Genomic DNA, 136,637 nt, shown 5'->3' on the forward strand with positions numbered 1-136,637 from the left:
TGAGCTAGAGACAAACAATTTTCTGCTTACATGCTGGCAAGTCACATTTTGATTCAGCTTCCCGAGACAGGAAAAAACTCTCAAATACCCATCTCGCCTTCGGAGCCTGATCCAAAAACAAGCTACACTTGAAGATAATAGATTCTAAGTGCACCAAAAGCTATTTAGGAAAGCCAGTTCGGCCTACAATTTACCAGCATACACTCCAATGATTCTAAGAGCTGTTTTAGCACTGAGTGATGGCTGACAAAAAAATTGTAAAGGGGTAATTGCTAACCATACAGGCTCCTACAAATAGATTGCATTAGTGTCCCCGGTAACAAAATGGCGAAGTTACTTCTTGTAAACAGTTTAAAGTAACCTTAACTCCTCTTAAAGCTTTAGGAGACATGTTTAAGAAACATTTATTTCTTTAACCTGAAAACACTCTGTCCAGAGAGAGAAGATTCTGAATTGTGCTTTCAGACAGGTGGGCACAGATAGATGGCTTTGACAGAAAACTAGATCATTGGCTGTTTTTCTTTGGTTTTTTCCTCTTTTTCTTTTCTCATCAGATTGCACCACTGCTGCCACTCTATAACGTTCATTTGCGCCAAACAAAGCGATGCGAAAAGTCACAATACTCTGTATCAGAACACGATATGCTCTAAGGTTTGCATCTCGAGCAGTAGATAAAAGACGCTGTTTGGGCTGAGCTCAAGAAAACGCTATCGGAGGCGTTCCCCTGTACAGCAACGATGGCTCTTCATTGAGATGCAGGTAGTGCTTCGATACCAAAGACTGCAGTGCATCATTAAAGTACTGTGAAGACAAACAACACTCATGCTGCATACCAAGTGGTATTACATTTAACTGAATCATTTTAGTATGAATACATCCAGGTCTGCCACTGTGAGCCACTTGTGTAAAACGTGCTGGCGGAAATGGATCTGCACTAATTATATTTCATGCATATTTCAGAATTAACCTCAGGGATACGGAAAGGTGGCAATAAAGAAGGATTTTATAACCAAGTTCATTTGCAATTGGCAGCCACATGAAGACTAGCTTTCCTCAGAGATAATCCTAGAACATCACAGATTAGGAGTTTTATTTCTATTAGGGTTGTTTCACTGAAGCACAGGACACGCGAAGATTTTGTATCTCCTTGAAACACCGAACCTTTGTCGGAAACTAAACCCCTCTCAAATACGAAAGGCTGGAGGACTTCAGCTAGTGTGCCAGTTCCACTAAAATTCCGGAAGAGCAGACTACCCATATTTCTCTCCAGGGAGTGTCACAAAACATCACAATTAGGCTACATCAGTATGAGATAATTTCCCCTCCAAAGGAAAGGGTTGTTTCTTTCCATCCCTGTGAACTTTCTGAAATCTCTTCCAAGGACACGCTTTCAAGCTTTTTTTCAGGGAAATGCAGAAAGATCGGTTTGCCTTTTTCCTTTACCTGCATCAAGACCGAATTGCAGAGGACAACTAACAGCTTGCCCACTGCCTCTGACCCTTCCACTAGCTTTCTGCTCCATTTCCAGTAACATCGGTTCATTATTAAATGAGATAAAGGGGCATCTCTGAGTTTCATTAAAATAGAGAGAAGAATGAGATTTCAGATCTCTGGGAACAAGCCAGCAATCTTCTGGATGCACAGCTGATGCTGAATGCCCCAGATCCTCAACACCTGTGAACATAATAGAGAAATCACCAATTATCTCCAGTTTTTGCTTCAAAACAGGATTCAGAAATGAACAGCTCGCACTGCAGAAGGTCTGCCTTGCTTATTATTTTCCTCATTTGCCACTAAACACATTTTGGTTTGCTTTATAAAGAGTTGTCAACCACCATTTTCCATTATTATTTGTTTTGTATCAATAGCCAGGGCCCCATTGTACTACTTAGTCATTGCATGAATACCCAACATAGTCCAGCGATACCCTGTTCCTACTCCGGCGTGTTCTATTTTGTGGCTTTCACGTTCCTTTACAAAAGATCTTACATTTGCCATACGGAGCTGCAGAGGGGTTTGTGAGTTGCGATGCACGTGGCCGCGAGGCAGGACGCGGGGGGGACATCTGCAACAGTGCATCATCCCCGTCCACCCTTCTCGCCATCTGGTCTTAAGACACAGTCTTCATCTAGGCAGGTTTACGTACGGCATGTCCAAAGGAGAGGGAAAAAAAAAAGCAAATAGGTGATTTATCCAAGGTCACGAAGTAGATAAAGGGCACGGTTTGCGATCAGTCCTGTTTCTGATCTCAATACAACGTCTCAGCTAATGGATCACACTCATTTTCTTTTCCACAGTTTGTGCCTTTCTCATTTGATGTGTCTGCATTGAAACGTATTTGTGTTATAATCAGGCAAATGAGAGGAAGCAAAACCATTATGTCTAAAATCTCTTGCTCTTGCGCACAGAAAGAAATTAGAGTTATAAGAGAAAAGTTGAAACTTCAGCACTGGCAGAGCTACGTTTTGCAAGGGTCTCCAAAGACCTGGAAATACTGTATGTGAGCTCTGCAGCCAATAAGGCCGGTAAGGAAGCGATACAGTAAAAATCTCCTGTTGAATCGTCCCAGGGCTGATGCAAGAGACTAGCGGCTTAGATGGAAATATCATGGTCTGTTGTGCACATAAATGAATAGGCAATTTCTAAACCAATATTTACTTGGTATGTTGTAAAGGGCTTTTAATAAGTCTATGGCAGTAACTGTTACAGATCGTAGGAAATTGCCCATTCTGCAGGGACAACAGGGGGTCCAATCTTTGTAGCGTTCCTGAAAACATACAGCTGCAAGATATCAATAACTAAATGTAGGCAAGTAACCGACATGCAGGCTCCTTCAAACAGGGCTCACCATGCGTTTTCTCCGGATCCCTTTCTGCAAGAGGCCATCCAGAAGAGGCAGAGAAAATCAGAAAAGGAGTGGATAACTTCTTTGATACATTATATTAAAATCTTAGTTTTTATTATAGTATATTTATATATACATAATGTTTTTTCTTTTAATTCCACCTTCAATTACCCGAAATTTCACCAAACCTTTTTTCCAAACCGAGTCTTCTCTTTTTTGCAAGCTGATTTGTCTTCTGAAATCACAGCCACCATTTAAGTGATGCAATAATTCACTCTGATAGGTAATATGCATACAGGTGAAAGAAATATTGGTACAGTACACAATCATAGCCATCATAATAAATCATGATAAATTAGTAGAGAGAATTAATTTTAAAATTTTTAGCATAACAATTAAGATGAGTTGAGAATGGAAAGGAAGAGCATAAACTCCTCGGGCAATTCTGAAACACAGTTGTAAACGAGACTCTCTCTCTCTCCCCCCACACCAGCACTTATCTACTAATAATACTGGTTGTACTCAAAATAAAGGCATTTAATGGAGAACTATATGCAACTAAGAAAAAAAAAAATTCGAGAAATTGATCCATACAGAACTAGGCACATAATTAAGAAAGATATTACACTTCACCTGCAGGCTGATACCAAGAGCATTAAAGAAGCTCCCCACATTACGAGGAACTGCATTTAGTTTGAGTAAGTCCCGGAGACGTTGGATCCTGCAAGGTCCCCGGCACTCATGCTTCAATTTAAGAGTGCTTACATCCTTAAGTGTGTTTCTGGAGACCCGCCAGGTTCTTAGCATATATCGGATGACTCTATAGAGAGCAAGGACATGTACTTGACAACGTGCTGGATAATGTACATTTAATCCTGTGAGGTATTCACTGGCATCAGCCCTTACGGGCTCAAAGTTGTAGGAGATCCTCAGTTTGAGAATGGACCAAGAAAGGAATCCACTGTGGTGAAACACACCGCACTGCTACGTAGTATATATAGCTTATATAGTTAGGATCCATATAGAAAGAGTGAATGACTGGAAACCACTACTTCTAAACTATCACCATCTCTTTCTAAATACAGTTCTGAAGTGATTTCTCATAAATTACCTCAATTTTGTCCATGCTACTAGGCTAGTTATTCTTCACTCAGCGAAGCAAAACTGGTATCTAATGTTTACAATATACTCTAATTATTCTTCCACAAATACACAGTTACTCTACAGTATGATGATGATGGGATCGAAATGCATAACTACCTGAGAAATCCCCATATTATTTTTTCTAGTTAAAACCCAAATGCATTTTTAATTTTTGCTCTGCAGTCCATACAGAAAGACAAATGAGGAAGTTTAAAAGCCTGACTGTCGCTTGAGGACTTGAATCCGCAAGGTTGTAAGTGGCATTTAAGAGAAGTTGTGTTCCACGAGCTTGGTAATTTGCAGTTTGTTACAAAGACATAAACTCGTTTCTGACTAAATTGTATTGTAAGTCATGCTCCTCAGAGAACGCCTGACTAAAAGGTGATGTTAAAGTAATTTCCATAACATCAAACTATGCGCCAAATTAAAAACTTGATAGAGGAGAAAACGGGGGAAAAGGAGCAGGCTGAGATGGAACGAATTTCTTCATGGTAGTGCTCAAAAGGGGAAAACTCGGAGATACTGCTCTGAAAACTGCAATGCTAAATCTGTTTTAAAAAGCACAGCATTTGATTATTAGCTGTTCGACAGTGACTGACTTCATTCGTAGAAATTGTTTCTCAGCAGCCACCAGATACTCAGCAAAACCTTCTCCAAGGAGCAAACTCCTGGCAGGTACACACCAGCGCAGCCGCCGTAGTCCGGGAGTTTCACTGCACAGGGATCTGGCCCCTAAAGTTATCTTATAATAAGCAAGATAAAAACAATTCTTCCATCCCAAGTAAAGGATTGAATCTGCATGTACTCCGGCAACCGTAACTGCACACTGCAATAATGTGATATTCTGAAGGGAAAGATCATTTGATCATTCCCGAAAAAAAAAAAATATTTGCAGCCTTCCTCTTAAGAAATAGCTGATCATTCGAACAAAGAAACTAGAGCAGTGAAGAAAATAACTCTTACCTGCCAAAGACAAACCTAACTTGAGGAGCGGGGGGAACAAACTAAAAAAAAAAAAAAAAAAAAAGGTTCTGTCAACCTTGAAATTTCAAATCAGGACATTTACCAAGGTAGTTGCACCAACTGCAGCATGGAGGTCCCATCTTATCAACAATCCCTATCTGGCAGGTCTTTACATTTTAGTATCACTGCTGTGGCTATTTTCCTTAATGAGACAGAAAGGGCTTTTCTTACAAGAGATTGAAAGACCTAAACGTGTACAACTTGGGTATGTGACAAATAAGGGGGGGACAAAGTGTGACAGTCATTGAAGGCAGCCAACAGAAATAGAAAAAAACCCTTGTTTAGTGTAGTACAACGATTATAAATGTGAGGGATGGTATGCAGCAAGGATGAGGGTAATTTATCCTGAATATTAGAAAAAGCTCTAACAGTGAGACTGAATTCATGTTCTTTGCTGTCAAGGGAATGGACTAAATGACATGAGGGGTTTTTTTCATGCTGTAATTTCCATCATCTTATGATTCAGTGATATATTTCCTTCCTACCTTTGCATTTCATTCAGGTCATGCATAGGTACAGTACTAGAACAAACCTCTTAAGCCAGTGGGTTGAAACCTGTGATGCTGCAAGCAATATATTATAAAGTCTTTCCAGAAATTTAATAATCTCTCCCATAAACGCACTAACGCCAATTGGATATTTTCTTGTGGTTTGCTAGTTTATATTTTCTTCTTACAGTTCCCGCTGGACAGCTGTACTAAAATTAGCTGCCCTAATGATAATTGCATACCTAAATCATTCAAAGCCAATTTATATATGTTCTTGTGCCAGTACTGTCCTTTCACCTGACTACATTTTTTCCACACCCTTTATTACCCTAAAATATATATGAATGCCATCACAACCTCCCTCAGCCTACAAAGACTTACCAAAAAACTCTACACTTACAAAAAACCAAACACACTCTGCAAAAGATTATGACAAGAATGAGGAGTCTGCCTTCTCATTTACTCAATGAGATATTTTTCTGAATTAAAAGTTATTATAGAATTTTTATCAAAATATAATTATGACATTATGTTTAAAGTGCTAATGAGTGGCCAAGCAGTAGTACCTCTAAATGTCAGAATGACTTCATGCTGATCATAAGCTTTATGTCAAAGCTCGTACGTAGCAGCGCTCCTGTACAAGCACTCCAGTACAGTCTGTACCGAGAAAAGTTCTTGCTGGAATTTGGGTTACAGAAGCAAATCTGTTTACTCGCAAAAACAACAGCTATAGAAAAGCCACCACAAAAGGAAAAATAATACATTCAGTAACTTACATATCCCTCTCACAAAACGGATTATACAAAAGCCTCCTTGAATGGGTTACTGGTTATTGTTGCTACCAACTGGTAGTAGCGTGTCTGATTGCTACAGGCATCTGCTCTAATCTCTTCTCAATTGACCCCTTTCACCCTGGAGACTCTAAAAGGGCAAGAACATAACTACACTATGTCTTCTGTTGCTCACAAATCTGAAACGGTATTTACCAAGAAGCCAAACTAGCTTTAGTCAGAGTTGTGTCCATGCCACCAGTTCTTAAAGATCCCAAAATATCTTGACTGTTATTGTGTTAATAATTACCCATCTGTAGTTTTTAATTATCAGCACAAAACAAAACACATTCAAATAATAATTCTTGTCAGCTTGTCTTATATAGAGAGAGCTCTGAAGTCGACACAAAAGTGTTCGGGCTCAGAAGACCAGTCCTGATCTCACCGTAAATACTGAAAGGCTGTGCCAACATGTAATAATGATGCAGTAAGATCAGTATTTGAAAAAAAGAGGCACATACATATCTTTTGAACTTTAGACAGAATTGATAGTTCTGGAGACTTCCCTTACTTTAAGGGATGAGTTTATTCCACTGTAAGGGATGAAGCATATATGCCACCACTTGCTATAATCTACAACTGTAATAACAGGAGTGAATTTCATACATTCTATTTAGCTCAAAAAAAAAAAAAAAAAAAAAAAAGGTAATTCCAATACTTTTCAATTCCCTGGGGAATATACAGTGGTATTGCATTCTCTGTGGGCCAGTCACTCTGCTGAAACTCCGAAAGGTGTAAATTAATTCCAGTTCTAATGGGGGCATGTTGATCTTCGGACACCCGAGACCACAAACATATTTCAGATGACCTATTGAATAGCTGTCGGATGGTAACGATTTTTGGTTGCTGGGCTCAACCTGATCTGGTGAAATTGGCTGGAAGCTTCTGTATGTTATTAGTAATCTAAGCACATAAGCAATCCTACAGCACACATTTTACCTCGATTTCTTTAGTTGTCCTTTACTAGCCAGAAGTATGTACTTACTTTGGGCAGGGAGTAAGGGGAGGGCAGTGGAGAATGAAGTTAGGAATACAATCCCACCTTTTCATGACAAATTCCTGTCTATACTAGTAAATGCTGACTCTTTCATTTTTATGTTACATAAAAACATGAGAAATAGAGTAAAATTCAGCTTCATAATACCTGTGTAGAAAAATCTCAACTATTTCTTGTATCAATTCTATTAATATTTTCTTCTTGCTATTTCTGCTAGTCTGTATTTTACATTATCATGATAGTCTAGACTGCAAATGATATATTTGAAGAATAACTTATTTCACTCATGAGAATGAGGATCTCTACTTTATGAAATGTAAATATACCCTGATTTGCTAAGATGCTAAGCAATCCACACTAAATGCTCTGCCAGGGGGACAGCAGGAGCAGAGACAGAATAACTCACGTTGTGTCTTGGTGTCTGAAACCTGAAGTCAAAAGGAAACAAAACAAAATCATTTTTCTCATCATGATGTATAAAATGTCTTAAAGCCGAATCACGAGTTTTCTTCTACTAGAAATGTTTTAATTCAGACTTTTAAAATAAATCAATGCCTAAAAATTAAATTTCTAAATGTAACATTTTTTAAAAGGGTAAAACTTCCTTTTGCAACTGTTGAGCTAAGTAATCTTGATTTCTTTTTTCAAATAATATTCCCTCCATATACACACTTTTATTTTGCTAGTTAAGTACAAACTTGGATCCATTTTTACAGCTAGTTTCAATCAGTCCAAAGCAGCACTTTTTATTCCAAAAGAATTTTGTGGTTGAAGAAGCTCACTTATCTTTACATGAGAATGGAGCTTCAGTACCTCCATTCAATACATCATCACACACTCCAGGTCACAACCCCCTTCCGAGCAATTTACAATTTATAAGACCTCTATAGAACGATAGAGGGAATTGCTGTTGTCTTACGCTCCTGGAGTACATCACATACACATACACAATGAGTTTAGACTATCCAGGTGCTTAAGCATTTACGCCAATAGGACCACCAGCACTATCTCTGGCTGGCTGCAGCCAAATTATTCGCTTAGAAAAAACAGAAAAGCCCAAACATCCCCCCTGCCGCACACATGCACACCAAAAATAAATAAAAAAGAAACTACGGTATTCAAGGAAGAGGACAAGTGAATTCCTGGCCCAAACCAGCGACCAGCAGAAGCATGTGATGGGTACAGTGCAAATATTTGTGTGGAAAGCAGTCACTCACTAGCCTTTAACCCTCTTCCCTTAGGTATAGATAAGCCTTGGGTATTTATAGACTTTATCTAATTTCCTGTCCCCAGACTCTCCCGCTCAGTTACACAATGTCTTCCAAGAACTCGAATTCCACGTTAAGGCCATTTAGGTTCCTTTTCCTTTTAAGGTGTTCAGAAGAGCACACAACTTCTTCCTCAAATAAGGAGGAACCCCCACTTTTAGTAGCTAACGCAACTGTAGTCATCATACAGTCATAACAATTCGATCATACAATTGTATCAGCTTCTAGCTGAAGCAATTCTCTTTTTATCTATCCCAAATATTTAAGCAGAGATTCATAATCTCTTTTCTGACCTTGATTAGATTTTGAGCAAGCCAAACCCCTAATCTCTCTTCACAAAAAGATTAATCAATTCCCTTGATCTTCTTAACTGCACTTCTCTGGTTCCATTTCCATTCAAGGCAATCTTTCTGAACAGAGGTAGCCAGAACCACACATGCACTTTTCCAAGTCATCTTACCACTGTCCATTATAATTATAAAATACTTCTATGACTCTAAAAGTGTTGGGGATGCCTCATCTACTCTGTTTCAGGAGCACAGTCATGGGATGCTTTCTCACGGCTCTCACACTGGTGACCACAATCGTTCTTCAATCAAGATATACCCCAAGATGTTCTGCATGTAACGAATCTGCCTAGACTCACTAAGATATAAAAAAACCCCCACCATTCTGCCTCTTCCAGCGTGGGACTCTCAAAATGTCATCTTCAGGTCTACCAGTGGTCAAGCTGCTCAGCAGCGTTACTCTGTAGTAAAAAGGAAAAAAATAGTAATTGTTAGTTACTACAGGCATACTACATCAAGAAAGTATTAGGACAACGATTTCCCAAGATATGCACCACAGTTTCATTTTTTATTTTCAATAGACACAGTTTTTAAGCCTTGATTAGGCAAAACCAAACAACCTGGCATGCTGTAAGCACATATTTAACCACAAAGACAGTATGTGCCAAAACATCTTCAGAGCTGGGTCCGTAAGTCTAACCTACAAGGCTGCTTAATGTAAAAACTTTTTCTTCTAACCCTTCTGACCACCATCTTCCTCTCACTTTCCTCTTTTTCCATTCCATACTTCTTTGGTCAACTTGTCTCAATTACAAAAATGTAATTTCTAAATGAAATTTTAAAATTGATTTGTACAGCAGAATTGCTGCCATCTTCTGCAAATAGCCCCTGAAGCAAAAGATTAGATATGTTGTTTTAACACAGCTAATTTGCCCTGCTCTCCACTGCTTTCACCCTGGTATCAGCATGTAATGCTAGCCAAGGATTAGGAAGAGATATAGTATATGTCCACACTACAGCTTGAAGTCAAAGATCAGTCTGTTCCCCACCGTCACCACCTTACATCAAGAGATTATTTTTTTTATGATTACTATTTTGATTAAATGTGATACTGCAAGTTATATTACTTTTGTGTGTTTGTCTGTAACATTCTGTCCTATCTTTATCACTGAAATCAAACAATAGGACTTTTTCCTCTTACAAAGGCAGGTTGGTCTATAAAGAAATGACATAATTCAATAGTTTGAACAAAAAACCCCTAGTTTCTACTTACGTTATGCCAGTGATCTTTGGCAAAACTCTTTCCTATTCTGTGAATCATACTGTTTTGAACTCCAAGCTCTTTCACCCCTAATTTGGTCTTGCATCTCTGCACAAAATGAAGCATAACAAGACCCCACTCTGAACTGACAACTTTCAGTATTACAATACAATAAATAATACTGTACTTCTGAAATAAGTTTGAAATAGAGATCACCTAGGAATAATTTTTCGTAAAGATTAAGAGCTCCTACTGTATTCTTAAAATAGAAAAGATGCCAAAGAAGATATTTTGTTCAAGCTCTCGATCCTTAGAAAAAAGACGAAGCTCGGAAATTCTATCTGCGACATCAACAAGACCTATTTAACCATACAGGGAGGGTGGGTAAGACCCCCTTTTCGGCTCCCATTCCTCTCTTTGGCAAAAGGGAGCTAGCACATTATACGGCAGCCCCAGAAGCCTCGCACGTGGAATAAAGCAGACCTCTCCGCCAGCATTGTCTCAGAGGAGGATGCGTGTTAGGGTACTTACTGATGCCACCGCTTGAAGCCAGGAGAGGACGGGCCCATGGGCAGTAGCAGTAGGTGGCTGCAAGACGTCCAAATAACCTCACGGGCCACAGAGCAGCACAGAGCTGCAGGGAACCGTCGATCAGCTCCACCTGGCACCTCCGCAGGTACTGCGGTGAGGAATGAGAAATTTAAGATACCTTCACATTTTCCTGCTCCGGGAAGAAAACATGCAGTAGACATTTTAATGAGATAGTAAAGATTTTCACCTTCCACACAACCATTTTCTAGAAATTATGACTGTTCTCCCCCAGTTTTTGCTTCTCTGATTTTCTTCTGGCAATATAATCCATGCAGAATATTATCTGAGCACTTTAGCTGCAAGATACTGACTTATTTATTTTACCTCAATTCTAAAATATTTAGAGGATACCATCTAGTTTTTGAATGCTCCTGTACTGTAAGTGATTTGCCTTTGCTCACATTAAAATGTTTCTCATTCTAAAGACTATGCGGCACTCTAAAATGTGACAGACTCATTGGCTTGCAAATCTTTCCTTTATGCTTGGGAAGTTTTATTATTATTACAGTAATGTAGCTGAAAGCAGGGCCCCATTGTGTGTACTCCTTAAATAATGAACAGGGAACTGAGGCACGGAGAAATTAAGCACATTGATCAAGGTCAGACAAAGGTTAGGATCACTGGAACCACAGCTCCCATTTGAGACAAGACCACCCTTGTTCTCCACCAGTCTTTGCTGTGGTGTCAAAACTGCACTGAAACTAGAGACAAAACAACCGATCTCCTGCTTTTAAGAAAAAGGGACCACTTATGCCAGCTGTACAGCAGAAATAATGAGAAAAATGAGACAAATGCATGCACAAGTCCAGTACAGACTAGATACACACGGCCCCACATCCCTGTTCCTCCAGGCTCTGTCCCAGCTATTATTTGACCATGCCAGAACAGGTATGAATTCAAGCCGCCCACTAGGTCCAAGGGATGCTGCCTGGCAATTCACAGCAAACATTTCCAGTTGTGTCACATGGCAATATCATAAGATCTGACTCCATTCATTTAAAATGGGAAATAAATCTTGTGGTGCCACAAATTTGCTCGCAGCGTCAAGAAAAAAAATGTTTGATTTTTGAGAAGAGTTAAGAATAGGGACTAGCTATTCAGTGGGTGGTTAAAAGATATTAAAGGGGTTTTATATTTATTTTTCAAGTGCCACACTGATGGCAATTCTGACTTGGGTATTGAATACTGTAGCACAAAAGAGGGGTTTTTCACAATAAGCAAACCGGCCCTCTAACAACAGTGATCCATGGAAAAAGGAAACTGGATCCTCTCTGCACCTGCAATAATACTGGATTTGATCTTCCTTTTCAACTTAGGAGTTACCTATTGAGTGATGTTCTATACATTGGGAAAAGTTGATATACCTTGGATATACAGTTACATAGTGTTTGCAAAACAAAGATACAGCTTTATTAACTACACGCATACCAACACTATGTTTAAGCTAGGAAGCAATGGCCGTGAGGTTGTGAAGAAGCAGTAGCAGGAGTTACGGTCATGCTAAAGCCACTGCAGATTTCCCTACACACCAACGCTTCCCTAGAGAAACAGGCTTCCAACTCAGCCACGTCTACAAATCTTTTAATACTGACAAAGGCAGCTCTCAGCAACAATGTTTCATTGTCACACTTTTCATAAGGAAAGTTTCAGTCGTTATTTTAATACTTAATTACAGAACTTCAAACATCGTCTTTCTAGTTTTCAAGTTCCTTTCCTGATAGCATGAATTCTTTTGTCCAACTTTGAGTTCTTTCACTGAGATGTATCAGCAGAAAAGCAGCCTTTTACTGCAGAGACTGAAAGACAGAAAATTTTAGGTGTATCATCTGTGAGAGATGTAAATCGTGTGTTGGCTTTTTGAACTCCTGTATCTCAAGGATAAAATTCACACAAAATTATCTCTTTGCTTTCTGTTGCTAATTCAGCTACAAAAATCTGAGGTATGCAGCAGCTTTTACAACTCCTTTGCTTCATGGGAAAGAGAGAGATTTCAGCAAAGCAGTGACAGTCTCGCAACTGATCCTAAACCTAACCACCCAAACCACGTAAAATCCCCACACATTAAACTGTGCTAATACACTATGGTCTACAAGACGTATACCATATAAGTTAGACTCTACCAACAGTACAGTAAAAGGCAATCAGAAGAGAAGCAATGTCATCCCAACAACCAGTAAGCATATATGGTATACATAACCAAAAATCTTATCCAGCTTCCACTGTGAATAGCCACACATTCATGAACTCAGATGGAAACATCTTTAGATGTTATTTAAAGGTATAACTAACTTGTAATCATCATCCCCTGACCACCCCCACCCCCCCCAAGAAAAAAAAACAAATCCCAAAAGACTAACACTCACCACTTTGGATAGTTTTCACAGGTTAAGAAAACAAATGTAAAGGCCAAGCTTTTCATTAATTTCTACCACATTGTTCTCCTCCAAATAGGTTTTCGGAAGCATAGAAGTGACAAGAAATTTTGCCTGCAAGGCACACAAGTAGCAGAAGGTACAGGTTTTGAATTAGCTTTTAAGAAGTCAGAAACCCCACAAAGCTGCCAATTCCTAGAATTTAGTTCCAGGTACTTGATTCCGAGAGACAGACAATCTAGAGATGAACAGAAAAAAACCCAGTAGTTTGCAGCTGGACCCCTCCCCTAGTAAAATCCATTTACTTTAGGCATTTTTGATGATGAACTTTTCCACTTGTTCCTAAAGTTAGGCTCAAAGGACAGTGACTAATAGCTTAGAAAAGAACTGAAATTGGAGCTTGCAGTCTGAACACACAAAACGAAGCCCAGTGACTGCTGCTATGAAAATAAATGGCAGTGTGTAGGTGTACCTTGTACAAATGAACTCCATCCATTTTAAGCAGCCTCAAAGGCTACAGGAGCAGAAGAGTCTGGAAACAAGTAAGAAGTCTGTGCTGAAAGTTATGTCCCTGAGCTCGTTGCCTCAAGTGCAACCCAAGGGACCCAAGCGCACTCTCCAGCCCACCTGCCCTCAACCCTAGACCCAGAGGCCATGGGTGCTTCCTCGAAACCCAAGAGCTCTACTGAGACACAAATTTGCAGCCTGTAGAAATACAGAATGATTTTTGTACCAAAATCATTAAATAAAGAGTCAGGAAGGTTTGCACCTGATTCTTCTGACATTTTAGAATTGCAATATATATAATGTGGAGGAAGACGTGGTAGCTGTTCATTGTTTACCCAATTCCTGAAAAAAATCAAAGCAACATCAGCTCAGACTGGCGGGGGCTGTTGGTTTCCCTCCCCCAGAAAAGACAGCACAAGAACGCCGAGCATGTCCCGCTGGGCTCAGCGTCCTTGCAGATGAAGCGCTGGTACAAGGTTACACATCACACTTGACACCTCAGTAAATGAGAATTGGCCAAATGGCAGGTTTGATCTCTAATTATTGCTGCACGTCAGCCTTGCTGTTTAATTTGTGTCTAACAGACATGATTACAACAGGTTTTTTTGCACCTCAGCTGTATTTTGCTTATGCATTACTCTGCTAATGTAAGTTGCTTCCTTATATTGGCAGAGAATTACAGAAGCATTATTGCATGTTCATGAGAAAAAGCTCCAGATAGAAAGAGGTCAACAGGCTGAACTTCACTTACTTTGGCATCATCAGCAGTTGTTATTGCTTGTATTTCATGATATAAAGGTCTCTTATGCTGGAAGGAAAAAAAACCAAAACATACTTAGCTTTTGTGTCTTGGTAATGGGGACACTTGTTTTCTTTTTGAAAAAAACCGTCTCAGTTCTCATTCAGGTATTTCTGATAGAAAATACCGACTTGTACAAAGCTTTACTGTTAAATGTTTGCTTTGGTTTTGATATTAAAACCACATAAAAAATGCAAGTTAAACTCAGCTCCAATTATATTTGCCTTTGCCCCTTAAACATCATAATTCTTATCAAATAGACATAGATAGGATTTCTTCTCCCATTACCTGCAGCAACCAAGGCTCTTTGTGAGGTTTCAGAGGAACTTGTGTCAAATTTGAGTTTGACAAAACTCAGAGAAGCAGCATGGCTGCCCAAATAGTAGTGCTGCGTTAACTGATCACAATTTGTCTACAGCTGTGGTGTCACACACATGGGAATTTTCCTTAGACACAGTTATTGTAGAGGCTGTCTAGACTCAGAGGAAGCTTACAGCTAGGACTGAGTTTTGCTTCTTAACCTTCATAGGCAATATTTATTATCCTTACTAGATTACATCCTTGATAGGAATTTCCAATCTCCCATTCCAAACCACTTAAGAAAATTCTGTTTGTCACTCATTAAGCAGATGTAGAAAACCACACAAAATTATTAATACCACATGGCTACGCAAACAGCAGTGAAAAATGGTTACCACATTTTCCTCGATAAGCAAGGCAAAATCCTTCCAATTAACATTTTAATTAGAAAATTCACTTGCCATGAAAGTGCCCTGCATTTTCTTAAAGGTTATAACTCAGTCTCCTTTCAAATTCTTCCACAGCATTTTTCACTGTGGCTCTATCAGAGATTAGATACCCGGCAGCAAAAAGGGAGTTTAAGTGAATTATATTTGTAGCTCATACTTTATTCTCTTTTCTTTAAAACTTCAGGCACTCAGGCTTCTACTTCACCCATCACTTGTCCTTGGAGACTTGCGCAGCTTTGGGGAAAAAAGCAATTACCTACTGTGAAAAATCTAGTAGTTACAATTATGAAATAATAAAATGTCAAAGACATGTCTAATTTAGATAGAGGTTTTAAACTTTTTAGCTTAGTGAAATACTACAAAATATTCTCTAAAATCATTATATCTGTCAGGTACAATGACCCCTTTGACTGTGATACCAAATGCAAATTCACAAACATTTATACAGCGTATCTGAGTGTGCATTAGAAATCAGCAATTGAAAATCTATTTTGCTTACCTTGTCACCAATAATGGAATTACAGCACTAAGAAACACATTTCCTTCTTGAATACAGTTAGTAAGTAGAACGCTTTTGTCTCTAGGCTGAGAAGAGTTTAACGTTCACAACGCTCAGTCTTTTGCTTCCGTTCTCTTGGTGCTCACAAGTGTCACAGTCCCTGGCAGTCCCTACAAAAACAACTGAACTTCCCTCCACGGCCACCTTTGGTTACTGGTTAAAAAAGGAAGCACCCATGAATCTTTAATAGCAAGAAACAAATTCCGAAGGAATAGCAACAATAGCAAAGTCTAACCAAAGACAAACTTTTAACTGAAATTCTGACCCAACTGATCTTTACCCAACAATGCATGTTTTCTGGAATGGTAGACTCCTAACTTGCAAATTCTTACTGCATATGCTGCCAGGTAAAGTCTTACTAATCTTAACGCCATTTGACCTGTGATAAGAAGCACTGCAAGATGGCAGAAAAGGGGAAGAGATTAAACCCTTTATCACATAATTGTATACTCTGATAGTCCAAGTATCATTACCACAGTCCGAGCTTTCTATGTGTGCAATGCAGGCACAAACGCTTCTCGCACCTCAAATGTAAGGATGAGGAGTGCCGCAACAACGGGCGTTGGAAAAGCCACGTACTTGCACAGATCTTGCAAAAATAGCTGTGAAGACGACATGCAATATATGCTAAATTAGAGAATTACACATGATCGCCTAGGAATCAATCCTGGTGTAAATGCCTAGTGAAGAGCTTTTCTCCCACACGCTACACGAGCCCTTGGCACGACAACGCGCTGCCTACAGACCCTGCAGCATGCGTGTTCTGCATCCTGAGCTGTTACAGCAGCCACGTCTGGGTGGCGGTGAAGAAGGACATGGTGCTCAATAAGAACTTATGGAGAAGATGTTTATGCCACGCAGCAAACAATTGCTATGCGTTGTACCTAGTCAAAAGCATTTTGCATTGTCTCAGAAATCAAGCGCTGCGTCTACAAAATCATAACCAAGCTGTGAGGCAGGAGAGGGACAGAGAATCTAAGAAGGGACATCACCTCCACAGAAATCTCTAGATGAGCCCAATCCTCCTCCTTCACCTTGGAGGCACCATCTCCAGTGAATTTTGTTGCAAGGTTCAAGTTTGTATTACAAGCACGAGAAAAAAAAAACCAGCCTGTTACATCAGCCTCAAAGGAGGAAATTTAGCATTGCCCAATACCTCTGCTCCTTTTATAGAGAGGACCAAAAACTTGGGATTATGTACCTTTATAAAGTGAAGCCCAAGATGGTATACAATTCAGCCCAAAACCAAGTGAAGAGGAGGGGAAAAAGAACAATTGGTTGTGGACAAGGTTAGTGAATTCTTCATCATAAATTAAATTTATGCAGCATATTAAACTTGAATATTCGAAGGTGGTTTTTTTCCTTTCGGACTGTTTTAAAATGACATCTAGCAAGAGGAATGAGGACAAAGAAGCTGGCTTTAAAATAGAACTTGACAGATTTATGACCAACATTATCTGGTACTTTTTAACTTCTGCAACAGGAAGCCAAACTTGATGACCCAGGAGCATCTTTCCAGTCCTAATTTTTAGCACTAAGTTTGCTGCTAGGAAGTGGTTCTGTTCCTGAAGCATATTTCCTACTAGTCTCTTTTGAAAGCAACATCTGCCCAGAAGAGTACGAAGAAAACCAAAACAGTGGAGTGAAAAATGACAAAGTGAACAAACGCACTGAATCATTATGCAAAACTAGAAGAGTTCCCACACCTCACAAGCAGAAACTGCCTGCAATACCTTTTTCAGAAGGCACTGGTTAGTCCTGCGGGAAGATGAGCCAGGCTGAGCGTGGCAAAGCAATATTCTCAAGCAGAACAGCCACCACCTACTCCAAAGGTAAGGGATAATCGCTGCTGTGCCAAATCCAGTTATTAGTATTGCACACATTAAGCTACATTTATTTTATCTCTTTCATAATGGAATAATCTAAAACTTAGATTTGTGACAAGCCTGTCTAGACAGCCTTCTTTTCATTCCTCACCCAATTCAGAGAAGCGTATGCCGTCTCTGTAAAATAAAGAGATCAGATAACACCTGCAGAATAAACATGGCGTGTTGTCCCTTGACATACAGTGAAAGATCGGAAAAGAACATTAAGAAGGAACACCTCAGTGGTAATCTAGATAAGACCATGTGAAAAGATAATGCTTAATCAAGACTGATACTATCTCATCTTACTGTCTGGATAAGTGGACACCAGAACACCGTCAAATTTCATACTTACCACTTTATGTCAACTCAAGATAAAGCTAACACTGAGCTGGGCACCTGGCATATCTTACAAGACTTCTAAACAGAACTTTTTATCAGTATTAAAACAAGAAGCTTTTAACCAGAAATAAGTCAATCTAAGCTTTTCTTCATTTCTTTATAGGCTGAGGAAGATCAAAACAAGTGATTAAGACATTTCTTTGCTTCATTAACAAATATACAAAGTTTTATTTTATTAGATTGGTTTTCTGTATGTTAACATTATCATATCAATTATAACCCACATTCACAGCAGAAATTTTCTAATAGCATTTTGCAACACTAACTGCTGTATTAGAAATCCTTAAGAGAAACTTATCTTTAGCTACTCAGGTAACTTGAATAATAAAGTGCAAAACCACAATAAAATTTGACAGACATATGCTCCAGCTCATACTCAGTGGAAAATAAAGTTTTTAAGACCACTAGGTATGGATTCACTGCACACAACAGAAAAGTGTGACCTGAAGACATCAGTTTTCAAGTTTTCCCATTACCAGCCATTGATTACAATGAATAATTTTCCATTACTTTTAAGGGTAACAAAAAGAAATCACAATAAGATTACAAACGAAACAAAACATATTGGCCAGACTACCTGAAAGCTTAGCCCTATACTTGGTACCTTTGACCCAATAAAGGTTTTCGGAAGAACTGATGAACACGAACAGTTCATTTCTTAATAGCCTCTTTGATTTTAACTTCAAGGAATCAATCAGCAGGACATAACACAGCATCTTGTTTGGGACACAAGCCATAATTTCTTTATTTTTTTTTTTTTTTTTACTACACCTGCAGACATAAACATGATTATCATTCAACTAATGATTGCCAACACTAGCTACTGTCCCTCTCAATCCAAGAAAATAGAGAAACAATAATCTCAGAATTTTATTGGAATTAAGTCCAACTCACAAAGTATAACCCAAGCTTGCATGTCTCTCCTTTCAGCCACTGGTACAGTCTCCCCAGTACCAAGCGATCTTTTCAAGACAAATGAAGTATCAGAAACTCTGGGTGCTTTTCCCTTTCTTCTACCTGACTAATTAGTTTACATTAAGCCTGTTGGTGCTACCACTTAAGTTAACATCATCAACAAAGAAGACTACTTAACTTTTTTACTTACAGAATTCAAAGATGGAAATTAAGTATAACTCTAATTTAGTCAGACTGCCTCCTTAGTAGCTGCTAACAGTGCTTCTCTTCTACCACTTTCCAAGAAAGGACAGTTTAGCACGCCAAGCTTTAATAAAAAACAAAAAGTTTTAACTACAAACTGTATATGCATCCCTTTGTCATGTTACTAAGCTTGATTTGCTAGTAAACACAACACACCACTGTCAAAACAAAAACCAGCCTGAACAGCAAGCTTTAAGGACCATGTCCTGTTTATAGCTTCATGTAACCAAGAAATTCACAACATACATTCCCAATAACTCATTTTTACATAACACTCTCCTTCACATTGTTGTATTTCACTACGGTCAGTGCTTTCATCAAGGAAACATTTCCACACACAAATATACAGCAGAACATCCAGTGCTATTTTGGAGGGCTGCAGATGGCATTTTCCCCTTTTAGATCATTTAAGCAGATAACCAAATTCAAAGACCCAGCTGTTGTACTCTGGGTAAGGCACTTGCCCCAAATGAGCAATACAGCACCAGGCCAGTGTGCAAGAAAAGTCTGAATGTACCTTTTCTTCATCATCTATACCTAAACAAGGAATAGTTCTGTAGCAATTGTGCTCTCTGTCTGAAGCAACCCTCCTGCAACAGCTTGTGCAGCTTTATAAACTGCTTCACATTCTTCCCTAAACTTACTAGTTATGGCCACATAAGTATTTTGAAAACTTTCAGATGTTTATTCTATAAAGATTCTATTTCAAAATAAAACTCAAGGTGCACTTCAAAGGAGCATGCAAAATATTCATTAGAACTTGTGAAATATAACCATGAAATCACAATGATAAAATTTTATCTGTCTATCGGCAGTTCTTAACCATCTACATAAACAAGTTATTTTTTTAATCGAGGTCTCACATGATTTCAGTCCCTGAAAAAAAAAAAAAGAAAGTTGCCTTATGGCATGCATAGTATAGACATTACTAGTGCTACCTGGAAGAGTTCTATCTTCTCTCCCCCTCCCTCCCAAAAAGGTACCAATATAAAACCCAGTTATCTTAATTTTTTTAAATTCACCCTTTGCTGCATATTCAGCTGCATATATTTAAAGTAGTTCTCCGCTCAAAACCCTAGAATAGTCTAGGAGTAAAAACCTGTTAACTCACCACCAACAGAAGATTAAGAAAGAAGTGAGATTTAGTTTCTATCAAAACCAAAAGCACATCTCACTTCTGGGGTTCTTCATTATTTTGTCAAAGACATTTTAATAGAATTATTCTGATGTTCTGGTCTAGCATTAGATCACAGACAAAATCTCAGTTTTAAGGAAAAACACTCATTTTATAGTAATTTGAACTGCCAGTAGCTTTAAGCACCCAAATAATTTTAATTTTTCCATTTAAGGAATGTTCTGCAGTTCTAGAAAGATGAGTTACGCATTTTTGTTCACATACAAAAAGACAGTCTAACAGATGTAAACTATTTATTGAATATTTGCCACCAATATTGTTAAATACATAATCTTGCAGTTTTCCGCTTTCAAGTTAAAATGTCAGAAACAGAACACCAAATATTTACAATTCTTATAAGGAATGTTACATAATGACACATTAAGGCGTAAATTCTTTTGGCTTATAATTCTGAAAAGAATGATAATAGCAAAAAGTGATGCAAAATCTTCATTGTGAGATTATGATTAAGCTACAATGTTTTACAAAAATATGGTGTAAGATGGCAATAATCCCATTCAAAATCCTGCATTAGGCCCCTCAGGAGGGGCTGATAATTTATACAGTCAAAACTTTAAAATTTACATATAAAGGTACCCTATCCACCATTGAAAAGTACAACTCTCAACATATACAGTTTTCAGGCCACAGTTTTGAAGGTCTGGAGTATCAAGTTGGTTTGATGAATTAGTCGGTTGGCACTTATGAACACATTTATTGCCCTGTTAAAAGAGAAAGATACCACTTCAGACATTTTTAGAAACATGCCATTTAATAAATACAGCATTAAGTTTGGGCAACTAAATATACTGGCATCTAGGCTCTATGCAAATTGGAAGCATACTGATGTTTTACCATATCGTGATCTACCTGAATCTTACTGCTGGCAAACAGATAGACTTATTTTCATGGCTAATCCCAGAAAGACTATGTTTATTGGCAGGAACTTAAAGACTTGGGCTCTCAATCATCATTGACATCTCAATCATTTAATTCTGGGGTTTTAGCTAAATAAGAGAGAGACTGGAGCAGATGATTGTTAAACACCTGTTCTTTTGAAAGCTGAACACTTCATCCCCTAGTAATTTCAGCATTTGTGACTCCTTCCTCAAGAAATACTAAGCATGCGCACATGGAAGCAACATACTATTTTATTTATCTTTCTGTTAAGCAAGAGGTGTGGGGTCACTGAGTTTTTCAGCTCAGTAATGACGTCTGTGACTATTTTGTTTAGCGCTGTTACCTTCTGGTGGGAGCTGGGTATCTTATTCAACACGCAGTTCAGACAGATTTAAATTACTTCTGATTTCCACAAGGAAATACAAGCCTTACCTGGTATTTCTTGCAATATCAATAATACCTAACACACTTTAAGCTTACGCCCACAATACGCAGCACAGCATTCACTTCACATAGGGCTAAACAAAGCTGGTCTCTTCCAGTATAGTTGGGGTATGTCTCAACACATCCAATCCTTTCCTCATTTTTTCAGTCAAAAAGTTTTCTAATTAACTGTGACTGCTGAGACCTAGTTCATGTGAAAACTTATCTACATATCTGTTCAGTAATCATAAAGCTACCAAGGTCTAAAGTTCTCATTTTGGTATCATAACCAAACTTAGCCTCAATTTCAATAAGAGGCGGGGAAAACAAGAATGCTTTGGTAGGAGCAAGGTAGTATTCACAGCTGGGCTCAAGACTTCTCTCTCTTTCATTAATGTACCATCCCCTGGGTGCTCTTACAGTCTTTGCCAAGCTCAACAAGACCAGACATGAAAGTTAGTTCTCATCTTTAAAACAGTAGCACATAGAACACTTTGGCACTGTCAAAATCTGAGAGGGATACAGTCTTCATCCAAAACAGTCACTACAGTGAAATACAGAAGAACAGTGACTTGAAAACCCAAGGTGAGGACCTGAAAAAAGCCTCAGTTTGAAGGCTAAAATGTTCAAACATAAAAAGATTAATCAGCTGTGTAATTCCAAATACTGTGAAGTACTATAAGAAACTATAAAGAAAGGACAATAAAAATGTAAATCAAAGAAACACTGCACAGATGTTTAGTGTTTGCAAATGATACTTCAAATAGGTAGATTACTTTTTTCAATAAAGCATTCATAAGTTTTTTGTCCTTGTATATACACTGAGAAAAACCACACAGGGCCATGAAATTTAACTTCACATATTCAAGTTCAAAGATAACACTGTACATGGGTGTTGTACAGTGGTGCAGTTTAGCAAACTTCCCTTTCCTCAAAGGCATTACAAAAGGAATAAAAGTATTTTAAAGCAGCCGTGATGGTCTGAGGACACAGGTGAGGAAAAAATTGGGCAAGTCCTGAAGAAGGCAGCTCACGCCCCAAAGCTTGTCCTATTTTCCCCTGTTAGTCAACAGGGCCTTTCATTATGTAAAATGTTAGTACAAAAACATACTTACTTTCCATCTTTAAAATAAGTTTTCAGAGTATCACTGAAACTTTTGGAGTATTTTACAAACTCTTTCTTTTGGTGCTCAAGTGCCTAAGAAAACAAAAACACCAGGAGCAGAGTCTTAGTTCACATATTGTTGGGTACAGTGAGAATCTCGAGGTTAAACCCGTAAGAAAGTTGGCTAATGTTACATTAGATATAGAAATTGATTTTTTTTTTTTTTTTTTTTTAGGAGACATGCAGAGAAATTGTCGTCTTCCTATAAAACTGGTGTGACCTAGTGCACAACAATCCTGTTGTTAAAGTATTATGTCATTGACCAGTTAAGCTCTCCTATTCATCCTTTGATCAAAACGATATACTTCCTCTTATGCTATTAAAAATATTGTATAAAAAGAGTTATTGCACATACCCGCCGGTTCTGATATTGGTATTTCTTGAAGACATTATTTACTGTGTCAAGAAGTTCCTTTATTGCACTCGCGATGTCCCTATTTGGCAATAAAAAGATAGTTGTAATATCCTTAAGCTATTCTATTTAAATGTTGGAATTTAATCCCCTTCTAATAGTCAAACACTTCTTAAAACAGGCTCTACAGAATAAGCGTCAGACAGGATGTAGCAATACCAAATGCAAAGATCTAGACCAGTGACATGGGAATTCAAACTAGGAATCAGCAAGTTAAGTTCAGTCTAGTACCGTGGGGCTCATTAAAAATCCTCAACTCTGTCCGCCCATTTACAAGCAAGGATCAGGCTCCTTTCCAATGGGAATAGTGTTGCTAGCATATCCTACAGCATTTGAACATTCAGATTTAAATAAAAAGTTTGACAACTCAATCTGCAGAAAAATACATATACAATACTTACTTGATCGTCTGAAGAAACCTCACTCTGTCATTGATCTCATCAGGAATCTTACTAAGAATCTGTTTAAGTGCTCGTGCCTTTTCATTAAGATCTTGGAATTCTGGTTCTGGTCTTTCAATCATATACTCTAACAGGAAAAACACATTTAAAGATACCATTAGTTTTTCCTCAAGTCTCTAGTGACAGCTAAAAACACTACTTCCAAGTGCAGCAGTATTGCAATGTTACATTCAAAGGTGAACAGCAGAAAAATAGCCATAAGCAGAAAAATGCAATACGCTCTGCATCAATAGAAACACAGTGCAACATAATCTTTGTTATTGCAAGTTGGAAAAAGAGCCCATCTTACTTTAAGTGAGACACTGAAGACACTATACTAATCAAATGCAGTATTAAAATAACTTAAAGCCTACTGTATACACCCCCTTCTCTGACAGTGTAACTACTGTTTTTACTTTGTAGCAGAGAAAAGGAAGGTGAATATTATACTCCATATATGCTTTTTTCTGGTTTTTAGTATTGCAAAAGGTGAACTATGCACCCACATAAACATAATTCTAAACATTCATTTTCTTTCTCTTATTATTCAAGTACGTTTTTTAGGGAGATTTAACTTCTCCAAAACAGGTATTCAGAAAATACAAACATTTTTCTGCCATGCTGAAGAAAAAAAATCTCTATTAAGAAACAAATAACCTCTTCCGAAAACAGGCATAGAGAAAAGCATGTTCCTAGTTAACAGTGTAATTAAAACCACATTTATTCAACATAAGAGGTAAGATATTACCTTCTACATCATCAGCTGCCATACGCAGAAGAGACTCTGTGAAGTTCACATCCACACTTTTTTTCTCCAGAATTTTCATAATGATGTCCTGTGTAAGACCTGGATTTTCTTTTTCAGCCTGTATGGCAAAGAAAATTTTTATTCTTAAATATGCAAGACATATTTGCAAGCACAAAGGCAGATTTTCATGTAACTTGCTTCATATACCGCAGGAGTTTGCTAGAAACTTTAAAAGTCTAATGGCTTTAAACTAGCAGATTACATTGAAAACCATTCTTCCACTACAACATCCATTTTTCTTGGATTACATGAGTGGTTTTGTATAAACAACTTTTCAAATAAGCCTTTCCACTCACTTCAACTTGAGAAAGAAAGTTTTCCATGAAATTCTATATTTTTTTATATTTCCATAAACTTTAAGCTTTGAGACAAAGATATTGTATCCATTGGGATCTAATTCACTCAAACACAGGTGCTACTCCCCCATCTTCCACATGACATTTTATAAATGTGCCTTTTATGAATCACATCATATGCTCAAACATCATCTTGGAATTGGTTCTTCAAAGAAAACAAAACCAAACACAAACCAACCCCCCCCCCCCAAAACACCCTTTTGATTGATGACATATTTAAGTAAAGCTAGACTAACACTGGAGGTATTCACGCTACCTGTGTTGCTATCAAAAAATTATGCTGTGTTGAATGAGGGTGTGTTGTCTTTTTTAGCTAGCACTACCATTTCTACCAATATCTCAATTTCTACATTATTTGCGTTCAGCTTAGCTCCTTACCACCAGTCATAACATTTAACTTGTACGAGCTCTAGTTAAGACTTAAAGACTGTCTAGGTACACTCAGATTTAAGTGTAGAAACAGGGAAGTATTACTTAGTTGCATAGCTCACATGTTAAGGTATGTCATGTCTACAATTATTTTTGTTTAAAGAATTTAAAAAAATAAAGGAATATCTGTATTTTCATTCTTCCGGAATATAATAGAAAAGTTAGAAGAATCTTTTTTTCCATTTACTGCTGGATGCAAACACAAACACTGAACTTATCCTCAGCCACAAAAAAATCCCATTACCATTTACTTTGTAAACCACTTCCAAAGTCTGTTACATGCCTATTTCTCATGAGCACCTATTCTACATAATCTTGTCATATTTAGACTAAGTTTATTATCTTATTACCTTCACTGATGATTCTTCATTTAAGCTTTTGTACTACATGGACAAGACAAGATTCTGTTTGTTTAAAATTGCTCAATATGCTTGTATCATTCAGATTTCTACTCATAACATTTGCAGACATCTCAAACTTACAGTCCATGCAATTGTCCACTTTAGACTATTGGATTAAGGATGCAGTCTTCAAACACAAAGACACAAAGAAACAAGACAGCTGGCTTTTTAGCTTCATCATATATGGTTTACCTTTTAAACAATCATTCTTCAATACAAGTTACTTCTCACCTTAATAAAAGCTGCTCTCAGTGTCTGAGCTGCAGATAGATTTACTCTTTCTAGCTGCAATAAAAGTTCAGAATTATTAGCAATTCTAATGTTATCAGAACAAAACAATTGAAGTACTCATGTCTTGCTTTATATAGCATAATGAAAAAGGGAATTGATAGCAGCATTCAAAATTACTGGTCTCATTTGAGGGAGAGATAGTATAAAGGATAGTATAAACTTTAAACCCAAAGGAAAGACTTCCCCTCAAAATAAAAAACATAAAAATCAAACATGACACTGGACAGATTTTGCATTTATCCAGCCTACAGCAGAAGCCTGACAGAAGCTTTTGAGAACATCTTGACAATCTCCGATACTCGCAGAAAAACAAATATCCTATTAAATTATAACCATTAGCAGTAAAACTAAAATGTATCAAGCTGTTCACAGGTACATGTTCAACTGTACATTACTTCCTGCCGTAGAATGCCAAACCTAGCATTTTTGTGAAAATCCTCTGTAAAATGTAAAAAAAAAAAAACCAAAAAAAAAAACCAGGGCCACGACAACTAGCTGTCTTTGATGAGCATGACATTGTACTCATGGAAAGAACGGTAAAACAATGAAGGGTAAAACAATGCACAGAAAGAAGACGGTGTTAGACGCAAAGCTTCCCCAATCAAAATGAGCAACCTGTTACTGTGATATTTCCCAATATAAAGGGGACTATTACATTCTAAAGCAAAATGTATCTTACCTCATTAAAGACAGGGTACATAACAGCATAGAGAGGCATGGAAACCATAGAAGTGGTCTCTGCTTCATTCTTCATCTCTTCCATTGTCATCCTCATTCAAAGACCCACTTCTCAAGGAAAACACTATAGAAGCAAAAAACTCCGCATTCACTGAAATGTTTCTTCTTTTTCCTCGTTGTGCAAGAATACTTGAAGAACTTGAAAAATATACCGTCCTTAGGTTGTGCGAGAAAAAAAACAAACACAAACACACACAATTATGAATGCTCATGACTAACAGGTTCTAAAAATGAAAAGGCACAGAACAATGTTAGTTTGTTACTGCCTAGAAACTAGGAATTATGACATGAGTTGAGTAAATATGGAATGACTACTTCATGTAACTTAAAACCCTAATTGAAATCTATTACGTGAACATATATTTTAAAGACTAAGGTACTACCAAAAAAATTTTACTTCAAGTTGTTATGGAATTAATTTTCCTGAAAGAAGGGATTTTATTTGATATGTATTACAAAAATCTTGCCACCACTAGTAAGCAGCAGCATAAGATTCCCAACAACTCACGTACAGAAAAAGCTTGAAAAGCGTTACATGCTGTAAACCCAAAACCCATACAAATGCATTATGACAATTAACATTAAGACTACATATAAATGTTCCATATTTTCACATACGCATCAAGCTGTGATTCTGCCGGAGATCAGTGCCTACTTTCTACCCATTTGAATTCCAAATACTGCATCTTTGATTTTACATAAGCAAAAGTCTTAAGTCATGCTTCCACTCAGGGTGTGTCAACAGCTATGTTAACTCAATGGAAAATTATTGTTCCAGTAACTGAATCTAGGTTTTGGAATTTCTCCACCCAGACCAGCTCATCATATCCATCATGGAGAGATCATTGCTCAGACCCAGAAATTATGTGGAAAAGAAAAAAGGTCACCCCACAGTTCATAAGAAATACTTGTTACAGCCTGCTAAATTTTCTGTTCCTAAGATATTTTAAAAATATTTATATAACATAATTGAGTTTAAAGACCTAAAGGCCAAGTTAGAAATAAAGATACACAGAAAGAGATTAGCGGTTTTAATTTTTAGATTTGCTTGGAGTATTTAATGCACTGGAAGAGTTTTTTTCCTCCTCATAAGCTTCAGACATCAGGCATTTCTATGTTCGTATACTGATTTTATTGATATTTTAGTAAGAAGTGAAAAAAGTGAAATTTTTAAGAAACAGCAGAAGCTACTACAGTAATCAATATCACTTCCCAATAGTTTGAACAGGTTAAAAAATGCTCAGATATTTCTTCAAGCTGTATTTCTCCTTATGCTCTTCACTGGCTAAAAAATCTTCAGGCTCTTTAAATAAAAGAACAGATATTCTTTTTTGCCCAGGGCAGATATATAGTAGTTTAGCTATAATTATACAATTGAAATTTGTTATTGATTACAGTAAGCACAGAAAAGAACTTGAATGACTACAACTACCATGCATGTCTCATCTGAGTATGTGATTAGGCAGTATGAACATATCCAAAAGTGAGAAAAGTGAAGAACTGGTCACACCACAGAAACAGCCAACAGTTAAAACATGATTTGAAGAAAAACTAAACATGACTATAGTAACAAGCAACAGTTCTTTATACAAGTCTTCTGATATGGACTGCTTATTGCAAAATCTCATCTTTGTTTCTCTTACTGTTCCAACCCTTCAACATGACATACACGAGCAAATTCCTATAACCACAGAACAGGATTACCGAGACTTTAAAAAGGGGACTGTATAGATGAGAGATGTGCACGTGGATGGAATGGCAAAAATCAGGACTCTCACATTTTTATCACCTACCCGTAGATATTTTACAGCTGTCAAGAACATGGAAGAGTACAAGTGAATATTTATCATTCCTCAAAAAGTTGAATATCTTTAAAGAACTTGTTTCAGAGTTACATAAATTCATGCAAGGTCTACTCTAGTGGGCGGGGGGGGAACATGTCTGAACAAGTTTTCACTCACAACTGCAAGTACAAGCTGCCCCATTTATTATACATGTATATTCCCTGCACTAAAGACTCTGGCACGTAAGGGGCAGAGTGGATGGAGAGCTGTTTGTTTTACTGCTTAATTCTGCGTTTCTGGAAGTTCAGTAAAAATATATACTCACGCAAGATAGTACACTAACAAGCAACACTGAACACAACATTCACAGATTAATTTACTGCAAGTTTTTATCTAGGAGTACTGTATTCTCAACAAGAGTAAGTTTTTAAAACAGTGAAATCGGGTCATTGAACATTTTTCTAGTCTACCCAAAAAATTTCTGATCATGGGAAGAAGGGCAAAAAAGGACAAAATAACCATCAGATATAATTACTTTGTTTTTATGGGTTAGCAGTATCCACAAAGAAAAGGAAATACTAACTGAAATGATGGATTTTTACACACCTATTACACTGTGGACTACCATGAAGAACTCGTTTTCTCCTGAAGAGCCATAAGCTATTGTTACTAATTCACGGTACAGTTAAACCCCCCATATAGAAACAATTATACACCATCTATTACCTCTTTACCAGACACTGACACACTTCAAACAAAATACAAAACCTTCGATTTACATTAACACAAAGGATACAACTGTTGCAACTGAAGACAAGAGGTAGATTTAAATATACATGCACCCAAGAAATACATGAGAACATCAAATATTTTTGTTGCCAACATATGAAAAGAAATATATTCAATATATCACACTGGTCGTTCATGATTGCAGAAAACTTCCCATGTTCCAGAAGATAAACTAGGTAGTGTCGTGCTGTCATGCAGGTATCTGACTGCTAACGTTGCCATGCTATTTGTCTTTGCGGCTAGGGATCAACCTCTCCACATCTTTCAGATGTAACTTAGATGCACTGCAGTCTTTGCTAGTGTTAAACAGCAGGGATAAAAATCTTCACAAAAAAACCCCCACGTTTATTTGCATTACAGAAAGATAGTTTGTCATAGCTGCACTAAACCACATACAAGTACTTTTGAAGAAGGTCTCAATCTTGATTATGGACCAAATCCCCATGAAAACTGAAGTTTCTGTTCTGTTATTCAGATCAATTATTAGAAAGTCCACTAGCCTTCAAAAGTCTACTGGCCTGACTAAACCCAAAGTTTAATGCCCATTATCATGCAGCAACTAGGAGCTTTCAGTATTTCTTTTGGTACGTGATCAAAAGCAGCCATCTGCATCACTGCCAAGCTTTATGACAACACTGTCTTCTAAAAGCTTAACTTCAGTTCACTACAATCTCAAAAGAGTCTTTTATGTGAGACAAGCTTACCCTAGTTCCATCTGCCAATTGGTTTTTTTGCATTCTCAAAAAAAAGATGGAATAAGATTCCATGAGAAGGTGATCTATTAGAACAGCACAATGTAGTTGTGCTGTGCAGAAAATCCTGGCAAATTGCTGTAAGATGCAAAAAAGGTGTTACTCTGCTGGCAAACTTGTTAATTGGTCTGAGGTGGAAGACAAGGTGAAGATAGTAGGTTACTGTCAAATATTAATCTGCATACAAGTCTGATCTTTTTTCCTTACAGTGATCCCACAAATTCAAATCTGTGTACGTGCAATTACAATCATGTGTCATGCTACATCAGATGAAATCAACCATCGGAGAGAATGTACAGAATGATATAGGGAATTTAAAGAGAATCTAAGTTTGAAAACTATGCTAAGATGCCAGTTAATGCAATCCTGGCTGCTCAGTCTTAAACCATCGAACACATCAAGCTGTATTCCAAGAGAAGTACTAACATAGAGTATATACTTTCACTGTCAGTATAAATCTTAGATTCTAACCTTTAAGTTCCAGCACTAAATTATCCCAGCTATTCAGCAAACACCGAGAGAACTGGTACATTTTAGATGAGGAACAAATTTGGAAGGATTCTTTGATAGACCTATTCCCCCATATCCATCCAATGACATTTTAAATCTCTCAACTGAACTTTATCAGAAAAAAACCTATGTTAAGATAAACTTCCTGTAAGCCAAAAAGGGTAAATAGGAAACCCTACCACACTTCCCAAAACTACGGTTATCAGTGTCTAAGGTGATAATTTGCTTTCTCTAATCCATGTCATTTACTGACAGACTTTTGGTTACGCACTAAAATCAAGTGGCAGAACTGCAGAGCTACTTAAGAATATAATCATCACAGTATCACTACAGAGTGCAGTAATCTTGCCCAAACCCACATCTGCTCATTGGCCAGTGTGAAAACAAGCAAGGTACCCATGAAAGAAAGGTGGTGGTTTAACACTATCTTTCGAAACAGTGTTTGAAGAGAAGAGAGGAGAGTCTCACGATTTTAAAAGTTGTAGAGTTTTAAAACAACAGAAACATTGGGTATCAATTGGCAGGATTTCAATCTTCAGTTAGGTCATCAGTAGATCTACCTATGTGCTGAGGTTGTCTCTATTCCCTTCCCCAGGCTCCATCTACCTTAGATCTGGAAAACTTTAAGCACCTCGACATTAATACTCTTTTTTAGAAAAGTACTAAAGAGGAACAAGGCCTGAGGCGGTGATCTACCAGAATGATTATTTCAATGGTTGGCTTCTAGCAAAAATTACAGCTCTATTCCTGCTAGAAAAAAGGCTATCCTTACTGCCAAGAAGGTCTGCTCCACTTTTTGCAGTGAGGATTCAGAAGAGGTTTTACCTTTAACCTGATTCAAGACCCCTGAGTTACCAGAAAAACTAATTTAAGTTCAGAAGAAAGAGTGGGGGAAGGGAAATAGCAGCATGAATTCTACCCTGAATTCAGAGGCAAAGAGCTTGGCTCCTATTTGTAAGACCAATGTGCATGGGAGGAGGAAGTTTAGGTAATTTACTAATTACAGTTGCAAATTTCACAGAAGAAAAGAAATTGCAGAGTATGCCCTTTTAACTACACGCATACCCCACGCATAGCTTGGTAACTAAGTTTCCTTTATTAATGGTCACTTAAAAGAAATAAAAAAACCACACTCCTTTTCCTTGTCAGATGGTAACTTACCTGCCAGCACTGTATTTCAATTATAGATGGCAATTATTTCCCATTGTATAACTTAGGCTACATGGTACAAAGTTTAAAGGCTTTGTGCTTCAGATACAGAACTTTCCTTCTTTTTTTAAAACCGAGGTGACTTCATGGCAGCATGGTTGAATTCGCTGGAATTGGCATACAGATCAACTCTTATGATAACAGCCTCCATATTTTAAAATCAGTAGAGATAACAAGAAACTTAAAAAAGGTACTCTACTGCACTGATTCCATATTCTACTAACTCTTACACCCAGCAGTTTCACTGAAGAGTTAATAAAAGGAATGTCACCACAAAAGAGCATTGAAGTTTTAAAAGTATCTTTAAATGCCTCTCGCTAGAATAGATATGCAGTTTTCAAACATCTCCATACACATATAATAGCCACTTACAGTTGAGTTCACTCTGACAAAGCATAACTGCTTATGCATTTTATTATTGGAAGAGCAATCCGTATGACTAATTCGTAAATCACACAAACTTGCAATAAACCCAAGATGTCTATTTTTAGAATCGTATCAACTTAAAAAACAAAATCCAGACTTGCTCTGAAGTCAGGCTTACAATTAGTTCACGTTCTTTCGCAGTGCTGAACTTCAAAATGGAAGTGATTTAGTCTGTCCTAATACACCCAGCTTTTGTGTCTGCCTAGCACATGAGAAACTATAGCCTCCTGCACTGCGCCCCAGTTTCGCTAGTTAGCAACATTAAAATTATTATACAGTATAACTGAAACAGGTCACGGCTCTTAGCATATAAAATCACAACAACGCAGCCCTGTTTCTTTTTTTCCTCTTTGGGAATGTGAAAGTAAAGCTATTACTCTATCAAACATTAACAGGTAATTCACAGTTTCAAACATACAAATGCATCCAACGAGTAAACAAATACCAAAGGGCAACTAGTTCCCCTGATAACAGGAACAGCACAAACCTGGCCCAGGCTTTCAGCCATCTACCGGTGCCCCAGCATGTCCAAGCTACAGGAAAGGAACCAACCCAACTCACCAGTTCAGTGAGCAGCTTAATGGGACACCCAAGCACTGAACGTCTCCCCAGACTGCTCGGTTACCGAGCCGAGCACCGCCCGGGGTCCCCGCTGTCCCTGCCCGGCACGCTCGCTGTCCGCCCCGGAGCCGCCAGGTTTGCGGGAAGGAGCCGAGATGTTTTTCATCTCTCCTCCACCTGAGAGGGCACTGACCGGGCCGCCGGAGCTCACCGCAGCCACCTGACAGCGCTCCGCTCCGACCTTCGGACGAGCTAAAAATAATAACACATCCGGGCCTACGCTTCCCAGGGCCGGCCGGCCCTCCCGGGGCGGCCCAGGCCGAGGGGCCTCAAGCCGGGCAGCCCCACCACCACCCCCGAAGAGAAGAGGGCCCCAAACCACCGGCGGGGGAACGGCGGGTTGCGGGAAGGACGGGGAGAAGGACAAGCCCTCTCCCCGCCGCACCTCAGCCTCGGGGCGAGAAGTAAACGGGTCAGACGCCCGGCAGGGCCGGACCCTCTCCCCGGCGGGGAGACGAAGGGACACTCTCCGCCTTTCCTCACACGGCGAGGCCCGAGGCCGCGCTCACCTGCGGCGGGACCTACCGGCGGTCCCCGCCCTGCCCTGTCCTCCTCCCCGCCGCCCCTCAAGCCAGGCCCCGATGCTGGAAAGAGTTTTACGCTTCTAACGCGCCGCAGCCCCGAAGGGCGAGCCAGGCCCTGCGCAAACACACTAGCGGACACCCCCCCCCCCCACCCCTCCCCTCACCGCCTCCCGCCTCCTCCAAACGCGGCCGCTCCTCCGCGGGCACACGCCGAGAAGGGAAAGCCGGCGGCGAGGCACGGCATTAGCACCTCACCTCGCCTCCCCCCGACCCACGGAGCCCTCGAGTGGGCTTGCACCGCCGCGCAGGAAGCGCCTGCGAGGAGGAGGAGGAGGAGAAGGAGGAAGCGTCCGCCGCTGTTACCACACACCAGGCGTTGTCCGGAACTAACCGGCGGCCGCGCGGGCCCCTGGGCTCTGTAGTCCGCCGCCCGCGGACCACAAGCCCCACAATGCCACGCGGCACCCGGGGGCGGAGACAGAGACTGGATGGGGAGGGGGGAGGGAGAAGGAGGCGGGCCCAAAAGCGGAGGGGCCGGGACGGGTGGGAGGAGGGGAGGAGAGAGACGGCGGGGCGGGAGTGGGGAGGGCGGTGGAGTGAGGATGAGGGGAGGACTAGGCGGGGAGGGGGGGGAGCACACCCGCGGCGGAGCGCGGAGCGGCGGGCTGAGGCGGCGGCGGCGGGCAGCGGTAGCAGTCACCGGGCTGGTGAGTGCGCTGGCGGTAGTAGGGGTGGGGGTGTGAGCGCGTGTTATGAGGCGGCGGCTCCGGTTTTGTCGCTTAAACGAGAGCGAAGCTTTCTATCGCTCTGTTTCGGCACGCCTGTCCGGGTAGCGGCTGTGCGGAGGAGGGGGCGTGTGGTGGAGAGGGGGGGGGACTGCCGGTGGGAGCGGCGGCTCGCGCCGGGCGGGAAGGCGCCGCCGGCGGCGACGCGGGTTAGCGCGGCGGCGAGGGGGGACTGGGAGGGGGCGGGCGGGGAGAGGAGGCGTTTGGGAGCGAGGGCGCTTCCTCGGCGGTAGGAGAACTTAAGACGGGGACACGGACACACACACACACACACACATCCCAAACCCCTTGAGGTGTTCGGTCACCCTTTGTCTCTCCCCCGGCCGGCCCCGGCGGTGAGGAAACGGCTCCCGCCTCCCGAGGAGCCCTCAGCCCCGCTCGCCAGCGTCTGCGCTTCAGCACCGGCACTTTGTTTTTCAAGTTGTACTGTGGTAAGTGTCGCAGCAGTAGTTCTCAAAAAGCCGTCCGTGTGCCGAAGAAGGTGACGTCGCGCAGGTTTGTGTGGGTTTTCTGGTCGCTACCCAGCCGGAGCCGTGCTTCTGGAGCCCTTTTTTGAGGGGCTTCTCTCGTCCGTGGCACGCTGGTTCTGTCAGCTTGTTCACTGCTCTGCAGGCTGCGTGTGTATACGGAGTATTTGGGGGTTGGGGCTATTAAAAAAACTGAGTAAACTTGTGTGTTATTTGTCGAGGTAGTTGTGTTACTGGCAAGCTTTAAGATTCAAAGTTTTAAATTGCATCTAAAATGAGCTGAATTGTTAAAGCGTTAACTCGGTTTTGGATTTGTGTCTGCATTTCTGATGCATCAGTATTAAAACTACCTTTTTTTTTCTAAGTACTGCTCAGTATTACCTAATGTTAATAAGACACATGAATTCCAATGCGAACATGTGAATGAACAGCTAAAGTATTAAACTTGTCAAACAATTGGCTGTAACTTCTTGTAGCAGTGAGATGGCAAAGTGGGAAGACTTTGATGTCTGTCTGTGGGAACAGACAGATCATGTGCGTATATGTGCGTATGTTGCCGGTCTCCGTCACCTTCGCGTAGGTGAGCAAGAACACTGGGTGGGGAAAAAAGGAAAAAAAAAAACAAAACCACCTGGATTGTTATACATTATTACATGTACTGAATTTTGTCCTCCTCGCACCACCTTATTTTGTTTTCATCAGACCTATGTATGTCGTCTCATATATCAAATACTCCACACATCTTATTATTAAAGGGCTACTTAAAACTTGCATAGTGTGTATGAATTGTATATTATTAATCACCTATGATCTCTGGTTCTCCAATTCTTGTCTCCTCATTGTTTATGTGATCGGTACTTCAGTCTAATGGAAAATGATGCCATTCTGCTTAGGTGAGAGACGTTTACCAAAATGTCATAGCATAGACTGAGCCAAATGCATGTCTATGGGATTTTATCCTTTAGTGAAATTAGTATGTTTTAAAGTAAAACTACAAAGCTGCAGTCCTACAGGTGCTAAACCTTAAAATAGAGTATGTTATCCCTCTCCATCAATTTTGTGATACTTTTCCAGATTCTGTCTTTTTTTTTTTTTTTTTTTTTTTTAAAGCAGCGAGGTCTTGGACCAGATTCATACTTTCCTATTTTATGTCTATTGTATTTTTCAGAGTTGTTGTGGCTTGGTTGAGTGTGATGAGGAATAACTGCCGAGGGAGGGAGGGAGGAGGAATTGTTCTTGGCTTTTTCTTTCAAGGTATGGGTTGTCTACAGAATTACACAGGGCAACTAAAGAGCTAATACAAGGTGAAGGCTTGTGGCAATGTTTAGTTTGCTATTAAATGCAGTCATGAGTTCCAAAATTTATCTTCACAAGACTGTCTATCCTGTATGTTCACATTCTCAAGTCGAGTTTGAGATGGAGTTTGGGTTTTTAAATTTGCTTTGACTTTGTCTCCCCATCTACCATTTTAAGTGAATGATTTGTTCACATGTGTGTGAAAGTATTCATGAAGTTGTCACTCATCTACTTTCATATTCATTGTTGTAAACCACACAATATGCTGTGTATCTTGGCCTACTGAACGCTTTGGCTACAGCGCTGCCAGCTCAAGTTGATTCCAAAAATGGCCTGGGATTAATGTGCCTCTGAGCTGTTAAATGACTCGCTTCCTGCGGGAGCGTGCTGGTGTGGTGTGGTTTTGTGTTCATTCTTAAGACTTGGATCCCTTGTTACCTCCTCTCATCTCTTCCCCTCAGATGGAAGGATGCGTATATGTTCATACATAGTCTAGCAGAGTTCTAGGGACACTACATTATTGTAATAACTCTTTTGAAAATTTATGCTGTAGACGTAATGTCATGTTTATGCGTAGTTTAATTCAACTTCTAATCTTGCCTATCACAAAATATAGCAGGGAAGAGGGGTTAGTGCTAGTAGGATTCTTCACATCAAGATCTAGCTACTCTTAGCTCTGTGAAGTCCTTTTCAACTAACATATCTAATGTTTTTTTTTTTCTCAAAATTTCAAATTTTATTTTGGGTTGTTCATCATCCATGAAGATGCATATTTGGTGTGGCAGAATACCTTTTAAAATAATTTCTAACAATCCATGTTCTGTGTAGGCGATACGTTACTCTGGCTTTGTAAAACACAGGCTGAATAAGAATTAATATAGGGTACATCTGTCCTATACTCAGTCTTTAGGCTGTCCTCATCTTGATTATGCTGTGTGTTCAAAATAATGTTAAAAATTGGTGTGTAAACATGGCTTTAAAAATTAATGTCTGGTTTTCTTTATTTTATATACACTTGTATATACCTGATACAGTCAGTATCTCTGGTTACATGTCAGTGTAATGGGCAGATGGTAGGGAAAGATGTCTATGTAGTCAACTGTGATTAGTGATGACTTTGTTTTTTTCCTCAAATACATGAAAGACCAGAGTAGTTAACTTTAAATTTGGAAATATATTTATGATTTTTGGCTTTAATTCATGTCTTTCAAGCACTGCTAGTCCTGTGAATTGGGTGACAAAAGGTCAGTGGAACTTGGGGGTAGGGGGAAATAATGTAACACTTATTCCTGCAGGAGGAGAGGAAATACTTTCTGAATCTTTAATTATTGACTTGACAGAACAACATATTTTCTCTAAACTTCTTTGTAAAGTTGTGCTGGATATAATGAAGCTAGCCACTTCAAGACAAAAAATTAATCCTACAATTCAATAATAACTGTAAAGTTTTGGACTTATTTTCCCTCTGCACTTGGTATTTAAAGCAGTACAAAGTGACAGAGATGTAAGTAAACTGCATCAATCACATTAGGAATATACTTTTTTTTATACTGTAAATACCTTAGTACAGTCATTAGAAAGGGGGCTTATGTTGGAGAAGGTATCTAACAACACAGTACTGTGAGAATTCAAGTAGGATTAATTCCTGTATGAAATATCTTCAGTTTCCCCCTTTCACTGAAAAAAAAGACGTCCCTCTCTTCACTTTCCCTACCCCAAATTCTGTTTCTAAAAAGGTAATCGCATATTGTACTAAACATAAATGTAGATAGGATAATCTGTGCATTTTGCTAATAAGTAAAGCTATCCTACATTGCATTATTTTAAAACTAAAAGCTTCAATTTCTTTTTTCTGTTAGTCTCATACACGTGCATGCATTCTGCTTCTTGTTGATCCCTCAGCCCAGCCAAAGTCAGAGGTAGGTGTTGGAAGTTGTCTGGTGACTCTGCATTTAAAATCATTAACCCATTAACCGCCTTTGTAGTGTGGTCACTGCCTGGCTTCACTTGGCTGTGCAACAGTAGTGCTCTTTTCCGCCTGTTTGTGTTTTGGGTAGTTCTGGAAAGCGTCTTGTTTGGTGGCCTTAATAAAGTATGTATGATAAAGACTTGTTCTTATGTGGTGTGATTAAAATACCAACTGTGAGGTCATGTTCTGCTTTGTTTAATATACTTCAAAGTTAATGATTATGAAAACTGCAGACTGTGGCTAATGTGATAAAAGCTGTGTGTTATCTGCATCCTTTTTGGTCTTTTAGAGTCGTTGCAAGGCAGCTGTAGCTATGAGATGGGCAAAGAGAATTTCTTATTGATACAAGCAAATGACTTAAATATGTGTCTGGCTTTTGGGTTAATAAGGTTTGACCTCCTGTGTTGTAAAGGATTTTTGGTTTAGTTGAGTGTTTAAATATTATGATAATTCTTGAGAAATATTTTTTCAGATCTCAAGATTATTCTTTCAGGAAGAATCAATTGTAACAAGTAAGACACTGTATAGAAGAAGAAAGTTAAAATAATGTGGTTGTATTAATTTTAACCAAATAGCGAGCCTATTAATCTGAAGATATCTTTCCACTGATGTACCTCAGCCCTGCAGTCTTTCACCATTACATCTAAACAAAGAGTTGCTTAATAATGTAAACTATTTCTAATTTGCTGTGTATGTCTGACAATTCTAAACCCATGATGACTTTATGGGGCTAATGGACAATTGGCTTCTTCCAGGAAGATCAAATCTGTCAGAATTAAAACTGAAACTGTACTGTGTGTGCAGTGGAATTTCTTAAATATACGAAAATAAGCACTTGTGAGCTAGGGATGATCTCTCCAAACCTCGGAAGAACTTCAGTTCCTGTGCTCTTCTGTTTTCATCTATTTTTGTCATCCACGTTTCTGTATGTGTAGTGGGTTGGGGGGACTTCCTCATCTGAGAAGAGGAAACTATCATTTCCCTTCTAACTTTCTTGAACAACATATTTAAGGCTTTGCTTTGCTTTTGGAATTCTGACCGAATTCTGAGAATTTTGCTCGGATACCACAGGAAAGCAAATGCTTTAATTGCCTTTGCAAGAAGATAACATGCCCAAACACTTGCTCACTAGTTGCATTTTCATCTGATACTTTTCGAGCAGTGATGCTGTTCCAGCCCTTGATTCTCCTATAGAAGTTTGGAGTAAGCTGGAGAACTTGGCCATCTACTTTTCAACATGATTTTTTTAATGGACCTTGTCATGTCAAGGTAATGTTAGGAGCACGGGTACTTTGCCAACGACAGCCTGTCTGTACTCCTCATGATCACTTAGCCACTGGAGATTGCCTCCTTCTTTGGCAGTATAGCACAACATTGTTTTTCTGCAACTGTTTCTATGTCTGAGGTAATGTTTGCTGCCCCAGTTTTCCCCATACATCTCAGTTATGTAAGTTGTAGTTAGAAAGAAAATGGGTTTAAAGATTTAAGACATCTTTTTTTAATTGGTACACTAAAACTGCCCTTTTCGAATGCTTTTCTTTCCACATTTAAATTAAAGCAGTTCTTGGAGCATTTAATGATTGTGTACTTCGCATAGCAATTTGAGTTCACTGAAGCAACTCATGTTTTCTTTTGTGGACATTTTTTTTCAAAAGAAGTGTTTGCTCTAGTTTCTAAACTATTTAAAGCTATTAATCAAGACCTAAGACAACACGAACAGCTTACTGTAATATCAGGTCTTCAACTTGAGATCCTGTTGATGTAAAAGAAAAATGCCTAGGTCCCTACCCAAATTGCTCTAAGTATATGTAAAGCCTGTAGGTTGAACTATAACCTTTTCATCTGCAAAGAGAAATATGAGAAGTGGGAGGAAAAAGACAGGGAAGCCAAGTTATTTTTACTGTAAATATGTCAGTTTATTGACTTGTTAATTTCAGATTTATTCAAAAAAGCAGGAGGAGGAAACAGTAATGTCTGCCAAAAACAAAGTAATTAGTGGGAGTTGAAAGATGTCTAATGATTCTTACAAGTACTAAAGAGGAATAAACTGGTCTCTTATTAAACTGGATATGGACTTTTAAAACACTGTAGTAATTCCATCTTGTCTTTAAAAGCATGTGCACTTACATATGGTGAATAAAAACCTCTTTAATAAAGTAACATTGTTTATTCACAGTAATGTTACAGGCAGCAAGTGTTTTTGTTACTAAAAAAAAAAAAAAGGCAAAAAAAACCCAAAGCTGACTCCACACTTCTAAAATCAAGGTTCAGGTAACATTTGACAAAGCTGACGTTTGAGTTGAAGATGACAGAAGAGACTTCTAGTTTAATGCTTAATGTGCCTGCTATACTTTCACAGTCTAGCATGAAAAATAAAATCTTATTTCACGACTGCATGCGCTATGGACTGTCTTCTTTTTTCCTTGTCCTGTGACTCTGGCTGTGATTAGTCTGGTCACAGAATTCATGAACACATCTGTTCTCCCAGTTCTCTTTATCCAAAGAAGCTATTAATGAAGGTCTGCAAGTTGAGGAGCTGGGAAGAAGAGGACAGCAGTGTCTGAGAACCTCTTAAGAGAAGTAAGGCAAGGTGTTGAAAAGAGCAACCATCTAGCGCTTACGCTGTGAACACAGGAGATGCAGAGCTGAGCCCTTTTAATTCAGCACTGGTTTGGTCTTTGATTGCTATGATCTCATTTTCATCCTGCAGTAAAGTTGACGTAAGTGTTGCAGGATAGGGATTACATGTTGTCTGTAACTGATAGGAGTGAAAGTCTGGAAGGAATGTCTCACCTTTGCCTTAGATCATTCCTCTGCATCAGAACTGGGCCTTCCCTCTTCATCTGCTTGCCTGTTCTATGTGTCTGCCTCAGTGCGCAGGCCTAACTGTAGAGATCTCCCTCTGCATGCTCTAGCATTTCCTCTGCTATGCCTGTGGGGCTCTGTGCTCTTGCAGTGTGTGCATACAAATCTTTGCCTCTTTTAATCTTCAGGAGGCATTGCCCACCCCTCCTTACTTCTGCCATCTGAAAATGCCGTTGCAAGGAAGCAGAACTGTGAGGAGTACTAGCTGTGGCTTGCTTTTTAGAGTAAGCAGGAGTAGTTTTATTACTACCAGTTCAAACAGAAAATAAGTGGTCTGTGAAGTATCCCACCCCCATGTCAACTTGTTCAGATGTGGGTTGGGTTTGGGTTTTTTTTGTGTGGTTTGGTTTTTTGGGCGGGGGGGGGTGTTTTGTTTTGTTTTGTTTTGTTTTTTTTTAGCCAGAGACGTGAGGTAACAATCTTAATAGAAGGGTGATGCCTGATAGGACTAAGCAGCCTGAAACAATGTTTGTGGTGCTTTGTAGCTGTAAGTGTTCTTGTTCTTCCTGGGGTCAGGTTCTGAAGTCTCAGGTGCCATGCATGCCTGAATGCAGCTTCTCAATTCACTGTCACCTGTGTGGTCACTGCATGCTATAACCATGCTTGTTTTTAATCTCCTGTAGGAGAATGTCTTTGGTTAGTCCTCCCCAGCATCTCTGAGGCATAGAAAATGTCATGGTAGCACAAAAATCCATGTGGATTTTACAGCTTGTGGAGCCTCCCCTTGCCCAGAAGCTACTTGGTGTCATCTGTAGCTGGCAGTTTCCGTCTGCTGTCCCTACCGTGCATGTGTTGAAATATTAAAGAAAGCAGCATATTGGATATCTGAGGAGATATGAGGAAAAACAAGTGTCAAAAGAACAAGCAAGCCGAAATCATAGAATCATCAAAGAATCATAGAATGGTTTGTTTGGGTTGGAAGGGACCTTAAAGATCACCTAGTCCCAACCCCCCTGCCATGGGCAGGGACACCTTCCACTAGACCAGGTTGCTCAAAGCCCCGTCCAGCCTGGCCTTGAACACTGCCAGGGATGGGGCATCCACAGCTTCTCTGGGCAATGTCTAATTATGGGGGATAAATGTCTAAATGTCTAATTATGGGGGATTTGGAGCAGCAGGGTGTATAGAGAAGATATCCGTGAATATGAGTAAGAAACAAATTGACTGTAAGTAGATTTATTTTGAGGGGATGATATGCATGAAGTGAAAAAAGGCCATTGGTAATCTTTCATATACACGAGGGAGGAAAGTGTACATACAATATCAAAACACAGTACACTTGTGAATTTGACGTAACTGATACCAGATCTTCATATATGAAGTGACAGCAAAATACTGTTGAGCATGAAGAGGACAAACTTTCACTCAATCTCAATGAAAATAAATTATTGAAGTGATGGAAGCATATTTTGCAACAAGAACACAAGGATATCTTCTATTTGGAAGGAGAGGAAAGCAACATAAATTCAAATCTGCCTATAAAAATTGTTACAAGGAACTAGGTCTAATAGGGTGTCATCTTACCTGCAGTGAAAGCCCTGCGGAGGCAGATTTATGATAATATGTGTTCCCGCTATTTGTCATTTCAGGATTGGTAGAGACTAATTCAATTGATATGCACCATTCTTTCCTAATCCTTATTTATGTAACTATTCTATATTTGAGTTATTACTTAATTCCTTAAGAATTATAGGGCTTTAGAAGAACCCCCAGAAGTATTGCTGAAGCACCAAGAGAGCAAGGACATTTTTGCTTTCAAAGGCCCTAGGATTGTCCTGGGTAGGCTCAGAGAATGCTACACCAATGGACAGGATAGTTTTAAAGGAAGGAAAAAAAAAAAAAAAAGCTTACTTTGTTTTAGATCCTTTGGTAGTAGACAAGTCATTTAATCTATACATAACCTGTGTTTCTTTAATGTAAAATGAAAACGGACTCTTCTACTCATAAAATAAAATCCAGTAATGAGTGTGAGGCATCTAGGTATTAGTTCGTTAAAGGGTAAAGGTCTATTTAGATGTGATTAATACTTTTAACAACCTTAATGTATTGTATATAAGCTGTGTAAGCAACTAGGTGGTTATATAATTCATCAGGCCTGGTGGTCTTTGCTATCCTAGAGCAGTTTGGTATAGATTTTTAGAGATATTAGATTGTTCGTTTTACTTACTCTAAGGATAAATGGTAACATTTATCATAGACTTCACATTTTTATTTTGTAAATCTTTCAATACAATGATTGAATAACACTTTGAAAGCTAACAATTGCAAATCTTAGATATTGTTTGACTTGTAGAGATATTTTGCACTGTTCTGATCAAAGTAACAAATATTATCAGTAGATTTACACAACACAAATGTTATCTATGTTCAAGGAGGCTGTTAGAATACAGCAGTCATTTGGAAAATATTTGAGATAATGTATCATTCACTCATAGAAAAATTCAGTGTTGAGTTGAATTTCAGTCAAGGCTGTGAAAATACTTGATACCCTTTTGAAACAAGAAATTGTGCCATCACTGAAGTCTTGCGAGGTTGTGGATACAACAGGAAACAGCATATTAACATGAAATTTCCATCTTTTTTTCATGCTTAAATGGAGTAGATCTCAAATCAGTTCATTCAACAAAACAGCAATTTGGAACTACTTAACAGAGCTCACTGAGGCAACATGCTCTTGCTAGTTCACTTTAAATAAGGATTATGGAGACTACTGCAGACTTTTTCATATTTAAATTACCACTAGTTTTATTTTCTTACATTTTACCTGGTTGACTAGAGAAATAACATTTTTCTGACTGTCTTCTGGCTTATACAAAATATAGTTAATTAAGACATGCTATACTTTCTCCCCAGAGTCAAAGTGTAGTGTTCAGCTGGCCGACTTGCATGAATAATCCATCGCTGTGAATCGTTAATTTAGAAGACAAGCTATGGTAATTGATGTCTTTATGCAAGCTATGGAAATGCTTAGGGAAATCACTTATTTTTCTTGTTGATACATTTTTTTAATTTGTTTTAGAATATTTCTAGGCCTGAGTAGTGTTGGGCTGTAGCCTCTGAGACAGATTCACCTGAGATTAACTGTTTCTGTGGGAATGTGATCTTTTTCTTGGTTTTGAGTAAAAATCTGAATATTATTATTCTGAAAAACTCTTAAAATTGTAAGACTTAACCTTGGGCTAATCTTGTGTGTATATACTGGACGAACCACTGTTTAAGCTCTGCAACTTTCTAGTAAAAAGGCCTGGCATAGTGATATTAGCAGTAGCCTTTATGTGGTAAAAATGCCTTTCAAAAATCAGGACATTGTTATATCTGATAATGCAAACAGGGATTGGAAGCCCTAATACATACTGTTGATGTTTAGACCTTCCCATATTCTGATATGTTGGAAGTGATTACCTGATGAGTTGATAGCGTGTTTCTGCATCAAACTAAGTATATCAAAGGCTGATGATATGTCTATTTTGTCAGAAGACTTACACTTGAATGTAATTTAGCACACAATTCATAAAGTTTGTTTATATGTTCAATTATACTGTAACTGTCGTGTCTGTATGGCAAGAAAAGTTACCAATTCTGTTTCCTTTGTAGGAATCTCTTCACTTTCACTCATAATTAAAATATTAGGGTTTGCTAGTCTACAGTGATACATACCAATAATTTTGCCTGTCTTCAAAACAAGAAAGATGCAGCCAGGTCAGTATTCGAATGGGAGCTGAGAGCTTGGTGGTATCTCAGTAGCTTGGTGGTATCTCAGTAGCAGTTCAGAAGCAGAATATCGGTAACCCATAATAAAGGCGTCAGGTTGCTCAGGTAAAACCACCGAGTGGCAGTGGGGTTTGTATTATTACAGATCAAGGTAGTTTCAGCATTTTTTCTTTTATTGCCAGTTTCTTATATTTGAAAATAAAATGTCTATTCCATCTCCAAATTCCTCATGTATTAGCAACCAAAGATGTTTGTCTTCAGTTTGAGTCTTTCAACTTTGTACATTGTATTGCAGTTGCAGAAAGGTTATATACTCCTCCTCAAACAGACTTTTAATTTTTCATTACAGAAGAGAATTTTATGAACTTAAAGTTTTTAATGCGTGCATGCAGATTTCATATATGCAAAGTAAGATAGAATTAAAGTCTTTCAATTTAATGGGTCTTGGACTACAAGTACATAGTACTGTGATGTTTTGTATTGCATAGAGGAAACTTCTTAAATACTTCTCGTGTGTTCAGTAACTGAAACGCAAAGTGGATCATTTCTACATATAGTTTTTAAGATGCAATGATTCTGAAAACAAGCAGGCATATGGGTTTTTGTGTTCTTTTTTTACCCTGGAATATTTACCTCCTGTTTAGGCACCAAAATAGAGGCTTGTTTTATCTCATGTGCTTGGCTCCTGTTTGTTCTCAGCTGAGCCCTGGTGTGCTGCACTCTCAGAAATTCAGGCCTGAATTTCTGACATTATATATGGGAACGAAAAGAGAAAATGTTCACAATAAACTGGCATTTGAGCTTAATTCAAATAGGCTTTGCCACTTTGGTTCAGTTTCATAAAGTATGAGAACTATCATATTGCTGATAGCTTCAGTTATTGAAAAATGGTAATCACAACTTTTATAAAATGAGATAAATGATGTTTATTAATGCTTCCTGTGAACATACAGTGACTTGGCCCTGGCACATTAAGTACATAATTGGGTTGTGTAATTAACTTTTTTCCCCTATGGATTGAGCAGCTAAACACACAAAACTTACTGAGTAGCTCCAAAATATTTTTATAATATTAGTTCAAGCCAAGGGAAAAAATCTGTAATTTTTCAGGCCTTTTAAATAAAAGCAAAGATGCATAGTGAACAGAACTTTGTTCCTAGTGGGGTTTACATGCCAGCCATAAAATTCACAAAACAGTGACAACTACTGTGTTTCCATACCTGACACAGAACAGAGATTTGAACCTTACTTGCCCACTTGGCCAAAGAATTCCAAAATCATTGAACCAAAAGAAATTTTGAGCTGTACCTTTCCTCGTTTTCCCTTAACAGTTGTTTCATTTTGCATAGAACATAGATTGGGAGCAGGTTTATATAGTCTTTTTCTCTTGCTTTCCCTCTGATGCATCTTCCATGTGAGATCACTATTCATTAGGTAGATAAAGTCCTTTTCAGCACTGTTTTTCAGTGTGTAAGAGGTACATAGTTTTATGGTTCTTAAAATGGGGCCGTAGAATGTATATGGGTGGGGATGTACATGTGTGCATATGGACATATATGTGTATGTATATATATCTTTTTCAGAACGTGGAGGATGGAAAAAATGTATGCTGTACACAAGGAACTTTGAAATTCACTCCTCTAGTTCATCTGCTTTCCCAAGTAACAGTCAGTTGTCTCTTGATTCCTGACGTGCTTGTCTAACCTTCTTAAAGGGATCTGGTGGGTATGGGTAGATCTAGAGACCTCCCCAGGCAACCTATTGCAGAGCTTCGTTGTCTTTGCCAGAAAAATGCTATTGTTAAAATCCAGCCTGATGTATTGCTACTACAATTTGAGACTCTTCTTGTCCCGTTCACTATGTGTACACAATCAGAAGAGTATTTTAATTCCTCCTTTTTTTCTTCTCCCTCCATGATTGATATCAAAGATAGAGACTGAAATAAAACATCCCCAAACTGGCAAAATTTGAGCTTTTAAAACAACATTACTTTCATACTTGGCTACCTCAGCTGGCATCGTTGTTAGTCCAATTAAAAAATAAGCACCTGCCTTAAAAAATTCATAGCTGGACTGTTGTCACAGTCAAGCTTAGGAGAAGATTACTTAGATGTAGAAGATAGTTCTGGTTTTTGAAAGGTACTGTTTTTAGTTCATAGTAACCAGCTGGACCTCTTTGACAGTTCATTAGTAGTATCATAAACCAAATACACTATCTGAGACATCCACAGTTTGATCAGGACATTGCAGGGAGTAATTTCTAGTATGTGTACCTGGATAAAGTGATCTCAGCAATTGTTAGAGGGAGTGGTGAGTTGCTTATGTCAAATAGCAGGTGAATATGGTTGCAGTTCCCTCCTTGAAACAATTCAGCAAAAAGACAGTGGTAAGACCTATGAAAATCTGAACAACCTGAGGACTTTGAGGTAGTTAGTGCTCTAATTTTGTAACGTCATGGTCTGACTCTTTCTATATAAACAGGTTAAACCAGTAGAACCTTTAAAACAAGTACAAGGAAATGTTTGTTTAATAAGGCCACAGTAAAGATTTTTTTTTTTTTTTTTTTTTTTTGCCTAATGCAGACTCATTGAATGAGAGTGTAAGCAGTGTTTGAGGTTAGGGATCAGCTGTGGCTATTCAGACTTGTAATTACAGCTGTGATAAGTGTGTTTTCAAGTCTTGCTGTGCTGAGAGTTTTCTTAATCCATTATTTTACTAGACCTTTCATTGCCCCTCCTAGTACATCGTAAGAATTCCTGAAACACTGTGAATCATGGGAAAACAGCTGTTAGGCTATTAATATTTGGCTATATAGAGACATAAATTTAAGTCTTACCTAGGCAAGTGTGTGGTCATGTCTGACATCATTAATATTGTATTTAGTAGCCACAGTAAGCATGGAAATATTACAACTCTATATGCAGTGAGGACTGGATAGTTTAAAGTCTAGCTTTTTAATTTAGCATTGGGGGAAAAAAATGTGTAGTGAACTTTTAGTCCATTATTATTAATAGGCTCGGTTATTGTGGACTTTGGGAGCTGGAAAAGACATGTTTAAGGTTTGGTGTTTGCTGCAATTGGCTTCCATATATTTTTATGAAAACAAGCATGAAGCTGATGTCTCGGCTGATTACTCTTTGCTCTTTAAGCCATGCAGAGATCCATGCTATTGAATGTCAAACAGGATTGGACACTTGATACAGTTGAGCTGCTTTCACCTGTACACCGGCAGTTTACTGCTTGAAACAACAAATCTATGAGGGTTGTTCCTCACTTAAAGAGAGCCTATATATTCTGCCTTGGATGACTTTGAACAAAGAAGAAATAAACTTAAAAATAACTTTAGGTGGATAATTTCATACTCTAAGTAATGTTTCCCTCTTAAATTCTACCACCATGCCTGCTTTTCTTCCTCTAAGAGGTGAGCTAGCTATAATTCTAAACAGTATCTCATGTATCACAGTGATAAACTTTCTGATTATGAGACAGAGGTGGCTGAGGTATACAATCTAGTTTCCACAAGGTGTGAAGTTGATCTCTGTGTGCTTCTTCAAGGATTAACAGATTCTTTGTGCAATTAGATATGAGCTTTTGCCCATTTACACATTGGGGTGTATTTGGATCCGATAGAATAACTGGTCTGTGGTGAGTAACTAAAAAAAAGTGCATGCTTTGGGCAGCACTTCTCATACAGCTGCACCAACTCCAGGAGGTCTGCATGAGGCAAGGCATTCTGGTTGACTGTTGGCTAATGAGTTTGCTGCTGAGATACATTGATTGAAAATTAAAATATATTTTCTGCTGTGGCTGTGTTAATGGAACTGGTTGGCACAAACTGGGTCTAAATTCCTTGCTTTGAGGTACAGCTGTCTATCTTGCCTGTTTAACAACTTAATTTAGACATAACAATCAGATAACCTGTGGAAAGCTTGAAAATTGAGATCTTATAAACAGGCACAAGAATTCAGGTTAGCCTATTTAGTTTTCAAAGCCACGCTAATTAAAAAGATTAACCTAATTTTTAATAAGAATGTGTATGCTACCCACCAATGTAAAATATTAGACACGCATGAATCATAGCTTAGTATTATAGTCTCTCTATCAAAAGGTAGAATTAATATTAACTTGCCACAGGAAATCCTAGAGGAAACACCTAAGACTTGCTGGAAGACAGTCTATTTTTGGGAGGGGGAGGCAATGAGGTTTCAACCCTCATTTCTCATTCTGGGTGTTGGAAATGACTTGATTACTTTCTGTAAGGTATTAGAATTTTCGTATTATAAAAAACCATTTAAAAATCTTAAAAGAAAACAAAACCAAACCTACGAAAACTCAACACCAACCAAACAAAAAAAAACCCAAACACCCTCTGTACAACATACCACAAATGTGTTCATATAGCCACAGGGAGATTGTATAGATGTGAGGCAGTGAACTACAGAAGTGGACTGTTTGTTCAGTGCTTCATGATTGCTCTCGTTCATTTGAATTGCTTTAGCATTTAGAATCAGATCTAACATGATACAAACTTTTCTGTGTGGGAGAATAAGCAAGATTAAGACAAATACAGCTCCCTACGTGTGTTGTTTAAATGGTTCATCATCGAGAGGATACTTGGAACAGCATCAGTTCTCATAAACACAAACCAATGAGGCTTAAACAGTGTATCCGCAGAAGTGCACTTCAAGGCCAGATTCCACCTTCCAGGCACAGCTTGAATACTGGACTCTGAACTGAGCTGTTTTGTCCATGGTGAGCCAAGAGGGATGTTTCAACAGCTATAGGTCGCCAAGGCCACGATAAACAAAATGATTAGAACAAAAATGTGAATATTTTCTTCATTCCCCCCCCGCCCCATAAAACGAGTCTTGGTTTTTGCCTCTAACTGAAGAAGCTGTATTTCTTTGGTTGGTGTATATCTTCTGTTGTGGATAAGATACTTGCACAGCAGGGATTGGGTTTTTTCCTCCCCGTCTTTCCATTTCCAACTTTCCCATTTATCCCTGGAAACTGCTGCTGTTCCAAATATTCTCTCTCAACAATTTCGGTAACACATGCAGGGCACTGAATTTGCTTCTTGTCTTCATACTCTGCCAGCTCACCCATTTTGAACAGTATGAGGCTACTACTGTTTCCCTTCCCCCCCCCCCACCTGGTAAGTTCATGGATGCTTATGTAGAATTAAGAGGGAGGAAGGACTTGAATGATGATGTGGGGGAAAAAAGCGAGGATTTTAGTATCTGTCCACTATGCCATGCTAGCTGGTTTTTCCTTATGTCCAGATATTATGCGAATTGATCAGTTGCCTGTATTGGTGTCTGTAATCAGGCAGATGCCCTCGTTGCTGCTTTTTTTTTTTTTTTTTTTTTTTTTTTTTTTAGATATTTACAGAGCTGCTCTCAAGTGGAAGCAATATAAAATTGGAGTTTTGGAGTTGAAGAAATCATGGAGATAAGAGAGAAAAGTGAAAATATTTGAAAATACATGAAAACTACTAGTAGAGCAGATAGCAATGATGCTGAAGCCTAAGAGGCAAGGATTGGAACTGGCCTTAGGGCAGGAAGAAGGAGAAGTTTAATTTTCTACAGTACATGTCCTTTCCATGCTTCTCACTTCTTTGGGAAGATCAGTGATCAGCGTCCTTCACATCAAAAAGAAATTCTTATCACGTGCCTTTCTGAGTTTTCTACTGTGTGAAGTACGGAGTGAAAAATCCTGTTACTAGCTGAATTTTGCATCCAGATTATTCTGTAATTTTTAGAAAAGAAGTCTTTATTTTGTAACATGTTACTTTAGAGAAATATTTGAAGTGGTGAAGCTTACATAGTAGTGCTAAATTTTTGTATCAGAGTTACTGATTTTTGATGAAATGTTCTTGTTCGTTGACTCCATTTTGCTGGTTCGGAAGTAAACACCTTCTGAGTGACTCTTCTTTCTCGTCCTTTTGTCTCTGGAGTTTTTGTGCATGACCAGCTTTACAGGCTGTTTTCATTTCGCCTTTTGTATCAACTGTGGCTCTGTTGGTCAGGCTCAGCACATTTGCCAACACAGCTCTTTCAACTGGTTTTAAAAACAGGCTTTCGTAGGTCCTGTCCAGCTTCAGCTGCTGTGCCAGGACAGCTCTATTAGCTGGATGGTAATGGCCTGGCCACCTCTGCCAGCACAGTCCCCTGGCTGGCTCCAGAGCAGCTGCCAGCACGGAAGGTGCCAGGGCTGCCGGGGTGGCTTGGGGGAGATTTGCTGGCTGTCAGGACTGTGGCTGTCATGACAGTCTGCCTGATATATGCAGCTGCTTTTAAGAGTAATTGTAGCTGGCTGGAAGCTCACCAGTGGCTGCGGCTGCTGCAGTCTTGCATCTTCTGTATAGAAATGGACTATGAAGCTGAGAAGCGTTAGAGAAACTGTGTCCATGCATTATAAATAACAATCCTTGTCATTATGAGTTTGTAATTAATCAGGGTATAACCTACTTTTAATGCTAGGGTTAACTGCTATTTTTTTTTCTAAAGAAATCTGTATATCTTGTTACTGTCCTGCAAGAAACTAATTCTGATCTAAGTAGTTTTAACTTAAGTGGATGACTCCTCTCCTGGCAATAGTGACATTACCTAAATGTAAATGGAGCCCAATGTTGACTGCAAGTCTGAAGCCTTGTTTTGTAGGAAAGCAATCTGTTTTGTATGTCACACTTGGCATTCAGTTTATGGAGTGATAGACTCCTCTTCTGAAATCCTGAGACATTTTAATTAACTTTCTTTATCTTCTTGACATAGTTATACCATAGCCTGATCTTTTTTCTTCTGAAGTCCTTGTGAAGGAAGCTGAACAATGTATTGAAGTATTAACTTCTGCTTTGAACTTTTTAAACAGTGTTTCACAGCTAATATATACCTTGTCTATTTAGTTATTTTGGGATGATTTCAAGACTATCATTCTTCATAATATTTTGTTAAAGACATTTAAAAATTTTCCTGAGTTGGTTGGTAGGCTTTTGAAATGCATTCAGCAAGTCTTCTCCCAAGAGACACAATTTTAAGGTACCTTTGATGCAGTATTCCCTATTCCTGTGAATCACTGAATAGTGAAGGGCTCCTGTTTTGTTTTTGTTTATCCCTAGTTAGTTGTCCTTCAGTCCTCCCACTTTTGAAGGTTTAAAATTGGCTGTGAGAGCTTGTATAATGCCAGGCAAAGTATATAGTCTAATGTAACATATCTGAAGTGACTATGCATAAATACAGAGTTGCAAGAAAAAGTGTATGGCACCGGAAACATTGTATTCCAAACTCGCTTGCTGTAAATGCTTTCACAATATGTATTATTAATATTTTTTGGTTCTGCTGAAACTGTAATATCGTAATGCATTACAGCAATGTCTGTGACATAAGTGACAGCTTTCATCACTTATAAAACTACGCTCCAGTACATGCAGGAACATCGCCTTTAGACTTAAACTGCAATGATTGCATCTGGCAGTTGCATATGGTGAAACTTAGCTACTGCCCTTTTAATTAAATTATAGTTGGGAGCTTGCTTCTGGGAGCTTGCTGATCAACTGAATTTCACAGTAAAATAACAGAAATGTGACTTATTGTAAGTAAGGGAATTTGCAGGACATGCAAGAGCAGGCAAGAAGTTGTTCTTGCAGCTAAAATAACTGATGGCAGTGCACCATCTCTGTTGCTTCTGATAGAAAAAGACTACTACGGAATCAGGCCACACCCTTCCTCTCCTTTCCTTTCCCAAACAGCCCTAAGGAGATCTGAGGGAGGAAACATAATGCTACTGTCTCATTTGGGGTATCTTCCCTAGGTGGCTGCACTGTGAGTGGAGTACTATGCTGGCCTCTTCATTCAAAAGAGAAAAAATTCCAGAAGTAGAACTTGTCAGAATTGGTTCTTGAGAGCCTCTAAGACCCAACTTCACCTCCTGTGTCTAGGCATTGTCCCTCCTTCCATAGTAAAATCAGGTCAACATCTTCACCAGAAGACCAACGCGCATGAGAGTAACCTCGTTCAAAGTGGTGTATAGGACTGACAACCATCACGGAAACATTAATATATGTTAAAAAAAAACAAAAAAAAAAAAAAAAAACCACCACCAACAAAAAAAAAAACAACAAAAAAACCCAATCTGTGCCTGGTTAAGCTGCTTCTATGGAACTTGACAGGTAGGCCCCCCTTTCAGTCTATTGAAAGTAGATGCTATATACTATTTCAATCTCTAGCCTTGAAGGTCTCCCTAGTCAGGCTTTGTTGACTTTCTCAGAAGGGCCACGTGCACACTCCCAATTCTGAGCCTTTAGAATCTCCAAATTCTCTAATAGTTCAAATTTTCTCCTTAATACAGCTTGTTTGTTTTATGTTTTCTTATTTATGGCTTTTACTTTTGGGGACACATTGTAGCTGTCACAAATAAAAGCACTATGCCAAACAATTTCTAAAAATTTTTTTCTTCTAGGCAGAAGAAACACAGAGAAATTGTATGAGGGTCCTCACAATTGCAGGCCTTATAGCAGCAGTTTTTGAGATAAGACCACCTTTTTTTAATTGTCTAGACATGGATTTAGATGGTTGCTTTAGGCTATTCAAATTTAAGTGTTTTGGACATGGCTTCTCAGCATCTCTTTTTATTTTTTAATTGGAGCTGAGGGATTATGCTTGAGGAAGCTCAGTTAAGACAACTTTGGCTTGCATAATTGCCTCAGCAGGTTGGTGACTCAGTGCCAAGCTCCATGAAAGTTTAAAAACATTTGGGATTTAATGGTAGAAATAGTAAATATGAAAGTTTTCAGCGTACCATTTTCCTTTCAGGTTTTCGTAAAGCTTCTGGTGTTATGGGGCCATTTGAAAAAAAGGAAATAAAGAATCCTGAGGGGCATGCCTTTCTGTGTGTTGGAGAGCAAGGTTTTAGTATGGTCCAAACACTTCTTATAGAATGACTCTTCTTTGTCTTAGTCACTATATACTAGAGGTTTAAATACCCCAGTATTTTATATGTTGTTATTGTGCTGCTTTCTAATGAAATTAACCTCAAGGTTTCCTGCTTCAGAAGGCAGTGACTCTGTAATTGACAGATGGTGATAAAATCCCATAACTTTATTACCAATGTTTGTGCAGATTGATATATGGATGCTGTTGCACATCTCTGAAACAGATTCAAACAAGCTTAATGAATCTAGATGTGTCTGTAGAGTCTCTGTTTGACAAGGTCATATGTTCACATAAGCTAAGGATAAACGCTTTTTAGGGATAAACATTTTTTGCAACACAGAAAATGTAAGCACGTACCCTAATATGAAGGAGTTGACTTGCTGGCTAAATGTAATGCATGTCATAGCTAGCAGTTATGTGCCTGCCCGGTGTCAAGAGGCATGTATGATTTCACGTTATTGTCACCACTTCCAATAACTAAACTACTTCTGGTAACCTAAGTACTTCGTAGATACCTTCATGTACTGCTTGCACTGTCCACGATGGCTGTAATTTCAAACATTTTATGGACATCTAGTTATTCTCCCATTTGCTTGGGTATATATTCTTCTGGCTATAAGCAATAATACTTCATGAATTGCCTATCTGTTGCTCTGAGAATTGGTACTTTCATTTACCTCCTATCACCTTCAGGCAGGCTGTCCTGTATCTCAACTCCACGTGTAAGCATGCCCTAGTGGATTGTGTAAGCAGAGCCATATAGCACTTGGTAGGATGTAGATTTCCCATTTAGATGCTTGATTACAGCCGTTAGCCTTTGCACTGCTGTCCCCTGTATACCTGACTGTTTTCACTTGTTATATAAAAGAAATTATTTTTCAGGTTAAGCCAACTCAGGTTATAGCCTTGTTTCACAGTACACTGTCTGTCATTCCCCAGTGCTGGAGGGAAAGAGCAGCTGAATGAATGGGAGGAAAAGGACAATGAACAAAGTAAGCAACTGATGGGAGGAAGTGCCACATTACTTCTGTGGGATTTTCTAGAGGTAAAACCACAACATTCCAGGTGTTAGAATACTTTTACTCCAGTAATGCTAGCTGGATATGCAATTTTTTCCCGATCTTTAAATAAATAAAAATCTGAAGGGTTGGATTCCTGGACAAAGCAGAAAGGATGGAAAAAACAATTCTTATATTGTTCTGCAGTACAAACTGAGTGAGTGGATTTGTAAGAATCTTGAGATTTGTGGTAGCAGCCGGGTTCTCCTGTTGTTGCAGGGCAGCATGCCTGAGGCAAGCCTAAACAAGTCCAGGAGCTCTTCCCTACCACTGTGTACCTCCTTTGCACATCCTTTGGGGTAGCCATGACAACCACTGCCTGGTCCTGGTGAACAGCTAATGATCTTGCTAACTACTCAGTGCATCTCTGCTCAGCTGGTGTTCACTGGTTTCTTTTTGGAGGGAGAGTTGTGTTGATTTTCTAAATTGTTATTATTAGTTATGCAGTACCTCTGTCTTTGATATTGTATTGTTTTATATGATTGCCAACAAGAAATCATCTAGAGTAAAGGTGCCTCCGGCAATTATTGTGTTTACTAACTGGCAAAGTGGTAACGGCTAAATTTCACTAAACTTGCATCCTTTCGTATTTAATCTGTCACAAACATGATACAGTTTTGGTTGAGTTTGAGGGGAAGGAGGAAGTACCCAGCACATAGATATTGTTTTTTTTTTTTCCTCTGACCAGCAGGGCTTGCTCCCCAAGTAAATTCATCTCTCGCTTTATAAAATTATTCTGCCAGGCTTCTGTCTGTTCCTGCAGATGCTCTTCTTTGCAGGAGAGAATGTGATCAGTCTTGTTACCACACTTGCTTTTCTCCCCAAGCTTTTCCTTTATATACTGATCAGAGGGAATCTGCAGCTTTTCTCATTTGTGCTTCCCACACCTTTGGTGTTTAGCTTGCATGTAGCCAAGAGTAATCTTTAAGGCAACTAATCTTTGTTTAGTCTCTGTGTGCTGAGGAGCTAAGGCAATATATCACAGCTTTATTTTGTAGGTTTTTAAAGCCATTAATGAGTTTATAAAACCCACAGTCTGTAAAGGTGTAAAAGACAAGGAAATTATAACCTCTTTTTTCAACCTGTCTGGCATGCACAAGGTACTGGAATTCAACCCTTAACTGCATTTTTGGCACCTTCCTAGACCGAGTCCAATTCTTGTTGTTTCAAAGTTCATGGTACTTCATTGCTGTGAACTCAGTTTGAGTTTGTTGATATGATATCTCTCAAAATATCTTGGCTTACAGAGGATGCTTGCCCCTTTTGCATTTTTCTGAAAGCATATGTAATGAACTGAATAGTTCAGAGTTTGTGGGTGTGAGGGGGCGATGTTGTTCTACTTCCTCTTAGTCATTCCAGCCTTATGCTTGGGGAAAGGCAAGAACTATAGTTAATCAGTCCTGTATTCTAGCCTATGAATGTTGTTCTTCAAACGTTATTAAAACTGGTGTTCCTTCTGCCCGTGTACAGGAGTACATCTGTGCTGGCCAGAGGGCAAACGAACAGGAATGCTGCCCTTAAAGCGAGCTGGTTGTGACCTGTTGTGGAAATGTGGTAGGCTGAATTTCAGGACTGATGAAATCTCTACAGAAGGTTTCTGAAATTTTGAATTAAAAGTTTCCTGGGAATTGAACTAGTCATGACCTCAATGCAAGTACCTACTGAACGACATATATCTCAAGTCTCTTTTTTATTAACGTGTGAGGGAAGTGACAAAAAATAAGAAAAAATCAGGAGGAGGAGTGCCTTTCGTTTAAGTTGTCTCCAAGAAACTTTTAAAGCCTGTACAGAGCAGTGTCCAAAGGCAAAAGACGCCCCCGGACAAAACAGGCATGTCTATGTACCCAGAGCAGAAATGCCAGAAGAATCACGTAGGAATGTGAAACTGAGTGGAGTTGGTGTTAAAATAAAGAAGCGCTTGTACGTTAAGAGAAGCTGATTTACATTGAAGTTGTGGTAAAAGTCGCCAAATAACACCTGCACAGGCATAACTGTGCAATAAGGTCTCATCTGGAGGTACAGGTGTTTCTCAGGTTTTTGAAGCAGTACTGCACTGTTTAGTGTTCTGTTGCTGCTTTTTTTTGCGTGAGAACAGTTGCAAGCAAGAGCTAAGCTAATACTCTGACATACCTCTGTAGCAAGCAATGATTTGTGGTACACAATTGTTTTTCAAGAAGAGGCTATTGCAAGGAGAGTGTTTGTCTGTTTGCACTGATTCTTTGATTGCCTGGTGGGAGAGAGTGCTGTTCGTGCATCAATTAAGATAAAATAAAACAAAACCTAGATTCTGTCTGAGACTGGCCCTCAAATGAGAAATTTGTATCTTTGGTCTTAACATCTATGTGATTGAGGAGTGAAAGTAATTTGAAAAGCTTTTTTTCATTCGTATAGGTAGCCAATAAATGCAAAATGCATGGAGTAACATTTGAAACTGATGGTTCTTGATTTTTAAACATTGTTCGGTGTGGACTTGGACTCCTTTTCAGCTGATACGGTATTATTTAACTAGATTTCATTGATGCAGAACAGCAATGACAGCAAGGTACTGCTGATGACTCTTCCTCAGAGTCTAAAAAGACTGACTAAAAAGTTTGATGATGCTCATGGGAATTGTTTAACTTCTTGGACATATGTTACATAATGTTCAGCTTAATTTCCTTCACTTAAGGTATGTTTGTGAATAAGGTACAGTCAATTTAAAAAATGCTCTCTGTACTGCTGCAGAAACAAAACAGAGTGCCCTCGACTCTTACTGAAGAGAGATGCTGAGAACATGCTGCACCATAATAGGTGCTCAGCTGTTCATTGGATCAAGACCTGCTGCAAGAAGAGGCATGAGGAAGCATAAAACCGAAAGTAATATAGCCTAAAGTAAGGTAGAATCAGAGAAGCAGTAACTGGTATGACTAGAATGATAATTAAAGAGCTGGGTTCCCAGTTGTCAGTAGAACAGTGTATGCTTGTACCAGAAGTGCAAGAAGAATTGAACTGAAGAATTTACCGCAGACATCTTGGATTAGATGGATAAGATCAGACCATTTTCATATTGGCTGGCAAGGATTAATCAGATGTTTGTTCTGTTTTACAGCCTTCTCCCTGCTGACCATCACCCACCATCTGACCATCATCAGTTTGCTTTAAAACATCTTCCCTTGCATTGTGCTCTTATTCATACATTGTGAGAAAGCTGTATTTTCACAAGTATCTTAAGAGAACGCTGCCAGCAGAAGAGCTGGTTGCATCCTCTGCCTATACCTGGGTGCTCATTCCCGCCTCCCTGGCTCTCTTCCTTTTCCCTGGATGTGTGTATGGGGAGCTTCACTGTGAGCTCTGTTGGAAAACCTCTCAAGACTAAAAGTGATGTGGAAGGGGCAAGGGGGAAAATCTAAATTGTTTGGCTTTCATTCATTCTGACTGGGAACTTTAATTCTGCACAGCTTAACCTCTTGCATTGCCATCAATAGGATTTAAGCATGTATTGAAAAACTAAGTTTAAGTTTGGTACTTTCTTTTGTAAGAGCATTTCAGTATAAATTTTATTTGTCCCCATCTATGTACTTACTCTATTTTCTGTCCAACTAAATAATTAAAAATATTATAACTTGATTATTTCACATGAGGAGCTTTTCCAGAGTGGTCAGGAAGAAAGATTACTTTGATTTGTATATAATTCGGGGGGGGGGGGGGGGAGGATTTTAGCATTGTCTGATACCAAATATTTTATTAGCATTCAATAGTCTAACCTACACGTTAAGCGCTTCATTAAGATGTAAAAATTTGCTCCCTCCTTCCCCCCCTGCAATTATTTAAGCCTGTCTGGAAATAGCACATATGACAAAGATCTGTGATGGAGTGCTGAATTGCTGCCTCTGCAAATAAAAGACTGGGGAAATTCTCTTTTTTAAAATTGAAGATTATCTCACATCCGTTGTAACCTTGTCAGGTCTCAAAGTGAGCTTAAACAATTCTTGATACAGAGGGGGAAAGCTTAGCTATCTGTATAATTGCATCCGCATTGAGCAACACAACTTGTTTGCTTAGATTAGGATGTGAGATTCCCCAAATTTGCAGGCCACTTTAAAAGCCATGATGATGCTTTGGGTTCATCCTCAACAAAAGGAAGGTGAGCTTCTGCTTATCTAATTTTTGAGTACCGTTTTTGACACCGCTATAGACCTCCTGCGTGACATAAGTCTATAAGCCTTTCTTGCCTTTTACAGCTTTTAGGATGAGAGAATAATACCTGGGCTCAGTCTATCACAGTGATGTGCTGAATGAAGTCTTATGTTATGTAACACTGCGAGAGAGGCATGCTCTGTGGTTTGTTTTTTTTTTTTTCTAAACAAAGAAATCTAGAATGCCCATGATCCCAAAGAAAACAGAGAAATCCAGTTATTTCCTATAACAGAAACTTTAAGATCCTGAAGTCAATAAATGGACAGGTTAAAAAAAAAATTAACTGCTATTAAGAAAAGCAATTATTGGGGATGTTCAGGGTATGTTGATAATGTTTTGGACAATAAAAAGACTGTCTCAGTGTTTATGAAATAAGTAGCGATGGTCACGGCTCAGACTGAAGTGTTTTCCGTTGGGCGGCAGTGAAGTGCTGGATAGTTTTATAAGTGTACTGAAATATGTAGTCATCAAGTAATAAACACGATAGGAAGCTGGTGCTTTAGGCTTATATGACTTATTCTGTGCCATTCTTAAATAGAATAAGAGTCTTCGGTGGAGATTTTGATATCTTGCTAAGAATCAGAGAAAGATTGATCAGGTAGTCCAGAGAGATGAAGTGATGCCAGCATAGAGGAGGACTTTTTAAAAACTGAGAAAAGGGGCATATTTCTTACATACACGGAAGCAATCATCAGAAAGGAGACGTGGGGCAGGGGAGAAGCAAGGCTCTAGCTACCGTGTCTCACTAAGAATCTGTCCTTTTCCCCTGAAGCATGTGTGATTGCTGCACTGGTTCATCTATTTAAATTTCTCAGTGAAAAAGAAACAAAAGGCTGATCCGTGGCTTGGGGACAGGAAGAATCTTAACTAGCTACTGCATTAGTTGCTGCCAACGCACATATGTGCACCCTGTTGCTTTTTATATTTTCTCAGCTATAAAATGTGAGTAATAATGCTTAAATTATGTATCATTCAGCGTTGTGCGAGTTAATTAGATAATGCTACATAGTCCTTTGAAGATGAAATGCATAATATAAATGTTGTATAAAGCTTACTAAGGGTCTCTGTGTCAGGTAGGTAGAAACCCATGGTAACTGCAGACACAGGAGAACTGAGAAGCATAAGGCAGAGGCACTTGGGCTGGCTGCATGCAAATTGACTTCTGTCGAGCAACAGAATAGCACATTCACACAAATTTGTCCCATGCTGGCAAGGCCTGCAGACTGGCACAACAACATGTAAACACTTCTGGACTAAAGCTTTTAGTTTTGTGCTGTCTAACCTACTGCTTTAGGAATCTTTGCTTTGTTATGTGTTAGAAATACTGTAAGTGGCAAAGAGAAGGAATTGAAATGCAACCTCTGTTGTCTTGATATTTCTGACTTGAGACATTTGTCAGTAGCAGGTCAGATGCTAAGGTAGCATGAAGTTTAAAGGGAAAAATGAAAGGATGGAGACATATGTACACCGCTTCAGGAGCTGGAATTTTAATACCAATAGTTGTGCGATGAACTAAACTGGGATAGAGTGAGAACTGCTGCTTACTGAAGCGTTTTAGCAAAGCTTGGAGGATGGATTAGTCAAAAGCATTAGTGCTAACCTTTTTTCTGTTTAGTTTACTTTCTTGTTTCTCCTGTTGGATCTTTCTCACTGGTGTGTACAGGAACTTTATCCCCTAAAGATCTCTGAGCAGGTGTTGTCTCTTAGCTAGCATAACTACCCAACTTTTCACCATTATTTACTAGCAAAAGGGATTTCATCTGGTAACTAAAGCATGACTGACTTTTCTTTCAAAGAATTTTTGGCTGCTTGCCATGTGTTTTGCAACTGAGCAACATCATGGTACATTTCACTTGTCACTGGTGTCAGCAAGCTCTCTTACAGTGCTTGAAATAGTTTTACCAGTTTGGGGCTTAGAGTGACTTAGATGAATAAGTTGCATCTTACTGGAAGGTCAAATGAAAGAAATGCGGATTTATAGGTCTCCTTGGTGAAAAAGTACAGAAACGCACGCCAATTCCAGATCAGCATTGCTTAACAATGACAAGAGCAAAATTAAAAAGTAAAAGTAGGAAAGGTGTTGCTACGTCTTTGAGGTCTTTTTCTGTAGAAGCCATGTTTTGTTAATCTATGGCTGAAAGATTTCAAAAACATATAATTACATAATGAAGTAGGTTATTTTTTCGAATATAGATCATTACTTCAGTTTGAACAGTATATGTATTAGTGTCTCCTCCAAATAACTGAACTGTGCATTGAACTCTGACTAGTTTTTTTTCCACACAGATTTAAGACTAAAACATTTACTATTCTTTTTTCTTTCAAGTTGAATCTTTTATTACTTAAACAGGGTTAACTTATTTTCTCTAAAACTTATCTTGCAGATCTTAGAATCTCAAGACATGTATTTCCTTGGACTGTTGTCTTTGCTTGTTTTGCAAAGCAAAGCCTTCAAGACAAATTTTCCTGATGAAACCATTGCTGAGCTTTCTGTGAATGTTTATAATCAGCTGCGAGCTGCAAGAGAAGATGAGAATATTCTTTTCTCTCCTCTGAGCATCGCAATAGCCATGGGAATGGTAGAGCTCGGAGCCCATGGAACCACTTTGAAAGAAATTCGACATTCCTTGGGTTTTGACAGCTTAAAAAATGGTAAGGCCTTTTAATCATGTTTTACGATGGGGCTTTTTGTCTTAAAGAAACAGATGGCAATGCTTGAACAGCGATGGAAGTGGCCCGGTCGTGTCCGTGGGTTATTAATCAGTAGGCTTCTTGGCATCCTGTTTGATGGCCTGAGCATGCTGAAGCATGCTTTGGAGGATTCTGTGTAAGCTGAGAGGCGCTAACATACAACCCTGGCTTGGGCACCTGAATCTTAAGCAATTGCAGATAACTGTTGATCTTGCTTTCTGTGCAAAATAAGCTTGCCTTTGCCTTTAGTGTTATAAGAAGATTTTTAGGAACATTGTTTTTAGGGATTATAATGAAACCTGAAAAGGAAAGCAGTAGTTCTAGCAATATTGCTTATAAGAAAGTAAGAAAATCTTAGTAAATTAACTGGAACTGTCCCTTACTTTGACACAACTTGTTTGGTTCTTGTAGGTAGAACCTGTAGGTTGTTTACCCTAATTCTATGTTGCTAATGTTCTGTCTGCATTGCATAATGTTGCATACAGATATATAAGCTAATTTAGGAAATATGAAAGTCTTGATTGTTTCAGCACAATATGCCACGTGTTCCCATCAGCCTTTCTGGGAAACAGGATTCACTTATTTAGCAGAGAACAATACTACCACACCGTCCTGTTTGTAGCATGGGATGAGCTAAGTCATGCATCTGGATGTACTGCTGTGCTGTGGAGTGCAAGCACACTCTGTTAGTGCAAGCAACTGTAATATGACTGCAAATGGAGGGGATGAATGAATGGCAAAAAATGACTTTGAAGAGGCAATTTCTATGAATTTTGATGTCAAAGTAATTGGTTTAAAACCTGGATGAGATTTCTTATTCATACAATGTACTGGACTTCTAAGTCTTCAGTGAAAGGATCTTGGGGAGGAATTTCTGAATACAAGTGTTTACGATGTGTTCAGCAGTACCACTGCACAGACAATGTCTCTCTGTGGAGACCACAGCACATATAAAACATTGGTAAATTATCCCTTAGCTATAATTGAAGAAGTTATGCAGTTGATTCGAGCTGGGCCATTCACTGTTCTTGCATATGAGTGATATTCAGTGAAAGTACTCCAATGATTTCTGCTTGGAATATATCATTGCATTCAATTTTTAAGTTTGGGGGTTTTTTGTGGTTTTTTTTTTTGTTTGTTTTTTGTTTTTTGTTTTTTTTTAAATTAGGAATTTCAGCTTCAGGTAGATGACACAATGGTACAAGCTTCCTATCTTAAAGCAGACTACTTTAATCCTACTCAGGATTCCTCATTACCCAAGCAAATGATTCTGTCTACCCCACGCAGGATCCTGGGAAATTCTAGACTTTTTTTTGCAGAGAGAAGTCTGTGGGGAAGTCCTTAGCTTCAAAACTTGAAGTTAATTTTTCCTTAAACAGCTGGGTTTTAGGAAGTAACAAAAATTCTGTTAAGGATTTGTGGTGGCAAGACATACAAGTGTGACTTGTAAGAATAATATTTTAATTACTCTTTTAATGTTAAAAGGATTAACATTGATAGCTTTGTCTGTGATGGGATCCAAGTGTCTCGTTAATTGTGCTAATTATAGGTAGTAGAAAAAATAAGCTCTAAATAATATGTTCTGTCTTGTAGATTGTTCTTTCGGATCTGAAGGTGTGTGTAGGTTTAGAAACAAGTTTATTAAAAAAACCCCACAACTCCCCCCCCCCCCGCCCCATAAAATGTCATTGTGAATTTCCAGCAGAAAAAACATGGAAACACTGAAGCTGTTTTTCTTTCCTCAGGTGAAGAGTTTACCTTCCTGAAGGACCTTTCTGATATGGCAACTACTGAAGAAAGTCATTATGTTCTCAATATTGCTAACTCTCTCTATGTGCAGAATGGATTTCATATCAGTGACAAATTTCTGCAGTTGGTGAAAAAATACTTTAAAGCTGAAGTAGAGAATATAGATTTCAGCCAAAGTGCAGCTGTAGCTACCCACATCAATAAGTGGGTGGAGAATCATACAAATAGTAAGTCCACGTCATTCTTCTATATACTTCCTGCAGTAAGTGTTTGTGTTTCCAAAGTTATACAGTGTTGTTGAATTGTTGCCTTGGCTTTTATCTGTTCTGTTTAAGACTAAAGTATCTCCTCCCATAAAAAGAACTCTAGCATCAGCTCTTTGTCAAGTTTGGTGTTTGTTTTTGTGTTTTTTTTTTTTTTTTTTTCCCCTGTGCAGGAATGATCTGTCTTAAATAATATTAGCTATTGTTAATCATATAGTAGTATCTGTCTAAATATTTTTTCCCCATCTTACTATGTTGAAGTACCTGTAACATTTATTGAAGGAGAATGTTTTAATAGTAGGCTTTTTAATAGTATTTTAATATTGATTTTGGTGTTAAATTACAAAAAAAAAAAAAAGATAAGTACTATTGCTAATTGCAGAAAAGTTGTCTACAAAGGGGTTATTAGCCTAGGCTTTGGATGTGTGGAGTATTGCTAGTTCCCTGAGGAACTCAAAATTACAAGGTACTTAGAAATTAGAATACTAAGAAATAAAAAAGATAATTTTGAACCACAAAATCAGACCATGTAATGTAATCTTTTCCAATGTGAGAAAACTAGATAGCATGTTGAGAGAGTAGTTCATTTCAGGAAGACCGTCAACAGAGTTTCACAACAAAAATTTGCAGCAGGGGAGTAAGCACAAAATTACAGTTGTAAATATGCATATTCAGATCTGCATGATATAGTGCTTGCTTTGCTTGTGGAATCCCAAAGATGTGACGTTTTCTGAATACATGTAGAGTCTCAAGGTATGGGAACAAAGTTAGTCCCCTGTTGTATGGATCAAAGCATAATCTTATTCTAGTTCATCTGACACTCTGGAGGTTGATATTTTAAGAGTAATTCAACAGGGGCCTGACTCTAACATCAGTTGTACCATTGTAAGTTTGAAGGTACCGGAATCCTCTGTAAGGAATTAGCATGTCCCCATGTAGTCTGAGCGTTTAAGAATCCGTAATGCTTTATGGAAATGTATGACACCAAAGTGGAAAAACACCTCATATAATGCTTTTATTCCATTTTGGAAATGATCTATTTTTTCCAAGGGAAAATCACAGCTATTATATTCATAGTAAATTCTGCCCTTTATCTCAAGCTACAGAAATAGAGGCAACATAAGTGATGCAGCAGATTGCAGTGTTTTCAGAGAAACGTGGTGTCTGTCTGAAGGAAAAGTAAAATTCTCGTTCTTGTAGAAAGCAAAGCAAGTTCTCCCGCTTAACACCTGCCACGTGCTGACCGAGCTCATAACCATTGCCCTGGAAGGAGCTGTGCAGAACTAACAAAGGCGGCTGTGGGTCTCAGTGTTAGGTTGTGATAGTAACAGTCCCTCAGCCTAGTCTCTGACCACTAGATCTCATTCTCTCCTGCCTGCCAGCTCTGACAGAGGAGGCTCACTTTCTCATTAGGAAAGGGGTACAAGACAGGCAGGTTTCCAATTCCAGCATGTTAAGCGTGGTGGGAGGCTTGGAGCAGAAAACATAACTGTGAAAGTTTCTCTGGCCAGAAAAATTCTTAACATTACATTAGTGTATCAACAAGATGTGGCTGAAAAATATAAGGGAATATGATGATGTACCAAATAGGAATAGAAAAACTTCTCAATTTTTCCTTTTTTTCCAACCATGGAGAGTGAGTATGGCAGTATCAGTCACATCTTATTTCTAAGAACGTTCTAGATAAAATTAAGTACAACCAGCAACCCAGAAGAAATACCACCCTATGGTACACAAATTTCACACCAGTTAGTCAGTGTCATATGCTCCAGAAAGCAGAATTAATTTGTGTGTTAAACCATGGATTAAGAAGTAATAATCAGACTGAGGAGTGTGTTTATTTTAACACCTTGCATTGCAGTATCAGTTAAAAATAGAAGTGAGCAAGAATGCTATCTGAAGTAGGCTGTAATTCTTCAAGAATAGTGACAAATCTGGTCAGTGCACCAAATTTAACAAACTCAAAATTACTTTGCTGAAAAGCAAGCCATTTAAGATGAGCTAAAGCAGGTAATGTACTGTATTCTGATGTAAATGACTTATTTAGGAGTAGGAGCAAAGCAGCTGCCATGCTCAGCTGACATACCTCCCATGAATAGAGCAGATGCTAGATGTTTTTTCTCTTTTGCTTTTCAAGAGCTAATGTCAGTGGAACAAATGCTGTGAATTTATGTGGGTTTTTTATGATTACTCCTTACTTTGAAGTCAGTAGGACATTACTGAAACTGAATGCTTCCTTCAGAATTGGCCCAGGTGAAGTTCCAATGGATATTCTTATACACTTTAAATTAAGCACCTATTTAAATGCTTCTTTGGATTGGAGCCAAAGTTTGTAGAAGTTCTGACCTTAAGACAACTGTGCTGAACTGTATTATAGCACCAGTGTAAACGTTCCTGACGTGACCCCTTTTTCACATGGTTTCATTGTGGGGTATATTTAAGTAGTGATCAAGAAACAGTTGACTAACATGTACTTGATGGAAGGGTTTATGCACCTACACTGTGATTTAGGTTTACAAAACACTGGCGGTTTAATTTGAGATTTAATGAAACATCTGAATTGGAAATTACATGTTAGCACAGCTTTTTATTTTCTTGCATTTTTCAAGTTAAGACAGCTTTGACATGCAGACTGACAGTTGGTTTTCTTCTTAGATATGATCAAAGATTTTGTGTCTTCAAGAGATTTTGGTGCTCTAACTCATTTGGCTCTCATCAACGCAATCTACTTTAAAGGCAATTGGAAATCACAGTTCAGACCTGAAAATACAAGAACTTTTTCTTTTACTAAAGATGATGAAAGTGAAGTGCAGATTCCAATGATGTACCAGCAGGGAGAGTTTTACTATGGTGAGTTGGACCTTTAGTAATTTAAAGCTAGTAAGTCTTCCCTTAATAGGTTTGTTGCAGTAATGCTCATTTGTATTGTTGTCGGTTCTTTCACCTAGAATTTTAAATGTGGTGTTTGTCCAGTGAAGGGATTCTGATTTTGATGTCTTTTCATAATGTGCATGCTTGTGTATTATAACTAGATAGCAACATTTATAATGACCTCTTTCCTGAATACTTTTTTAGATATGTGTTTGGTGCCACGTGGTGGATTTCAGAATGTTTATCTATTATATCTAACTTCTTTACAATTCTTGTGAGCTAGTCCTGCTTCTTACTAAAATATTTTTCTTGTACTGTGCTAACTATGAAAATGAATAATGTTTGCTCATTACTGTTGTAATATCCTTAGAAAGGTAAAATAGGGGTTCTTTGAACAGTAGAACTAATGATTGTTTTTATCCTGAGCTTGAGCTCCAAGTGGGTTCTACAGTGTCTAACGTTGGCAGTATTTCACTCAGTCTCATCATTGAAAAATTGCCTCTCCTGAATAAAAAAACCTCTGCCCATTTCCATGACACTCTTGGCAGCCTTAACAACTTTTAGACTTCTCTCTGTCTAACCAGTGGAACTTAGGTAATAGGTTCAGAAGTGTGATTATCTACAAACTGTGATTGCATAAGCTTGTTTTCTTCAAGAAAGCAGATGTAAGCCTCAAATCCTGTGATGAAGAAACCAATATAAATTTTATACAGAATAAAGATGGTCATTTTTAGTTCCAGGATCTAGTAAATACTGCCTAGTATCAGCCTTCTATTTTTCCCCTATCTCCAGTGAAGACAAGAAAATACTACTGATAGCTTTTTGTTGTTGTTTTTCTCTTGTAGGAGAGTTCAGTGACGGCTCCAATGAAGCAGGTGGTATCTATCAAGTTCTGGAAATACCATATGAGGGAGATGAGATTAGTATGATGATCGTTCTTTCCAGACAGGAAGTTCCACTGGTCACATTGGAACCCCTGGTCAAAGCCTCATTGATTAATGAATGGGCTAATTCTGTAAAGAAGCAAAAAGTGGAAGTGTATTTACCAAGGTGAGAATATGCTCCCATGTCAATAGAAGGGGAAAGACTGCATTCAAATTGATCCGAGTAGCAGAGTAGGTAAAACTTGAACATCTTGATCAAGTCTGCAGTTATGTAGCACCCAGGCAAAGGTTGCTTTGACAAGAAGGCCCAGGGGGCATGCAGTGCAGAATGATGGTTGTTTGAGCACCAGATGAGCACTGCATTTGCATCCCTTTCATATGTAAGCTCCAGAAAGGAGAATTTCATCATCAGGAATATATCTACCTTGAGTGATGTTCAGAGTATTGCAGAACTCATTACTGGTAAGTTCCATTTACACAGGAGCCATAGAAATATTGCAAGTCTGAATTAACAAAAGCTAAAATGTATCATTTAGGTCCTAATTAGATTTCTATGTGCTGCTAATTTTAAAAGTTCTAATGGTGTGTGTCTGTGTATATACAAATGGTTGAGTGTTGAGAGGTATTTCCAGTCAATTTGTGTCTTTTGTCTTTTTTCTTAATTGTAATAAGTGCTGGTTTCTTTTTCCTTAGAGGAGCAATAGAGTAACAAGACATTACTACCAGAAGGGATGAAACTTCTGTCAGTTCATTTATAGACATAACTTGTGTGTGCTCAGTGGCATATTTGCTGACATATACCACTTAGTAATCTTTCCTAGAATTCTGTTTCATCTACCTTCGAATATTTTTCATGCTTGCCCTACACTTGACTTAGTAACAGAGTTATTTACTACTAAATGTCACAATAATGTATAGTTGGATCATGCTGTCCTTCAAGTGATTCATAATAATTTCATTGAAGTGTTTGTATAACAATATGGCACAAGTTTGATGTGGATCACTTCTACTTATTCTACTTTTGTGGCACTGTGCAGCGGGTACATGGCAGCTGAAAAAATAAACTATAGTGAATCCTTTTAATCATTAAAGTAGTTTTTTGTTTTCAGGTGACTTGGAGATTTGAGTTTGTTATATTTCACATGTAAAGAGATGGGCAAGAATCCCTGCAGTTAATCAGCTTCCTTTCCAAGGCAAAGGCCACTTTCAAGAAGCTAACTGCAGCTAAGCACAATAAAACAAGGCTAGCCAGGATAAATTAGGTTGAGATGGAGTGGTGCTGTCAGCATGTCCTGATTCCAACTCGAGATAGAATTCTATTTCTCTTTAAAGCTGTTACACTTGCAGTCAGAGTGGCAAGGCAACAGCAGCATTTTGGGGCTATTTTTCTTTGCCCCACAGTGAGAGTTCCATTCTTTTCTAAGTAGCATTTCCTTTGAAGAAGCACGGAGAGCAGCAAAGAGCTGCGTTGCAGATTTTATACAAACTGAACCTACTGTACGCTATTCCTGTGGTTTTTGTTTGTTTTTCTCTTGGAGCTTTAGATCCCAGGAGCTTTAGTATTAACAGTCCACTAAGATGAGGGGAGGGGTGTTTCTCCTAGGCTATTTCTTCTGCAGGCTTGGGCAAACATTACCTAGATGTTAGTGAAAAGTAAAATATGAGGATTCTTCCATCCCTTAAGCTTTCCTTTTATAACTGGAGCATTTCACAGCCTGTGCATCAGGTGCTAAAGTTGGACGTCTTGTCTCAAAGAATTTCTAGAGTGCGAGATCCACAATAGAAGTCTCTCTCCATTGATTGTATAGGGAATCTGTGAAAACTAGCTTCCAAATTTAAGAAGCTTAAGTATCTAAAGTTAATGCATGAATGTCATTGAAAACATAATATGTTTATGACTTGACTTAAGTTTATGGAGGTAGTTTGGGGTTTTGTTTGCTTTTAACCAAAAGCAGAGACTCTTGGATTCTCTGTAGCCAGGTTCTCAGAAGTGAGTTTGAGGCCTAGGTTTTCTGTGGTCATAAAATGGCCTTATTTATTCCATACTCAGGCTAGTTGTCATGCCTGTCGCTCATATCCAAGAACCTCAAAGAACTTGGTAAACACTGGTGAGTTAAGGCTGTACAAAGGCAAAACAGGTACAACAAGGTGCTATTACCTTCACTATTTTCAGATTATAAAAGATAACTATCATGAGCTTGAAATTCCATGTAGTAATATTGTAGTTTCCTTACAAAAATTCCAAAGATTAATTGCATGCTCCCAAGGTGTTGGATTTCCATTAGGGATTCAGAGGTGATCTACAGGATTTTATCAATGCTCTAAATAAACACTTCATAAATATTTTATGCTCTGACTCAGAAAGGCATGTTATGAAATGTGGCCTGCAGGCTCTGTCCTCTGAGAAATTGAAAGCAGCAGTGGAATAAAATTAAATTTTTATATCCTGAAAGATGCTATCCAATTATAAAGTGAACATTTTTTAAACTTATACATTTGTAATAGGACCTGAATGACTAGCCAAAGCAGAGTTAATCACAACTTTCCAATTTCTGTCTACATTATCTGTGTGCAAATGAAATTGTGTATTATTCCTCTTAATAGCAAAGGAGAGATTTGTACAGAATTGTTAAATTATACTTTCTCATTTTCATTTTCAAGTCATTGTTTCCAGCTTAACCCAGACTAAAGTGATCAACATTTTAATCCACTTTTTGCATAGGAGTGAAACAGACCATGAATCTAATTTACAAAGGTGTCTCTCTAACATAAATTATTTGAAGAGCATAGGAGGAACTAGTACCTCATAACACTGCTACAGTCTGCAGATCTCCTCTTAAGGATTGTTCCAGTATGCCCAGCTCTTTATAATGACCTTGTTGCTTTTTTGTACTTTTAAAATACCTTAAAAATGCCTTAGATGGCGTTGAAATTTTAAGTTGTTTTAGCTGAAGGTTTTTTTCTCTCAAAAACAAAAACAAAAAAAAACAAGCCCCCAAACTCCACAAAAACTAAAACAGCAGCAGCAACAAAAACCCAAAACCACAACCAACAAAAACCCCAACAACAACCCCAAACCAAAAAAACCCAGACATTCCCCCCCCCCCCCCGCTTTTTTTTTAAATGTGCTCTCTTGAGTCCCCTTTTCATGAGGAATAGGCCAGTGCTGATTGTTCTTGAGATAGTCACGAAAGAGGCATAAAACTGTCCTACTGAAATACTTAGCCAACTTCTGCAGCCCATAGTTAGCCTTGGATAGAAGGACCTTGCCAGAAAAAGAACCATAATCTGCCTTGCGTCACCTGGTCAGAGCAGTTGTATGGGGTTTTTGATTTGTTTTTGCTGTTGGGGGTGAGGGGCTTTGCTTGCATTGTTTCTTTTCAGGCTGTTAAATCATGCAGGCTAGTTCTAGCACCTCAGGACAACCTAGCTGAAATTCCAGCCAAAATGTTGGAATTTATATCAGTTGGCAGCTTTGTATTGTAGACTGCTTGCTATGTTAAAATAGTGATTCAGATCCTGAGGGCCTGTCCTCCAAGCAAGAATATTGTTGATTTCAAGCAATGGAGCCATTCCTTTGTTTGCTTTTTTTTCTGCAGAATTTAATGTATTAGAGCCAATCTGAAAACTTGGAATTTCTTGCTTTTGCTTATTCCAAACTCGTAGTAATTTTTGAGATTATAACCTTTGGGATGAATCACACTAGGCTCTAGTTCACTTCTGTTGTATAACTAGGTGTACCCTAATCCTTCTTGATTCTGTGGATCCTGACTGTCTAAGGACTTAATGAAAAATTCAGCATTTCAGAAGGGTTGCACAGCATCACAAAAGATGAAGCCATCTTTTTTCTGACTTGAAAGTCTCTAAAATAGAAGATGGCCTGATATGGTATGTTAAAGTTAATGCTCTATACAAACCCTAAAGGTTCAGATATATAACTAAGGAGACTGTCAGTGACATAAATGCATCCTTTTAATCTAATGCTTGTGTAAGTTTTAAATTTCATGAAAGTATCATCATTCTCTGCTAAACTCTCCAGAGAACTGTTTGTTAGTTTCTCAGTCTAATTCTACTTCCTAAGCATCTCATTCTGTTCTTCATTTCATGTGGGAGAGATCCAAAGATGGTGGAAATCAAGAGAAGTATTTTTGTTCAGCTATTTGGACTGCTTTTTATGTGTAGGAAGTAGAGAGACCTTACAAGTGAACATTGTAAAAGTAAATATAGAGCTAACTCACAGCTTCGATTCTCCTTGACTGTGGCCAACAGCTGATAGGCAGAGTCAGTATCCCTTATTAATATCTTTCTGCTCAGAGCTTTCTAAGGTGATCTGTAGAAGCATATATCCATGAACATGTGTGTTGGTGAACCTTCTAGAACTGCTTAAGTACAGAAGCTCTCCTCTTTACTCAACAGACCAGTCTTTCTGTTCTGGTCCTATGGTGAAAATACCTCATCTTTTCTTCAGTGTCTGTTTCTCAGACTTTCCTTTGTGGCTTTTTTAATGCTCCCAGCTGAATTATTCCATGACTTCTGATACTGAAGTATTGAAATTGATTTTTCATAGTATTTTTAGCATCAGAAACACCTAAAAGACTGTGGTAAAAAATATGACCATCTGTTTCATTATATGTGACAAACACTGCACATAACCATGTGTCAGGGCTAGTGTCGTGTAGCTCGGCATTTCCAAAGTCTGGAAGTACGGCAAATGCCTGGCTTGGGAAATGAGACTGAATGTCTCTTCTGTGTTCTAGGTTGTCAGCTTTGATTTTTGAATACCTATATCACTGTCTATAAGGAATGCAAAGAAATCCAAATATGACTGGAGGATAACTCATACCAAATGTTTATGTCTGATTGTGTAGCCTGAAATTAAATTTCTAAGTGTAAAGCAGCCCTATTATTTTTCGAAGGAGGCTAGTTCTGATGCCAGCTAAAATATTTGAAATATTAATAGCTTATCTGTCTGTAACTCTCACCACTCTTCAGAGCATGTGAGAAAGGAGGGGAAATACTATTTTGAATACTGGTTTAGAGTGGGTTTTTACCATAAGACAAACTAAAAGAGGAGAAGGGAAGTAATTAGTTTTATTTTTGTAAAGGGATAGTTTGGTATTTATACAGCTAATGTGATATTTTCAGTCTACATTATTTGTCATAAAAAGCAGGAGCTCACTTCTATAGATATTGTGGTGACCTTCACTCATCCACCTGTTCAGTATTTGCCTTTCCAGAGGTTTCAGTCAGGAGTATAGCCTCTGTCCAGTAGTTAAGTGACTGCTACTATCCTTCATGTAGGTATTCTTTAGCAATATAATCAATCAACTTGTTTGAATTTTCTTTTTTCAGGTGCATATTCAGTTGAGGCTTTATGGGGTTTTTTTGGTTTTTGTTTGGTTTTTTTGAGGGTTTTTTTTTTTTTCCAAAACATCTCCCAAACCTCTTCCTTGATTAGTATGCAAAAACATCTTCTGTCATGCTTTCTTTCTGGGTCACAATTCATTGCTTAGCAGATAAGTGTGTTTTCTGTCTAGTGGTCCAGAGACTTAAACCCACCTGATTTCCATTTATATCTTATAGTGATTCTCTGCAGTTGGAAAAAATGCTTTTTTGCAGTTATTTTTCTTATTTGTGACTTCAAATTTTGCTTATCGTGCAGCCTTTTCTTGCTACTATCCTATCCTGATATTCTGTACTAGTTTGACGTTGCTAGTTAACAGCTAAATTGTTTTGAAAGCTTGATACATTTAATACGAACTGTGGTGAAATAAAAGCCAAAAAGGGAAAAATACACCACTCTGAAATTTTTATAAAATGCATTTTAACATTCATTTGCCTTTTCTGCATGTTTGTAAGGTACATACCATTGGATGTATTTTTCAAAATGTTATAGTATAGTTTTAATATAGAAGGAAATATTTCTGGGTTTATTCACTCTGGATTTATCCAATGTGCACAGACAGGACCTCTGTACTGTTTAACTCTAGCGTTAGGAATCAAGCCTCAATTAATCTTTCCTAGGGTTTTTACTGGAGTCTCTAAAATAGATCTGGGCATACTTTAAGTGTGTAGTGAGAGTAAAACTGGTCTGTAGTTTGGGAGCCTAGAAGCCAGGGAAATTTGAATGAATGAGCAACTTGAAGCTAACAGGACCCATTTCCATTTCCTAAAATTCTATTGGCTGTTTTCAGGTCATCTCATATGTGTACCTACATCTCCTCATCTCATTCATTACGATAATGCCACTTTTTTTTTTTTTTTTTTTTAACAAATGCTGCCACACTGACTGATGCAGAATATGCCAGAACACCATCGGAAGCTTCCTCCAGTACACAGATCTTTGTTGGTCTCTTCTGATTCTTTTGAGAACTGCCAAAACAACAAAATCACAAGAATCAGTTCTTGTGTTTTTATTCCAGGCATACCCTGGAATTTGTCTGGACAGGGTACATGAACACTTGTGATGCCACCAGTGATTTATCGATCCTGAACTATCTCCAGATCTTATATTAACTTGCATAAAATTCTTCTCTGGGTAATGACTAATATCTATTCCATCATAGATTTTTGGCTTCTAATGACATTTTTAAGTTCATTATGAATGTAGATTGTGTATTGGATTTTTCTTATTCTGCATAAATGTTGTAAGTGAGGAAGATCCACTTGACTCTTATCCAGTTGTCTTTTGATGTCCAGATTATTCTCTTTTAAGCTGTCAAGGCAGGTATCTACCGCGGTATCATACATCTCAGCTCTTCATGAGCTGTTCTCTGCTCAGAGTTCTGGGCTATAATTTTTCCTGAAAAGAACATGTTCTTCCATGTAGTTGAGGAAGTTTAATCCTGAAAAAGGAAATTGCACAGAAGCATGTATTATTTTATTTGGTTCTAGCACAGGTAAAATCTGTCACTAAGGACTGCAGTGTAATTGCAGAGTTGTTTCTGACTGAATGGCTTGCTGGAGAAGCTGTAACAGCACCTTATGGACTATGTGTTTTGTGTTGTATAGTTATAACCAGTCACTGTCAGCATAATGTAAATCACTAATAATTTGTTTGGTCATTCTACAGAAACCCGTAACTCACCCGTACCAAACATTTATAGTCTCTTATGTTTGTCTGTAGACTTCTGGCATTTTGTGGTTGGGGCTACCATTCTTTTTATTATTCTGACATATTTATTTGTTTCTCCAGCTGTCCAGTCTGTTTCTGGCCATACATAAAGGACTTGAGTCTTTTTTATGTTACTGATGACAGGCTTAACTCTTACAATGTTTGAAAAGCAGTCTTTGTAAATGGAACAAGCTTTTGCCCAAAATCTTGCCCTCAGGATAAATCTCAATTTGTCCTTCTAGCATAGTAACATAGCCTAGAACATGGCTTTGCAAGCTAACACTGAAATCCTGCCAGGTTATACTCATGTGCATTTGCACTAACTATTTATTTTCCCTGTTCTTTACTTACAATTAAAATCCAATTAAAATTTTGCCACCAGAGTAATTAGAAGCTGAGTCAGAAATGCTTTATATTCATGTTCATAACTGATGGTCTTTGCTTATACTGTTTAAACAAAAATGGAGTATCTTTCTTACTTTCTTGCTCCTTCTTTGCCAACAGCTGTCTATGAACTTTGTGCTGTCCTTTTCCTTATTTGATATTCTATTCTAGTATGTGTAAAATTAAATTCAGTTTTTATAGTAAACCTTCTGTATAAAAAGTAAGCTTTTACATTAGCTACTGCATAATTTTGCACTGAGGTTTTTTGATCAGGGACTATACATACTATTAGCATATTTTTTGATTGCTTCTGCATTAGAAAAAAAAATCTAGCTGTGAGAGTAAACTAATTTGTTTGTAAGCATTTTTGTAGAAGGTGTCACTATACCATACTACTAGTGCCCAATTTCCTATTTTATGTTATTTACCTTGATGTTTCAATTGTCATTATCTGGAAATTTTAACCTTCTAATAACAATAAATACTGCTTACATCTGGGCTTTTTGTAATTTTCTATTATGTTCTCCAGGTTCACAGTAGAACAGGAAATTGATCTGAAAGATGTCTGGAGAGGCCTCGGAATTATGGAGCTGTTCAGCAGTAGTGCTGACCTCACTGCGATGTCTGGTAAGGGGACCTTGTGTTGTCTCTCAAGGTATATGCAGAAGTACTAAAATCACCTAAGGATAACCAATAAGCTCTTCAAAGTGTTTTTATGGAAAAAAACCACCCAACCTGCTAGCAATTTTTTGATCCTTTGTGATTTTTGCATCATGTAAGAGTGTGCTTACTATAGAAGCAGTTGGGGCAGGGGAGAAACTAATCAGGGGGAGGGATTTTTGACCTGGGGAGGTTCACTACAAGTATTTCGGAATTGGATCTCGTTAGAAATGTAGAGAAAGTGTAACACTATGCAAGAGGCAGGTGCACATTAGAGCAATATATGGCTTCAGTGCCTTGATGGCAAATGGGATTTGCACAAGAAGGGGGTTGTCATCTTTTATCTCCAGAGGCTATTTGTTCGCAGCATTAAGCTGTTATACAATTAGTCATCTCCCCAGTTACCTGCTGTATAGAAGCAGCAGAGGAAAGAAAGAGTTCTGAGATAAAAGCAATTTAGTCACATATGCTGCTTGCCTATTTCAATATGTTGTCAACACTTTATTTTCAGAAGTTGAAATATCCAATACATTTAGAAATTGAGGTGGAAATGAGATATTTATGCTTTTAATAACACCTAAAAGGTATTGAAGTGGCACAAAAGGCAGTAGAGACATCTTTGCCTGAGAAGTTTTCATTTTTGCCTGACAAAATTAGCCACTCAGGCAGTGTATTTAGCATGGTCTGTCTAGACCTGAATTTTGGCAAACCCAGTTGTTCTCTATCTAGAAGCATGTCCCAATGTAAGATTGCTGTCATTGTTCTTGTAATTTATGCTTATATACTGCTCCCTGTATGGTGGGTTTTGGGGGTTTTTTTTTGCTCTGTGGGGTTACTGCCTAATCAGCCAGATAGATCCTTAACTGATGGGAAATACCTGTTCTTAATTGTCTGTCTCTGGAAACAATCATACCTGTGTGGCTTACTGAGAATAGTGGTAATGAAGGCAAACCTCCCTCTAAAAATTTACAGCAGAAATGTTTGTGATTTTCATATCCTTTTCACTTTTGCTAAATTTGAAATATTGTTTACAGTGTATTATGTAGCTTTTTCCGCTGTTTTGTAGCTTTCACTTTTCCAGTGAAACTGTGGGAAAAGCTGGAGTTAGCTAATGTGAAAAGAATTTGAATAAATGAAAAATCCTTCTTTAAAGAAATAACATTTTTCTGAAGAAAAACACCTTCAATTTCTCTGCCACCCCAAAGAAAAGTAAGCTTTCCAAAAAAATCTGGTCTATATACATAAAAGTATTTACTTGAGGAAAAGTACTAAGGAGAATGGAAAATACATAGGGGAGATTCAACCACAAAGGCAGTGCTTGGCTCTTATTTAATTTCATGTGAAATTCACCTATATATCGGGGACTAATTCTGTAGTCGAGAGGTTGGCAGAAAGATTGGAACATGCTTGTGTTTTAATCCATGTGAGTAATGATTTGTTCAAAGTTTTACATTTTTGACAATTGTACTGTACAAAATCAAAATGCTGTGTTTTGCGTGACTGAATTAACTCCTCTGCCATTTGAAGATTAACTTGTTTATTAAGTAATGTAGAGCAGTGTATAGAGAGAATTCCTGAGTTTTACTGTAACATTCTTGCTTTTCATTTAAGAGGGCATGTGCCACCAGGTGATGAAAAGGTCATTCATAAATTAAGAATAAGAAAATATTTTTGAAGTAATGTCTCTAATGAAAACGCTGCTGTTGATGCTATGGAGATGAAATTTTGAGTAATTAAAATACAGAATATGTTTCCTATTTCCAATTTTCACAATGTAAAATGGGGAGGGAGGAGGAAGGGAAAAAAAAAATCATGAAGAAAATGTTGAAAGCTTGCTTTTACAAATACCTGAATAGTATGTCAGGTAACAGGAAAGTTGAAGCCAGAAGTTTGCATGCTTCTCAGCATCAGCCCTCTGGAAAATTTGGCACTTCATGAAGCCTTAAATGCAGATATTTGAACAAAATGTTTGTCTGGACACTTTTAATTTAGGAAGATACAAATCATAAAAGAAATCTTAGGAGATTTTTGAGAAATTCTGTTGCGTTTAAAAATACTCTCCTCCCCCTCTCCTGTTATTCTTGCTTTTAGATTAGTGTCAAGGAAAGCCTTCTGCAATTTCAACAACGGCCCTAATCCTGTAATCAGATCCAGGCACAGATTGTTGAGTTCAGTGAAATCCTATGTGGGTTTAGTGGATATAAATCAAATTGCAGGATTACAGACTTATTTTTCAATATTTAGAATTTTTTGCTTTTTGCACTCAATCTGAAAAATGGAAATAGATGAGTCAGCTTTACCTTCTGGGATGTCTGGATTGTGAGCAACCAAAGAGAAAGTATTAATCCAAATGCACATTTTAAAGGTTACTCTCTTGCAGAAATTAAGTTCCTTGTCAATTAACACCGGTGAGTAGGAGGACATTCCTATTTGGCTGTCTAGTTGCATGTATTCTGACTCTCACTTTCAGCAAAAGACTTTGACAGGTGTTAGTCGCATCTCTGATTCCATCAGGTGTTCAAAATAATCTTGAAACAACTTCTGGGTTTTGGGATTTCATAATTTACACAGCATGTAAACTTGCTACTTGAGTATTTTCACACCTCTTAGGACTTACCCTTGAACTAATTTCAATACTAAAATTCCCCTTCTCTTTCAAATGATTATAATATTTCTTAATGTTGTATAATGCTTTAAATGGCAACTGCTGTTAACCTCAAGGTGACGTGCATTTCAGTGAGCACTGAAGTGATCTTAATGACTTACTTTCACAATATAAAGTAGTTAGAAGAGCATCAGTCCAGTAAATAGCTCTTCGAAGTCTTGACTGAGGTAGGTATAATTTTTCTGGGACAACCTAAGCTAGAAAAGCCAATAAACCTGCGTGCTTTTTTAAAATGAGACTTGCAGAGCAACCAGTTGGTAGCTATGAGTAGGAGTTTGCAAGCATATGGAGTGTAATGACAAACAAAGTGTGATGCTAACGGAGTTATGTACATTAGAAGTAAGCTTCAGATTACTCCCACACATTAATGAGTATCTAGAGTAGGTCCTGCAGAAAGCTTAAACTTTGATACCAGATATCCATGGGACTTTTCTGAGAAGCTAACAATCAAATCAGGTTGGCTTTTATGAAAAAAGCTAGAGAAAAATGATGTGATAGTAGATACTCAGGTAAGCCCCACCTTACCCACAGTGAAAGCCATAAAGGAAAGGTCTATAATAATGACAAGATGTGTATGATATTGAAGTATTGCAGTCAGTGATTTGACAATCACAAAACAGAACAAAGAGAAGACTGCCTGAACACTCAGTGACAACATTATGCTTCCATGTGAAAACAGATTCATTCACTTTGGGGAGAGATGAATGAGAGGGATGTGATAGTAGCAATATAAAGAGAAGAGTCTAGAGAAAATAAATTGGGATGTGGAATTGCTCTTTTCACCATCCAAGGACAAAGATATCCAATGAAGTGAAAGGCAACAAATTGAAACCAAACAGAAAATATTTCTCTTATGGAAAACTTAACCACAGAGATCTTTGCTGGGTATTCCTTGAGGTCATTCGATTAAAAAAGGATTAAAAAAAAAAAAATTGCTTCAGAGCACTCAAAGCTATCTATACTACATTGAATAAAGGCATTCTGTATATTCTGTGGCTTAGAAACTTAGTTTAGGGTATAAGGCACATGCTGGGTGAGAGGGTATTTTTCTCTTGTAAGTTGTGCTGTAGTTTTCATCTGTAAGGCTTCTTGTATCTTATTCTGAAGCAACAATAATACTATAGCTGGCACAGTGTGCTAGACTAATTGGACGTACTGGTCTCATCTGCAGTGGCACTTCTTGTAGTCCTGTCAACTTAACAAAATATCGTTGGGGTTTTTTAATGCTCAGATCCTGAATACATTTACAAGTAGGCCTACCATTTATACCTGATGGTAAATGTTAGCAGAGTTTATGCTGTCTGAATTAGGGTCTATAAGCTCATCAGGTGGAGACCAGTCTTCCGAGGTGCTAAGTGTTCTGACCAGAAATATACCTTGGAGTACCATAAGCACCACCACGCTATGCAAAATAAAGCATTCAGGATGAAAATATGGACTATTGCTGTGAATATTACAGGTCACAGGAGCAGGCTTAAGTGCTGTAATAAAAAAAAACCCATGATTGAAATACGTGATTAGGCTAAATGGGCATTTCTTTGTCTGTTATAAAACATAAAAATTTATTTGGGTTTAAGATAAGGAACTCCACATCAGCATTTTTCTATAAAGGCTACAAAGATACTGTTTTCTTTTGGTATGTGTTGTATAGCTTAAGTGCTCAATAGAGCTTTGAAATGGACTCAAGCAAGGATAGCAAAATACAGTTGCCTGGAAGGTAGAATTTGCAGAACTGACTAGTAAATTTGCCAAGAATCCTGTTAACTGACATGTTTACAAAGGCAGCACACACATAATGTGAGACATGCACAACAGGAATTACTGATGTGCATGGATCTGTCACCCTTTTTGCCTTGGGTATCTATCCATTATCACCCATGTAAATGTTCTTCTACATCCAGTGTTTGTTCTAAAACATTTTTTGAAAACTTGAGTCTTAATGGGTCCCTAACGAATGGAAGCTTCAGGGGATGATTATTTAACACTTGATTGTAGTATTTAGTTAGCTTGTGATTTTTATTTTTTTTTTTTTACAGGTAATGCTTGAGGCTTAAAGGTGATGTTAGTGTTGGAATGCAACCACATTGTGTTTTCAGGTGACCTTTCTGTTAACAGTTAAGGAGACAAAAGCTGTGAGAATTGTACTTAGTGTTCAAGATAAGTAGATAGATGCTGCATGTCCCGTGTTTTAAAGTAACACGGTGGAAACTTTATCCTAGCTTTCAAGATAGCATTACTGAAGGCTTAGAACTGAAGCCTAGAACTAGTACAGTATTTAGCAATCTAGCGTATGTTTTCCTACACACAATCCCAAGGGGAATGATTTGGGGCTTTTTGTTGCTGAGTTAAGCAGCTGAACTAGGAGGTTTGCTTCAGTTCTGAGTGTAGGTAGCAGTAATAAGACCTGCTGGGGAGAGACATTTTAAACTGCTATCTTCTGTGGGTTTGGCTTGCATTAGTTATTAGAGCTAGAGGCTGTCGTTGTGACAGCCAAAATAAATGGGTAACAATTAGATCAGTAGTCCCAACCTTTCCCTCCTTAGTCAGCCTTCAGTTAGAGTTTTGGTGTTGAACATTTTGTGAAGGATCAGAAATGCAGAAGGGTATAGCTGTCTCACTGGAGTGGTTAGATTAGATTTTCATGGCCGTGTATCTCCCTGTTGAGAAAGCTTTTATTCCTTTCTTAACTGCCAGTTGTGCTCTGTCATTACTGCGGGTTTTATGCAGGTACAATAAATGTATATCTAATCCTTGTTATGTCTTACTGATGAAACTTAGTCAAACAGATTAAATGGTGTTATGTGCCTTGCTTCCTGCAAGGTCCTGAGTATTCCAATAGGTCTGATCATTTAGCTGCTGAAGAAAAGTAATGCAACATCCACTGACTTAAGCAGGAGTAGGCTTGGACCAAAATTAAAAGACTGACAAAGAAGGATGGAAAACAAACAAGACTGAAAAAAAACTAGTTGCATGGTGGTTTTTGCAATAAATATTTATCTTCAGCTTCTTTCAAATATAATGACAAGAAGAAAGAAAATACCTAATTTTCCTGGAGGAAGTCTATATTGCACCTAATGCAGAAATAAAATTCTTTATGTATAAGTATTTGCCATATAACATCATAACCCCTTTTCCCAATAGTTGCATTTAAAATCTTGTGTTCAAGAATTGTCTTTTACTGTGTCTGGTATACTGGTGCTCTAGGCAGTGCCAAGCTATTTTAATATCGATAGTGTAGGAGAGCAGTACAAATTTAAGCGAGGTAAATGGTGCTGTTAAAGGTATTGGCAGAAGGTATTTTAATGCAACTCCCATGCACAAAGCTCTTTACCCTTCCCTCCGTGGTATAGAAGGTGGATAATAGCGTTGGGGTTTTTTGCAGTGTTTGGGGTTTTTTTAAATACTTTAGTCTTACTGTTGAGCCACTTGAAATATGTTTCCTTTTCTTCTCCAGATAACAAGGAACTTTACCTTGCAAAGGCATTTCACAAGGCATTTCTAGAAGTTAATGAGGAAGGATCAGAAGCTGCTGCTGCCTCAGGTACCTGACTGAAAAGCAGAACTAAATCAAATGTCTGGTTATTCTGTGTTAATTAATTTTTGAAAACTGACTTGCTGTACAACCAGGAAAGCTGAATAGCATGTAGCATGAAGACACAGTACTGCTTTTCAGGGAGAATTCTGAAAATGAAAAGTGTTAGCATTTTTTTAACATGGTGTGTTTCACAAATAATTCTGAGCATCCTGTGGAAAACCTCTTGTTCCTTATTTTGCTTCTGATTGTCAGGAGGGTACAGACTGCAATTTATATTTTCTTTATGGAACTTAAGCATTGTAATTTTTTTACCTGCTGATTGAGATGGTCAGAGGCATTTGATCCAGAATAGTTAGAAAGAGTTGGGAGTTGTTGCAGTTGCATCTTAGTAAGCTTGTATACAGAGATGTGAGATTGGAAGTACTAAATGCAAAAACACAGCTGGCCCCTCTTAATGCTAGGAGGCCAGGTGGTTGGTTTACTTCGTTAGCACATGCTTTTCCTGAAAATAAATTACATTAGTTGCCAATATGTATGGTTAGGTGATTTCTAATTGCCTCTACTTGTACCAGTCTTTGAGGAAAGGAAGAATTACTTCCCTGGTCATGAATATCAGTAACTGGGTTGAATTGTAACATTGATATGGACAGAAATTACTGTCATGCATGAGGCTTTATTAACAGTGCAGTGAAAATGTAAAAGTAAATGAAACACTGGGAAATAATAATAACGTCCTGGAGAAATCCATGTATCTCCAAATAAAAATAACAAAGAGCCAAATTCTGCCTGATTCCCAGTTAATTTTACTTTCAACCTCTGCATTATTTAAGGACTCAGGCTAAAAGCTGCAAGATCAGCCCATTTAGTTGTTGCATATTCCATAGTTATTAAGGGTTACTTTTTACTATCAGTTGCAGGCTTGGAGCTGTTTAAAACAGGTCAGCAGTGCTGTCTAATGTAATGCATTTTCTTTCTACAAGTGAGCGGGAGTCATAACTCCTCTTAAGATTCTGGATCTTAAAATTCATAAGCTGCTCCCTCAGCCTGGGATATTGTGCCACTCTCCATTGTTAATCATTCTTAAAGCATAAATAGGCATGCATTTACTCTGTAGGCCTCTTTCATGTTAGATTTTTCATGCTATTTTTTGCTGACACTTAGTGCTGAGAGTGTGGGGCTTCAGTGTCTGCTCATGAGCTTCACAAGTATCTCTCATGAAGAGCAGGAGAATGTGCAGTGATATTTAACAAGTTGTCTATGTTCTTTTTCCTTTAGGAATGATTGCCATTAGCAGAATGGCAGTGCTGTATCCCCAAGTTATAGTTGACCATCCCTTTTTCTTTTTGATCAGAAACAGAAGAACAGGTGAGAATATTGTAGACTTCCACATTTTTCACAGTACATCAACAAATATACGAACATCAACAAATATACGAACATCAACAAATATACGAAAGAAAATTGCCTATTTTGATCAATGAACTGTCCTTGTATTATGAATTTTCCTTAATTTGTCTTAAAATACCTAATACTGAAAGACTCACCTTTTCTATGTCCCTTTAATGTTTCTCCAAGTAAGACACCAAAATCTGACATAATCCTGAAAAATATTCACAGTTATGTGATTAAAAACCCCCGGGAAGAAAAATTCACCTCAGGGAATACAGTGTTACTGCCCTGAATATCCATAATCATTGCATTCCGTAAGAGCTTGGCTGTAGTAAGACCCGTGAGATACATTCCTGGTACCAAACGATTTGCATAATGGATAGATATTACAGCTATCATTCTGTTGTGCTCTTGAAGTGTTCTGTGGCAGGCTAGGGATGAAAACAGCACTCGCTAGCAAAATGGGCAACGATTAAGTGATTCCTTAGTTTCATACTTGTAATTTGTCTTAACGATGTGGATGACAAAACATTACTATGCACCTACAGACTGTCATATAGGTCTGTGAGTTGTGGTATCTTACGTGTTCTACAAGCAAACTCTAGTAGATTCAATTTGACCTTTTTTTTCTGTATTTGAGATCCCCATTGTAGGTATCAATGTTTATTAAATTATTTAGATTGCAGTAATGCTTACAGTCTAGCTAGGTAGGGTCACTTGTGTGCAAGGCATGATACCAACTCTTAGGGGTTTTCTTTGACCAAAACTAAGTTGAGTATCCTTGCTGTTATAGACATATAATTAGGCAAAAATGTATCTGGAGGAGGGTGTGTGCCCTTTTCTATACTCAATATACAAAAATCTGCCCAAAAAGAAAAGTTTAAATCAGAACAGAGTAGAGCTTGGTAGCTTTGGGCAGTTCTTAATGTTGCACGGGCCTTGTTGCATGTAGAAAGAAGAATTGCCAACAACTGTAGTTAAAGCCTGAAAGCTTGTTACTAATCTAGAAATCTAAGGTTAGAAACCTTTTGAAAAAAATCTGTGATGGTTACCCTTCTTCTCAAGAATACCCTAAGTGCTCATGATTGATTACTTTTTTATCATGATTGATAACCTGTTTAAACAGGTTAGATAGAAATGTATAAAACAGGGAAGACGTAAATGGTGATTAAATGGTGTAGGGGAGCAGTATTCATATAGAGAATTCCTTGTTGTGGGTTGCATGCTCTTAATGTGGAGTAAATCTGTGAACTCAAAGTATCTGTCTATTAATAATCGTTAACTGTTTGGTGTGGAGCTTCTGGGGCTCACTTTTAGTTCTGTGAGGAATGTTGTCCAGCAGCTCAGGCATGTGAGGGTCCATATGATCACAAAGGTTACTCTGATTCAGTGTTTGCACTTCAGTTAAGGTTAGCTGTCACCTTCGGAGCCCCCCAGCCTAGAAACCAGTACTGTGTCATAACCACTTGCCATCAGTGGCAGTACTTCATGAGACTTCCTCAGAACCACTGAAATGAAAGTGAACCTTTGTGTTGATTTTTGGTGGGTTTTCAGTCAGGCCTTTAGAATAAGCAGAGGGGCACTGAAATGCAGAAGACTTCACTGTTCTTATCTGTACTGTATCAGTTCTGAATACAAAGAGGTCCTCTTCTCTAGGGCTATTGATCCATTGCCTTTCATGGCTACCAAGTTCTCTGAGACATACATTCCTATAAAAATTGTGCACCAGATGCTCTAGAATTCACCATCGGTATTCGTCATCTTATAACCTCAACTTTTCCTTCCGGTTCTGACATCTTTCCTTCCCTTCCTCCCTTCCCACTTTTTCCACAGGTACTGTGTTATTCATGGGAAGGGTAATGCACCCTGAAGCAATGAATACAAGTGGCCATGACTTTGAAGAGCTTTAACTGCCACCAGCTACCAAAAAGAGGAGATAAGCACATAAAGTTTGAAGTTAATATATTTAAGGTTTGCTGTGTTTTCCCCCAAGACATTGTTTAAAATGCTTTCAGATCTAACTGTGTGCAAGTCGGTTTCCAGAGGAAAGCTTACAGTATTAAAGTAATGGTTCTGTTTTTGTCATTGTGATTGCTGCGTCCTTAAAATAAAATTGTGTACATGTCAACAACTGTTTCTTGTTCTAGTGAATTGTAAAGCAAAAAACTGCAAATCCATTATTCGTAATTTTTTTTACAGTCCAAAGACTGACTTAATCAATGAGACAGGAGCGGAAAGTGTGCAGCTCTGAATACTGCAATGGCAAACCTTGATGATAATTTATAGAGTTGAAGGACTGCATCTGGAAAATGTGATCTCTTCCTGTTCCTGTAAAAGTAGTAAACAGACTGCGATATGCTGTCTCATCAAAGTTAATGGAACAAATTAAGCCTAGTGGATATTATTCTATAAGATAACTGTGGTAGACTTTGTGTGAACTCTCCCACATGTGATTCTAAAATGTTGCTTTTATGAATGCTCCTGCATGTGACTGCAATTCACCTTCCGTAACTGTTGATGCCAATAAAATTTGATCGCATGAGTATTTGAGTTAGTGTAGAATAGCTATGTATGTGACTGAAGTAAAATAGTTGAATAGTCATGTCATTTGTGTGGACATATTTTTCTCCCCCAAAGTAGTTGTTCTGCTTTAACCTAAGCTTTGCAGTATCTCACTTCAGGAATCTAGAATGATCTTTCTCAAAGAGGAAAAAAAAAAAAAAACCACAACAAAAAACCCTCTTAAGTGTCTAAAAATGTTCTATTCATAAATAAATAAAGGAAGAACATAATCTCTTTATCCCTTTTTATTGAGAATAAACTGACAGAGAGGAGAATGATGCATACAACAAGTAAATATTAGCAGGGGAATTAGTTGCTGTTTCCATTTGCAAGAGGAGGAGCAGTACCAGTTGTCACCAGAGAGGCATATAATTATTTCCTCCCTCACTGTGCAAAATATAAAAAGAACCGAAGTTATTAAAAAGGTAAGAGAGAATAGGAGAAAAGAAGGGAGGAACTCCTTTGAAACAGATCATAAATACAAACTTCTGGATAATAAGTGGGTTTCATCTCAGTCAATAGGAGTTTTGTCTTTTGAATTCTATGGGAACAAATGTGTATTGGCTGAACTTTAGTTACAGGCTTCTTTCCATTAGTTCCTTGCAGCGTAGATATTGCTCACAAAGTTATTCGTGCAAGGAGAACTTCCAAAATTTGCCACATTGTTCACTTGGTTTTTTTATACTGCTGGTGCACGTCATGCAGGTGAAACTGCGAAGTGATGGATGTTCTCCATGGAGGCTGGCTATGCTCCGTCGGAGAAAGGGCATTTGAACACATTTCTAGCCCTGCCTCCTTGAATTGTTTAGTTCTGTTGCACAAAAGAAAAATGGAGCTCCTTAGTCTATTGCTGTTGCTTATTACCCGTAGTGTATTATAGTCTGGACTTGGTGAGACATTTTTTGTATTTAAATTTAGACAAAAATTGTAATTTCGGTTCTGTATAGCTAAAAATGTTATGCTTGGGAAGGGGGAAAAAGGGGAGTGCTTCTAAGAAGGAGCAGGGGCTAATTTTACCAAGATACAGAACTAGTCTCACTGCAGGTAAAACCAGTTCCTTTGACATGAGGTTACACAAGAGCTCGTTCTTCATGTTTAAATGATTCTATGAACATCACCTAATGTCTGTAAAAGTGACCCATATGCTAAGGATCTCCTGTGGTTTTAATATTATGGGACCCTGATTTTTAAGCTATTACATTTTTTTCAGGCTAATTTTTGAGGTGTTCATTCTGATTCGGAAAGACATGAGAAAGCAGATGACAACCTTCAATCATGTTTATTTTTAGTCCATCAAAAGTTCTTCCTGACCAATTTTGTGTTTTCTTTGCATTGGTTCCTTGCAGCGTAGATGCTTCTTTCCAAGGGAAGGACTGAAGATAATTTGAACTAAAGGTATGGAATTATGGAAGGAGAGCTGTCAGTCAGAAGTATTTATAGAGGATATCGGACTTCCCTCGCAGTTAGACTGAGCATAGGAGTAAGTGGAATGATGCAGAATCATGTATTTCAAATCTGATTCTGATAATTGCGTAAATGAGCGTATGGGAAAACCAGCAGAAACTAATGCAAACACCAGTTATTTCACTTGATACTTTCCTAGTCCTTACAGATGCAAAAATAGCCATTTCATGTTTCTTGAAAATTGAGAATTATCTGGTTTGCAACAACATCAGTTGATTTATTACCAAATTATGAAAGATGTTAGTTGTAGATCACAATGAGAACAGCTCTCAAACGATACTGTTTTTCAGTAGTGATAATATCTTAAGTATTGTTACTGATTTACTGAGGTATATGAATACAATTCCATTATGGTTTTTCATCTAGATTTTGTATAATGTTCCTTTCAAAGATGCTATTGCTTTTTTGAGACCAAACTAGCAAAATAATTTTGTCTTTTTGTTTGGATTTTTTTTTTTGTTAAGGGAATTTGTCAATAGTGGCTCATATGTGAGCTTAGGTGTGTAGTCTTAAAAAAAAAATTTAAAAATGTATTTTGTGTTGGAGGCTATATCAGAAAATAAATTACTGAAACTTCTATAACTGTGCTGTGTAAGTGACCCCTGATGTGACACTGTCTACCAAGAGCCTTCTGTGATGCAGATGGAGTTTTAAGCATGAGATGCAGCTGCCTAATGATATCATCTTCTCTCTTTCTTGCATACATGTGCTGGAGCCCAGATGGAAATGCTTTTCGGAGCTGCAGTTGGAAAGAGTACTTTCCCTACGAATCCTTTCAGTAGTAGTGCTACCACTGGAAACTGACTTATTTAACTAATAGGATCCCCCTTGTATGTGACTTTGAGCACCAAACAGTTTTTCTAGATTAGTGCTACTTTCAAACAAAAATTTGTCATGTAGGAATGAGAAAGTTTTTGTTGCTGTTCCAAGCACTAATTTTCACTGTCCTTCCACAAGCCTTGATGGTGGCAAAGTAAACTGTTGTCTCAGTTTCTGTGATTCAAGTACATGATATTCCTCAAACAACTAAGATCTTAGTGTTATACCAGAAACAAAAAAAATTCAGTCAAAGCTTTTGTGGCTAATTTTTATTTTTCAGTGATGGACAAAAGAAGAAACCACAAGATGTCACTCTATCCTAAGAAGCTGAGAAGTACTTTCCCCTTGACAGTAATCCTATGGGAGTGTTAGAAAGCTGAGTATCCTGAATGGGACTCAAGCATATGTAGGTCTTGGTAAAATCAATGAAAGTTTCTTGAGTTCAAGAGCATAGACACAGGTGCCTGAGATAAATAATCGGGGGTGGGGGGAACAAGCCCAAAAAAAAACCTGCTTTGTGTTGCAAACTTTTCTGTGATTCTTGGTAAGAGATTGCTGGATTAAGTTCATTGCTCATAGGGGAATTTTCATCCAGTTCATAGCCTGCATGATTGCATTGTGTAATTGGTGTGGGATGAAATAAAAGAAAAAAAGTTTGTTCTTTCAACCCATCTCCATGAACAGCAGTAGAGCTGTACTGTGGTTACTTCAGGGTGTCAGTGCTGCAATAGGAGATGTATTTTCTTGACTACAAGAGAGAAATAACTACGGTTGAAGTCATTCATATGCTGGTCTTATTGTGGTGGTGTTCTCTTTTGCTTACCTCTCTTATTTCCCCCACTCCCTTGCTGCCTTACATACAGTCACTAGAATTTCTATGTGAGCAGATTCCCAGCGTGTTCTCCCCTTATACAGTAAAGTCACACCACTGTCAGGTGTTCTACTCTCTTCCTGGGGAGGAGGCGATATTATTCCTATGAGGATTTTCTAAAAAAGACAAGGCATACTCCAAAAGTAGTGTTTACAAGCTAATTCTTGAGTTGTTTCTGTCCCTTTTAATGGGCAATCTTTGCTTTTGTCCCTATAGTGGAAAATGGAAATACATGGATTAAAAAGAGATGGATGATTTACCCCCAAAACCCAGTGCCAGGGAGGAGGAGAACAGTACCTTAGTAACTCAGATAATACCAGCAAGAAGTGAGTTGACTTCCCTTGTGAGCTACTCTGCATATACTGACACAGTTGATGAGAAATTGTAGATTAATTTAGCTTGTAAAACTCTCTGCAGTCCCTAAGGATTTTGGATCAAGCTGCAGTAGTCACAGGGGTCCAGACAGAATGAAGACTCTGCCTGCCTACTGGGGACCTTTGTTAATTGGTTCAGTAGCTTGTCTTTGGCTTCCAGCTGGCATTGGTTAAGGGCTGTAAAACAAAGTTACACATGAGAAACCATTCGCAATAGACAAACATACTTGGTACTGTAAAACTCATGAACAACACTACAGACCTGTTACCCCCATCTACCAGGGCTTCTCAAATGACGTTCTCGTTGTAATAGCAGTACTATATAAAAACATCCACATGAATGTTTTTCATTTCACAGCACTAATTAGAAGCCTGAGTCATGGACCAGTTGCTCTAGGCATTGGGCAAACTGAATAAGAAGATAGACGGAAGTCATGTAATAAAATGCAGTTTAATTTGCAGTTTATAGATGATAGCACAGTGCAGTAGTCAAGGCTGTAAGGCTAATGAAGGATATCTGACTTATTCACAGTCACTGTGGCAGGCAGGTAAATGGTGAAAGGTAGTGAAGATAAATGTATTATCTGAACAATAGGCGAGTCTCAGCGCCACTCACTATTTTAGGAATTGTTCAGACTTTTTCAAAACACCTTACAAATACAGGCTCCAAACTCTTAATGGCTGTGCCTGGAAGTCAGGCAGCTGATCATTCTCAGGTGCAACTCTCAAGCAAGCACAGCAAAGCTCAAAATGTTGGCAGCTGTTCCTAAAAAGCATGGTATGCAAACATCTTCATGGCACTCTCCACTTTCAACTGTGATCAAATAGTCTGAGAGGTTTGTTTCTTAATGATATGTTTGCAACACTGTGTTCTGGAAAATAATCTGGTAGATAGTGGTAGTAAAATTCGAAGTCTACTAGGACTCAGCTGAGGAAAAAGATTGAAGTTGTTCCTGCAGCTAGGGAATTTAGCCCATTGCTTGACTTTTTATCTTTTCAGCCATACTGAATCACAATATGAATGATGTTTCAGATATGACCCATGCTTTACTGATAACAAGTTGTTTTACTATCTATCTCTCATAAACACACATCTTCTCCTCCCTGTGGAAGAGTCATCTTTTGGACAAACTGAGGGAAGAACTCCTACAGAAAAATTATTCTGTCTTTGTATAGAAGTGCTTTTAAGTAAGGAAGAAAAAAACATAGAGGAAATCTGGGTTGTGTCTAAATTGTGTCTTTTGTGCTCTTGTTAAGGGATTGGGATTGGCCATGGAAAAATCCTGGTTTTTCTTTAATAACAATTTGTTTGGGTGAGCTTCAACCATTCCTTCAGGTATTCTGATGCTACCAAAAGAGTTTAGACCAAATCAGAGTTTAACATTTTTACTCTATTTACATATGTATGTTAAGAGTCATGTTTTAAAACCAAGCAATTTGCAATGCTGGAATGTTTGCATGCGGTAACTGTGTGATAGCATTGCCTGAACAGAATGAAAGAAACACGTCAAAGCATGCTAAGAAATAAAAGGCATCAAGAAGTCCAATCTTGCCCTGAGACCTGTAAAGATCATGGTCTGGACAATGCCAAATCTCACTGGTCACCAGCAGTCTGATATGAAAAGCCTGTTTATTTGAGGGTTTTGTCATTGTCAATATACTTTGTAAACGGCATATTTCAAAAGGTAACAGCCAGAAAGCTGGCATAGTTTGACCCAGGAACTAACAAAATTTCTCAAGTTTATTACAAGAGAAATACTGATCTTAAAATCCATTGTCTCTTCTGGGAAATACTCTCTTTGGGTCAGGCTGCAGCTTGGGCTTACCAGTGTGTAGTGACCAGTCTGTCATTTTCCAGAAGCAGGACCATATAAAACTCCCACTGCTATTAAAGCCCTCCATGAAACCCACCAAGAGGTAAAAGAGGCTAATTCTAACGTTGCTGCTGCCTGTTTTACATATGTGTCTCCATTGCTTTTTCCCCTACAGAATTTTCTCCTTGGTCTAAACAAAAAGAGAATCGGGGACAGTGTGCTGCAGTTTATAAGTTCACTGCAGAGTTTTTGAACAGAAATTATTTGCGTATTGTCCCAATGTATCAGAGCTAGTCTTACTGCTACAGTTTCATAGGGTGCAAGTTGAACAGGCTAACCTTGAATACTTTTAATTCATTTGTTTTCCAGTGTCGTTCCAAGTTTAATGTCTATACATCTATGGAACAAAGTGTTCTGAGGAGGTGATCTCTTGATTACTGACCTTTTGAATCGTAACACATGTGGGACAGAGAGCTTGGAACCATGAGTAAAATAGCTTGCCTTGTATCGAGCACTTACAAAAGCTGAGGACGTTACCAGTTCTTCCTCTTCACTATGATGATTACAGCAAGGTAGGCATAAGCCATCCTAAAGTGCAGTTACCTCTGAGCAGAAATTAGGGAACGTCTAGTTCCATAACCTTAATGTTTAAATCAAGCAAACAATCATATAGTGTCCAAAACACCGATAGCAAAGAGCATCATCAGAAAAAACTAAATTTAATCAGTCTCATCTGGAGCCTGTTCAAAATCCCTTTGTAGTCCATCAAAAAAAAAAAAAAAAAAGATTGCCATTAGTTTCAGTCAGTTTTGGACCACGTGCACGTTTCTCTCAGGCTATGCCCTGAAGCATGAGTACAAAGAACCGGGTGGGAACTGACACACCTGTGATTTTGTGTGATTAATAAGAACTCGATTTTTGCCCAACTTGCAAAAATTACTTCGGGCCACTTACCTGAAAATATGAAATTGACTTCTAATCACAATGTTTCTACAGCAAAAAAAGTCAAGACTATAAGCATGCAAGATATAGAATTTATAAAGTTGTATTTTGTGTGTGTACACATGTGCAGACACTCCATTAAACGTGGACATACTATGAGAATCACAAACACTGTTACTATTTTACTATTATGTTACAATAAGTAAGCAAAACCTAACCTAAGTATCTTTGCATGAAACCATAAGATAATACAAAATATTTTTGTATTGCAGTACAAAATAATGAAGCCGCTCTTTGTTTAGAGGCTGGAGGACTTTTCCTTGGTGTAAGATGCGTATAATGGAATAAAAAGGTTGTTTGCCCCTCTTCCTTTCTCAGTAACTGTTTAGGGGAGCCTAGCTTGGCTTAGTCCTTCTCTTTAGGTCCCTGAAGTTAAATGAGATTGATTCAGGTCTCTTGAAACTGTTGGCAGCAGATTCCTCTGCCTACAACCATTGCACAGACAATTCACAAGGTAAATATAAATAGACAGATGAAGGCAGAGAATCCTGGTGAAATAAAGGGATATCAGTGTTTAATATGATGGGCAGTGGCAAAGCTCACCAGCCACCCAGCCACTGTCAACACAGAGGGCCCTGAAGAGGAGCCATGACCCCCATATGAGGAGCTGGCAGAACTCATTCCCTTATATGCTGCCTCTGTATTACTTTGCATATATTTTCTCGATACAGCAACTTGTTAGTAGATTTATTGGCAGTGCACTAAGAAGTATCTTTAAGACAAGTTAATTCAGCCTCTCTTAGCCTTGATAACACCTGCTTGAAATACGCTTCCTTCTATGAATGACAAGAGTACAGAGATTATGTTATGACAGTTCCATGACAAGAGACTTCCAAAAAGCAACATAGAAGGCTATTTTTTGGAAGGCCCATTAACCCTCTGGCAGCCCATTTTCCACCCTTCGTTGTAAGCATGATTATCTGAACAGCATTCAAGAAAAAGGCAGGTCGAAGGCTTTGCTGTTTCCCCAGGAAATACATCCTGACAATTCCATAGACAAAGGTTTTCAAGTGGAAAACATGTTTTACATTTGTATCTCCTTCAGTGCTTTAAAGCCTTGCTTATTTTTTAGAGTTTCTGTACAAAGCCTGTTTTTTTTTAAATGGAGCTTGGACATTATTAATTTTGCAGGTGTGTTCACATTCAGCACAGATATATGGAAGACACAATCTCCTAATAAACTAAGGGGTATCTATGACAGTGTTGTGCTTTTGTGTGTCATGCCATTGTAAGTATGGTAGTAATGCTGCTGGTGACTTAAGCTGCTGGAACACTACCTAAACCTGCACAGACACAGCAGTTAGGACTCATTTTTCCCCAACACAGTTGGTCGAGCAGCATAATTATTCCTGTCTTCAATCTCAGAACTTACCTAGAACCTTGCAGGTTAAAATTCTGCTTCACATAGGGCAAGGCTATTGTGCAGGAAAACGCTTTTTTACCGGCTTGTCAGCTAAGAGCCGAGATCCGAAGAGAGATGGTGGCTCTGCCTCTGCTGTGAGGCTGGTACTCCTTTGGGCTTTCCCTTGGCTCCTGTGCCTGTAATCACTGACTAGCATATGATACAGTCGAGCGGTTCACATGCCTACGTTTCCTTCCCATGGAGGGGAAGTTGCAGAGGGACGGTGGTTTGACTCATACGGTTTTGCTCCAGTGCGCAGCTGGAGCACTGCCAGGGCACACACGGGACTCAGAACTGGTCTCTGGTCCACCTATTTCACTGTAGCTCAAGTGTCTCATTCCACAGAAGACAACATTGCTGGAAGAGAGAAAGTAACCCTCATGCTGAGTGACCAACAAGTACAGTTGGTCTAATGCCCTTGTGGCAGGGAAGGAAGAATCCTGCTAGTTTGGCACTGGGTTAAGGTCCCTGCCCTTTTAAACTCTCTTTCTAAGGCTGAAAATTGGAACAATATGATGCTGTAAATTGCTGATCGTAAAACAAGATGGAGACTGATGTGCAGCTACCCACTGTGTCCCAAGCTACTGTCCAAATCACTGACTCGCCTTGTTGGGCCAAAGTGTCAATGGATTTATGTGGTAGGAAAATCCAGTGAACAATCAAAGCATTTAAAAACAAGCCAACAAAGATGAAGCATTTGTGAGCAGCAGCTGACATTCCCTCAGAGATGTAACACATGATTTCTATAATCATAAAAATATATTTAATTTTGTTTATTTAAACCAGACTGTGCTTTGCTGTGAGCATTAATCATCTGGTGTCACACAACAGCACACTAAATGTCACACATTGAATCACATCTCCTCCGACACTGTTACGAATATTCTGGATGTACTCCACAGCTGTAGAAAGAAGTACTTCATGCCTTGCTAGCTGTAGAGCAAACACACTCTTGCAGCTTCATTTTGTATTCAATAGCTCTACAAAACAGCAAAGGCAGCATGCAAAATGAGGAGGAATACTACTGAAGCTCAGCTGCCGATCTTTCACAATTCAACTGCAAAAACTATGAGGTCTGAAAGAAGACATTAATGTACAAGTATCAGCAGAAATATTAAACTACCTTATCAAGAGAATTGCACCTGGTCACTTAGTTTTTTAATAAGTTTTGTTTGCCTGAAGAAGAAACAACAGCATATAATGTTTCCTGCTGAAGACAGGGCCCTCTTCTTCCCCCAGTATCAGTCAAGGAGAAAAGAAATTTGTATTTCCCATCTGCTGGAATACAGCATGGAGCTGGCAGAGCAAGACAAAGTGGAGCAGCTGAAAGATGGGTATAGTTTATGTCTGAGATTAGTTCAGTGGCCTGGCAGGTCTGTAACTAGAGAATATAGTAACATAAAGTAGTTTAACGGCACCTTCATAACCCCCGCTTAGGCCAGCAGTGGACTTAGCCTCTTTGAAGTCCAAAGATCAGGATGGACCTGAATAGTATGGTTTCTTAATCTTTTTTTTTTTTTTTTCCATAAAGAAAACCTGCTGCTTCCATCACCTCATCTCTGTCAAAGCAAAAATGTAAGGGGGTAGTGAAATGAACCTATGAAATAATAAAGATTTGGTTTCAGAGGGGATTTTGGATGAAAAGGGCTAAAGCAGAGAGAGGCACTGGATGAAGTCATTCTGTTTCAAGCCAGTGGATTGCCTTTACTGGACCCTGATTGAAACTGATCAGTTGGCAGGAAAGACTAATGCATATTGATGGTGCGCTCCCTTATCAGTGATTACAAACACATGCTCTGGGAAGTCCCACCAACAGATTTGGTGTCCTGCAGTACCAGAACTTGGGTGGAAAGACAGTGTTGTGCAGAGTAAGGGGAAGGTACATTATTCATCTGGAGATACTTTAAGGTCGTCTTGTCTTTTGAATGTATATGAGTCAAGAATCCCTTCTCTACTGAAGTCAGTAGACCTGATTTAAAATAGATATATATATATCTGTGCCTTGTGAATGCAAAATGCTTGTTACTCCAAAATCCCCATTTGGTGAGGCTAGCACTCACACCTGCTTAGCAGCAGGTACAAATACTTAGCTGAGGGACAAAGCAATAGAAAATCAGTCCCAAGAATGTTTAAATACCCGCAGTACTGCTGAAAGGAGAATGTCGTGTAGCCCTCAGGACACATATACTGTGATACAGCAAATGCAGTCTCTGATCAGAAACACATTTTCATTACATTTAGTTTCTTTTGGCAGGACATGCCAGTTTCTAACTTTAAATGCAGGAATTATGGACAGCTACAGTGCGTCTGTCTCCTTCCTATAAAAGAAGAACTGGAGAGAAACAAGGCTGTTTCTCCTTTCTTCTAACACAAGGCTGCCATTTTTTCAAACCAAAAGCAAGTGGGAGCAAATTACTTGGATTTCCTGACAAAAGCTGCATGAACACAATGCCTTTAATAAAAATAGATGTTTCTCCTCATAGTGTTTCTCTCTTGTCTTCCCCATGGTTATAGGAGGCCCTGCTTTCTGTTTTCAGCTAGAGAACATCTTTACTATCCTTGCAGGCAGTGAATAACAAGACATTTGTTTGAACTACATTTTTTTTGGCAATAAGACTCGAGGAAAGAATAAGGTAAAAAAAATCAGAGATGTCAGGAGCAACTTCTGCCTGTAAATACATGTTCATAGTTCTCAGTTCCTTCTTTGGTTGCAACGGGGGTAGGTGTCTCTGAATTTTAAACAACTGAATTATGTTTATCATTCAACTTATTGCATTTGCATGTTCTCCTATTCTTTCACTCCTTTCTTAGCATATATAGAGCTGGGTAGTTTTTACCATCTTAGCCCAGCAATGGAGTAATATCAACCAGAAATGTAGTTCAGTAAAACATACTGTATCATTGAAACAAAAGTAAGAATAGATAGATCTTTGAAAGAGAGTAGATATGTTTTAAAGCACATTTGTACTGAAATGCAATAGTTTTCCATGAAATTTTCATCTGTATAAGAATATTTACACTCTGTTCCCCTGCCTGTCTTTGCACATTAGTTACATATGTGTATGCATGTAAACACGCACACACACATAGACACACACACACAAATACATATACATGTACAAATACGCATATCTGGAAATATGCATGTAAAACAGGTTTGCTGTGCAGGTGGAGATTGGTGTATTGTATGTGCAGGTATTTCAGTATATGAATGAAACAGATGTACATGTGAAGCAGGACGGCACTGGGGAGAAAAGGAGGGAAACGTGCAAAGTATTTCAGACAAAAGGCTGCCCAGTGTAAAAAAATTGAGAACTGCTGGTATTGATAATGGCAGACTGAATGAGTCAAATGTATTATGAGTAGTTTTCCCGTTTCATACTTAAAGAGATTATGCATATTTATCTTAAATATCTAACATATGACAACTTCGTAAAGCCAGTTTAATAAAGGAGTGCTCTAGTGACTCCTAAGTATTCCCATATTTGCGAGAGCTGAGTTTCAGGAAGGCAAGGGTTTGATGGATGAAGTGAAACAATTTTTTCAATATAATTCACATAATCAATTCTCTACAAAAAAGGAAACATAACTCTTTAGCAGTTGGCAGCAGTTACATAAATAAATACAACAATTTATGGAAATATGGTGGTATCTGCAATGACAAAAGTTAGACAGGAGAATAACCAGAGATACTGCTTCTAATGACACCATGTAAAAGGAAGCTTACAAGACTGCAACAGGAAATTGTTTATCAAAATTAATTTAGAATGATTTTCATATGATTAAAATTACCTGATGCAACTTATGTTCAATAAATTAGGAAGTACTTAATGAATGTTTTATTCTTTCCGGAATTATTAACAATTAACATATGAAAAGATGAAACATGAGATTCATAATAAAGATGCGGATGGAGGCAAATGAGACTGCCCTGAAGTCAGAATTTTCATTTCTGGGTGGCTTCATCAGATGTCTGATCTTGTTTGTTTTGGCAGCTTTGGATAAGATGTTTCAAATTTTGAGAATTAGACAGAAACGGCATTTGGACAAGTGAAGACTGACAGAAAGCTCATTAAAATGGATGGCAGTTTGCCTATCAATTTCAATGAGCTTTAAACCATGACCTCTGTAAAAGAATGCTTGGTTCAATCTCTTGTGAAGAATCTGGCAGATATCTGGCAGATACCTTTTGGGTTTTTTCTATATGCACACAAGTTTGATTCTGCTCCAGTTGAATTCAATGGCATTACTCTTAAGGGCTAAAAGGTTAAGCATAAGCTTATGTGCATCTGTGGATTAGGGATGCAATAATTTTGTTCAATATAAAAAGCCATGTTTTAAGGTGAAAGGGGAAATATATCTCATCTCAGTGAGACATATAATGGGAGAAATCATTATTGCACATCAATCAACAGGAGTGCTGCATGCCACCGACTTCACTGGGGATACGATTTTGTTTTCTCTTTCATACATGCACAGATAGGTTGCCAAATGCAAGAGAAGGCAAGTTATATCCATTATTTTTTTTGAAAAGAAACTTTTGAGAAAAAAATCTGAAAACATTACTTAATATGTGATCTTTCTTTAGTGTCAGAAAAAGTCTACTTCATCCAGAAATTGTTGACCTACATTTTATGAGAAAAGTCAGATTTGATACTGAAATAAGTCTCTCCTAAACCAAATAAAAGTGCCATTCTTCATTCCATAAACATATCTTTTTATGGCTTGATCCAAAGACCATAAAATCAATGGAAAGACTCAATCTTCAGTGCCAGATATTGTCATTATGACTTGCAAACCCATTGTTTTTCCAGAAGAGAGAACCAAGTTTCAGTACTTGTTGCTTGGTTACAGCCCCTCTAAACCTCTTGGAATTCATGGGTTTATAACACCTTAGAAAACCAGACATATGTAGTTTTCACTTCAATTATTTATGCAGCTAGTTGTTGATTCCTTTTTGTCTGGTAACCCTGATGAAATGTTTCACTAACTCTGCTCTTCTTCTATCCAAGGCTTTATTCTGCAGTACTTGGCTTTTCCCTGTGAATGCTCTCCAAGTCCTACCAGTGGGAGTCACATAGTTTACTGGAATCCTGAATGGGCAGGACAAAAAGAAATTTGTTGCCTAGGTAACTCAGCAAAATAACCAGTTAGTTTATGCAAGTGTGCCTGCTTATCTGCTGAAGCACAGATGAGCATATATGAGCTTAATATTGTGTTCCTTTTCTAGTGCTTCCTATGAGTATCCATGCAGATTATACTAATGAAATATTCAAAGAAATTCTCTCTCTCTTACTGATTCATCCAACACGAATGCCATGGATTCCTGGATATAGTCAAACCAGGTAAGATCAATATAGAAATTAACTTTCTGCTGTCACTGTAGTGTCATTAAGTTTTTAGATCTGATTTTAGTGGTAGCATCAACCTAACGGTTTGATATCACCAATAAGTATCCAGCTAACACTAAGTAAAGTAAGAATTTTACACAAAGAACATGAAATTACATCAACAAACTGATTTTTACAAGCTGCTGTATCCCTGAATCAGAAAAATGTTATAATAGAGGTGTCATTTAAATATTCTTTAACGATGATTAACATAATGTCAGATCAGAAAAACTCAGCCATTTAAATGCATAGACTTTAAAGCCAGATCGTTCATCTAGTCTGATCTCAGTGAAGTCAGTCTCTGTGAATCCTGTATGAATGCTGACCCTATTCACATTAACAGATTTTTTGCTGTTGACTACTACAGTGCCAGCATTTCATGGTCTGAGCATTTCAGTTATTTCTGTATAAAAGGGGGAGGGATAATATTATTTCTTTTCTCCTACTCTTTGTCTGTCTGCTCTGTTCAACTAGACTACAAACTCTCTGGAGCAAACTCTATTTTACTGGCTTTCTATGGTGCCCAGAACAATAGGGCCTCTTGTGGCCTACAGCAGTCATAATAATTTGAATTGTTTCCATCATTAATCAGATCTCAGGATGAGACGTATTCTGCCCAGTTCATATATATTTCATGTACCTGTAGGACATGCAGGGAAGCACCCGATCGGTCGAATGTAGATGGGAGAGACACATGGTTGAGACTGATGCCCAACCCTGTTATTTGCCCTGCTCAGCCATTTCAAAGACAAAATTATTGGTCAGAATTGGATGAAGTGGGAAAATGTCTTGGCAGAAACACATTTTTATGGGCAGGTTGTAAAGATATGAAAAATAGTGTTTATAATGGAAAGGCCGACACCATCTTAAATATGTCATTTCACTGAAATAGCACATAGATACTTTTTCATATGCTTTATGAGGAATGTATTTGCCATAGAAGATCTGAAGCCCATTAGGCTGTAATGTGGTCCAATACCTTTCATTATAGAGAGAGAGGAAAAATGGTCAGTAGAAAGGCTGCAAATTACAGTCTTTTTTAATTTAGGAATAAATGGGGTTTTTTTCTTAGCCCATAGAGAAAAGATATGTTCAAGTCACCTGATGAAACTCTTAATACCCCATCTTCTGCCCACCCTGTAATAAACTCAGTTCATGCCACCTAAAGTTTTAGTGAAACCTGCGTGGAATGACTACTTTGTTAAATTTCAGATAATGATCTGACAATTCAACATTTGGAATCACAAAATACCTTTGCACAGGAGCTGAAATTTTCTGATAAACTTTATGCTCCTGTGCTTTACTGGCACAGTGAAGTTTGCCGGCAGCATTTCTAAGAGAATGTTTTGGAGACTGCAGTCACTGTTGGGGAAAGCACTAGCCTTTCTATACAGAAAGATTTTATAATGATGAGACCAAGAAGAAGAGAAAAGAGAAATCTGGAGGAATGGGAAGGTAGGGAATAATTTTTCTGTGAAGAAATTGAAAGGTAGTAAGTGAACCATAGAGGTTTGTGACTATATGGTATTTCCAGTTGAATATCCCTAGGCAGAGGGGTTTACTGTGTACTTTTTTCCACACTGATCTTAATCTATTTACCCCCTCTTCTTCCAGTATGGAGCCTAGGAGCTCAAGTGAAGAAGGAACTGTGCCTGTAATGTGGGAGATGCAGATCAATGGGGAATGATTGACTGTTCTATTATAACCTTACACAGCGCGGCACTGAAACTTGGTTCCCGTAACTACTGTTAGAGTTTAAAAGCCATCTGTAAACTTCAGCAGGGACTAGCCAATGCCCATAACAATATTGGGCTGCTGCAATTCCATCAGTGGCACACTGCCAATGTCTGCACTTTGTCTGAGTGAATGAAACGAATATTATATCACGCACATTTTGAAGTGAATAGCTTCACTAGACTTATTCGCAGAACCTATAGCTTTAATGTTTTAAGAAATATATAATATAAAAGCAGACACAAAACTGACCTGTCAGTTCCCACCAAGAGTAGGGTCTCTTGTTTTCATTCTCAGATGCAAACTCAAAGAAGGAAGCCTGGAAGGAAGATTGTTTATAAAATGGCTAAGCATGTTCAAATGAGGCAAGGACATTCAACAGAGTGAAGAGATGCTCGTGAAGAACTTTCATGAATGGTACATAAAATATGAGACTCTTTAAGTATCTATTTTCTTTTCATCTGAAGTCCTTGGATAAATTACTAAAGCGTTTAAACAGCCATTAATGAAGCAGGGGATCTTTTAAGCAAAGAAAAGATAAACTTCAAGTGGGCAAAACTGTGAAAGCAATTCAGAAAAGTGAAGTCGCTGGAGTGAGCACACCAGAGATTCATCTGGATGATCACATATCTTGCTACAGGTATCACCAACCTATCTTTAGCCACCTTCTAGAAAGAGGGTTCATTGATACCAGCTGGATCAGCACAGGAATTTGTTTGATGTGCTTAAGAGATTGGTAACAATAGCTCCTAACGTGACTGCGTTGCGAGGTGACAGTGTTTCCTTGGAGACAGTGAATCCATACAGCCCCAGCCAGGATCCTTGCAGGTTACCTCTCTTCAGAGGATGTAGAACTACCTCTCTATGCAGGGGCAAAGGTGGGAAGATAAGCTTTGACTGTAGACAAATGGCCTTATGCAAGATGTGAGGATTTGATGCGACAGCAAGACATGTCTGAAAGGTAGGAGAGTGAAAGAAGAGAAGTAACTGTAGTCATTGCACAGCTGGCTTGACATGCTTTGACAACAAAGATAGTGTTACAGGATTGAGTATCTTTTTAAAATGTACCGACCTGTATTGCTGATGGAGATTGTTGTGCAGTGAAAACAGGAAGAAAAATGGTTTTTTTCTTGGTGCCATTGGCTGATAACTGAAAGACAAAAGGTGTCTCAAAAAAATGTATAATTTGTTGTAAAAATGTGTGAAAGACACATTGATTGAGATGTAGAATTTGTATCGTTGCAAATTAGATCCATGAAGAGCTGTATGGAATGTTAGTTAATATGCTAGGAATGTATAATTATGGTGATAAGACCTAATTATGTTAATTATGGTTTTTTGGGGGCAATTCTATGATGCATAAAGCAAGATAATTGATGATACAGCTAACAGCAAGGATGCATTGTAACCATAACTTACAGGTGTGTTTGTCACTAAATTATGCTCAAAAGAACTGCTTCAAAATGTTGCATAATGTCTCATAAAACTCCTATAAAAAAATAATTGAAAGGTAATAGACCATGGAAACACTATGTCCAAGTCCTCTACTATTCTAAGATCAGAGAGTTCTCATAATAAATATTTGCATACAAGCAACAGCTGCTACATAGCAGTAAATTGTGTGCATTTTGAACAAAGCACAGCCTGACTTCTGAGTTTGCTCTCTTTTAAATACCTATACAAATTGCATTTGTAAGTTAACCCTGCAGTTGATTTATGTTGATCAGCTGTGGCGTGTGCAATTGACTGAGACGACATAAGTAACTGGGTATTTGTATCATGCAAGCAAACAGCTATTTGTGCAAGTGGTTTAGACAGACCCATGACCAGCTCTCTTGGAGCCTGTGCAAAATCAGCAGCTCTGTCCTAGATATGAGAACTCTTCTCTTTGGGAGGATTTATCGCCCCTTTCTTACTTTATTTTGGGGTTTGGTTTTTGTTTTGTTTTTCTTCTTAAAGATGATCTTAAAATATGTTAGATTTGGTTCCTTTAGAATGATCCATGTTTTTCAATTCCATAGTAGCAGGACTGAAAGAGTTTGGAGCACTTTGCTCTTAAATAGCAATCTGACTTCTGCTGAGATCAACCACATGGGAGTACGGGCCCTTCCATCATATATATTCTGTGATTTGGTGGGATGTGAAGCTGTAGTGAGCCCCATAGGAATTTTGACTCTGAATCTGTGAAGAGGTAGTATAAATAGCCCTACTACTTGTTCCCAAATCTTTTATCAAGGGCATTTCAGATCTACGGGGAAAGCAGCCATGGTTCAGTGAAAGCTAAGCCTGCTTGAGGCTGCTGGGGATAAGACTACTGGAAGCTAGACCAGACCCCAAAACTCCTCAAAATACTGGGACAAAAGCCTTTCAAATCCCAATTGCAAGAATTTGCTTATAACCTTCTTTATCTTTACTCCTCTTCCACTGAGCTTTCCATTTGCCCTTTTTTGTGAGGCAAACTGAACCTGTGCTGTAGAGTCTAAGATGTTTGTTTATCGAGGCTGCCAGTCATATCAGGAGAAAGGAGTCTTTTGACTGACAGTCTTTTCTTAACGGCCAAATATCTAAAATAATACACAGGAGAAATATGTTTCACTCGGAATATCTTTCACTGATGTAGTTTCAGAAGTAGCTCAGCTACAGCTCTTGAAAGTATTTAATGGGCTTTTAATATATTCTACCCTTAATGTCAGCTGGACTCAAATGTACTTGCACTGCAGTTAGGAAATTTACAGCATTTTGTTGCCTATGAAAATTTTGCCAAGATGTCAGTGGGAGGAGAAGCAGACCCGTTTCACGGACACACGACTGACACTGACATCTTGATAAAGCGTGACTTTTATCAGCGAACTCTATAGGAGTGCATGATTTTCCAAGATATGGCCTGATATGTCATAAATCATGTTTTGAAAAATGCAGTGGCTGTTCTGTACTCATTCCTTGCAGTTTACAAAATATTTCAGCCACTTAATTCCCCACTGAGACTTCTGCTGAGGAAAATGCATAAAATACATTGGGTTAGTCATGAGTACTTTCGCTCACCCCCACAGTCCATGCTACCTCTATTCAGCTCATATGCAGCACTCTAGATTTCAAGATGCTAGCAAAGAATTGCTTTGTACAATTTTTTGGTTTCTTTAATTATTTAGATGAAATGGCCATTTTATAAATTTCAATTATGCTACATGGAACAGAATGATTTCCCTGAGCTTTTTTGAAGTGATGAGAAGTCCGCTATTTCAAAGCACCCTTTAGGCAATTAAAGTGGGATCCTCCTCATCAAAATTCAGATGCCCTGAAGTTGTGTCCACTCTCAGGAAAGTCTGTGGGCTCCTCATGTTGACAGTGTGGACCGTGGTTCACTCCAGGTGAAACATAACCACTTGTCTCCACTCTCCCTCTCAAGCCAACAAAATTTGTTAAGCCTGGCTTTGCACGCTGGCAACTCCAGCTAGGTGGGAGAAATCATACTTTAACCAGATGGAGCTTTTAGTTTTTTAAAGTTGACTTGAGTATTCTGTAATTTTGTACGTGGATTTGATATCAGTTGTCAAAGCTGTAGCCATGATACAAACAAAGACTGAGGGCCTGCCTCAGAAATTAGAATTTGGTCACATGCAAGATTTTTTTCCCCCTTACCATTTTAAGTTTCCTTTCCAATCCTCTTTTATAGGATTCTTAAAATATAGTCAAGTATCTCTGCTTAAAAGACATCATAGATACCCTCCCCACCCCAAGAAGAGAGAGAATGGAGGAATGCTATTGCCACAGAGGGTTTCCATTAGTGAAATTAATTCCTCTCTCATAAGAATTTAGGCCTATGATTTATGATAACCACCAATTTCTCACTGCAGGCAAAGTGAGAGGAAATGACTCAGCCTGGACAGACATCATGAATCTAATTTTTTTCCCCCCTAATGCTTGACATAATCTAGTGTGCTGCTCCCAGAGGTGTCATTGGAGATTCATATCCAGCCGAAGGGCCTCACAATCAAGGGAGAAAATTTTGTTACTTTCATGTATTGTGTGATCTGTAATTGTTTGGAATTGCATCCTGCCTCATTCATTGCCATTTCTTTTGCATCAATTTTGCAGCAAAATAGTAAGGAAGACAAAGCAAAGGAGAGAAAAACACTGTTGCACTTGCTCCTTCAGAAAAATCTTCTGTGACATAATGTTAGGGTCCAGCTGGTGCTTATTAAACTCAGGCAGTTCTGAGGTGAAAAATGCTTCCTTCTGTCACTCTTTCCAACAGAAATCTCACTACCCACCTAATTGGAGAAGTCTTATCACATATTGATTCTGGAACTTTATGTTTTAATTTCTATCACCGATACAGAATTTTGTGAGTGGGCTTCTGCCAAAAGATCAGAATAGATATCATGTTAAATGGTTCAGCTAAAATGGTTTATCCCACATTTCAAGGGACTAGGAGTGTATATTCATGTCTCAGCAGAGGAGGTAGTATCTAGCTGAGAGGAAGGTAGGTTTTGAAAAGTCTTGCAGTTATAAATAGTCATATGAATACATCCTAACAAATCGCTTCCAAAACTGAGAAGAATAACAGATCTTTTTCTTAAATATAAAAGCATTTCTACATATTCCTGTGGTACGACCTCATTTAACATACAAGGAAGCAAAACAAATACCAACATAGGGCTAAACAAGAGTTCTCAGCACTTTTTTTTTTCTTTTTTTTTTTTTTTATATTGACCTAATGTAAATCCTCTTTTCACAGGGTGGCTGTGTGTGTGTGTGAATGCCTGCTGATCTGTAGCAGCACACACGCATGAAAATGGTCTGTTTGCCTCAAGATGACCTCTAAAAATGCCTAAGTAAATAGCTGTTATTTTCAGAAATGCTGAGCTTGCTCAGCTTCCTTTAAGTCACCTACGGTTTATTGTGGCTGGTTTGATCCCATTAAAAAACCAAACATAAGGCATGAAGGGAGGAGTACTTCCCTATGTCAGTACTGTTCTGTGTGGTCTGTATGCACTTTCAGGCAAAAGCCAGGAAAGATGTACTACTGGGTTTTGCTGAGGTTTAAAAAAGGCAAAACAATCTTAGTAAGGTCGTCAGTATGTGTCTCTTCATGATTATTTACCAATAATCTGTAATCATAAGTTTTAACTGATGTTCTATTTAGCTTGTCTGTTACACTCAATATGAAACTTTCATTACCATCCTCACTAGACCATTTTAAAGCTGCATTTTTATTCTCCATTTCTGCTCCTGACTATAATTGTTTTAATGATGCTTACTGACAGCTGATACTTTCTGGCAAGCTCTCACCGAGCTTGTACAGTAAAAGTCAAATTATACTGCTATATGCACTCACTTACTAAATTAAAATTATTTTTTTGAAGTATTCCATGGTAAATTTCTAAATTGCAGCTGCCAGTCTGCAAATTATTCAATCTCTCTGAAGCACAATTGGAGAAATTGCATCATTTGGGGCATATAAAATGTATTTTTGAAAGTGTTCTTAGGCAATGAACTAGCAAAACACACAAGCACATGACTTCAAGACTCTAAAGAACAAAGTTCAAATCTTCTCTGGAGCCTTGATATTCTACTAAAACGTAGTCAAGGGATTAAAATAAATATGCAATAGAGATATCTTTTCATACAACCTGGATCCATAAAAGCAGGGCTATACAGAATAGAAGGGACATATCATGCTATTGAACAACTTCAGTTCTTCATTTTATCTAAGACTGAGTTTTTCTATCAAACTGCCAGTAAGTTCCTCTTTCTAATGTTTGGACATATCTATGAAAGCCTCGTACGTGTAAGTAAACGGTACTTAGGCGAGAGGTCCCATTAAGGGACTAGAGGGGATTACCTATGGTTTGACCTCCGGATCATGTGGCTATTGTCTGGTGGTAAGTCCCCTTGCTACTCTGTATTTTCTGTTATTTTAAAATAGTTTGCATTTCTTTGAACAGAATCAATTACTGGTTTAACATGTCCTCTCTAGTTCCTCAGGTCAGACTACAAGCAATCAAAAATTCTGTAAATCCTATTCATCCTGCTACTCCATCCTAAGTGATACACACACTATTCCACTGGTTTTAGCACAAAACAGAGGAATCATCAGGCAGAGCTGTGATTCTGGGCTACCATCCCCAGTAAGTGTTTGACTTACCCGTCTGATTACAAGTTTATAGGAGAGAGACACTGACAAAGAGTAACTAAGGCAGAAATCTCTTCCTCAGCTTTGAAGCTGATTATGTTTTGCCTCCTTTTATCTTCCAAAGCTAGGTCAGATTATGAACAAGATTATATGATATGGTGTCAGCAGTGGCAAGGGATTTGACTCAGCCTTTGAGCACTATGCACAGGACTGGATGCAATGGGCAAGTTTATAATAAGTCCTGAAGTAGCTGTGTACATTTGCTATAAAATCTCATAACCGGGAGTGCTATGAAACGTAACACTACAGATATTCTGTGAGAAGATCTCCTCCAGTATTTGAACAAATTCATAAAAATAAACCAAAATGGGCTGTGGTAAAGTACACCTAAACTGTGAATTCCCACAGCATTTACCAGCTTCTGGATGTGGCTTTAACTGGAGTGGGTGAGTCAGAGGCGCGTGCTCCATCTCTCCTCCCCGCTTAACTCCACCATCATGGTTTCCAGTGAAAGAAATGATGGACATTCAAGCAAATGCCAAGCTGCATTGCACTGAGACGTTCCCCCACCGCAGGCGATCGCGGTGCTGTGTCTGTTGGGCATGACACAAATCACACCTACTCCACCCACTACGGGCAGAGTTAGAGATGTTGTTCCTTGCTCCCTCCTTGGAGACTGATGCCCTGGAAATTACAGAACATGTTTTAGTGGAAAAGCAGAATGGGTAGAAACCTCATATTCTTGACTGTGGTGGCAGGTTTTCTCTATTTAGATTTAGTGCCACAGTTGCATTCACGATATATTGTATGTAAGCTTGTCCAGAAATGTGTTTACATACATAAGCGTACACAAATGCATGCCATGGTATCCTCACTTCCATACATCATTTTGCGATTCACCAGATGGTATTAAGGCAGAAGACATTGTAAACATCTATGAATATTATTTCTACTGTAATAAGGCCAGAAAAATGAGAAAATACAATGCCAGAAAATGAAAAACCTTAACGGATGGGTTTATATATTTATTTTGCTTTTTTTAAGCTTCCTTCAGATTCCTTCAAGTATCTCGGCTGGTGTGACATAGAAGAACATGATGTTCGAGGAAATCAGCTTCATTGTCCCCGAGTGAGAGAAGGTAAAGATCAAAAAGACACATTCTCGTTTAAGCCTTAACTCTATTTACTCAAACAGTATGTCCTTAAATGTTATGAGCTTAAATCATGAAGTCTGCCATTGTTTTGAAAAGGGGCAGGATTTCATCCCATACTGTACATCCTTACTTTTTTTAATCACTAGGAAAATACCCTTCATAATTTTGACAATGAGAAACAAAAGCCAGAACTGTAATTTGAAAATTTTTAGTATTAATGTGGTGTTGATTACTTCTCTCAAAATTTCATTAACATTTAAATACTGTTCACAATGCAATAGCTATATGCCAAACAAGAAACCAAGAGTGAAATCCAGTCCTGCAAACAGTGGCACATATATTTTATTTTAAGACTGAATTGGCCCAATTACAATCTACAGACACGCTCAGGAACAGAGAATAAAAGGTGGATTTTAAAAGCCAGTGTTTGTATGTTTGGGACTAAACAGTGGAAAAATTCCACACTGTCCTTGCTTTAGTTAGGAATTTGAAGATGTCCATAGCTGTAAGCATTTCAGTAGACCTTAAGAGTTTAAGTCTTCAGCGTGTGTCATTCTTAATACGAATGAGGTTTTGTAGTATGGCTATTGATCCCAGTTGCAGCTGTTGACAGTGGTCTGGAAGTTACAAACATATCCCTTTCTGAGGACAATTAAGGGATAAGTACATAACTGCTATATAAACTCTTAGCATGTGAAAGAATATATAGAAACAGTATTTTAGAACTCAGATGCTTATGCTCAACCATTTAGAAAAAGCTTTTATTCTGAGCTGTAGAAGAAATGTCATGTAGTAACCATGTACCAAATCATCATGACCTTAGATTGCTTGCTGAATTATGAGCCCAGAAATGGTAGAAAAATCTTCACATTAATTTACATCTTAGAAGCCTGGAAACCTACACACACCTATAATATCATATATATTTCTTCATTTCAGATCTCTTCCCAGCCATCTATATAATCTTTCAGCAAGTAACTAAGTGCCAGTTCCATATCACATCCACTATTGTAAAGCTTTTTTTCTGACCAGGGCCCTCAGAAGAAGAGCTGTTTTTCAGAGGAGAAGAACAGACTTTGAAAAAAAGAAAACAAGTAACTGACACAGAGAAGTGGCAAAAGAAACTGCAAGAGAACTGGGAAAACTGCGCTGTAAAACTTTCACATTAACGTTTTGTACTGTAGTAGTAAATAAGCCAAATAATAATATGCTGGCTGCTCATTGCAGTTAGCAGTTTTAAAGCTCTGGTTGGCACTATGACATTGTAAACCAGGAGGTTTTTACAAGCTGGAAGAAACACAGGAATATACTGTTATTTGGGTTGTGACGCAAAAGAATAAACTCCTGTGTTGTGACAGGTCTTCGTTTGTGCTCGGGCACATAAGAACTAGTGACATTCTTTGCCTGCTTAGTGCCTTCCTCAAAAATTGATGATAAATGAATGGTTAGAGAATGGAGTAGTTTCATTTCAGCTCTTTCACTCTTTCCTCATACCAGCCCGAGCAGTTCTTTTGGCTGGAGGTACTACATTGTTGCTGGTTCTGATCAGCAGTAAGTTACAACCTCCCTAAGATCAAGGAGGAAGCCAGGTAGTAACTTCATCTAACACTGAGATCCAGTACTGACGATCACACCTCTCCCTGTGTGTAAACATATGATACACACTGGGGAATATTGATATCTGGCTGCTGCACAGCACTGTTTTTCCAGATGAGTTTTGAATGAGTTTCGAAACCAAACCAATGAGCCATGATCACTTAGTCCTGCTTTTTCCACCCAGAGCACACACACGCTGGCATCCCCACTCAAAAAAAGAGGAAGGAGGGGCTGGACAGTAAGATTCACATGCTTAAGAGATGGTTTCTTTCTTCTTTACTTTCAAAGAATTACGTAGTGCATCACTAACATTCTACAGTGATTTTGGCAATTGGCACCATCAATTGTTATAAAAGCAGCAAAATAAAATAGATTCATCTTTTAACTAATTCTGACATTGAAAAGATTTAATGATGTAGTTATTAGAAAGTAAGAAAAAAACGTAAGGGATTTCTTTTGTTTTTCCCTTCCCAGGAGTTGAACCTTTCATTTCAGGACCTGGGTGATCTTTACCAGGTGGAAAACTTTAAAAGGATTCTCCAAAGACTAATTCGGGTGGAAAAACTTTGGTTGGTGGACAATTCTTTGACAGACCTAAGTGCCATAAGGTTGCCAAGGTAGACAAAATGTCCTGTTTCTATTTTTATGCAATATGATAGAAATCAAAATTATTATTTAGCTGAAGCAGTCTCTTGAGAACTGCCAAAATATGGTATTTTGGGGGGTATTATATTGAGAATCCATCAGTATATTGCTATTCTGAGTTCATGTCAGCCCCAAGTTGAAAATATTCAGCCAGGAGATCAGATGATGTCCCATTTATTCCTGGTGAATAATTATGAGTCTCGTCAAGTTCAGTAATACTTGTGCTGAAGGGGAACATTGTTGAACACTGAAGGATTCTATATGAAGAGATGGCGGAACATAACCCAAGCAGAGAGGCCAAGTGTGACCATGACAACTATATTTTTACAATCCATCTATTGCTACTGTGTTGTCGTATGTCTAGATATATGGAAAGTTGTAATACTGAGAACAGGAATAATGATGTATCCATTGTATAATATAAAGAAAGCTGAGAGTATAAAGTGTAGGGATCTGATCTTGCAGTCCATGGGTAGGCAAAAATAGCACAAATGTAAAACTACTGTGAAAGCAGGTCTCAAGGAATCAAATTCTTGTATCTCTCATTGGAAGCCCTAAATTGCCATGACTTCAACTACTTGAAGAGCCATCCCTGTGTTGGCTTACAGGTACGTACTATTACGGATGTGATCAGTGATGTCATACGCTTTGTACTTTACAGATGCAGAGAACTAAATGTCAATAAAAACCACTTTACATCCTTCAAACAGCTGCCAAAGATACCTCAGATTCAGCACTTATCACTTGCTGAAAATAACATTGTGACGCTAAGTGGAATATCAGACTTCAGACATACTCCACTTGAATCCCTTATACTCAAGAGGAATCCCTGTGAGTTTCAAGAAAGATACAGACAACTGTAAGTCTTACCCTCGCATAGGCAACAAAAGTTGATCAACACAAAGAAATGTTTGTGAGAGAGTTCACAAGGAATAGGATCTCAAATACAACAAGCTCACCCGAGCAATCTTTTTATTTTCCCGTAGTCTCAACTACCATAAATGCTCCACGAACATGGGCTGGTGAGCCAGTATCTGACAATAGCCACAAAATATTCAGAAACTGCCTGGGAGGCTTTCTAATCACATGACTAGCAGTTCTTGAACTGAACTAAGTCCGTGGATCAAGTTTAGAGACAGTGAGTAGTGCAGATAAATTCGATTCCCTTTTATTAATAGAACCTACCTATTAGACAAACTCTCTTCAATCTCACTGCATCCCTCATGTATTCTGAAAGGAGTCTAAATTGCATTACGTGCCAGAGATGGAATCAGAAGGATGTGTTGAAAGTTGGGAGCTAAAGCAAGAGAAAACTAAGTTACCTTCATTTGATTTTTCTGGATTCTCTCTCTGTGGCAGCACTGTGGAAGTTCCACTGCCTTGAACACCCCACTCAATATAGGTTTATGTTGCAGGCAGTGCAGTGTGGTGTAGACTTAACAGACCTGCCTTGGACACTGGAAATGATAATTCAAATCCGAGATAGAGAATTCAGGGGAAGAGAATTTATTCTAAGTCTTATGCATGTTTTGACACTCACCCCCCTATTCCATTCTTCCCTGGTTGCTTTGACTCCAAAACCCTGTTGCCATGAAAAAAATTGCACACAGGTCAGAAAGGGTAACAAAGCGTGTTCCTTCTGAACTCTTCAGAAATCTGCATGGTTGCATGTTTTTCCCCACTACAAACAGAGTCATGTCAGCCGTCTACAGAAGGCATTGTTGATATTTTTGAGATAAACCTTACAGCATGTGTCTAAGAAGTCATCTCTTCCTGGGAGGGGAAAAAAAAAAGAAGTTTAAAAGAAAGTGTTTAATGAAAACCTTTCTGAGTTTCCACTACAGTTTTTCCTTCAGTCTAGTAGGTATCCCTTTGACAGTGTGATGGTGATGCTTGTGCTTTCTAAAGGCAGATAGGCAGAGATCAAACGAAAGTTAAAAAATAAATTTCAAATTATGGATTTCACATTTTATTTGCATATCAAAAGGTCCAGGAGAACAAAAGCTGAAAAGCACTTTTTAACAATTACTAATTATGTTTCTGCTCCCGATCCTACCAGTTCTTAAGGCAATTAAATATTGGTATTACTCTGGCATATACTTTCACTGCCAGTGTTGGAAGACAGAATGAATCATTTTCAAGCACAGATAAAGCCCTGAGTTATCTTCTGAGATTGAGCACTGGAGTCCGCACTCACCTCAAAAGCCACAGGAGCAAATACCATAGCATGTGGGTTAACACCCGGTACGATGCTTATGGAGGGGCTACGGCTCCATCAAATTCTGAAGAAGAAAACAGCAGTCTTCCTGACTGAGGTTAGAGATACTGATGTGCTGTTTAAAAGGGACAGTGTATCAGGAGGTAGAGCCATTCATTTTGGTTTGGCATCATGCCCACAAAACAGGGTCTTCTTTCCTTTGGAAGAAGCAGAAGTGCAAAAAGGTTTGCAGAGAGCCCAGTTTCTCTGTCATGGAAGGATAAAAGTTGAGTTGCACTTCTTGCAGTCTGAATCTTTGCTTTTCAGCAGTCTAGGAAATTCAGTCTAGGCTAACACTGTGTCCTCTCTTTTGCATTAGACAACTGGTTTGTTTCTACTCTATTAAAAATGCATATACTTGCAGTGCTTTACTGAGTCTGAGGATATAAAACTTGTGCAACAGAGTGAAACCTGAAAATTTTTAATTAGCTCTTTATCAGATAAATTCTGCAACAAATGGCAAATCAAGATTTCCAACAATACAAATCTATTTTGGATATGTTTGAATCCACTATTTGTTTTTTATCAATGTCTATTTTGTTCTCAATGTTTCCCAAGATTATTTATCTCAATTTCTGTTTTTTCTTTTGTCCCTCTTTAAGTGTATTCTCCAGTTTGCCAAATCTGAAAATGCTGGATGGTATCCCAAAACTGCCAGAGGACTGTTCACCCCCAGACGTCAGGGGTTTTTTCAAAATGTGTACTATACTCTAGCATTGTATTTTTGTAGGACCACAGTTGTGCTAGGACCACCTCACTTAAAAGGTACAGTAAATCCTGTGTATGGAAGTTACTATTTTTTGCTGGTCAAAGAGATACTGAAGCAGAAATATAATTTTTCTGAATGCATTTGTGATACCACAGACTTCATGTAAGTATGGAAAAATTATATGTAAATAAGACATAATGTGTATACTGAGTGTCATGAGTTTGGTGTATTAAAAATATTAGGTGACTTTCTTGTCTAGGAACTCTATGTAGACAACAACTCACAATTATTGACTCCTACTGCATTTACTTAAAACAGGTCAAAGTTCAGACCACATGTTCATTGTGGGAAATGGTACAGGGATTAACATCCAGGCTGCGAAGAAAAGGAAAAAAAAAACAAACCAAAACCGAAAAGCCTGAATAAAAGAACAGGCTATGCAGTTTCCTTCTTTATGTCCCGCTAGTGTCCTAGTGCTCTTTAATGCGCTTTGTAGATGGGAAAGGCAGAGCCACCCCAATCATTTTGACCCTTAGAAAAAAAAAAAAAAAATGCAAAAAGTCCTTGCATGGGAGTTTGGTTTGGCTAGACAGCACTGGGGAGGTAAATCACAAAAAAGGAAAGTCTTTTGAGTCATTGCTGGCATTGTTTAGGAATGTCTTGTTTCTTAATAGAGGTTCCTCCAACCAAAGCCACAGTGAGGGAAAAGACCTGTGGAAGCTGAAAAGGGATTTGTAAGGGCTCCCCAGGATATCTGAATGCACTTATCTTTGAGAGGTATCTGTCCTTGTCTTTGACTCATTTGCCATTCAAACTTAGCTTTTTTTCCAGGCAGCTCATGCTGGCACACAAATAGGAAAAGAATGACAGAGTCCTGGAAAACGAAGACAATTAAGAGAATTGCCTGATTCCAGAGACAGTCAATAAATTCTTTGCTGTGTACTGGCTTCAGGCATGGTTTGGTTTAGTTACACGGGGAGGAGTAAAGACTGCTCAGCCCTGCAGAGCTCTGCAGTGCAATGACTTATCAGCAAAAAGGTCGCAGCAGCTCTGTATAATGTCTGTATTGGATCCGGGCAAGAGAAATGACCAGCTGGAAAAGTTTCCAGGCGCTCCCTTAAGACTGTCCTTACCTCTCCCACAGCCTAGCAGTCAAAACAGTTGATCAAAATATTGCATGAACTAGATCACAAGGTTTTGAATGTGTAACAGTATCTTGCTCAAAGTATTTTTTACAGCTGTGAAAGGAAAGAGACAATGGACCACTGCAAAGAAGTGTCAGGTTGAGGGCTCACACTCAGGAAATATTCTTGCAATTCATTGAAGCAGGTCAGTTCCTTTCCAGTATTTACGTGCTCACAGGGTTTGATAACTAGATCCAGTCAGTGTAGTCCACCCCAGCAGTGGAAACAGACCACACTATGACAAACCCCTCCATAAACATACTACAGAATCAAGAGGGTACAGTTCAACAATACATATCAACAAGTTTTTACAGATTCAGAGAGACGTGATGTGGTTTACACAGAAAAAACAAGGCAACCAGAGCTTTGAAACAGTAAAAGTGGAACATGGTGTACTGTACAGCATGGCAAACTGGTCCAGAGGAACAGGAATCTTTCACACGGGGAGAATAAGAACAGAAAAACCTGAAAGCTTTCTGAGGAGTGAGGCTAGTAGTCTACCTCAGATCTAGAAATGAATCCAGACATAGTATAATACAGTAATCAACATAAAAAAAACCCACTGTTGTGTTTGGGAATGTAAAGGGCAAAAACAAAGGATGAAATATAGTCTTCTCAACTGAGGATGTATGTGAGAAAACACCATCTCCTCAGAAGCAAGGCAGACAGCAGACAGACAGACAGACAGAGACAAAACTGAGCCTGAAGGACCACCCTTACTGACCCAGCCAGAGACAGACAGCAGTGAGCAGCTGAATACTGACTGCTGTGAGGCTGTGCATCTGAAGACGGGAAACAGTCTTTTCCCAAGGTATCAGACACTAAGGAGCATTCAAATCAGCGATGCTCAAATCACAGCAAAAAGCACTTGAGGACTAGGCTCTCTTCCCAGAATTTGGCATTAGAAAGTGAGACTGAGATCGGAAATTACTCCAATCCCATGGGTAGACATTTCAATTACAAGCTCCTAGTGAAGTAACCACCCACTTCTTGCACATGTAATTAGGAGCTGGTCGAGTGTCTCCTGGGAATACGCTCAGAGGCTTTACTCTTTACACCTGAGTCCTGGGTCAGTCCCAAGAAAGAGGCACAGATAGTGATTTATTCTTTCTGGACGGGAAGTTGGTTCTACTCTCATAATTTTGCCTTTCATTATTTTAATGCTCTGGCTTTGCAGTCCCAGAGAAATACGAGGTAATATCTGGGGAACCTTACTGATTTCATTTAAAGTGCATCTTTTGATGCAGCCCAGGATATGGTTGACTTTCTGCGCTGCAAGTGCACATTGCTGGGTCATGTTGAGATTCTCATCTACCAACACCCCCAAGTCCTTCTCCGCAGGACTGCTCTCAATCCACTCATCACCCAGCCTGTGTTTTTGCTTGGGATTGCCCCAACCCATGTGCAGGACCTTGCACTTGGCCTTAACTTCATGAGATTTGCACAGGCCCACCTCTCAAGCCTGTCAAGGTCCCTCTGGATGGCGTCGCTTCCCTCCAGCGTGTCGACCACACCACACAGTTTGGTGTCATCGGCAAACTCGCTGAGGGTGCACTCAATCCCCTCAAGTCCATGTCGCCAACAAAGATGTTAAACAGCGCCAGTCCCAGTACCAACCCCTGAGGGATACTGCTTGTCACTGGTCTCCACTTTGACATCAAGCCATTGACCGCAACTCTTTGAATGCGACCATCCAGCCAGTTCCATATCCACCAAGTGGTCCATCCATCAAATCCATGCCTCTCCAATTTAGAGACAAGGATGTCATGCGAGACAGTGTCAAATGCTTTGCACAAGTCCAGGTAGATGATGTCGGTTGCTCTTCTCTTATCCACCAAAGTTGGAACCCCATCACAGAAGGACACCAAATTTGTCTGGCACAATTTGCCCATAGTGAAACCATGTTGGCTGTCACCAATCACCTCCTTATTTTCCATGTGCCTTAGTATAGATTTCAGGAGGATTTGCTCCACAATCTTTCTGGGCACAGAGGTGAGACTGACTGGCCTGTAGTTATGCGGGTCTTCCTTTTTTCCCTCTTTAAAAACAGGGGTTATGTTTCCCTTTTTCCAGTCAGTGGGAACTTCACCAGACTGCCACAACTTCTCAAATATGATGGATAATGGTTTAGCCACTTCATCTGTCATTTCTCTCAGGACCTGCAGATGTGTCTCATCAGGTCCCATGGACTTGTGCACCGTCAGGTTCTTTAGATGGTCTTGAACCTGATCCTCTACAGTGGGAGGTTCTTCATTCTCCCAGTCCCTGCCTTTGAAGACTGAGTCAAAAAAGTCATTGAGTATCTCAGCCTTCTCCACGTCCTGGGTAACCAGGTCTCCCATTTCCTTCCAGAGAGGGCCCACATTTTCCCTAGTCTTCCTTTTATCACCCACATACCTATAGAAGCTTTTCTTGTTGCCTTTGACGTCCCTGGCTAGATTTAATTCTATCAGGGCTTTAACGTTCCTAACCTGATCCCTGGCTGCTCGGACAATTTCTCTGTATTACTCTCAAGCTACCTGTCCTTGCTTCCACCCTCTGTAGGTTTCCTTTTTGTGTTTGAGTTTGTCCAGGAGCTCCTTGTTCATCCATGGAGGCCTCCTGGTGTTTTTGCCTGACTTCCTCTTTGTTGGGATGCATCGCTCCTGAGCTTGGAGGAGGTGATCCTTGAATATTAACCAGCTTTATCGGGCCCCTCTTCCCTCCGGGGCTGTATCCCATGGTACTCATCCAAGCAGATCCCTGAAGAGGCCAAAGTCTGCTCTCCTGAAGTCCGGCGTAGCGAGCTTGCTGTGTGCCCTCCTCACTGCCCTAAGGATCTTGACTTCCACCATTTCATGGTCACTGCAGCTAAGGCGGCCCTTGAGTTTCACATTCCCCACTAGCCCCTCCTTGTTGGTGAGAACAAGGTCCAGCATACCACCTCTCCTCATTGGCTCCACCATCACTTAGAGAAGGAAGTTATCATCAGTCCATTCCAGGAACCTCCTGGATTGCTTATGCCCTGCTGTGTTGTCCCTCCAACAAATGACAGGGTGGTTGAAGTCCCCCATGAGGACCAGGGCTTGTGAACATGAGGCTGCTCCTATCTGTCTATAGAGGGCCTCATCCACTCGGTCTTCCTGATCGGGCAGCCTGTAGCAGACCCCCACTATAATGTCACCTGTCCCTGCCCTCCCTTTAATCCTGACCCATAAGCTCTCGGTTGGCTCCTCATCCATCCCCAGGCAGAGCTCCATGCCCTCCAGCTGGTCATTGACATAGAGGGTGACACCCCCTCCTAGTCCCTCCTGCCTGACCTTCCTAAAGAGCCTGTATCCTTCCATTCCAACACTCCAGTCATAGGAGCCATCCCGCCACGTCTCTGTGATGCCAATAAGATCATAGCCATGCAGGCGTGTGCACATCTCTAACTCCTCTTGTTTGTTCTCCATGCTACGTGTGTTTGCATAAAGGCATTTAAGTTGGGGGCCCAATGAAGCTGACTTACTGGCTGGAGGGGCTGGAATTGCTTTGTGCTGCTCTTCAGGTGCTCTCCTGCTGCCCTGTGACCCCTCTCCAGGCTCTGGGCATCTATTGCTGACACTGGCATCAAATTGGTAGGAGTGGGATGGATTGAGGTTCCCCTCCCCCGGAAACTTTTGTTTAAAGCCCTCTCCACCGGCTTGGCAAGCCCGTGACCGAAGATGCTCTTCCCCTTCTCTAACAGATGGACCCCATCAGCCCCCAGCAGACCAGGTTTCTCAAAGCGAGTCCCGTGGTCTAAGTAGCCAAACCCCTGGCTGTAACACCAGTCCTGTAACCATTCGTTGATTCGCCAGATTCAACTGGTCCTTTCAAACCCTTTCCTTTGACCAGGAGGACTGACAAAAAAAAACTACCTGTGCTCCAGAGCCCCCTTCCGCCGCTCCCAGGGCTCTGTAATTCTTCTTGATGGTCCTCAGACTGCTCCCAGCTGCATCGCTGGTGTCCATGTGAAACAAGAGCAGCAGATAATAGTCAGTGGACCGTAGGAGTTTTGGCAGTCTCTCGGTGACATCCCTGATACGAGCCACCAGTAAGCAGCACGCCTCTAGAGAGTGTGTCAGCTTGGCAAATGGGTGCTCTGTACCTCTCAGAAGAGAGTCGCCTACTACCATCACCCATCACCTTTGTAGATGTTCACTATTAGCAATGTCACATGAGAAACTGGGAAAAAAGACCAGGTTCCAGCTGGTTGACTGGACAACAGCCATTAAGACAGAGGAAGCACGCTGCATATGTTACACCATTAACGGTCAACTAGAAACCCCAGCAGCAGAAACCTTTTGAAACTGGCCTCAAGTTCATGCCAAGCCAGGGATAAATTAATATACATTTTGGGTTCTAAATTAGATTACTACTATCTAACTTTCTTTTCCTGCCAAACTTACAGTCAGCTTCACTCAAGAAATAAAAGGCCTGCGGCAATTTAGTCTTGAGTTTTACTCCCTTGCTTTTCCACAGTTATGTTATGGGGTGGTCTAATCTAAACCTAATCTATGACTTCAAGAAAATCTGGAAGGAATGGAACAGAAGTAGAGCCTTTATTTTGCTAGAGCTTTTGAGATTTCATCTATTGTGATTGCACTCTGAAATCTAAAATAATAGCTACCACCTGTGAGCTCAGTATCAAAGTATCATGAAATCAATTTCCAATTATTCACAAAGATTCCCTCAAACCTGACATTGCATGAAAATTTAGCAAACTGTTCCAAAGTCTTGCCTGACATCATGGGACAGGTCCAAGGCTGATAGAGCTCAGAACTGAGTTTCCAAGTCTCATTTTAACTGTCTCTTCATTTCTCATTATGTCTAAATCTCTCAATACAAAATTAAAAGTGAGCAATATCAAAGCAAAAGACAGATTCCTTAAATGAACACAGAGAAAACAAGACTTTTCATTTAATCCATTTATTATGATCCCAGGAATTCCAGAGCACGGTTTAAAAAAATCTGTGTTACAGTACATGGGTCGTGGAAGCAAAGTTGTAACAGAAAAGAAATCATCAACTACTGAGGAGCATTTCAAAGACAACTGTTTGTTCATATACACATTACCCTTGCAGAATATGAAGCACAAAACCCCCACGTTCATATTGGTCCAAATTATTTAAATCACTCAGGAAATAAAGACTTTGAGCCAATATCCTTCTCCAGGACTGTGCATTGCAGCACCAGTATTAGATGTGAATACAGAAGAGGAAAGCAGTGGCTTTCCTTGCAAATGGAGACCTTGCAAAAATGTCTTCTTTTAGTTCCTTACACTGAGCTTCAGAGGCTGAGAGTGTGCATCAGAGGCAAATCAGAGCTGATCAGTTAAGCCTGTAATTCATCATCACAAATGTTAATGCAAACAGCTCAAGCCCAAATTTATACACCTATATGGAGTAAATAACTTGTCAATGGTTCCCTAGAGTTTAGCCAGGTAGTGCTGCAGCACAGACGGTTATAAGGACATCAGAAGTGACTTCCCGAGGTCCTTGTCAACTCTCAGGTCACTGTATCTGTAAGAAATTTGCCTGGCACGCACTTTGAAACGTGCTGTGGGAAAGGACGTGGGTGACGTGGTCGGTGATGGTGCTTGCTGCATCATCACAGACCACGACGCAGCGGGCGCGGAGGGCTGCGCTCTGACAGTTTGCCGGCGTCTCGCTGCACGGCAGGATCTGCTTTGGCTGCTGCTGAAGACAGTCTAGCTCTTCCTCCGTGGACCGACTTGCATGTTCCCATGGCCAGGAAGGGATTAGTTTTCTTTTGTCTGCCCTGGCCTCTGTTCATGGTAGCTGTGTATTAGTGATGCCGGGACAGCGGTGCTTTCAGTGCTTGCTTATTCCCTCACCGAACACAAGTGACGACCAAAGTCCTTCCCGCATTAAATTCAACAGCAATACTTCCAGTGACTTCCAAGCTGCAGAAGCACAGCTTTGTTCTTCTGTGTGGAAGGAAGGAAAGAAACTACTCACAAATCAGGGATCAGGTTACTGAAAAGGGCACTATGAGGCTGTTAACCTTTGAGAAGCGGAACACTCTCCCCTTTCCCTGGAGAACCTCTTTTTGAAGATCAGAGTGTATTTGTTTGTTTTACCATTTCCTTCCTGGCTGATTAAAATCAAATACCTTCTGGTCTATGTAAGGCAGCTTTCGATCGCTGCCACTTAAGTTTTTCTGTTCAATAAAGAACCTTCAGCGTTTTTGATTATTTCCTTGCTATCAGCACTAAAAGAAAAAATGAATTTAGTGAATGTACTGTCTGATGTTTTGGTCTATTTGGATACATGTATGAGACATGCAGAGGCACATTAGCAGGAAGCATGGGTGGAAATAAGCTATTAAGATGTCCCAGAGCATTCATTTTTCATTTGTAATCTATCATCCAAGATACATTTGCTTTGGAATTGCCAGGTACCATGCTACATTAAGTAATTGAAAGCACTGAAGATAAGGAAAGAAGGCCATTGACAACATATGCTTTGGATAAAAGCAGCTATAACAATAAACGTAATGACCATAACAGGGACAAGACAAGCATGGACAGTAACAAATTGGGAATGACCAGAAAGTTCATGAATAGTCAAGCTACAGGAAACGGTGCAGTCAGCCTTGGGGACTGAAACCCAAGCCTTTTTTTTTTTTTTTCTTTTCATACTGATCATTTTGTTTTTACTATGTGTTAACAGAATATATTTCCCATTCCTACTCTACATACAGTCTATGTTGTTTCTAATAGATCGCCATAATTGCTCTTTACAACCTGAGCACTAAACCAGTTTAAGGATGCTCGTATTAAGTGGCATGGATGATGAAGGCAGATGTTTCTCTGATGCAATTTTAATTTTCTGTGTAAAGTGTACAAAGTTCCATTTTTCTGAACTCAAGAACAAGAGACTGCATCGGTGCCCAGGGCTCCAAACCCTTTTCCAGTCAGTACTTAGCTCTCACCTTTTCCCAGCATTACGCACCTTGGAGCTTTACTCTCCTGGGTTTTATCTTGCTTCTTTTTCTGTGTTAGCTCAGTCACGCTCTTGTGGCTGCAAAGACCTTCCCCATGTTGGGCTAATGCTTCCCATGAGCCTGAAACTCTAGCCCAGGATGTCTCTGGTCGCTCAGGCTGCTGCAAGCCTTCCATTGCCTCCCCGACCTAGCTGTTCTTTCCTTGCTCGTGTCTCTGGTCCTGCCCTGCACTTTCTCCCAGTTCCACCTTCAGGTCTACCACTGCATTTGGTATGCTTGGTATCATGTAGGCAAACCGAAATTGTTGGTGGAGCAAGAACTTCTGTGGGTTTAAATAAATCAGTCAAATGACATCCCTTCGGTGCGAGGTATCCCTATTTATCTTTAAAAGGCAGAATTCTTCATGAGGACAGATGTCTAAATGAGGGTACATTATAGAGGAATGTGTTCAGCTTGGAGGACATTTGAAATCAGCAGTGCCTAAAAGAGAAAGAATAAGGAGCTTATACCTGCTGCATTTCTTCACTCGGCTTCATGTTTTACCACTGGTTCTGACTTCTAGTATCGGCAGTCTGTTTTCCTCTGCTATTTTTTTTTTAATTGTCTTCCTTTAAACATTACAACAAATACAACTATAAAATCACAGCTTAAGTTCAAAAGGGTAGATGTATGACGGTAGAGAAAATGGAATATAATGTTAATTCTATAGAGGGAAGTGCTCAAAGTGCTTATCATGTCCCATGCCACAAAGATGAGATAAAAATGCCCTAAGTTTTTTATTGTGACAGTATCATACTCAAGCACTCTGAACCAAAAACCTCACAGTAACATAGTGCCTAATTATTATATTCGGTGCCTAATATTTGTCAGCTTGAAGGTGCTAGAATAAGTCCAGGACAAATTTCTCTGCAGATATAATCCCATTTATTCTAGTCGGCTTTATTTACACCACAGATGTCTGCCAGTTATTGAAAAGGTCATAATTAAGTCTGCCCAAAATCTGCCTTTAAGCTCTGCAACTTCACATCCCGATTCAGTGCGATGCCAGGATGGCTGAAGTAGTAGTGACGGGCCAGTGCCGAGGCAGGTTTTGTGCCTGGGGAGCCTGAGCAGGAGAGGGCTGGTGAGAGGATCCGTGCTGGAGAGAAACCAGCTGGGCTGTGGGGACACACCAGAGGGGCCGATGGCCAAGGACGGCACAGACTGGGAAGAGAGGACCAAGCCCGGGCAAGGGCTGGAAATGCGGGGTTACAACAAAGCTAAAGAGGCACATTTCATCAGGAGCTTCACAAGATAATGCCTTGGTGGTCTAGAAGATGTATTGCGGTGCCTTTGTTGTGACTGATGCAGTGCTCAGCGCACAGTTATCTTCAAGTTTAGAAGTATAAACATGGCTGGAAAGGTAATGTCTTCTGTTGTATTTACCAGAGGAAAAAGTCCAGCTGAGTAATAAAAGCCCCAGATATCCCAAACATCTACATTCACAGCAAAATATAATGTGACATGATAAATGTGTGTGTGTGTGTAATGTCAAGCAACTTCAAAGTATGTGCAAGCTAGACAGGGCAGTTCCTAGTGCAAGAGAAGGATGGGGATTTGGGGGTGGTGGGGTTGTTTGCTTAGTAAATGTATGTGAACAGTCATCTCTGAAAGAAGCTAGGTATTTTTAAAAATAACTACAGTGAAAGGTATTACATGACAATATTAGGAGAAAAAAAAAATCTCGGTTTCTGTTTCTAATTATAAACATCTGTGTGTAAATGAAAGCCATTTCTCCCTCTATAAGCATATCTCCTCCATGTGCCTGATTCCTCTAAAGGGCAGGAATCCAGTATGGATGCTGTAAGGCCCATCATTAAGTGAGTTGGACTCCTGATGTACTCATATTCCAGTTGTTACTGGTCTCCCTGTTACTCCCTCTCCTCCTTCCCCTGCCTGTAAATTAAAAAATATGCTGCCCTCCAGGTCTGGGGCCCATGCAGCTATCTCCAGATATAAGGCAGCCCTCCTAACGTCGGGAGGGTTTTTGTTAGGCTCTCTGGGAAGCTGAGGACAGAGGTCAACAGTCTCCCCCAAAGTACAACGGGTGACGGTCGTATAAATACAGCCCAGAGAAGAAGCATAGTCAGCTACAGCCAGTGGACCAAGACATCTGTGGGCTCTGCCTGACAAGGTAAAACTTGGTGAATTGAACTTTAGAGCCCCAGAAAAAAGAGTAGATGAAGGGCTAGGGTGTGCGTGGAATGGCTGGGAAAGCGGGGATCGTTGAGATTGAGTTTGTTTTGTGGAAGTGCATTCCCCACTGGACTTAGCTGTGATTTGCTCCTCCAGCCTTTGCAGATTTGCTGAAGCCTCAGTTCTTCCTAACAGTCTGAGGACAACTAGCAACCTACGAGTGGAAAGAAATAAGGAGACAACATGGTGCTACACAAGGTAAGCTAATTATTATACACTTTTTCATAGGCCATAAAGCTTAGGTTATTAATTACTGAATGTGACTTTGCTGGAGAAAAGCAGCTGGTGAGCAAGTTTCTTGAAAGGCTCTGTACTGCTGAAGGTTAACACTCTCCTTGCTTTTATCTACTCTCCAAGAGTACTGTCTGCTTCCCAACACGGGACAGCATGCTGAAACACCCTCTTTGGCTACTGCGCTCTACCTCACGGCTGCATTTCGTGCTATAAAAGTGGCACACCTTTTGTTCTGTCTGCCGCGACTTTAAATCTTTCAGAAGCAGACTGCTGCTGTGTTCCCATTCAATCTCTGTTCCTTTTGTTTCTAAATACAACCTGACTTTGGAGTGAGTGATTTCTGTGCTTGGGAAGTATGCTGTGGTAAAGAGGTATATTTGTGAAGCCATCTACCTGAGGAGAGTTGTGCCTCCTGGGGATAACTAATGGAAATTCTTGTGCTGATGATGTATGATACGCGAATGTCTTCTTTCAAAGTGCTGCGAGGGCTGGAGTTCCCTTAGGACTGGTCTGAATTCATCCTTCCTTCTCCAGCCGTCTCGTGTTGTTTTAATTAAGTTGTAATTCATCTCTTTCTTGAAAATAAATTGTTTTTCTAATTTACTTGGAGACGCACCCTTTAATTTGAGATAGGACTATACAGATGGTATGCTATTTGCAGTAGAGCCAAGGTGCAAACTTTCAAAGAAAATGAATAGGGTTTCTCAGATATGCTTAGCTCTTGTCCTTTTCTAGAGATAGGAGAAGGGCAAGTCTGCCTGTCAGCAGCCGGTACGTGGTTCATTCCTGAAGCACGGGGCTTTGTAACTCCCTCAGTACTAATTTTAGCTACTCACTATAGAATCTCCTTGTATTCATTTCAGTATATAATCCCATTTTAACAAAGCCCATTGATTAGAAGAGAAGATATTCACAGAATTACTGGCTTAGCTGTTAGATAGATATCTGTATGAGCACTGAGAACTGTCACAGCAATTAATATTGTCTTGGGCAAAATAATATGACCTGAACTATCCAACAATAAGAATTGTAAAGAGCAGAGCAGCCACCAAACCCTGGCCAATAAACTGCAGTGCAACTGCCAAAAGTTAAAGTTAATTAGTAAAATAAAAAGATTTTTTTTTTTCACTGGAATGAACTACAGTCAAAAGAAACACAGATTTCACAGCGAAACACTGAACTTTTTGACAGTAATAATCAGGTGCAATTTGCTGCTCTTCCTCTCATCCATAAGCCATTCTGGGTCTCCAGGTTGTTGACTTTTTGCTAAAAATGTAGTCTGTTGTGTCCAGCATGCCTGAAAGAGCCTACCTGAGGTAGCTGGCCATAGGCCTTGGGCTCAAAGTGCTTTTTTCCCTCTTTGTGCTGATTTTTTGAATTGTGGAAATTACTCTTCAAGGCTTCCTGCAGGCCTCAAAGAATTCTGTTCCACAGGATGCCCAAAGGAATAAAATCTCTTTATTATGGTGCTTCTTAAAATTAACTAGATGTTCATTTGAAAGGTCTCTCTTCAGACTCACAAGGTACCATTTCTGTGCAGATATTGAACTGCCAACAGTCAATTACCGTAGAGCTGAGCACATTCAGTTCCTCAAAGCACCCCGGGTATCTATCACGAACTCTTTCTGTTGCGCGTTGTTGAACTATTTCTTCCCACAAAATTATGAAATTGAAGTTTCCACCCACTAATTTCCACCTCAGATAAGGTCATATCAATATTTCCATTCCTCGGTTCGGGTGTGTGTTAATGAATGGCCCCGTTGTTGCTTGTATGCACTCCTCCTGTAATCAAGCATCTTTTTTTTCTTGCCAAAGGCAGGTGGGTTTGATGCCTGCCTCACAGGTGTATCTTGTTGCTGGAATACATTATATAGCGGTCAGGACAAGGCAAGTTAGTGTTAATGCTTGTGGTAGGGAGGTTGTGGTAGATGTCACGTTGCTGGAGAGTTCAGGTTGGAATGGAACCCTCTGGAGGTCGTCTGGTCCAGCCTCACCCAGGTTAAGGGATGATCCTGTACCCAGAAGGTTTCTTTGCCCAGCTTGGTAGCACGAACTGATGGGTCTTACAAATGTTCAAGATTCAATATGTTATACCAGGGATCTCTGTTTTCATGTAATCTCTGTGTTAATGAGTGCATTGGAAATAAACTGCACAGAGTGCAGCACTAAGCGGTGGTTTGAGAGCAGTTTTTAAGTGGTAATGTCAAAGAAATTATATATTCCATTTTGCTCGGATATCAGTTGACAAGCTGAAAGGGGATTCAGACAATAAGTATTTACCCAGTGTTTTTCCTAGATGTAATAATGTCCAGTATAGCTTTTTCATCCGCTCGGCTGCCAGTGGGGATCAGGATATTATATACAGGGAAAAATAGTTCTCATAATCTGTTTTTGAGGGCTTTTGTCGTTAAGTTTTTATTGTATAATGGAGAGTCCAGGCTGCTTTAATATTATACAACGTCTTAGCAAATTCAGCTGTCCATATTTCCTAATCCTTTCACAATAAAGCAAATATTTTTTCCTTTCTTGAGAGATACCAGAAATCCCACTTAAAACACAAAGCAAAGCTAAACCAAAAAAACCCTCTTGTAAAATTAAATTGAATGCAGTAATACTGAGAAGGCAGTTCAAAGACAGTGAAGCCTATACAGAAAGGTAGCTCCAGCCAGCAACTACTGTCTGCAAGAATGGTTTTAAAGTATTTCTGTGTTTTTCATGCTCTTTTCCCTGACCTTTAGTTCAAGGCCATCTGTGCTGAGCAGCTGACTTTTCTTGGTCCCCTGAGTGGCTGTTGAAGATAGGCTTCAGTATAGATAATGAGGAACAAAACCTGTTGGAAGAGTACATTTTTAAACCTTCACCCTTCCAGATAAAGTGTGATAAAACTAATTTAGTCCTTGAAGGAACAAGTCTATTAGCCCTTTGATAACTAATTTAATTCCTGATAACTTATTGTGCTGTATGAGTTGGGAAAACAGATTCAAATGTCTTTTGGATAGTAGTAAGAAATCATTATCGGGAAAAAAAAAGCCACTATGGAAAAGGAAAATAGCTGAAAGATTAGGCAGAGAGAGATGGAAGTGCCTGCTTGACATGGGTTGTGTAAGGAGGTTGGCAGCTTGAAGGGGGAGCTGAAGGCAAGGGCAGTATCTGAAGAGAGGATAAGGTGAAGAACTTGGCTTGAAGGAAAATACACTCTGGTTTTAGGCTGGTTTGTCATCTCAAGGTGTCAGGAGTTCATGCTTTTCACTGTCAGATAAAAAGGCCTGTTTTAATGTCCTTGTGTGAAGAAGTAGGAGGCAATGGTTAAATCTGAGGCTGCATAAATCCCTGAGGTTCTGGGGAAAAAACAAACAAAAAAACAAACAAACACCTCCAAAACCCAATTTATTTGATTTTATCTATTGTTCCCATAGACTTTTATCTCTAGATACGGCCACAAAGTGCTGATTTGTGTAGATCCCCCGTTGGGTTTTATTGTTGAATCTGGAGGATGGCATTATGCTCCGTAAGTGAACAGCCAGCATCAAAACAAGTTATTTGTATGGTAATCCAAAAAGAGACAATTTATTGGCACATGCTAGGTTTCTGGCATACAAGGGTAGGTAAATGGTCTGCCAGCAAGCTAAGCGAGCAGCAAAGCTACTCATGTTTGCAGGACATTTTGCATATTAACATGCATTTTCCTCAAATTCAGCCATCCTACCAGTTCAGCGAGCACAGTGCAGTCACTGAAGTCCATGTCTCTGCGATATGCATCTTTTCCTCTGGTAATGTATTTTGTAGCACCACAGTTGTTGCCAATCTGATTTGATGACTGCCATGTGTTGACAATTTTCCTAACATAAAACCGGCTAGCTAACACTGCATCTTTCTGCTTTGGTTAGGCTCTGGACCAGGACACAAATTTCAAGGTATGTGGGAGCCCTGCTCCTATTTCAATTTGTAGCCTTGTCATAGATTTTTTTTCTGTTTGTTTTCAGGCTGGCTGCTTTCTCTCTCAGTGCCTCCTTCTTTCAAGTTGTTAGTGAATAACTTGTTTGTTTGAAGCATAGGGTTGTTAGGCAGAGAGCAGAACACATAAAAACTAAACCCCACGGTTTAAAGAGGCGCTCGCGCAGCTCGACCGATGTGATGTTCGCTCCAGCACCTTCCTTGCTGCAGCTTTCGGTGGGGTCAGGTTTGAGAGGTTTTCTGCCATCTCCCAGTATTTTGGGGACCAGATGCCATATGGGCACATCCCTGCCTCTGGACTAATGCTCCAGCCCGTGGTTCCTTGCTGAAGGACAGGTCTGTTGGTGCAGGGGGGCAGCTGCCCAAAGGAGCGGGTCCGGGGGATGGAGGCTGCGGTGGCAGCAGCACCCGAGAAGCCAGCTCTTCCCAGAGGCAAAGCTCTCAGGACTGACAGGTCGTTAGGGATTCGTTTTCACTTATGAGCCATGAAATAAAGCTCATCTCCCCGGCAATTTACTACTATGCAGTCCCATTGATTTTTATAGGAGTTGCCTGTGTTTCATAGCAGAATGTAATTCTGGTGGGGGGTTTTTTTGGATGTTTCTTATTTGCCTATTGTTCACTGTTCAGTCAAGAGCCCAGTGAGCTTTTTACAGTATTTAAATAGGTGACATCAGCATAGCATGGATGCTTTAATGCACTTATATATGAATCTTTAATATATTATTGATCAATTCCTTGTATGATAACAAAATGCTGTCCTCCCCATTTACACAGACAGAAAACTGAAACACAGAAGGGAAACTAATTGCAAATATCACGTGCAGGATTTAGCAACAAAGACTCAAACCCACTTATTCCAAATCTAGTGTCCGAACTCTGGGATCATCCTTTTTCCTTTGAGAAGGTTTTTTGCTATTCTTTGTAGATGTCAGAAGGTTTTTGTGCACAGAAGGAGTCTTGTTGTCTCTGTTTCTCTCAGTTATTTGTTATGCACTGCTGTGTTTGGTTTGGTGAGGCTTAATCCTGCTCTGCACTGAGTCTTGATTTACAATTAGAAGAGAATTGTTGCAGAGGAGCTAAATCAGGTTCTAGGGTTTAAAAGGCCCTAAAGGTAATTAGTAATTTATGAGGGTAAATTGTTGGTAAGATTATGTGAGCATGTGGAAACAACTCTTGGGGTCATTAAAAAACAAGAACAGATTTATTGACTGATCAGATGTCAATAAGCTTCCCTTACAAGTGCGGACATTGTATCCTGTGAGGGAGTTAGAATGGGCAGGGAAGGTATCTGCTATTGCTAATACAATATTAAATACAAATCCTCTCTACTTAATCCTCTTATTAGGTATTGTATTACCTTGGCTGTTAGCATGTTTGCGACCTGTTGGTAATGGGAAGTAATGAAGTGTTCTGTCACTTTTTGAGAACATAGTAAATGATTTGTATAAAAAGGGATGATATATCAATCAATTTGTATAGGTACTGTGCAAGAGATGATACCTGTACAGGCCTAGATCTTGTGAGGGATGGGGAAAATTTACTAAAAGTGTAGCATTTTCTGTCTCTGACAGTTAGATGTATGTCCTGTCTTGCAGAGGATGAATGCAGTTTGCTCACTGGCAGCTAAGTTATTGAATACGGGTCTGGTAATACAAAATTGGGAAGGCCTTTATCTCAGTATGAAATCAGAAGGAACTGAACAAACCAAGCCCCTCCCGGGAAGGCTGAAGCTTTGTTTCTTTTTTTCGCTGTGTTTTCCTTGTGTGCATTCACTGTGATGAAATTTGTGGGTTTTGGAGGCAGAGAGGAAGGGCTGAACTCTGTCGCGTTACAAATCCCAGTGCTCCCACCAGGCTTGCAATGGTAAGGCACTGCTGGGTGGCTGCACGGATGGGGTGTTAACTGGTGGCTGAGTGAATGGTAAATAGAAACAGGCAGGTAGGGTCTGCAGGGTCCCCTGGAAACCTAACCTGGCAGCTGCTTTGGTTTCTGGGCACAACTATCCCAAGAGAACAGCATCTGAAGGAGAAATACCATTTTATGGAGGTGAGGAAACAAAAACTTCTGACAGCTGGAACCTGACTCTGTACTTCTACTCAGGATGAGTACTACTTTCTACAAGAGGCATGTGGTAGCAAAATTCAGCTGCCTGTGAACAGAGTAAGAGACTATGCAGGATGAGCAAATCATGCAGACCAGGTTCTGCGTAAATGTGTATTTGGCTATAGAAAATGTGAATCACACAAAGAATTGGCAATCTGTGAAATCGCAGTTGTTCTGTGTTCACGTAAACCAACTGAGCAAGGTGTGGGATTGCCCTATAGAAAGACCAATGGTGATTTTTTTTTTTTTTCCCTGATGCTTAAAATACAGTCAACCCATGCTAGATCTTCATCCATGCATCTATGATGCTGTACCTGGTATAAAAAAAAAATATCCACATCTGTAGCACACCAAAGAGAACCAAGGTACTTTCTAGAAAAGCCAGGGCTCCTTGAACTATCCATGATTCCTTAGCAGTTTCCTAAGATACAGAGGAATTTCAGATAATATCCTCTTCTTTTTCCATACTATGACCTTCATAGTTCAGGAGATGTGAAACCTTTGCTATTAAACAAGACAAAAATGCTGCCTTCTTTCCTTCACTCCTTACAGCACTGATTATAATTGTGATATTGCAGATGGCCCACTAGCAATGTGGGTTAGGTATGTGCAGCTCAAAATTCGAGTTTAGGTTAATCTAATGGAGATATTACCTGCAAAGGGCTTCAATCCATAAGGCTCAGTAAAGCAGTTTGGCACATAAGGGGAAGACCTGAGGTAGCAGTGCTGTTTGTGTGGATTTACATGAAGTGGAAACCCAGTCCTCCTAAGAACAACTGTTAAAGGCAGGAAACCTAAAGAGTATAAATAAAAACAGATTGAGACAGGACAGGAAAACGGTGCTGCGTCACATTTAAGTAGTGGTAGGCCAACAGTTCTTCGTGTTAACTGAAGCAATATGGCATGAAGGTTTGTCTGGACAGGGAATGTAGCAGGCACTAAGGTAAATTGTGAATTTAATGACATTTGCTGTGAGGACAAGCCCTAAGGGGAACGTCTGACAGTGTGGAACCACCATGCAGAATAACCTGGTGAACTACTAATTACATTACAGTCAAAATCAATATGGAAAATCGAAGCAAGGCTAGAAGCTATGACATATTCTTTCCTCATACTTGCACCAAGTCACCTTGCTTTGTAATAGAACCACCAAATAACCCACATGATCTCTTAGTTTTTCGGTTTTCGGACTAGCAGAGCTGGATATCTCTCCTGGTAGGGTTTATGAACCTCTATACAAAAACACCAATGTGAAATTCCTTTCTAAGTAACTTTTCTAGTATTTTCAAACTGCAGAAGGGTATTGGGTTGTCTAATATTCTGATTTTAAAGAAACTTTCTCCAGAATAAATGTCAATGGCTTTTCAGGATTAACATGGTTTGTGGCTTTGCACATTTAACACTGAATTATAACACTTCTGTGAAGACTTTCTTTGATTACAGCATTATTTTCAACAAATTTATTTTAAAACCTATCAAAATATTGATCTGGAGATTGGAAACTTCTCAACGTTTTTAGTTATCGCACCACATTCTCTAATTTTACAAGCAAATCAATATGATAACATGGCCATCTGACATATCAGTAAAACAAGTGGAACCATTTCCATGTCTTCTAGAGCATTTGGAAGCCCAAGTTGTGTGAAGGAGTGCAGTTGTCTCTTCTGTGCCACATAACGTTACTGCTCATCGGTGAAAGAGGCTGGTACGTTGTAGATATTCATAAAGGTCTAACTCGGATTGCAGGAGAAGGGCAGTAACTGCAAACTCGGAATTGAGCTCATCTGTGGGCGCCTTTTGCCCAAAGATCAGGTAGATATGAGTTGGCGCAAACTATTTCTTAATGTAATATATATTTCTGTATACCTGTATATTCTTTATACATAGCTGTATAATTTCAAGGTAGCTCAGATTGCTCCATGGACGCTAGAGCCAATGAAATCTGGTGTCATGTGGGTTTTATGTCCTTCATCCCTCCGCCTTTTCTGGCACGGTAACCCTGGCTATGGCTCCAGTTATTCCACTTCTGCGCAGCCCCTCGGGTCCCTTCGATATCCCCCGCTTCCCAGCGGTGCTCCGGCACGACGGCTGGTGCTGAGTTATGCTTGTCCTTTGTGGCTGATAAAACAACTGTGATGTCCAATACTTGCCATGAGGTCACTCTTAAGCTGTCCAAGGTGTAGCTGCTGTAACAGGCATTTGCATATGTTCATTTCTAATACCTGTTGGTTATTCCTGTGGTGAAATAGAAAACTCCTTTAATCTTTCTTTAATATCAACTTCCTGGCACAGGCCCTGGTTAGCTGTGACTGAAATACAGCAGTTTTCTTTGGCACCACTATTGCTTTTAATAGATCATTCTGAGGTGTGCCGAGGTGTCTGGCAATACTCCACCTCCCATTTGTGCTCTGCACCAACTTTTAAATGAGTACTCTGATCCCTTCTATGTCTTCCCAGATCCTGATTTTTTTTTTTTTTTTTTTTTTTTTTCTTTGGCATTACAGTATAAAACTACTAGCAAAGCTAAATCCAGGTAGGATTTATTTGGGTGCGAGGATGTTGTTTAGTATTATAAACCATCTCAGCTTACTGTATACGAGCCATCTCATTTCTCACCTGTCACAATAAATGACCAGAAAATTGGCTGCCTGTAACGCTGGGAGGGCTGTTTGCATTCAACTTGCAATATCTCCTGTACACAAACAGCTCGGGGCTTCTGCAATCCGGAGTATCTTGTACAGGGCTGACCTGGGTTATTCACCACGATTACTACTTTAGAAAGGTACTTTGCAGCTCCTGCCAGGAAAGATTGAGCTTGTCTTTTTACAGGTCAGGGAGAAACTGCAGGTCTTGCCATTTTCTTTGACACCAGTGGAATAATCTATCCCAAGTAGTCTGTGAATTAATTTCATAATCTCATTTTTGCACAACTTTGGCTATTTTGTTCTGATGAACAGCTAACAATACCATTTGTTCATTAATTATGGATGCTGCCTTTTCCAAAATGCCATCTAGGACTTTTTTTGTTCCCTTGACATAAGGCAGTATATAAAATTCCCTGTGAAGTTTAACCTTTCATTAAAGCTCACCTTTTTAATCTCTTTCAATTCATAGTTAAGGTCTTAATTGCACCCATGGACAAATGTAAAATGGTCAGCTTTGACATGAATATGAACTCTTTCAGGAGAGAAACTGTGCAAACTTATTGGTGATGTAAACCAAAATCCTTGATAAGGAGAGGCACGTTTCCATTGGACGCTATGCAAATTCATGGTAAAACCCAGCAGCCTTTAGAGAAATACTAATGCAAAGGCAGACCTTCCAATTTATTTGACCACTGAGGCATGAGATCCCCTAATCCTGCCTCCATGGCAGTGGGTTATTTGGTAGATATTTTTGCTTGTTTGAGAAAAGAGAGGTTGTGGAGCCACATCTCTCACCATCACTGTCCCCAGCAGGAGGTACTGCTGGGCCAGCCCTGGCCGTCTGCTTCCAGTCTTTGACCCTGTCCTCTGCGTGAGGAACATTTGCATGAGCCTCCTGCATAATGCTGACGACTTGAGGAGTCCCTACAAACATTTAGGAAACGGTAACTAATTTATCACAATGCTTGTGGCTTGCTTGACAGCTAGGCTCTGACCTGTGGCACACAGAGAGCTCAACCCTGATCATTAGCCATGAAATTTTTCTTTACGCAGAAGGTTTTTCAGCAAGCACATCCTTACAGTTGCCTTCTCCCCCTTGGAAAAGGACAAAAAAAACCCATCAAGAAATCACAGAACAGCTTGTTGTGTACCTCTGATCAGAGTCGACACTGATTTTTCTCTAGTATTCAATGCAGGGAGATGTTTGTTTCTTCCTGCAGCCTGGAGCAGAAGAGCGTCGTTCCTAAAAAGCACCATTATAGCACTTCCTTATAAAACGCGACGAGGGAATCGCAAAGGCTGAGTGACCCAAGAGGGATGCAGAACTGCCCGTGCTTTGCGCGGCGCGTGATGATCGAGTGCATTGCCCACAGAACTGCAAAATGAGCGTGCTCGTTGCTCAGGGTGACTGATGGCTGTTCTGGAGGCCCATTTTCAAGTGGAGAAACAAATGAACTGAGAGTTTAGGTGGCGGGGGAGAAATCTCACGTAAGCGCTAAGGGCTGAGCCATTTCCTGCTGTAGTCAATCTGAGTCCTTTCTTTTTGCATCAAAAGCTTTACCAGTGCCTGTGACTCACGTGTTTGTAGAAGTCAAAGCTGTTGCAGTTCAATCAAGCACCGACCATGGTAGGGTGATGGGCAGCAGGAATGGAACTGGCTGAATTTTTCTGCAGGCAGTAATGGTTTATTTTATGAAATAAAAGAAGTGCTGAGGAGAAAGGATTGTATTTCCCAGCTGTTGTATGTAAGTGGTACCTAGAGATGGACAAGTTAGCACAGATACACAAGCAAGGCAGCATTCTTACGTTGGTGTGGTTGGTTGGGAAGGGGACACCTACCCAACTTGAAGCAGCGGAGCTGTGTGTGGGCATCCTGTGAAAGTCTATAGGGCTATGAAAACGCTGGAAATCGTGTCAATTAATCACTAAAGGCAACCCTGAATATGACAGCTTTTCTAGCTGGTTGGCTCTGTGATGGACATTCGCTGGAGCATCTGCTCCTCTGGCTTTGAGGGGACCACGAGTGTTTTCAAGGCATTTTGTGATGCTGTGGTCACCTACGTGGCTGACGTACATAGCGCTTGCGATGAAAAAATGTCCCGATGGTTTTGCCACCCCTGAAATTTTGGTGGAGCATTAATTTGTGTAGTTGAAATGTAGATATGGAGCTAAGGAAACACACAGGCCCTAGCTGATGTCAGAGGTGATGTAAAGCGAGGCCAGGAACTCGTACAAGCAAGGCCTGTAAGACTAAAATAGTGAGAGATCAACCCCAGGTCAAAAGTCTATTGCAAAATATTTTTTTGAACTCATAAAAGCATTTTGCTGTGTGCCTGACAACATGCAGAAGATACGGTTTAATATTGCTGATCACGATCAGAAGGTACAGGAGGAGTCTGGGGCTAAACTCAGGCCCAATCTGATCTCTGTTCTCAGGTTTCCTCTTAAAAACCTTCTCCAAACCTCTTGCGCTGCCTTGCCTTTGTGCCTTTCTCTAAGATAGGGTTTAACACTTTTTTTTACAATGGTTTGAGATCTGCAGATAGAAGAAGCTTTGAGAACAAAATATTTATTACAGTGCAATGATTGTGTTTCAAGGATTCATAGGTTAATGATAACAACATGCCTGTGAATTTTCTATTGTGCATTTCAGCATGTAGGAACAAGTAGAGGCATTGTTAATCTGGTCAGCTGAATCCGTGACTATAACAGAGCTGTTAAATACCTTTAATACGCTGAACTTCTAATAAAAATTTAAAATTACTTTCTTAGTAGATATGGCAAAGTTATTTGGGTTTTTATTCCCTTTAGAAGTGACAATGATGAGAAAATAATGAATAATTTTACATTTGAACCAGCAAGAACTATTAAAGCAAGACCTGTGGAAAGGAAACTTGTTTGAAGGCTGATGATGTGTCAGGTGTGTGGAGGCAACTTTTTATCTTGCCCTGGATATGTGGCTTTGGGTTTCTCATTCCCTTCACTCTGCAAACATTTCGGCTGTAATGATATAAATTTATTTCCTGCATGTAGCTAAGTAAGAAGTTCTGTGCACACGGTAAACACATTTTATGTGCTCAGACTTGAAAAGCTGAGTGAAGGTCATTTTTAGCAATGACTGCTCTGCAGCTCCTTTGTCATGAAAAGCTGCAGCAGAAGGGGATAAAACTTGCCAGAAACTAGTTTGTACTTCAATGACAAGCGTATCTGTGTGTTTCATTCCTAGTCACAGTGATTTTTTTTTTTCTGTTTGCTTTAAAGTACAGCTATCTAACTCACGTTTCAGCCTGGCTTAGATCAAGCCGTACGTTAGCGTGCTGGCATTTCATAATTTGGACAAAACCCGGACACAAAGTGTGCTGTTTGCACGCTGGTGCTGCGAAGGTCCCTGATGGTGCATGGTGGCTTTCAGCCTGCAAGTGGTTTCAAACTCCCTGATGTACACAGAGCTGTTAAAGGCAGTGTGGCAAGGAGCGGTCGTTTTACTGGGGTGAGATACTGTATCTGATCCATTGGAAGATTTCCTGACCTATGGAATGAATTCCACTGGATTTTATTTTTTCCACTGAGTGTTATTGCCTCATGTATTTTATGGCTAGAGCATGCTATTATGATCCTCTTGACTGACCTTTCAATTTATCGTAGGCAGTAGGACTTCTTTCATGATGCCCAAGCTGGGGCTGAACTAGAAAGACTTTTAAAAGATGTCTAGTGATCAAGAATTCATCACAGCCTGTGAAATAATTGCTGCAATGCCTAATTAGCTCCATTACTAAACATGTACGCTGTATTTCTGGCCTGAATTTTATTGTGGGATTTTTCTTTTGCTTTTCTGTGGGAGGCTGAGCACCCCTGTCTCATCAGGTGGTTGCCTTTGTGGGTTCTCCTAGCCCACGATCATTTCTTTCCTGAGCTAATTGTAGCGTGAACTTTCTTTCTATAAGCCCAGTTTTCCCATTATTTGCACCCTGTTCTCTGAATGGTCTCCAATATTTTGATGAGTGGTTGCTAGACCTGGTCACAGTATGCCAATAGCTGTCTGGCTGCTGCCAGATCCAGAAGTGAAGTAACTTTTCCCTTTGAATTTGTATTTTCACTCTGTTGGTGTGGGAGACTCATTAGTCCTCTTTGCCACAGCATCACGCTGGGAGTCGTGCTCTGTGAGCAGTAAAACCGAGCGCATTTCCTTCTGCCATTCGTTCTGTACGCCCACAAGGCTGGAGCAGTGGACCATCTCCGGTTTATTTTTAGGTCACATGAACACATTAATTCCTTGATTTAGCAAAGCATTCAGCATTCCCTGTGTCCCAGAAGACATCCTATGGCAATGAGGACCAGCCATGTGGGTCTGCCTCCACCACCAGCTCATCTACCAAACGGGACCGCGAGGTCTGGCACTAAGCGACGTGTGTCAGGCGAAGAGGTCAGAACCGTTTGAGGTTGAGCAGCCACAGAGCAGGCAGTCGGGCAAGGTCTTGCGTGGTTTGCCCTTAGCCTTTGCAAAAAGGTCCTTGGAAGAACCGAGGAATTGCGGTTTGAATCACGCCAAGCCTGAGACGCTGGCAGGGAGCAACGTTGGCCGGGGAGTTGTGGGAAAGCACAACCCATCACTGCTAGAGCAG

The 136,637-nt window shown here is 39.2% G+C and overlaps 3 protein-coding genes across 7 annotated transcripts; 2 read left to right on the top strand and 1 right to left on the bottom strand.

The window, feature by feature from the left end:
- Window positions 1-20,555: 20,555 nt before the first annotated feature.
- PDCD10 (programmed cell death 10) lies at window positions 20,556-33,706 on the bottom strand. 2 transcript variants are annotated; one of them, XM_030028486.2, is made up of 8 exons: window positions 33,552-33,706; window positions 26,623-26,837; window positions 25,884-25,937; window positions 24,407-24,524; window positions 23,620-23,746; window positions 23,162-23,240; window positions 22,757-22,839; window positions 20,556-21,040 (listed from the first exon to the last, which is right to left on the bottom strand). In XM_030028486.2, the coding sequence occupies exons 2-8, from the start codon at window positions 26,716-26,718 to the stop codon at window positions 20,959-20,961; spliced, it is 639 nt and encodes a 212-aa protein (XP_029884346.1). In that variant the 5' UTR covers window positions 26,719-26,837; window positions 33,552-33,706; the 3' UTR covers window positions 20,556-20,958. The 2 variants fall into 2 exon arrangements, with proteins under 2 accessions (XP_029884346.1, XP_029884347.1); XM_030028487.2 differs by lacking the exon at window positions 33,552-33,706 and adding an exon at window positions 33,282-33,403.
- Window positions 33,707-33,916: 210 nt separating this feature from the next.
- Window positions 33,917-85,359, top strand: SERPINI1 (serpin family I member 1). The gene is made up of 9 exons (XM_030028125.2): window positions 33,917-34,003; window positions 60,937-61,204; window positions 62,989-63,219; window positions 65,911-66,105; window positions 66,972-67,176; window positions 75,038-75,135; window positions 81,288-81,374; window positions 82,644-82,733; window positions 84,591-85,359. Exons 2-9 carry the CDS (start codon window positions 60,955-60,957, stop codon window positions 84,665-84,667), a joined length of 1,233 nt encoding a protein of 410 aa, XP_029883985.1. The 5' UTR covers window positions 33,917-34,003; window positions 60,937-60,954; the 3' UTR covers window positions 84,668-85,359.
- Window positions 85,360-85,690: 331 nt separating this feature from the next.
- LOC115347121 lies at window positions 85,691-112,931 on the top strand. Of its 4 annotated transcripts, XM_030028126.2 has the most exons (9): window positions 85,691-91,233; window positions 98,078-98,194; window positions 98,296-98,410; window positions 106,170-106,320; window positions 107,370-107,463; window positions 108,511-108,629; window positions 109,549-109,691; window positions 110,381-110,578; window positions 112,579-112,931. In XM_030028126.2, the coding sequence occupies exons 3-9, from the start codon at window positions 98,304-98,306 to the stop codon at window positions 112,688-112,690; spliced, it is 924 nt and encodes a 307-aa protein (XP_029883986.1). In that variant the 5' UTR covers window positions 85,691-91,233; window positions 98,078-98,194; window positions 98,296-98,303; the 3' UTR covers window positions 112,691-112,931. The 4 variants fall into 4 exon arrangements, with proteins under 4 accessions (XP_029883986.1, XP_029883989.1, XP_029883987.1 ...); XM_030028129.2 differs by lacking the exons at window positions 85,691-91,233; window positions 98,078-98,194 and adding an exon at window positions 100,487-101,150 and having other exon boundaries at window positions 98,241-98,410; XM_030028127.2 differs by lacking the exons at window positions 85,691-91,233; window positions 98,078-98,194 and having other exon boundaries at window positions 98,241-98,410.
- The last annotated feature ends 23,706 nt before the right edge of the window (window positions 112,932-136,637 follow it).

Source organism: Aquila chrysaetos, chromosome 10, assembly GCF_900496995.4.
Source record: "Aquila chrysaetos chrysaetos chromosome 10, bAquChr1.4, whole genome shotgun sequence".
NCBI lineage: Eukaryota > Metazoa > Chordata > Aves > Accipitriformes > Accipitridae > Aquila > Aquila chrysaetos.

What these genes read in the sequence shown, in the direction of transcription:
- PDCD10 (XM_030028486.2), bottom strand. Translation starts at nt 26,718, where the DNA reads ATGAGGATGACAATGGAAGAGATGAAGAATGAAGCAGAGACCACTTCT. An exon ending in TGTACCCTGTCTTTAATGAG is followed by an intron (nt 25,938 to 26,622) that starts GTAAGATACATT and finishes CTTTTATTGCAG; the next exon opens with CTAGAAAGAGTAAATCTATC. An exon ending in TGAGAGCAGCTTTTATTAAG is followed by an intron (nt 24,525 to 25,883) that starts GTGAGAAGTAAC and finishes TTTGCCATACAG; the next exon opens with GCTGAAAAAGAAAATCCAGG.
- SERPINI1 (XM_030028125.2), top strand. Translation starts at nt 60,955, where the DNA reads ATGTATTTCCTTGGACTGTTGTCTTTGCTTGTTTTGCAAAGCAAAGCC. An exon ending in GGTGGAGAATCATACAAATA is followed by an intron (nt 63,220 to 65,910) that starts GTAAGTCCACGT and finishes TTTTCTTCTTAG; the next exon opens with ATATGATCAAAGATTTTGTG. An exon ending in GTGGAAGTGTATTTACCAAG is followed by an intron (nt 67,177 to 75,037) that starts GTGAGAATATGC and finishes TATGTTCTCCAG; the next exon opens with GTTCACAGTAGAACAGGAAA.
- LOC115347121 (XM_030028126.2), top strand. Translation starts at nt 98,304, where the DNA reads ATGAGTATCCATGCAGATTATACTAATGAAATATTCAAAGAAATTCTC. An exon ending in CCTGGATATAGTCAAACCAG is followed by an intron (nt 98,411 to 106,169) that starts GTAAGATCAATA and finishes TGTCCTCTCTAG; the next exon opens with TTCCTCAGGTCAGACTACAA. An exon ending in ATTCTGGGCTACCATCCCCA is followed by an intron (nt 106,321 to 107,369) that starts GTAAGTGTTTGA and finishes GCTTTTTTTAAG; the next exon opens with CTTCCTTCAGATTCCTTCAA.